The sequence below is a fragment of the Plectropomus leopardus genome, chromosome 10, assembly GCF_008729295.1.
Source record: "Plectropomus leopardus isolate mb chromosome 10, YSFRI_Pleo_2.0, whole genome shotgun sequence".
NCBI lineage: Eukaryota > Metazoa > Chordata > Actinopteri > Perciformes > Serranidae > Plectropomus > Plectropomus leopardus.
In genome coordinates this window covers 8552714-8678434 of record NC_056472.1, presented here as the reverse complement: position 1 = coordinate 8678434, position 125721 = coordinate 8552714, and the positions used below count along the sequence as shown (strand labels likewise).

General features: G+C 38.8%; 3 protein-coding genes and 1 long non-coding RNA gene across 4 annotated transcripts; 1 reads left to right on the top strand and 3 right to left on the bottom strand.

Moving 5' to 3' along the window:
- Window positions 1-19152: 19152 nt before the first annotated feature.
- On the bottom strand, window positions 19153-62038 carry LOC121949092 (polycystic kidney disease protein 1-like 2). Its single transcript, XM_042494692.1, has 40 exons — window positions 61720-62038; window positions 61131-61133; window positions 59712-59870; window positions 59420-59608; window positions 57361-57471; window positions 56344-56491; window positions 55439-55668; window positions 55103-55293; window positions 52721-52937; window positions 48148-49410; window positions 47888-48030; window positions 47595-47780; window positions 46398-46535; window positions 45962-46108; window positions 45737-45861; window positions 44132-44252; window positions 43689-43820; window positions 42081-42194; window positions 40680-40794; window positions 40393-40583; window positions 40084-40314; window positions 39346-39447; window positions 37433-37611; window positions 35952-36098; window positions 34980-35179; window positions 33472-33698; window positions 32450-32639; window positions 30705-30951; window positions 29624-29858; window positions 29398-29485; window positions 28780-28914; window positions 28156-28341; window positions 26582-26912; window positions 25420-25553; window positions 25042-25169; window positions 23725-23885; window positions 22517-22727; window positions 22063-22164; window positions 21803-21934; window positions 19153-19353 (listed from the first exon to the last, which is right to left on the bottom strand). Exons 1-40 carry the CDS (start codon window positions 62036-62038, stop codon window positions 19153-19155), a joined length of 7809 nt encoding a protein of 2602 aa, XP_042350626.1.
- LOC121949535 lies at window positions 50824-52478 on the bottom strand. The gene is made up of 3 exons (XR_006106245.1): window positions 52392-52478; window positions 52101-52251; window positions 50824-50909 (listed from the first exon to the last, which is right to left on the bottom strand). It is a non-coding gene; the product is annotated as an uncharacterized LOC121949535 (long non-coding RNA).
- Window positions 62039-67127: 5089 nt separating the features above from the next.
- LOC121949308 (alpha-1,6-mannosylglycoprotein 6-beta-N-acetylglucosaminyltransferase A-like) lies at window positions 67128-82625 on the top strand. Its single transcript, XM_042494965.1, has 19 exons — window positions 67128-67220; window positions 67382-67463; window positions 68397-68462; window positions 68683-68889; window positions 69515-69730; window positions 71341-71417; window positions 71584-71673; window positions 71839-71892; window positions 72878-73054; window positions 73782-73951; window positions 74229-74357; window positions 76514-76647; window positions 77184-77317; window positions 77724-77867; window positions 79862-80008; window positions 80146-80259; window positions 80393-80467; window positions 80570-80727; window positions 82363-82625. The coding sequence occupies exons 1-19, from the start codon at window positions 67128-67130 to the stop codon at window positions 82562-82564; spliced, it is 2469 nt and encodes an 822-aa protein (XP_042350899.1). The 3' UTR covers window positions 82565-82625.
- Window positions 82626-88415: 5790 nt separating this feature from the next.
- LOC121949241 (transmembrane protein 163-like) lies at window positions 88416-102098 on the bottom strand. Its single transcript, XM_042494875.1, has 4 exons — window positions 102020-102098; window positions 93066-93177; window positions 89977-90118; window positions 88416-89767 (listed from the first exon to the last, which is right to left on the bottom strand). The coding sequence occupies exons 1-4, from the start codon at window positions 102032-102034 to the stop codon at window positions 89707-89709; spliced, it is 330 nt and encodes a 109-aa protein (XP_042350809.1). The 5' UTR covers window positions 102035-102098; the 3' UTR covers window positions 88416-89706.
- Between the last annotated feature and the right edge of the window lie 23623 nt (window positions 102099-125721).

The window sequence follows — 125721 nt, the reverse complement described above, 5'->3', positions numbered from 1 at the left end:
CACAAAAATTAATTGTCCTGCTTAACAGTCATAAGGTCTTTAATCCCATTGGTGCCAAACCTTCAAACCATGGGATAGCCCATTCTGTTTGCTTAAAGGTGTTCTGTTCATTTTGTGTTTTTTTGGAGTTCGATTACTTCATGATCTAGTAGAAATATGTTGTGTATTTGTTTAATAGGAACATTTTTGTAATTGCAAAACAGAATGAACTGGCTTGTTAATATATTTTTTGCAAACTACACTGGTAAATCAAAGGGCATTTGTAAAAAGTTTGTTAAGTTTTGGCAACATATTAGGCTCATAGCTCTATCTGTAACTTTCAGTAAATCCTTGTCGTTAATGATATCAGTGGCCGCTGTGAAATGCAATCCACATCCTTAACCTTAGCTCAGGTTATGGTTAGCAAGTTGCCTAACCTTAAGCTAAAGTTAGCTAACTAAAATTCACAGACCACCTCCGGAAGTTTTAATAAACACAGTGACATTGTGGTTATTGATGCCAAATGAAGAGGTAGTCCTGCTTCGAGCCCTGGACCCGATCTGGGTCCTTCACACAGCCCTACAACCTCCTAATTTGAGCCCTCCTCTGAGCCCCTCTACCACACATTGCACACATGCACACCAAAGGCAGAAGAAATGAGCCCAGGAGATTAATGATGCTGACTGTCTGCAAACATTTTAGTTATCCATTTTTTTTATTGTGTGTGTGTGTATGTGTGTTTTTGCCCCTTTTTTTAATCAGTCTGTGTCCACTCTCTATATCAAGACATGTCTGAGGGTCCATGAACACAGAGCTGGTGGAACTCCTCATGAGTTCTCTATTTCCTCAGCAGTAAAGAGTCAGAGAGTGAATAATTGGTCTGTCAATTTGGTCAGAGCTCATCGGATCAGATCGATGGATAAAAAGGGGGCTGCAAAAGCAAACTATTAGATCCAGTGCAATGCACAGTTAAGTTTCACTTTCACTGTGCCTGGCTTTCTGTTGCTCCATCTGTGCCCAGAGAGTGTGGTGCAATTAATTACCGAAAGGTATACACCAGTAGCTCTCCTAATATACAGTCCAACTTCAAAACATAAAACCCACTAATGGCATTCTGAAGGTGCCAAAACCCCCCACTTTGTAAGTGCTTTCAGGGTACAATCCTGATGCCAAAAGCAACCTTTCAAGTCTGCATCATATGCCCTGGGGACGGATAGAACCGGTTGTAGTGTTATTATGTTGTAAAGAGTCATTTCAGCTGGACCACAGTGCACACAGAGACAAGGAAACAACAAGTAAGGGGGAATGAGAAGTGGAGACCTCAGATGAGGGCTTTTTTGCAGGGTTTCCTTGTGAGGCGACAGACTGCGTTCAGGTGAGTAGGAATGGAACTAAGAGTTCTTTGCAGGAGGAGAAAGCAACACAACAGGAGCATAAGAACAAAAGGAAAGCCTGACAGCGTACCACGGGTGGGTAACAGATGATCTGGCAGAGAGTGGACGAATGAGTCCATCCTTTTATCCTTCAGCAGTGTAGGTGGCTTGATTGCATGATCAGCAGCAGGTGAGTGATGGATTGCAGGTGTGTGGATAATCAGTGTGCCAAACTCCATGACTCCACCCAGCTCCAGACAAACAACAAACACACCCACACCTACACACAGACATACGCACACACACACACACACACACACACACACACACACACACTGGGGAACAGACAATGGACAGACACACTTACATGAGGGGGTAAAAAAACAAAAAAAGGGAAAAAAAAAACGCAAAGGGAAAAACACTGAGCCCTAACAGCCACAGAACAGCATCAGGTTGAAATGCTGCTGGTTATGACGTAAATATATGGAGTGTGAGGGCGGGCGGACAGGAGGCGGATGGGTCACACAAACCCTGGACTGCCTGGACTGGCAGTAAACTTCGTCTCTTCACACCGTCTTATCATCAAAGACTGTGTTTGGGTGCTATGCTCGAAGAACGAACTTTATTCAGTACTGTTTCACTTTGCTTCGTTCCTTGCCTGTGTTGGTTTTAATAAAAGTTATTACCAACTGTTCCTGTTTGCCGGTGTACTGCATCTGGGTCCACACCACACCCGTTACAACAGGGACTTACATAACCTATCTAATTGTGAAGTGCTCTTACAAGCAAGAAAAACACATTACGTTAAAGAGATGTCCAAATCCCCAAGGACATTTTCTTTTCACTCAGTGTCTCGCTGAAGAACATTATCGTAATAAGCTGAATAAAGCTGGTTAATGCTTAAGCAGCAGCATCTGCCTGCAGAACACTCACTGAACATCCTAATTTCTATAAACTGATATCTGCATGAAGACTCTTTAGTCAACAGTTAAAGATTTTGGTATAGCGAGTATTCTGGTGTCTGTACATAGTCTGAGAATTGACCGATCAAGTTAGCTGGAAGAGAACATCTTCATTGGTAGGGCCAAACCAAAATCAAAAGCCATAACTGAATTTCAGAAATTGTATTATGCTGTTGTAGTATAGGCTAGTTGAAAACTATGCCAATATGAAGAGTTAAAGAATCACATACTGATATACTTTAGTTTCTTATGCAAACTGATACAGCCCTAGTAGGAGTTGTTGTATTATTATGTATTATTATGGCTGTGGCTCAGAGATAGAGTGGGTCATCCACTAGTCGGAAGGTTGGGGGTTTGATTCCAGGCTCCTCCAGTCAACATGTCAAAGTAGCCTTAGGCAAGATACTTAACCCCAAATTGCTCCTGAAGGCTTTCTCATTGGTGTGGGGTTGGGTGTGACTGATAAATGAGTTGTGGGTGGCATTATGGTATGGTAGCCCTGGCCACCAGTGTGTGTGTGAATGGGACATGTAGTGTAAAAGGGATTTTAGAGGTTGTAAAACTAAAAAAAGTGCTATACAAGTGCAGTACCAGTCCATTTAACTGCAACCCTAAAGTCTTTTAACAATACTTTCTGACTACATTTGCAGTGCATGGCACTGTGAGTATTGTCACAAAAAAAAATCCAGAAAGCACAGCAGCAGCAGACACAATGCTGCTTTGATCAGTGGTTTAGCTATGTGACCTGTGTATACAAGGAGTTACTGTGCATGACAGTGTGTAGAAACACCTAAACAGTATTGTTTTTCTATTCACAAAAAAGGAAACAACTGCAACTTGTAGAGCACATTTCTACAGCATAATTGCATCCTGTGTGCCTGCACTCTGGATCCTGTGGCTGAAATAATCCTCCACACAACAAAATAACACAAACAAAAAATGAAAGTAAACCAGAGTGGCATATGGGTGAGCGAGTCAACACAACAAACTTTGAAAAAGGAGTCTAAACAGGTGTGACAAAACAAAATCGAAATTTAAAAGCAAGATGGCTGGTTGCCAGCAAACACCAAGCCCTGCTACAGGCTTTAATACCATCATTGTGGGCACACCTCTTCTTTGTGCTGCAAAACAAACTTACATTCTTTAGTTATTTACCCATCATTGTAGTTTCACTGTGTACACCAATAACTGAAGGTACTTTTGTTGCTTACAGTCCTATTTTAAGACGTTAAGAGCAGAAATCATTGAATTACCTCAGTTAGTATGGCAATTTGTTATTCTGACAATCCTTTAAAAAACATCATCTGTGAGAGATTATTTTTTCCCTCAGCAGTCAATTATTTGAACGTAATCAGCAACTCCGACCTCAAGCCAATGCCTCCTTTTTTCTAAGCGAACTGTTCAAAGAGCCACAAAGCTTCATTCATCATCTACTTACTGCTTTACTCATTACTCGTTGTGACAATGGCGTGATCTTATCAATATAATTGAGTATCCCTCTATACTACCATGATATACAGGCCTTCATAAAGGGGGCTGGGCGTGGTTCTCAACCAGGGTCTAGGAAAGCCATTCAGCTTTGCAGCCAGTTTTTCCCAGTGGTCACTCACAAAAGACCTGTTGCAGTAGAAATAAATCCCTGTGGCCCAGAAATTGACGACAGCTCTCCTCATTCAGTTTTTGAGCCATGGTGGCTTTTTCTTCCTAAAACTAAAACTTTTTCTTCCTAAAACTTTTTCTTCCTAAAACTGACTAATTTAAGTATCTGTGGCATCATTACAATGTTAAGTCTATGAGCCAAGTGGGAACCTGTTGGTGGGGCCAGCGGGAGAAACACTACTGCATATATTCAGCTGGGTGTATTGTAGTGATAAAAATCAGACAATTGGGTGAAACGTTCAGTAGCCTACACAGGAACGAAAGCAGCAGCTGCCAAGATAAGGACTGGGCATAATGAGGAGATTCAAGGCTAGAGTAATTTTTGGCATGAGGCTTTGAAAAGCTACATCTTGCTGTATGAGGCTAATGGGAGAAGGGTTAATTAATAATAATAACGGAAATAATAAAATGGCCAATAAAAGTTATTATTCACGATAGCCAAAGTTGGGCTCCTTTACTCTCCTTCATCTTTTATACCAAGTTGTGTCTCTGATGCATAATTTTGAGTTATTTTTGTCTCATATGTTGGTATTAATTACCTATTGATTATTACATCTAATGCTGATGGGGCTGTTAATGTGGGGATGAAATGTGGGAACAAAGGAATTCATGTTTTTACACTGTGGGTGCTTTTGAGTGGCTTTTGCTTTTTGCAGAACCAAGGGGATACTTTACATGAACAGATTGGACCATTTTCATTCAAACATTTCCTATTCATGAAAGGAAAAAATAAAGATTCCATCAGAAAAATACTACTAAATACTACTACTACTATCATTTCTTTTACTCACAGCACAAATTGTGGCTTTTGAGACAGCTTTCAAACATCTTCAGGATAATGGCATGAAAGTTTACACATGCCTCCAAGCAAGATTTGACTATTAGGCAGGTAGGATGATAAATAGGGTAATACATTTTGAAACATGTCCAGACATGTGAAAATAAGAAACAACAGGGGAGCTGCAGATAACATTATTCTCATCATGATAGAGGGATGGCAGAAAACAAGAGAGCTCCACAGATAGAGGGACACACTAGCTGCTGTTAGATAGTCAGGGGCATGGCTATTTGAAAGATAAGAGATACTTATAGCTTAGATGGACAAACGTACTGCGGATATCAGGGGAAACAGGATGATGTTAAGAACTCAACAGTGACTCGGCAGGAAATGAGGACCCTAAAGATGGCTTTACAGAACAATTTAGCTATAGGTGGGTTCTATATGGAAAACCTAACGTGGGGAGAACATAGATCACATAATAAAGATGGACGACATGACTGGTGCTCAAAAGTGAAGGGGACTGGACATGGCCCAAACAAAGTGTTTAAACCTTGGAAGCTTGTGTAAGTTGGTGCAATTTCTTTTGAAAACATAGAAAAAAAGGCAATGAGCAACTTGGTAGAAAATGTTCCACAAATGTAAGAAATTTGTAGATTTAGAACATTATTTTTAAAAAGCTAAGGGAAAATGTCTGGGGAAAAAAGGAAAAAGGCTGGGGAAAAACTACATTTCCAATGATTATACTCACATATTTAAAATTAGGTTTTACACAATATTATAATTTTTTAACTTTAATTAAAACTTACACTATATATTCTTATTTTAAATTTTCAGTTAATTTTCTTTTACTTTTTATTTCCTAATAATTTTTGGCTCAATTCTTCTTTTGATGCTTATTGTCTTTTGCCCATGTTTTTTAAAGAAAACAAGCCAATTTTCTTAGGTTTCGGGTTTGAGTACACATTAAATACATTTTAAAAAATGAAATAAAATAAATAAATTAATTAAATGAAAACATTTTCCCCCAGAAAAGTTTTTGTTATTTCAGGTAGTTTTTATCACACTGCTGTATATTCAAGTTTTCATTTATCTGATAGGGGGATTTGGCCTCAGAATTGCCAGCTGTGGGTTGGTCATATTTGGCTTCATTTTTACGCAGTCAGAAGAAGTGGACAGGCATTATACTTACAGTATACTATACGGTCATTGGGGCAGACCAACAGCCAACATCATGATGTCACGTCTGGGTGAGCTTCTGTTCCACTAACTTCTGTTACTCAATCATGCAGGCACTCATTCAGTATTTCTTTCATCAGTCTTTCTAAGGGAAAACATGTTTGTGGGGTTTATGTTCATACATGTAAGACAAATCAGCATGTTCTCTTCATCCTCCTGTTATTACAGACATGTCTGAGTTAGCTGTAACTCCCTAGCTTGCTCATGAACTTTTCCTCTGCTGCTGACCTGTGACATTTAGATTGTGAAGGTCTAGGGGCTTATGGGATAAAGTGCTTGTAAAAACAGCTTCAAACACAAATATTGCATAAAAATGACAAAAGTTTTTCAAAAAACTACCATTCACATAAAATCTTATGAGGCAAGCCATACGGCATACAGCTGAGAAGGGTTCTGTTTCAAGGCTGGGGTTTTAGTTATCACATTGTTACAAATGTTAATGACATTTTGCATGAGCTTTTCTTATGCCTAGGATAGGCAAACCCATAAATTATACATAAAACAACATAACACTTGAAAGAAAACAGCAGTAAAGAGATGGCTTCACAATTAAACATTTAAATACATACTGTATGTGATATTAATAACTATTGGCACTGCAAGTAGTTAAAATGGTTGAAGAGCTTTGTTTCCCTTGGCCCCATCCTAATGAATTTTAAATGAAATGACCATTTCATATAGCCAATATAATAATTATTAGTAAGAGCCTCTCTTCAGAGCAGTAATGATGACATTAAGCAGATAAATTACCTTTTTCTGATTGCCGTACCTCCAGCTAATGTGTATCTATAAAACATTACCATCTGAGAAAGGAGGAGGATGAATTAAGATCCAGTTAGTTCATAGCTTAAGTGACGGTCTACTACATCAATACATCCTTTCCACAAAGTAAATAACATCCACAGATTGGCTTCCTCTTGTTCATACATTACAGCTATCGCCACACCAAACCACTAAACAGTTCTCAATTTTGTACGATGTCTACTTTTCTCCAGATTTCAGTGAAGAGGTGCATGTTTCTATATTTAAAAATTTAACACAATCCACACTTTTTGTGATAATAAACACACTGTAAGCTTTAAGAATTTGCTAATTTAGTATTTTGTTTGTACCTATTAAGGAAGTTTTAAAATTATGTATCAGGCTTCTCATACTTGCATGTTCTGTATGTAGCATGGACTATACCCTTTTTGATCTAGAAGTTAAAGCAGAATAAGTGCATTCAGCTTTTTTCTTGTGTGTGGCCCTCATGCTGGCTTGCTGTCTGCGTGACTGTGCTCATGTGGGTCTTTCTGTTCTTTTTATAGATTTCCAATAATGTGTTTGATGGTGTGATCTGGAATAAGGGCATATTGGATTTATACGTTTGATCTCTCATACCAACTTTTGTCTCTGATGCATAATTTTTAGTTATTTTTTGACTTCCTCTTGTCCATACATCATGGCTATCGCCACAACAAACCACAAAAGAGTCTTCAGTTTTGTACAGTATCTACTTTTCTCCATATTTCAAATTTCTAATTTAAATTTAACACAATTCTATTTTTTTGTGATAATAAACCAGTTGGATGGATCTGTATGTTTGAGACAATGCTTTTAGTATGAGAGTTTTTTTGGACTACGTTTACCCTTTAGGAACTGGCTGGGATAGAAAACAAGGTCACTTTTGGCTAAAATTCAAACAATGACTTCCATTGCCATTCTACAAAATGACGTGCTTACATACAAACCATTGGCTGTTAAGTAAACAGAAGAAATACCATGATTCTGACACTGGTGCATCATAACTAATCAGTTCCAGCACATTCTCATCACAAGTCGTCAAGAGTTGCCACTTTGAAGTGGACTTCTACGTCTACATATTACATTTTAGACATACTACCGCATCTGCTCTGTATGTTCCGGGATGGCACTACTGTAATGTCAACATATGCAAATAGTGCGATGATGTAATTTTGTTTATACAAAACAACCACATGGCAGCCAATGCCAGAACGTCAACAAACGCACATTCTGGCACGGATGGTTTGGATTAGGTGACGAAAACATATGGTAAGTTGTGGACAAAAAACATTACATTCATACAGTAGGTAAACACTGTACACCCACATGATAGTTCCGGGTTCACTAGAACCAACCGACCCTATAGGAACCCTTGCGCTCCGGAGTTCGGAGGACTGGTTCTGCCTGGCTGCCTTCTTCAGGCAGGCACGAAATGTGCCTCTTAGCACTGAGATTGTACGCCAAAAGCACTATCAAAGTGGTGATGTTTGATGACATCGGAATGAGATTGGGATGTCAATTCCACTGACTTAATGGCTGATTTGAACCCAAATAGGAAGTCTAAATTTCTTTAACTCTTTTTGCACAAAGCTGATGTGTTCACTAGTGTGCAGAAAGCATTAAAACAGAGCAGACCAGCACATGGATTTTCTTTAAGATGTCATCACAGAGCTTTTTAAGAAGCAGACATAAGAACACATTTCTGTGCATGCAAAAAATACTGGTTGCGCACAGTGTTTAAACAGGAACAAAACTTTGTCTCTCATTAATGCCCACCATGTGAGCTAAGGTGATTTACAGTTGTAATACGTCTTCACTAACTGAAAGGACTGAAAGACAGGAAAAGACAACCCTTGACTCCATGATAACAGCTGCCTAGGAAGGCTTTTTCATTTAATAAGTGTGAACAAGTTCCTGTGGGAGTTGTGGTGCTGCTTGTGCGCATGCAGGCACACACACACACACACACACACACACACAGGCAGTTCAGAGTCGCTGGAGCGTGGCTTAATGTCCCTCTGTGTGTCACTCTCTGAGCTCAGTGTTTAGTCAATCAAGCTTTGAGACAGTAGTCCCTTTTAATACTCTTAATCTGTTTCATCCCACTGTTTGTATTCACCTCTGAGGCTCTTTACCCAGTGCTCTTTCTTACACTATTCCAATTAATTTTTAACCTGTCTTTTGATATAAGGTCAAGTGAGCCTTGTGGTTATTTTTTCTTTATGACACCAGTGTCAAGGTGTACTATAAATAGACGGTTTAGTTATGCCAACTTCCCTTTAGATTCATTGTACCATGCACTTCAGAAATTTCAGAGAATAAGCCTGTGCTGTGTTAAAATTCATATACAGTACATTGTGGGAAAGACATGATCCTCTTCCGTCGTTGAAAATCCAATAAGCAATGTTTCGGTCTGTTCTTTAATCCTCTTTATCTGTCTCTGTGCATTAAAGAACATGAAAATTGTCCATAACAGACAGTACACTGTGTTCAGAACACACTGAGCAACATATGATAGCAGGAAGTGAAGACTGGATTGTCATCTCTTCACACAGCCACTTCAAACCTCTCTAGCTAATTTCTACAATTCCCGTGCCTACTGCAGATCAAAACCTCATCCTCAGGCTGTACTGTGAGCAATCACAGCATTAAAATTACCCGAATGCAAGTGATGTGTGACCATAGTAACTGCTGCAGGTTATAATTCCATCTGTGGTCTGCTGTCTTTGTTCCCAATCATGGCTGGAAATGAAACTAGGCAACATGGATTGCATGATCCTTCAAGTGCGAAATAAAGTAACAACACATTTGATCACAATGTAGTGACCTAAGTATAACTTTTTGACATCTGTACCCATTTTCACACTCATATGCTGGCTTGTCTTTGTTTGGTTTGACTTGTCAGACCAATGCAGCAGGGCTGCCTGTTTTGAGGTGTGTCTTTAACTATCACATATTGCAGCTTTAATGTGGAATTCTGCGTCTAAATATTACGTTTTAAGTATGTTTAAGTATGCTTCTGCTCGTTCAGTACAAGATGCTGCTACCACGATGTCAACAAAATGTTGGGTTTTTAACTGTAGCAACTTAACACGAGTTAACGTAATGCAGACAGCCAAAGTAGAAACAGGATGCAGGAGAGAAACTAAACTCCAAACCAAAGAAATTCAGTGGAAAACTACAGAAGTATCCAGAGCTGAACACACAGAGACACTTCCCACAAGGAAGCTCCAAGTCACTGGTGTTATCCATGTAAAATAGAAGAGAGTGTATATATCCCATGTAACTGGGACAAGCACAGGGGACTTTTCCCCAGGAGACTGGTGTGTGAAACCAAGTCAACTCTTAGTCATTTTCAGGTATGTGGTCACCATGTTTGTTTTAAACTTAACCTCCTAAACTCATTCAAACCCTACTGAAAAATGATGGTCACTATAGCTGGTTTATCCATATAACTTCTTGTAATAAAGTCCATCAACTTCATATCTGTTGCTGGATACCCTGACTGATTGTGATGACTCAAGTCTGTGGAGGTGCCGCTGCATCCTCCAGCTCCATCCTCCAAATTGTCCCATAGTGCTAAACGTACAGCAATAGTCACTGTAATTTACTCTAAAAGAATGAAAGTAAAATAATGGATGTTATGGTAATGAAACAAAGACTCTCTCAAAGGACGTATCTTATGTTTGACTATGTGTCAACAGAGAGGATATGAGGAGGGCATATTTCCAGTCATGCTGGCTTTTTGCTCCAGACCCACGGTGAAGAAAACTATTTTCTACACCGCTTCACATAACTCAATGTCTTCCATCTTGCCTTGAGTCTGGAAATTTAATGTGAAATAGGTAAATTATCAAACATGGTTACAGAGTAGTATTTTTCCTCTTTAACAAGTCTTTAGCCACAGGAGACTCCATATCCAACACATTCTCATCCCAACTCGCCACATGGTGCTGCTCTGTCAGAGACCTTCCATGTCTGCTTATGACGTTTTAGGTATCCCCTTCATCAGCTGTTTACGCTCAGGAATGCCGTTACAGTGATGTCAACAAGCACACATGGTGGGATGGTGCAGCATGGTCCTTATGTTTACACAACAGCACATGGCAACCGACGCAGACCGTCATGATGGTTGGGATTAGGCAACAAGGTAAGGTGTACAAAAAAAACACACACATCCACACCAGAAGCGAACTCCAGACTCCCACATGACAGTCAGTTGTTTGTAGGACCCACCCATCACACCTCCCACATATCATGTGGTTACCAGCAGCATTATTACCTGACACTGTCCTTCAGTGTTTCATGCTCACGTGACTCGTTAGGTCTGGCCACGTTCCAAAGTGACGCCACCCGTGGCTGTCCGCCGGTACATAATACCAATGCCACCTGTTCTTTCAGAGTGCATTCCTAACTGACTCTGTCCAGCTGCATTCCGGTTGGATGTGGAAGGTGGCATTTGGTGTCATGCTCGTACGTTAAAAGCACCGATAGAGCAGATGTATTTGATAAGTTCAGAGTGAGAACAGGCTCCCATATCCAACCTTGCATTTAGCTACCACTTAGAAGACTGCCTTCAATGCAGTCAAGGATACCTGTGAAATCATCACTCTAAAGTTGATCAGGAGCAACATGCCATGGCAAACCAAGAATGAAATAGGGATTCTTTGAAGGGTGGAACTTTCGTAATTGCATCTGTGCAATTGATGGTGAGCACATTTGTATACATGAACCATATCCCCTCTAGAGCTCTGATTCTCCAACCTGACCCAACCCACCAGGTTTGGAGATGTTTTGTTAGACAGCCAGCAGGCTAGTCTCACTCACAGGCTTTGCTGTGAGCTTGTTGGATATCTAGACTGGTCTTGCAGACAAAACCCTTACATTTTCAAGTTGAGGGATGGCTTGTTTACGTATCACAACACAAATGACCGATACAAAAATAATGTGAACCTGTGGTCATCCCATAATGCCTTTTTCATCTGTGTGAGGTGTTTTGATGTTTATTTCTGTTATTAGTTTTAAAATGTTGCTGGTAGATACATCTCTTGCAAAGACATTTTAAAAAAAGAACCACAAAACAGCTCTTTTTAAAATAGTGTTTTAGTGTGGGAGAAAATTGCCATCTGGATGTAACCTAATGGGTGTAATCAGAAATAAATAATAACAATTAATGCTGTCTGCCTCTCCCTCTGCCATCTCTTGATGTCCTGACCTGCAGTGGTGGCACACAGGGCACAGCTCTGTTACAAGCAAGGGAGATGTTTGAGTAACATCAGCTAAATAATCGCAATCATCGAGTAATGCCAGCATGTCCAGCCAAAAATATGTAACATTTGTACTTTCGTGTACTTATATTGTGAACTGAATCTTTTCATCCTGTGAAAAATATCTGCACATTCCTGTGCAATGTATACCTTAAAAACAGATACTTCAAAAACATTTTTATGTATTTTATATTGGTTTACATATTTGCTTTAAAGACATGCATTTTTTAAACTTATGTCTTTACATCTTGTCTTTTTACCTTTGCACTGTTACTGTAATGCACCAATTGACCAAGTCAAATTCCCTCAGGGATTGGCTAACAAATTAAGGTGTGGCACGAACACAAGGGTGGAGCAAACAAGACCTAAACAGAAGAGGTGTGCAGGGAAGTCCAAGGAGGACAAACATAACTGATAAGACAAGTGAAACTAATCAGGGAAACACACAGAGACTGGAAGTAAAAACAGACATGCCATATGAGGAGTGATTAAATAAAATAAAACAGGAAACAGAACATGAGTAACTAGAAACAAGCAAAACACAAACAGAGAAGAGTTTATAATATAACCCAAAACCTAAGATAATGACAAATTGAAAAGAAAAGGGAGAAGCAAGTAGTTATCACCAGAGTAATTAAATGAAATAGAAGATAAAATACAAGATCAACACAATGAGGTAATACACTAAGAGACCTTCTTGTCCAAAAACGAATGGATTCCAATCAAGCAGCAATGTCTGTGGCTGAAAAATGAAGCCAATATAAGTACCAAAAACTGCAGTTCTTTGAATGGAAACTTGAGGCTGGCTCCAAAACTGAGTGAATTCAAGTCAATCATTCAAGTCAACTATATGCTGAGATGTGATAGGACTAGCAATGGGACAAGGAACTTTATTTCACACTTTTTTGACACTGCTTCCTGAACGACTCTTTTTCAGTATCTCTTTGTTATTTAGACGTAGATGTTATCTAGATGTTAGAGTATCATTCTGTTAAAATTTTAACTTTTAGCTAAGTGTCACAAACTAATGCTGTGATACTGTACGTTGGGACAGAAGGCCTACTGCTTGTTGTGGCGGAGCAGTTGGACCTGTTCCATGTGGTATTCTGCTTCAGGACAAGGTCAACAGATTGACTCCATCACTACTGAGACACTCAGCAGGGGCCCTAGAAGGCAGCGCGTTTTTGAAAAAAGGCTCTTATAGGAAATGCCTGAAGACATTTCAGCTTGATATAGGATCCTCTAGGTACTTCCTCACTTCCTTATGAATTATGCTGTCAGATGATCTCATATGGCATTATCAAAGACAACGAAAATCCAGTATGACTCATCAGTCTTCACAAAAAAGTGTCATCTTTCTTTGAGTTGGACTGCTTTGTTTCAGTGCTACATAGTCTTAAATGAAGATTTTCCTCATGTCATCTCTTCTCTAAGGGCTAGGCCAGCATACGTGGAACACTGGCATGACTGTGGTTTCCATTTTTGCTTAATGGCTCACTAACGCTGATCCACAGTGTTTTCCTATGGCCTCAATAATTGTAGTGCATTGTCAGTTGAATAAGGTAGCTTCTCAGAGAGCTTTGTCTCGAGGCTCAGAAAGGTAGGGCTTACAAGTCCTGGGTAACACTTGTTCCCACCTCAAAGAAGGTTGATGGCAATAGCTAGAGGCTGCAAAATGACAGCATGCTCTTGCAGGAAAGCAAATTCTTGTGGGTGAAGCCTTTGAACTTCAAAATTGTCATAGTTCTCCCTCAGCTTGTCTTCCAGTAGATCTCGTACTTTGTGATAGAATTGGAATCAGAGATCAATCTTGTGATGTATGAATTACTCCTGAATCACTTCTGTGGCTAATGAAAATGTGTGCATAATTCCAGATAGATGAGCGTATAGCCATGAAAATCAGTAACACATTATCATCAAAGAAACTGGAGTCTTGTCCAGAATAAATGGCAGCTTTTGTTCAGATACATGATTGATGATTATAGATTCCTTAATTACAGAAAACTCTATCAGTGCGCTACATCAGAGATTTGATGGCAGATTTGATTTTTGATGGCAGCTCTGCCGATGAAAAGCATTGCACACCATGAACCACAAAGTTGCAAAACAGTTTGTTTGCACTCTGCTGTGATATGCTGAGGCGTGGAGATGAGACAAAAGCATTTACTTTGAGTAAATGTGGTAATGTAACAGTGGCAGTGTCAGGTTGTGGCGATGCAAAATACAGAGCAGAGATGTTGTTTGTTTTCTTGGTGATTTTGTGTTTCTCACTCTGCATGTGGGATTCCACTGCCAGTTGCCTCAGTTGCCTTAACCTAGCTTTTGTAACTTTATGTTAAGGACATTTGTGAGCTGTTAGTGTGTAGGACATCATACAAACCGTTATATGAAGATAGCATGCATGGACATACCTTGGAGGAAGAGTAGGGGGGATGGATGTTGGAGGAGGGAGAGGGCAAATTCTTTACCAGTTGCCTATTCTCTCAGTGCCTGCATTTCTTTAATTTGAGATTTTTGAACAGAAGGCATCTATTGAGTATGATAAATGCCTCATGCAGACAGTAATTTCTGTTATCAGTGTATTTTTGGGGGCTGTCACGATGCTCCTGCCTCTCTGCTGTGCCACCAAAACAAATATCAAAGAGTTACTAGCTACTACCACCTCCAGTCTTGTTGAATGACAAATGTGACCTTTTATTTCTGTTTATGCTTATGCTCACTGACCCCAAGAAGAATTTTTTTTAATTACAGAGACTGCTGACTCAATTAACTATTGCCATTGACAGGCTTAGCATCCCCCCCCCCCCCCAAAAAGACTGGGAAATACAGAATAATGGTCTATCTCTATGTGGAAACCTCTTTAATTAGTGGGCTTGGCACTAATTGCATGAAATCAAGCATGCCTATAATACTCCTTTGAAATACATTTACAGTAAAATTAGATCTCAGTGACTCTCCAAACAACATTGGAAATATCACATTTCTGCTAAATTTGCATGGAAACTTTTAGGAGCAAAAACAGCTTAGTCTGAGTTTATTTTCAACCTTAACAGCCTTGTTATGAATCAAAAACATTTTTAAATTATAATCAAAATTTGAGCAACGTCATTGGTTGCCCACACCTTGCAGGTTAACAAGAGGGCCTGTCTGTGACAACAAATCACGTGTTAAAAGATTGTCATGCAACAGGGTCAACCACACCTCCTCATTAACATATACGTTTCTGTCCCTTCCTTGTTCAGAGCTGCTTTGAAAATTTCCCAAAATATCTCCTAAGTTAGGAGTCCTTCCTAGAAATTTTAGGCAAAGAGCTCTCTGAGAGTATTCTCTCAAAGTATGTGAAAATGGTTCCTGAATACCTCTTCCATCACTGCTTTTTAGATTTATAGTGAAGATTATATGCAAAATCAGTGACAAAACATGTTTTTTTTTCAAGTTAGCATGCCTTGTTAAGTTGCCAAAGGGACACCATGTGTTTGTGCTGGATTAAACATAGTACCCATTAAGAATATACATCTGTTGCTCAGAGATACTATGTCACTTAAGCAGCACCCACAAGATTTTCCCTACAACAGTGATGTAAGATTCAAGCTCTTAACCTTGGTGCTTTTCCGATTCCAACTCAGTGTAAGCGAGTTGTCATACACACATCTCCAGCTGACTGCGAGAGGTTGATCCGACATTTCCCAGCTGGAGAAAAGATGATGCAATATGCTTTTATAAGACACTGTGGGGAAAAAAAATCTAAATTGTTTTGACTAACATTGAAGTATTGTCATCTGCTGAGTTAGCTGGATGCTGAATCACAGTGTTTATGAAGCATTGATGAGGTTGTGGCCTGAATATGAATGTTATATGTTAAACATACTGTATGTTGTGTACTAACAAATTAGTCTGCAGGGTAAGTATAATTCCACATGCAGTCCATTTTTCTAATTATTAATATGAGTTTGTATGACTGCACTGTAAACAGACTGATTTCCCTCTGCTGTGTTTCTGACAGTGTTTGCTATAATATTATGGCCCAGACACCTCCACATCAAAGAACTAGTGGCCAATATAGAGACAAAATTGTCTTTTGATTTGAGCTGAACTCATATAATCTTGTGTGAGGATATCTGACCAAATGTCATTGTAAGTTTCATTTGTGTGTGAGAAAACTCACTGCTGCTGGGAAGTGGAGTCAAATGTTCCTTGTTCTACTACATCTTATCTCAACAGAGGTAACCTTCATTATTTTCCTCACACTGTGTTTGCAATTATAAATTTTTCACTGCATGTGATCTTCTTTGTCTGACTAACTCAGTACACACTTGGTGTCATAGTTCTGTCCTTTCCACTAAAATAGATTGACTCTAAAACTATTTAAAATTTATTTGATCACTTCATTAAAATATACAGCTTCTTTTGTATCATCATTTATTTGTTCACTGTCTTGAATGGAAATACAGTCATTTCCACCAGATCCAATAAGGCTGACTGTTGTGTTGCCTCATATTGCCTGTGTCTTGGTCAAAAAGTTGCACTTAAACACATCACAATGACCACAGCCAGTGGCCAGCAAGCATGTATGTTCTGTATATGAAGAAATAACTCTCCATACCAGCAGGCGGCTCTAGTCTGTATTCACTCAAAAATGGAATCTGAAAGACTGACAGGACTGATTCAAGTTAGCAAGTTAGCACATTACCAACACCACCCAATGTTGCAGAACAAATGATTTTTACTGTGTGCTAAAAAAAAAAAAGACATGATTCCAAACTGTTTCTTACAAACTAGAGAGCCCAATGGCCAAAAAACAAGTTATTTGATGTATTTGATTTGTTTCAACCTTACTCCTATAGTACTTGTTTACTTCTGTAACAGTCCACATCCTCATTCTTCTTCTGCACTGAGCTAAACTGCCAATCAGAGGGATTTCTCTCACCAACGGGCTCTGCCATCTCTGACATCTCTGACGCTGACTCAACATGCTGAAAAGGCTTGAACATAACTGACAAGGACTGAATAGTGCCAGTGGTGCTGGATTGCAAAAACTAGGGTGAGTACTTGATAAGTCAGGGTCCTAAAACCACACTTGCCATACAGGTGGTTCAAACAAAAAGTGAACAACTAATGCTGACGAAAAACTCATCAAAACTAAACTGAAACCAACCAGGGAAACACAAGGAATAATCAGTGACTTCATAAAATAGGAGAAAAACACAGCGGGGAACACAATGGAGAACACAAGTGACGTGACACAGGAAAAGACACATATATATATACATTGGTAAGTAATGAGAGGAACGAGACACAGGTGGGGTAGGTAGACATGGGTAAAAGGAGGGAAACACAGGGACTGGCTGACAATGGCATGACTGGGAACACGAGAGAACAGAACAGGTGTGCAGGGAGGACTCTGGGATCAGGGGAGGACTAACGAGACTGATAGAAGACAGGTGACAGAAAACCGTCAGGTAAAGACAGGACGTAAAAGCAGATATGACACATGATGAGTGAATCTACAAAATAAAACAGTAAACAGAAACACAAATGAATACATGATGCAAGAAAAAGACAAACAGAAAAGCCCAAAACAAAGTCCTCTATGTAACAGAATATAAACAAAAACCCAGGATCATGAACCATAATGCCATGGTGCGATTTAAGTGACCAAACAATGACATTATACAATGCTCACAAACATGTATAATTTAATATATACATAAAAAGACAAACGTTAATTACAAATTATAGCATGCATCTAAACAAACCTAAAGGTACACTACAGTTGAAATGTTTTGAATCGCCTGTTATATTGATGTTTTTCACAATTTAATTCAGACACTCAATCTATCATTTACATTTAAAATTGATACCCCCAAATACAATTTGATTTTGAATTTGTTTTCAGGGCCAGAAAAGTGTACGTTGTGATCAATAATTATCATATCACAGCAGTGCAATATTTTGGCATGCAGTATTTCTTTGGACCCTCTCCAGTCTATCAGTGGTTAGATTAATTTCTAACTCAATTTGTCAAAGCACTGTCACATACTGTCACATAGTATTGTTTGGCTATTATTCTCAACACAAATTTCAATAATGCAAACCCTAGACTAATCTATTATTATTTTGCCACAGCAGCACACGTTAATTCCAACTTGTTATTGACATTATTGTGCACTTGACACTGAAACAGGAACTGCTATTTGTACAAAACACAGTGTACATGTACATGTGTTTTCTGAGTAATTGAGAAATGTATGTCCATACAGAACCTTTAAGGTCTTATTTTTCTGTTCTTTGAGCCATGTTTTCTGCATTTTGTATTTGCACGATCATTTCTGGTGTGAACTAATAGAACATGAGCTGTATCCCACATCACTAGGCAGGTTTCCATTAACCCTCGAACTGCGTAAATTGAAATTGCAAATATAAAACCAGTTTTCATGCTCAAACAAGGAGGTATTTCAGGCAATGTGAAAAAGCCATATTTCGCAAAACTACAATGGGGCCACTTTTTTTCGCTTTTATAAGTCACATGATGCTATGACTATGTGCTTGTTGGTAGGAACTGACACTCTCGGGCATGGAGCAGCAGGCACTACAAGAGGTGTTATTGCATCTCATAACTCGTCAAAAGTTGAGTGGATCATCCAGAAGTTTTTAATCCACAATTCCACTGTGAAATTGTGGACTATCACCTCACCAGAAATCCCTCATACCGCTCCCACATATTAGGGACGTGCCTTTCCATTATCACTCACATAACACGTCTGTGTCACCTTCAACTGGAAACAATGATGGGTAATGCAGTGGCTGCAATAGGAAAAAACCTGCTAATGTTTTGAACTAACTATGTCCTGGGAGAGGAGAAGTAACGTCACATAACGTCACAAGATAAGTTGTAATGATGGTTTATCAACATTTTCAAAACAGTTTTGCCCAAATCTATCATGGAAATCTGCCTACTGTGTCACACCAGTTATCCCGCCTCTTGTATTGTGTAATTGTGGAAGTCATGCAATATTTGCAAAGTAGCACACTGTGCTAGAAGGGAACATGCAAAGAAGTATGAAAAAATAACATACAAAATATATGAAACCCAACTAATTAAAGCAATACTGCTATACTGAGTTGCCAGATGTCTTAGAAATGTTTACATCTATGGAAGAATTGTTCAGGACATTTTTGCTGTTATTAAGGGTCAAGCCACTGTCCATGTTCACATCAGGCACCAGGGTATCTTTGGTATCTTTATATCTGATCCCAAAAAGACTGCAGATTTTCTTGAGCATCAGATCAACAATCTCCTCCTCGTCTGAGGGCTAGAGAAGAGAGGAGAGACAACAAAATCATTCTCTGAATGATAAGAAACATTAGAGTGATGTTCTTCACACGAATTGCTGCTAAGGACATATCATGTGCTTCTGACCAGTTATCTCAATTTTCATCCTTTCCTATGTGAAAAAAAAACATCTCAAAATGGGAGGGCAATTCAGTTCTTTCTCAGTTACAAAACCCCAACAGTTTACCATGGCTCCACTAAAAAAAAGAATGTGCTGAAAATAAAGAGAAGCTGCCAAAATCCTGTTCTTGTTACTATGCAACTGCACCAGGAAGGAGTGTTATTTACTCTTGCAGTGACTCTTAATTGTCAAAATTGATAGATTGTTGAAAACTGGTGTCTTGAGTTAATCTGTCTGATTAAAGAACACGTGACATCAACAGACTCACTGCACTTATGACTAACGTCCCGTCACTCCTAAGCAAATCACAGGCCCACAGCTTCTCAGCAGGTTCAACAAGCTTCTGTGGGTGTTCAGCAATATTAAAGGCAAGCTTGTTGTGTCTTTTCAGTGTATGTTTGCAACAGGCCGGCTAATCCAGAATGACTTTTTGTATTGTTGTTGCATCACTTGCAAAACTTCAAAACTGACTCTTTAACCCTTTGATACCTGAAAATGACCTAAAATTTGCACAAAAACAGAAAGTAAAACATAAATACAAAGAAAGAAACGACCTGGAAAAAAGTGCTAGTATTAAAAAATCTATATGTTCTGTGACATATCTTAAATATACAATTCTGATAATCACGGCTGCATGTATACCAGAGTGTTAGTGGAAATATCTTTTGTTCACAGTGTAAACAGCTTAGTGAGACCATTGTCTTTTTTGTAAGAAGGGCAAAAAACAAACTATTGTGCATGTTAGCATACTTTCTGTGATCACTGTAATTGGATGCCACTGTATTTCACTCTATTTATTTATATAATGATAAATGTTCAGAAGTTTGGAATCACCTGAAATACTGATGTTTTTCTTCTTTCCCTCAATAATGGATATTTCCACAAAAAAAAACATAATTCAGACATCAAATGTATCATTTACTGTGCTAAAGCAACATGTTGCCTTTTTATTCCAGCTTGTTATAGGTCTTAATGTGTACTTGAGGCTGAAACAGGAGCCCGTTTCTATTTAAATCTGCACACATTTCAATGGTAGGCGTCTACTTTCTTTTAGAAATTACTGGTAAACTACAGTTACACAAATTGTGGCTCACAGGGGGTCTGATTCAATAATTGTAAAGCCTTTGGTTGTGCATGAACAACGGGGACGGGGGGCGCACTGTAAAGTACACTACAGCTGCCACAGAATAGAGAAAAAGGATTAATATTCTAATAAAAAGATTTGCTGAGGACAGGTGGGCAATGTCAACCTTCAGCTGCTTTTATGTTGGCCATTTCTTCTTCAGTGATTAGACCAACCTTGCACATGGTATTTAAAAGCAGTCAGGTCTCTGTGAGACTTGGAAGGATTGACAGGGGTCTTGGCAGCAGCTGTACAAAGTGTGAAGGAGCATAAAGAGTAGGTAAAAATAAAATTTTCCTTGGACTTTGAGGGCATTCAGCCTTGTACTGTACCCTGGTCAGCAATAGAAACAAGCATTTAGACGGCATAATGAGGCAGCAGGCAGTCAGTACAATTTAATACATTTTCACTACACTGATATGGATTTCTTTGTACCTGGACGACTGTGTGATCTGCAGGTGCTAGACTTGCCCTTTCAAAGTTGCTTTAGCAAAGGTTTTAGCAGATACACATCCAGCAGACACAGAGCAAAGGTAGTGTTTACTTGACCCCCTAAGTCCAGTATTTACTCTCTATTTTGCTCTGATTTGAATACCTCCTACCTCCTTATAAACGCTTGAGGATACAGACGAAATGGAATACCTTAACTGGATATTGTGGAGGTAGTGAAGCATAGTTCTGTAAGCAAGTGTTATATGACCATAAGAGATGAATAAGACATTAAGAAAAATGGTGGAATGCAATGAAAAAGTAATATAGTGAAAATAATTCTCCATCCAAATGTTGCAGTGTATTTAATAGCCGTGCAGACCACAGCTGGCTTTTGGCACCACAATATTCAAGTGAGAGATGAAACAACAACAATCTATCTCTATCTCTATGCTATCATAAAGGATGCATGGAAGTCTGGGTGCAGTGATGTTTACAGCATTTTAAACAGAAACTATTTTTGTGTGTAAAAGAGAAAACACAAGCCCTACGAGGTTGCTTCATAGAAAATTTGTAAATGAATTGATCAACTGATGACATTAGTCTTGCAGACAAGTGTCCTTGGAAAAAAACCTTGACTGGGATATTTTTCAAAAAGATACAGTTTCTATAGTATACTGTATGCCTAAAACAGTATACTCTGATTTGTAACCAAAAAAAACCTTGATTAGAATAATGACTTGTAATAAATGTTACCTTGTGATATATTTGCTCTTGGTTGAATGCCACGAGTATGACTGAGAGGAGGAGATTTAGCACCACAAATGTAATGAACACAACACAAGAACCGAAGAGTAATCCACCAAGCACGGGGCTGCTGTCCAGGACCTGGCAAACAGTGCACCAGTGAGACATCAATATCAGTTTGAGCCGATGAGGGAAAATCCTACATCGTGAATATGAATTTTGGCTTGTTTTGCACAGCAAATTTGTGAGTAGGGAAAGAGCTCACGTACCTCGTCATAATTAAAGATGCCTACTTGCAAACTGATGATTCTCAGAAGAGCATCCATGAAAGTTCTATATGAGGAAATCCTCCAGCCATAGATCACATTGGACTAGAAAGAAAGGTCAACCATTTTATCAGCAGAGGAACCACTGAAATAATTTCTGTCGATCTAGCTTTAAGTTTAATTAAATAGATCATGTTGGAGATAAGGCTAGATCATGAGGATTTCATACACTTTATATATTACCACTTTAACCATGGAGAATGCTGTCAGTTTGATTAAAATTCATGAATATATTAAAGACAACCTCACAAAACACCGCTATTATCACAAAAATCCCCCAAATTGTATTATTTAAGACCTGATGACTCAAAACTTAGCATTAACTTAATATTCTTACCTATGTATTGAACAAGAACTGGAAAGACTCTGATCTTTGTGAAAATAGGCAAATACTCACTGCAACAGAATATGCCACGAACATGATCACAATGATCATAAGAAAACCGGATATATCACTCCAGGCCCGCTGCAGTGCAGCAGTGATCATGTTCATCTTGGGGTTCAGTCTGAGCAGGTGCCACAGTTTGAAGGTGGCGAACAGAACCAGGAAAGCGATCAGATACTGGAGCACAAAGTCTGCTGTGGCTGTCTCATGGAAATTGGCAAATCTAGAGACACAGTAAACATGTGAGTTGTCACAGAGGAAAAAACACATCTTCGGAACTTTGTTGTGGTAGGGATTTTGAGTAATGTGACTGTAGTGTAACTTTTCCTCTGGCAATTGCATTTAGGATTTAAACATCATAAAAGTGGTGTTCATGTGCGACTAAATATTACATTTTAGGTATCTGCATATCCTTGTTACATTCCTAGATGCTGCTACCATGATGTTTAAGCAACAAAAACACATGGCAACCAATGCCAGGATATCAACAAATGACACAAATGGTTAGGATTATGGGAAACAGGCACATGGTTAGGTGTGAGAAAAAAACAACATTACATTCAGAGGGAAAGCAAACACCAGATTTCCTCATGAAAATCCAGGCTTTGTTGGACCCGTCAACCTCCCATCCACCCTAAAGATGCTCTGACACTCATATAATACATTTTTACCAGCAATGTTTCAGTCTTATGCAGCAGTGTTTAAAGCATGCAAAAGGGACCTTTTGGCATCATGCACTTATGCCAAGAGCCCTGACAAAGCCGTGTTATTTTATGAGTTCGGCATGACAACATCTGGTTGTGTGCACCCTCAACCTTCCATTTCCCCCTATTCTTTGCAGAGTCATCAGCCTCATCAGCCATCAATCTCAGAGTCATCAGCCACCATCGCTGTCTTAACTTAATGGGGAATTTTTCTGCTGCTACTCAGATGCCCCTTGATTACAAATCTCCCCCCCTGGAGTCCAAGCGCCAAAGGTTTTCTGTCAAATCTTAATCATCACATCATCTGTTAATCTGTACACCTGTTAGCTGTATTAAACAATTATCTTTACCTCTTTCTGAGATATTTTAGTATGGACTAAAGTGGTTGCCCGTGTATAGATGTGCTGCTATAATGGCTTAATAGCATCAGAAGCTAGCCACATTTAAAATCCACTGTGCAACTTCTACAAACTAAGGATCAAACCTTAAGTTTAGCACATGTTATGAGAGTCTCACTGGTCTTTGTGGTTTTGATAGTAGGTCACATCGCGGTTCCCAAGAAGAGTCCTCATTATGAAGACAACCACGGCGCTCCAGCTCAGTAAGATGATAGTCAGCTCAAGGAGGTTCCACTTGCTCCTGAAGTAAGCCCATCGCTGCTGCTTCATTAATTTGCCCTGCCAGGGAAAGAAAAGAGACAGAGCTGTCATATGTAGTTCAACATCAGTGAGTTAGTGTGCATAACCATAATTAAACTTCCACTAAAAACTCAAATTTATAAGCACATGCATTTTATATATACTTTAAAATTATATGTTTCTAATCTAATGAAGGGGCTGGGTGTAGACGATTTAAATTTTGCTGGTGTCTTACCACATTTAGTATTATGTAACCAAAATACTTCTAAGGGTTTTGAAAGCTTTTTTCTCACTTACTCAGTTTACAGTCAGATGCGTCACATTTTCTGCAATTTGCATTCTAAGTTAATATGCATTACTTCTTTACTCCTTGTGAGACTTTGATCTCAGTGCTGACTTTGATCTCCTGTATTACATTTTATCAAGTGCCGTATTGAAAATTCAGTTACTGACACCAAAATACTCTTGAGACAAGTTTATTTGCAAAGGAAGTATGACCATAATGTCTCAGAACCATGTCACGTCATGATGAACAACACCCATTATTTACGCCAAAATGGCTCTGAAAAAAGTGGAAAATTATACTTGAGAAATTACATTGTGCTTTGATAAAAAAAAACTGTGCTTTAGAAGAACAAGGAGCAGTGATTGTGACCTGACTAAGAGGTGTTATATGAAAGAAAATCACAAATCACAGTGAAGATTAATGCTATTACAGCCTCACAATAACAGCAACATCATCATCAAATGTCTTCCTATATTTCTTTCCTTATGTGAAGGTTAAAAAGGGCAATTTAATGTCCTGTTTCTTTCACCAGGGTTGAAAGAAAAAAGCAGAGTGTTTCTATAGGATTTACAAGCAAATCAGTAGTTAAAGTTTAATGAGTTTACCACATGCACAGTTTAAACATAGAGGCTTCATGATTTTTGCCGGTCTGTGTAGCAAACATCAGTGGCATGACCAGGGGAAATTGGTTTGAAACCAAAAAGCTTCTGCAGTCTTAAAAGGGTTACAGGGTTGATGTCAACAGACTAATGAGCCTTCTGTGCATATTATGAGGTCAGTCTGAGTTTGTGGAGCTCTCAGCCCCTGGGAGTCTCAGTAAATATTTAAAATCAGATGCACACGATAACAAAATACCAAGCAATTACAGGGACTGGATGCACATTTTGTAGAAGTCATGTTAGTTTGTACCTGCAGGAACATGTAATAGAGGATGAAAAGCAGGTATATGATCTCAGCAGCCATAACAAAGATGTGAAGGCCACCGGTTGATTGGTAAAGACGAACACTCTGCAGCTCACTGCGGAACTGAAATGCTCCTGTAAAATCAACACGAACAGTTTAGCACATACAGGCTAGCATGATCTTATTGCGTGCTGAGATGATGATGGGAAAAATCACAGAAATTACAGTTAAATTATAGGGCAGAATAGTCTAAGATGAACAGATTGATTAACAGTGTTATACATTCTCCTGAAAATCCACGTCAACAAAGCTGCATTCATGTCCACTTCTTTGTCAAAGCTGCGAATGCCTAATTTTTGGTCTATTCAGAGGAAACAACCTTACCTACAGCTGTGGTCTCCAGCAACAGTGTGACGATGCAGAAGAGGTTCACATTAGCGTTATAAATGGTGAACTCCACAATGATGGCTCTTGTGTACACATCGAGCCACGTGTTTCTGAAGAGACACTCGAGGGTGCTGCAGATGAAGTATACAAGATTGCTTTTACTGATGGAACCTCTCTGTTTTCTCCTCTTAAGTGTTACACTTGTCTTTAAATGGTACTTTACAACAGCTTTGCTTGAGAAACCATGTCTATACATTGCCATATTTTTAACCGTAATGTAGTGATTGATAAATCTGAGTGTCACTAAATCTTTATAACTCACTAAGGATAATTTAAAGTCCCCTTCCAAACATGTTTTTATGCTATGACCTTTGTTTTTGCTCCCATTTCTCACAGATTTAAGATAAAGATCTAAGACTTTTTATGCACTCAAAAGATACTTTTATCTCAAATTTTGGTCAAAAATGTGTAAAAATCCGAGCACTTTTAAAGGGGAGTCCATCCACCTGACAGGTGTGGCATATCAAGATTATGCCTTTGGATTATCACAATAAAAGGTGACTTTAAAGTGTGCAGTTTTACTATACAACGTGATACAAAAGTAGTTTCCTTGAATTTGGCAACGCATCCAACAAGCTTCACAATAGAAGACCACATGTAGCTACAACAGCTCAGGACCTCCACATTTCACACCATTTCAGTTTATATCCAAAAACTGCACATTTTACTCTTATTGCTGTAAAGACTTTCACTATGATGCAAACTCTCTCTGAAATGAGAAGTTCCCTTTGTGCTGGAGGCTTTGGGTTTCTTTGCCAATGTTGTTCCTCTGTCGGTAGGTGTGTCTATAAGACAGCTATTCGCATTTGTATTTGTGAGGAACCTAATCTAGCTTGCCCGGGAAACGTTTGATTCTCTGATTTTTAGGGAAGTGCACTGATGTTACCCCCTTCAGTAGAGGAATGTGAGAACACCTCTCTAGTGGCAAACTTGCACAGTTAAATGTTAGTATATTTAAGCTCAGAGATTTAAGGGGACATAAACAGAAAAAAAGCAGTTTTTGAGAGGAGGGGGACTTTAAACTTACAGTCAAATAATGTAATGAATAGATTTTCTTCAGTTCTCTTATTGATGCATTCCAGTTTTCTAATGTACGTACCTGCTGGCATTTTGCAAATCAGGGCCAAGCTCTGCTACAAAGCCACCTCCCCTGTAGAGCACCATTTTGCCCCAGACAGGATGAGACCTAAGCTGCTCCTGTGTCTGGTACATCCAAGGGCTGGAAGTGCTCGTGGAGATATTATCCCTCACAGTTTGGTTCCAGCCAGGGTCATAGGAGCCCCTGTCCTCTGCCTCCCATGAATAATGAGCGTGACAGTCTGGTACAAACTGGAGCATGCTGCCTGCAGTCTCACAGGAGTTCTTCTGCACCCTTAATTGACGAAGACGGGCATTACCCACAAGCTTGGAGTTTCCATCTGTGATAAAGCCTGAAACACAGCACGTTACAGTTTCTTTGATTACTTTTTTTCTCAGACAATAATGAATCAAGGTAACTTTTGGTGTGTAGTTGCTGTATGTCACACATTCAACACTTTGGTCAGTTAATGCGGTCTGAGCCAGGGATATTCAGGGATATTTCACAGAGAGAATTGTTCTAGGTTCAGTTTGCAATAGTGCACAATACAGTTCTTGTACAATACTGAGTTAACTTTATCCAGCTTCAGTAGGTTGACAAATGTACCAACTCACTGTGAGCAATTTTTTTAAAAATTATAACTATTGTGCATTTTTATTGATTCTATATGTTAACTTTGTTACCTCTTGCAATGCATTCTATTCAGCCTTTGTGCATGGCCAGAGTCCTGCAGTAAAACTCCCGTCAGTTTACCAATATAGTTAATTCATACAAGACAATACACCTACAGGTGTAAAGGCAGCGCTACTTTCTGCCATTGAATATGAAAGGAATGTGTAAGACACTATATTAGATTTCCATGTGAACCTGCACTTGTTACATCGTGTCTGCAAAAACATAGATGCTTAACACACGTTCAACCCGGTAGCAGGTAAGATTTATACAATCAAGCGCAGTTTCAAGGTGGGTACCCAAGATTAGTGTGATGCACAGTGTAATGAATAAGGTAAACAATATTCTTCCTCAGATTTTCTGCATCACGGATAAACTGTAGGCTCCTGTGTTCAAAAACAAAAAATGCTTTGCGATGCATACAGCGTTACTGTAAATGCACAGCTTCGTTAGCTAGCATTTATGTCACAATACAGCTCAACATGTTTACATGTTTTTAATTTGTATCGCTCATATACTGACACTGATTATAAAAGAAGCTGTGAAAGATGCTTCTCAGCTGATAACAAGCTGAAAGTCAAAGCATAACTTGCTCCCGACCAGGTTAAGTTTTCCTGTTCCCATGGTGATCTAACCACATTAAAAGAGAGCCACCTTTGTAGTATTGAAAACCTTAGCTGTAGACTCTACATACCTCGCTAAGGCACTGATCTGGCTTCGTTGAACACCCCTCTGCTTCTCTGGATAGCAACCAAGGTTTTAAACAGCTTTCACACTTTTGGCACAAGACTATGTTGGCCATAGAAAACATAGAAAAGCTGCTTTGCCACAAGGCAATGTAACAAAAAATCATTTGATTATTAATATTACAACCACAGGGCCTGATCACCTCTTCCCCCTCTGCATGAGGGACACATATTTACCTGGATAAACTCCAAAAAGGTTACTAAGCAGTGATGTGTTGGCCCAAGTGAACACTTCTCCAAGACTCATGCTGCCTGAGATCCCTCTACTGAAGCTGCTCCGGATGTGTTGGTTCAAGAAAAAAGCATTGGGATCTCTTTGGCCGTATGCCACCAGCAGCAACATCCACATAAACGCCATGTAGGCTGCAACAAATGGGCACATTAGAGTTCTCCAAATTAGTTGTGCAATAATAGAACTGGGGATCAGAGCCAGTTAAAATTAATTTAAAGCAGATGCTGCAATTTCCAAGGAAACATTTATTTATTTCCCAGCTGTGGTTTTTACTGTCACAACACCATGGCATTCAGCCAGCATTTATTCTATCATTTACATCTGGGCTTTCCTTACTATGACGTGCCAAAGTGTCTGCAGGGAAAAAGGCCTGCTGCTGGATGAAAATCAGTTAATGGCAGAGTAAGTAATTATGGTTGACAATTGGAGTTATAATGGGGAAATTTCCATAGTGTGCAAAGTGTGAGTTTGCCCTAAATTGTACACGGTACCCTGTGAATAATAAGTTGATTGCATTGCATTAACAATAAAACTTTGCCTTATGGCCATAGAATAGCGTTTCTACTCACTCAAAATCTCCTTGAGGAGGGCGAAGGCTTTCTGTTCCATAATTATTCTCCTTCTCATCTTCTCAATGTCTGCAGGAGGAGGAGGCTCATAGAGGCTGCTATCCCTTCTGACCACCTGTTGGCCCTTGCACTCCTCTGTGGGTTAAGAGGTATTTGTTTATTGACACAACTGAACATTTCTGATGAACAAGTCAAAATCTAAAACTAGTAAAGCGTACCTGGGGAGTTTCAAACAAGTTGTCATCTAGCTGTCAAATGCTGCTGCTTTGCAGTGGACTTTTATGTCTACATATTGCGTTTTTGGTATCCTTCTGTGTCTGGTGTTAATATTCGGTGATGCCTACCGCAATGGCGACAAATGCACAAGGTGCCATTTGGCTGCATTCTCAAATGACGCTGCCCGTGCGAGTGTTATGCGAACGCGGCAGGTGGCATCCGGCTGTCCACCTAAGTAAAGTAACACCCCAACAGCTGCTATCTGGCAGTGTTCTCATCGGATGCTGTCCTCTAGCTCACGGCATTTCATGCGTGAGCTAGAGGTGCCTTTAGGCATCACAAAGGGCCACTATTTTTTTTACAAGCTCAGAATGAGAAGGGCTGGAGCTTTTAATCTTTTACCTTGATTTCCTTCAAACTCCACATTTTGAAATTCTTCCTCATCAACTTTCTTTATTACAAGGGCGAAAAAGATTGCAAGACACAGCACCTGTGGTAAAAGGCATGAACATAAGTCAATATAGATGTCCTTATGAATGTTAATATTTAGCATATCTAAAACAAAAATAATAAACTGTGTTCATATCAGAGGCATCAGAGGTTTGGGTCTCTTGGAGCTTTTTCTCACCTTCAATGGCTGGATAATGAGGATACTCTGAAAAAATGAGACAATCATGGACACCAACCAGCTCACAGAACGTTCCTTCCCAAATTTCAACCCATAAAGCATTGTGAAGTATCCTGCTATCACACTGCTTGTGATCACAAGCAGCCAGCCGACAAAAATAAACCACCAGGGAAGCCCGCCATGACAGCACGCCCTTTTCCTCTGACTAGTGTCAACCCCAGTGCTCTCTGCAGGACTCAACCTGCAAGTGAGACCAGTGGAAGAATTCAACTCAACTGAATATCATAATTTCAAAATTGCATTTAAATTAAATGTCAGTGTAAACAAAGGTTACATGTGTGATATTAATTATACATTATCAATGATATCTAAAAAAAGGTTCTTCATAAGGTTCTACCATACTAGATTATGGCTTTGTAAATTTTAGTTCTCAAGATTTGATCCAATCCAATAGCAAAAATCAGTTCATTTTACCTCTGAACAATTGGGCCCATGAGGATGCCAGTCATTCTTACATTATATAAGCCTCATAAACCACAAGTCATTGCTGTTACATTTCTGTTTGTGTAAACAATATGATTTACTTGTCGGACCCCAGGAAAGCTAGCTGACATGTTTGCTTGTTCTCATCATGAAATGCCTGTTTTGCAAAATGTTGAACCATTTGTTTAAATTTGCCGCCAGTTGTTTTCAAAATCATTTTTTGGTGACCTAAAAAATGTGAGATGTGAACCAAGACATTGAGTTCTTCTAATGTCATGGAAATACACTTGTGTGCAGGGACCAAAACCTGTAAACACAATGATTATCAGCAGCTACTTTGTCATTTTGGAAGTTAGCGTGTCCTTGAAAGCACATAGAAAAACAGTATTCCAAGTAGTCACCATTGGCAACGGTGCCTGTTTGATGAAGAACTTAGAATAAAGAAAGCAAATAAACATGAAATAAATTGAAGTCTATCAAGTGATTTTTTAAGGCTCTGGATCATCTTGGATAGGAAGAATAAATACACCATTTATAGATAACAAGCTAACAAATGCAAATCTAGCATTGTGATCTTTTTTAGTGAGTGATTTTGTACCTCTTCTGTGTGAGTTCATCTGGGTTGACATCACTGACTTTAAAGAGCTTATCTTCAAGAAAGCCCTTCATGCCCTGGACCTGCTGCAGAGCCTGGCTGTAGCTGTGTGGGGTGGGGAAGCCGGAGGGTCCCAGCATGCTCAGCTCTTTGTCAATGTGACACAGCTGCTGGTATAGATACTGGGTTTTGTTGCTCTTCTTTTGAATCCCCTCCACTGTTGACCCAGGATGCATGCTAGTACTGCCTTCTAAAAATGAACATAATTTTTGTCTTGGTAAACTGTGTCTTCCTCCTTATTTGTGGCACATGTTGCATGATTTTCAGACAGAAAGTTAAGAAAATTCTTTGGCTGAGCATTCCTGCAAATTTTACCTCACGATCATTCAAGCAGTCTGTGTTTATCCATCCCAAAGACTTGGTGTAGCAACTGTGTGTTAGCTGTATGCTAGCTAGCAATAGATGCAGCCTGTGTGCTTGTGTTTAGCTCTACTTCTGACTGTTACTTTGTTTATTTTTCTTATTTCCCCAAAAGTCTCACTTCTTTTTTTCTCTAAACATTGTACTTTTATGAAGCAGATTAATTAAGCCCTGGGGAATGTTTGTAAAATTTCATGCAAGTGGTAGCCCCGGGGTATAAAGTCAATTCCCTGGTAACAAGACAAATCTTTGTGCAAGTGTTTTAGCAAGTGTTTTGCTTACACTGACAGCACCAACTGGTCCCCTTCTCCTTTGGAAATGGTAGGCTATTTATAACCATTTATCTAATATGGGGCATGTTTGAGACAATGACTGTGAGGAGCAATGCTGCGGTATTTCCAAAGATCAACAAGTCGATCTAAAACAGTTTAGGCCTTTCCTGTGAGTTCAAGTAAGTCAAAACACTTTTTGTGTTCAAATTTCGATGCAGAAAACATGAAATATTATTACACCATTGCAACTCATCTCTGCATGCTGGAATTAATTAACATTTGCTCATTACTCAGCACTACATTGTGTTTTGTCACTCATTCATTATAGGTCTATCTAACTGTGTTCAAAGGCATTTTGAAAGATGGATATTGAGAATGACCCTTGGAAATCAAAAACGAAAGGAAAACTTCCACAACACCTCACAACTGTGATTTGATTTGGCAATGTCATGATAAAATTAGTACACCTTTTCATTTGATACTTATGACATCATAAGTTTTTGGTTTTGTTGTTCTTCAATTTTACATAAAATAAGTAAATAATTAATAATTCAGATTTTCATAAAAGTCATAGTAGGCCAATTTTTCACATATCTGTCACATATCTCTATGTACATTTGAGAACAAATCATCAGTCTTAAGGTTCATGGCCAAGTGCAAAGTTTCGTAGAAGACATAGATGTAGGTTAAGCACATCTCTTTGCATTTATGTCGTTATTTTTTTTTACAACAAAGAAAAATAGATTTACTTTACTTTATTTACTATTTAGATTTAATAAAAAATTAATAGTAAATTAACTTATAGAGATAATATGACATCAAATTAAAACAACTGCATTTAATTGCAAGTGGATTAATACTGTATAAGAATTTCGGCACAAACCCACTCAAAGGACAACTGAAAATAATCTGTGAAAGCTATCTAGAAAGTCAAGCAGAGCAAAGGTTAAAAAGAGACAGGGCTTCAGCATTCTATTACAACCATACAATAAGCACACTCTGCGGAATAAAGACAGTCAAATGTCACAGTATCCACCATCCACAGCACTTACACACCTAGTATTTGAGGCTGAATGAGGTTGGGGTGGGCGGTATCGCTGGTCTTATTGTTCTGCTTGATAAAGTCCTCCACCACAAAAAGGACAGCATTTATATCAACTTGTTGTCCAGGTCCAAACTCAGCCTCTTTGCATGGCATGTTGCTTTTCACGGTCTTAGACAGTGAAGAGGTTATTCTTGTGATATCCTGAAGAGAAAAAAAACAATATTCCAAGTTAGGTTTAATTTATTAATTTATCAAAAGCACAGGGTGCAATGACACTGATCTGTTACAAGAAATCAAAACATGGTTGCACGAAATTTAGGGAAGCACAATTTCCATCTGTAATCCCCAAAATTAACAGACTGATGCAGCATGCACAGTTACAGCACAGAGAACATGAAAAGCAGATGCCCCATGCAACAAAGGACAGTAGGCACACATTTGACAGCAAAACATACTGCATGATATGAAGAATAATAACTCTAGTCACTTTAAAGTGACCAAATTATCCGTGTAAACAATATGCACTGTGAAAGTTGGCAAGAAACACCACAATACAATATATATATATATATATATATATATATATATACACACACACACACACACACACACACACACATAAATACATACAATATATATATAATACCAATAAATGCATTTTATACTGATGAAGTGCAGATGCCCATAAAAAATAAGAATACATATCTACGCACAATTTAAGTGCAATACATGATTCACATTTAACTACTCATAAGATGTTGAGGTTAGTATACTTATACCCACAATGGTCACTTCTAACATCTGTACCCAAATACAATGATATTTTTCTAAATAAAATTCCATATAATATATGCAATTGTATATACACATATATACATATAATTAAGTTAACATATCCATCATTTTTTAGTGTTTATTGTATCTTACTTGAAGTTCATTATATCATTTGAATGCTACTAATGCAACAGTCCTAAATATTAAGGGCAAACACTTTGAATTGCTCCCTACTACATGAAAAACTTGAAGCGCCTACCTTGATGACTGTGTCTAAAGTGATGTTGTCATTCATGTTGGCGGTGTTAGTCTGTGAGAAAGAGGTTTGGTCAGTGGCATTTGATTTTTCTGTTTTGCGCTTGCAACAAGACATCTCCCAAGGACGAGTCATTCTGAAGATACTGACAATCAGGATATTCACAGGAAACATGATGAGGGAACTCTGAACTCCAATCATGAACTGCTGCCAACTAAACTCAAAGTGACCTGAAAAAATGGAGCGCAAGAGAGATAAGAGGCATCCTAATGGATGTGCACATTTATGTTTAAATGTTTTAGTCCACAAATATATGAATACATGTTCTGACTTAAAGCAGTTACAAGGACATTATAGTGTTGATTTTGGCAATCCCTGTGGACATAAGTGTTTCGGTAAGCACCACCATCTTCAGGCTGTTCTCATGCACAGCACGTATGTTTTCCTTTAAGTAATGCAACAAAATGTGTATATATCTGATGTAAACATAAGCTGGCAATTTTTGTAAAATCTACATATTAAGTAAAGCTGCGATCACACAACCAATGTGTTGACAGGAATAAACAAGGAAGCATCTCCCTTAAGGAGGCAGGTTGTGGATCAGCCACAAAATACAGGACTATCCCAACGACACTGATGTTCAGAACCATGTTAAGTCTGAGTAATTTTAAGGCAAACCGTCAACATGTTTTTTTCACTTCATCTTACCACACAGTAACTTTCCTTGCCTAAGACCAACCTCCATGACTTTTTACGTTAAGTAAAGGTTCCTTCCAAAAGTTCCTTTTGAATCTTTCAAAGTTGCACAATTCCCTTTTAATTCTGCTAAATGACCGAAAAAGGCTGACTGATGTTTTTCACCCATGCTCTATCACTATTGTGCAACATGCAGTTTATCACAACATGAAATTATCCATTGACAGTTGGTTTAAGTATTTTGTTGAGTTTTGTATCTTGTTTGTACTATTTTTATTGTTCTTATTGCTTTATCTATCTTTTTTCATATATGTTGCTTTGATATCCCTTTGCTGCTGCAATAATGCAAATTCCCCCCATTGAGAAACTAATAAAGGATTATCTTATCTTATCCTTTTTTTTTTTTTTTTTAATTTACGGTCAGTTCTTTGCTCTTCCTGTCAGAGAATGTAACATCACAAATAAAAAATTCTCGAAAGACAACCCAGCTTTTGCTTCCTCTTAGTTGGCCCCCATAAAACTCACTGCAAAACTGCAAAGAAAAATTAACAGTTAGAATCATTGGCTCTGAGTGCCATAAAATCGTTTTGTATGACTTTGCAAGACAATCGGATCCAGTGATAGGAATTAGGAATAACTATCTAGAAAAAAAACATATCTTTTCACTTTTGAAGGTCATACAAAAGCATCACTATTTAATTTAGACGGTTGCATAACTGGTGTAAACCTCCTTGAAGCTGCTTTGGAATTTTGTTTCAAGTATTCTAAAGCAAACTTGAGCTGGTGGTTTTTTTAGAGTAAAAAATGTGTTGTACCCAGGTCCATGGTCTGCTCAGAGGGATCTGTTGGGATGCCATAAAACATTATGCTGGTCAGCATGGTACAGAGCAGCAGGCTGAAGCAGCAGGACACCCTCTGAACGCAGGTGAAGGTGCTGCTCGCTGGTCGACTGATCACAGAGTACCAGAGGTGTCCATCACTGAAATCCTTTGTAGTCTTCATAAAGAACAAGTTACTGGGAAAAACAAAACAAAAATGGTACACTGTGAAATAAAAAACACTTCAACCTCAGCAATCTACCAGTTACTGATATATTTTTAAAAATCTCTTTTCAGTCATTTCATTGCTGCAAATCCTTGGCATAGCTCTTTCATTTTTATTTGAATTCCATCAAACTCACATTTAATTCTAATTAATCCTAACTGTCTGTAGCCAGATATGAAAACAGGACATACTGATCTGTAAGTAGTTGAATTCAGCTGTTCAGTGATTTGATCAGGTACACTCAGGGCTGTTAATTTTTCATTTTCCTGTAACATATTTAAATTGCCTTGTGAAAATACACCAAGGTATAAATATCTAGGTTATATGTGGCTCATTTACAGTTTTTAGTTTATCAATGGACTTTTTTCTTTGCAACAGTTGTACTGAAAACAAATAAATCTTGGGCCAGCCTGGGTTTTGGCAGCTTTTTGCTTGCATTGCTGTGAAGAACACTTAAGTTGTACCTTGCCTTGTCTGATTTCTGTCTCATCAAACAAATTGCACAAGTGCTGGAACACTGAAGTGGGAGCTCAAGCTACACCCTGCCTGATGGTCTCAAAAACTGAGCGATAAACACTACATTATTGAAACTACAAACATGTGCATTTGCATTTTATCTGAGCTCCCATAATTCAGATTCAGATGAAAACACCCTAACTGAGTCTCACATTCAGCTTCAGACTGTCAGCAGTGTGCTTGTGTGTATGATTTTATTGCCCAGTACTTGAATGATTTTACCTCACCTGAACCTCATTAAATCCATCTCTGTCGAAACAGGAAAAACTTTATCAAGGGAACAATCGCATGAGTCTACCGACAGCCAGGAGTTGCATAGAAAATGCCATTTCTGCTCCGTCTGTAGATCCTGCACCATGACATTGCCTACATACCTGAGGGAACAGAAAAGCAGTGCAAATGTAAAGGCTTTAACAACTTTTAAACTATAAAAAGTCAGCCGTGAGAAACTTTGTTTTATGTGCTAAACAGCAGAGGCATTTCTGGGATTTGACAACACTGGGGGCTTAGCCCAGACCTCTGTACGGGGGCCGCGTGGATCCTTCCCTGAGAATTTTTTTTAAAGAATAGGCTCTGTTTTGATCCCTTTTTAATGCACTCTAGCACTTGACAGTACCTTAAAAACATTTTTGCTTAATCTTTTTATATTCATTTTCAAATGTAATGTTAAAAATATTAATAGTTTTTAGTAATTAGTACTGAGTAGTAAAAGAATGTTTTCCAACTACTATCATTAAAAATGTATTGACTTGAGTTGGAAAAAAACTTGTGGTGAACCTGTTTGAAGCCATCTGGAAACCTTATGTTCAATATTTGGAAAAAATAAGTGTGATTTTTGCTGGGTTGGGTGCTTTGCCTCTTTTTTTTTAATATTGTGGGGGGTTTTTTATCTTAAAAGAGAATGGTGACTGTATCGGTTTTGTGAATCCAATAATGATCTTCATTCTGCATTTGTATATTTACCAATAATTTCTATACTTGTGTACATTGGTTCATTATTTGTGCGTATTTGACCCCACTCATAGTAAAACTTTAATGAATGATTGAAAAACTAGTAGCAGGTGGTTTTTAACAGTAGCCTTGGCCACCAGTTTATCAGAATATCTGTGTTAATGGGTGAATGTGGCTTGTAGTGTGAAAGTGCTTTGACTGGTGAAACAACTAGAAGTGCAAGTCCATTTACTGTTTAACAGTGGTGGAGTGTAACTAAGTACATTTATTCAAGTACAAGTATGAATGGAATTTGAGATTATTGAATCCAGTGTTTTTTATTATTATTTGGCCTATTCTTGTTTATGAAACAGATACATAGCCTATGTTTTCCAGGGCTATGTAGAAAACCTTTGGATGAGTCTGCGGACACCCAGAACAAACAGCACCACTGCTGAACAGACCACAGTGAGAATACATTGTGTAGTTATGGTAAAGGAGCACTAGTGTGACAGCTGAATTGTATTTGATGACTGTGTTCTCTTGATAAAGAGCAAGTAATTATGAACAATTGTGTGCCCAGACATATTGTACTTGCAGAATGTTCAATGTTCGCAGTGTTCTATGTCACATCGACTTCTACAAAATGAATGGCATGGCTTATGTTATACTACAGCAGCTTCTAATGCGGTAGAAAATAGAATATTCCTTTATTGATCCCCCATTGTCATTTTTACAATGTTTTTTTCAAGGTTCTGACATTTCAGTATTTGCCTACCAGGCTGGATGACTCCCTGAGTTATTGTGCCACAGTCTGATACCCTGCAGGTCTCCCAGGGAGAAGGGTGTAGTTATCAGGAATACATCCACCGCGCCTCTCTCAAACACACATTTCTTTCGATCCGTCAGGTGATGTGGTTCACTATTTCCCTCGGCACCCAGCAGAATAATTGTAACCTGAAAAAGTTCACCACACTGTATTTTAAACTGAAAAGTCTGAAACTCAGACAAAACGTAATGGAGGGGTCAGGTGAGGGTTGGGCTGTTATCGGCAAGACCTCCACTTTGATAATTAAGCAACGGGAAGCCTTAGGAAATAGTAAAACCTTTGGCTCCTTTGGCTAAAAAGTCCAATTCAATTAAAAATGATGGAATTGATAAATAAGAATAATGATTTCAATAAGTCACGTTAAATGTCATCAGCAAAGTTCAAGACACTCTGCAATTTACATAGGAATGAATGTTAAATCCGCCCTTTCACAGGCCGATCAGTGTAATTGTAAAAAATATCAAAATTATACAGATTGTTACACAACATTTTCTCCAGACTGATTCAGTGACATTCAACATATTCTCTCAGGAAAAGCCAAATACAAACACTCAGCAAAGTAAGCCATATGAATTTAGCTTTGGACTTTAAAAAAAATATATGAATAATCAGAAAACTGAAAAGGGAGCGGGATAGCTTGAATGATCTGCTGATAAAAACATTTCTAAAAGGTTGACAAATAAAAGCACTCCCCCTCTTAAAACCAACAACTTAATTAAAAACAAAATATAAATGTTTCTATAATGAATTTAAGGGGGGGGCAGGCACATAGCATTAGAACAAGCTGAAAACACAATACTGATACATCATCAATTACATTATTATGGCTAATGTGTTAGCGTCAGTGCTAAATGCGCTGTTATGGTGTCATCTGGATTTTTCTTGACCATTTTTACATCTTCCCCTGTGGTCACTGTGTTTATTGCCTCTACAGACATAATATAAAGGGTAGCTAAACTGGAATAACCGCCTGGTGGTTGTATTCCTCCACAGACTGGTCAAATTGCAGTTACAGTTCACATCCATGTCTGTGAAAAATTGGTTGCTTCATAAACATCTTCCCCCTGGCAGCACAAAAGATCTATACAATCAGCTCAGTTTCAAAGTTGGAACAAAGATTTGTGTCACCAATTCAGTGTCTGACCAAATGTTTCCCTAGAAAAGTGTTTTTGCCGAACATTATGATGACCTTTGACTTTTTGTATATAAAATGCCATTACTTCATCATTAAATTATATTAGCAATTTGTGTGATTTTTTTACATAATCAACATTTTAATTCTTGAGTTATGGTCATAACCATGTTTTGTGAGGTCACAGACATTTGATGATTGGCATGCTTTAATGAGATCACAGTAGGTCACAGTAACCTTGACATTTGACCTATGAGCATAAAGATCTAATACATTAGATTACACCAGTGATGTTGCCATAGCTATCACCAGAGCGAAGGCAAAAAAACCCACAAATGGGTGGCCTTTAATTTGTACAACAAAAGTTATACAGATCAGAAGCAGTAGGCTACTGATTTAAGGTGGAACTTAGGGCAGAGAAACAAACTGATGAGTAGCCATTTGTCTTCCAGTTAATGACTATTCAGAGAGAACTCTTATCAAACTTGAATTGGCATTAGCTGTATTGTATATGCTTCACAATCATTGGCTCATTTACAGCTGTGTAGCTAATAATACCAAGTTACTTCCACCACCCAAACCTCCTCCTTATGAGGTATTCCTGGTTTATATTCATGCATGCTTATTAGAGGGGACTTTGTTAGCAGAATCTTTGTTCCCACACAGATTCTTTGCAGAAGCCCCCAGAATCCAACTTCGACTCTTTGCTATGAAATGATAACATATTTACCTGAGAAGAAGTGGAGGCTCCTCTCCGATGTCCAGTGCTTACACTCAACAAGTAGCGGTACTCGTCCATGGGATCATTGTCCTCCAGCACAGTCACCTTCACCTGCCAACCAGCAAAACAACATGCATGTTCCTTTACTGATGCTTATTTTGAGTGGGATTACATTTTATATTATTTTACTTCATTTATGAATTATACTTTATCACTGGAGATGCACCAGCCCCTTCTCATTCCTAACTTGTAAAATACTACTACTTTGACAGTGCTTTTGGCATAAAATCGTGATGTCCAAAGTCATCTTTTGTTTGCGCATGACTCACGGCAGGACGGCGTAATATAAGCAACAGTGGGTGGGAGGAGTGGTGGTTGGGTCCAACAAACCCCAGACTTTCATGCAGGGGTCCAGTGTTTGATTCCCATCTGAATGTGATGGGGTTTTTACACCTTACTATGTGCCTCCTTCCCCTACACCTAACCATCGGTGACTTTGGGTAATCACCCCGTGCCAGCATGTGCGCTTGTTGTTGTCAGAGTGTTGATTGCCATGTGCTATTGTTGCCTGAACATAACCAAGTGCAATGTCATCCCACCATGTGCATTTGTTGACATCAGGGTAGCAACATCCCGAAATGTAAACAACAGATGCAAAAGGATACCTAAAACATAATATGTAGATGCAGGAGTCCACTGCAAAGCTGCAACGTGACAACTGATGATAATGTGTTAGATATACTGTACCTTGGCTATGTCTTGAATGTCTTTTCGCCGTGCCCACACAACCACCAAGAGATAGGCCACAAAAAGTGACCCCACAAAGCAGACAACCACAGGATTCTCGGCAAAAGTCCCAAACAGCTCAGCAGTGCGTGATGGGTCGACGAGGTTGGGAGTGACAAAGAAAGAGCTCCCAAAAAAGGTAAGGTGGTTGCAAAGGCACTGGGTGACTAAATGTGTGGTGTTCACACCAACCTTGGAGGACAACAACAACATTTATTAACTTCAAAGGTTGGGAAACACATGATTGGCAGATTGAATTACTGTGCTTACCCTGCATCCATATTTGCTCCAGTCCAATTTTGATTCATCCCAAAATTTACATGCGGCCGTGATGGAGGTAATTGATAAAGTGGCATTGATGGATTTTATACCTGGACCGACAATGGGCCTCACTACGAGATAGTGTAATCCAGTGTTTCCCTTTAAATCTTTAGGGTCTAGTAGCCAAGAGTATCTCTCCTCTGTATAAGACACACAAAAGTACTGAAATATCAAATCAAATTAAAAGGCATCAAAGATAAAAACATACAAAAACAAGCAATGTTAGACAGATGTACCTTGTGTTGTTCCATGGTGAGGCATCTCTGTCATTGCTACATTATTTGTTTCAGTTGGATAGTCCATATAACCAAGGAGCAATTTGATCGGTAAAGGATCCTTTGAAGGCACCATCTTTAAAAGTGTGTCGACACAGATGCAGCAAAATTCTCAGTGCAAAGGCTGATGCATCCATAAAAGCAAAGACAACATTTGTGATTTAAACAGTACAATACTGATTTTATTCCAGATTTATTAACAGTTTTCAATGTTTATTGTTTTAGCCCCCTGATATCAAGGATAAAGAAAAACAGTACAATAAGAAATATATCATTAGTAACAGTTGAAGAATTTATGATGTTAGGGACTGTAGCAAAATCTATACAACCTGTTCTCATTCCCAGGTCATCAAACACTGATGCTTTGTCATGCCTCTAGGAGTCTTAAAGCAATGCACAAGGCACCTTTTACTGTTCTATGTGACACAAAGTTGAAACGCATTGTAACACTTGATTAATGTTGGGAAACGGTCGGTGATTACGTTGTTGTTACAAAACGTCTTGGTTACGTTAATTAAAAAAAGGGATCATGTTTTGACTTAAAACAAGTAAGTTTTGTTACATAATTTTCATGACGTCAATCTGTCATTTTCATCAGTGCATGGCAACCATACGTAAATCGTGTAATGTCATGTTAAAACAACACTGACACAAACTAGTCTCCTGGCAAAAAGTTCAGTTTTGTTTGACTAATCCACCTCCCCTTCCTCCTACCCCATGCAGATTTTCTCCTTTTCATGACAGTAATTGCTCTTAGTGTCAGATTTTGTCATGGATGGATATCTTATACATGAAACCCAGTTGGAACGGGGTGCGGTCCGTGGGTGGGGGCCCTTCTGTGCGGAGTTTGCATGTTCTCCCCGTGTCTGCGTGGGTTCTCTCCGGGGTCTCCGGCTTTCTCCCACAGTCCAAAGACATGCGGCTCAGGTTGATTGGTGACTCTAAATTGCTCTTAGGTGTGACTGTGAGCGTGTACGGTTGTCTGTCTGTATGTGTCGGCCCTGCGATAGTCTGGCGACCTGTCCAGGGTGTACCCTGCCTTCCGCCTGATGACAGCTGGGATAGGCTCCAGCCCCCCCGCGACCCTTATGAGGACAAGCGGTTACAGAAAATGAATAAATGAATGAATGGATATCTTATAGTTACTTGAAAGCCGGGTTTGTTTCATAAACACACTAGGGAGGGCGCCTTCAGCATCCATATCACATGCCAAGGGCATGAAAAGCATTGGGATTTGAGGAATAAGAATTGACTGGGTTACTGTGAGAGTCTTGCTAGTAATACAACTAATTTCATAAAACTGTCCATATTGTAAAAAGTGCTTATTACACTTTCAGAAATGTAGATAACATCTTACTAGACCTTTATCACCAATGTATTGTCAGCTGAACGAATGTCTATGGCGGTTGTGCTGTAGTTCCCCAGGTCCAAAACAGAGGTGTTCACCTGCTCTCCAACATGCCTTGGCAAGAGAATCTGTGGACGAGGCAAAAGGCCAGAAAATGGACCCAAAAACACAAGCTGAATACAAATGAGAAATTTTCTATTTACATATGTATAAAAGGTTTAAGTACTAATAAACAACATATACACTGTTAACATTAACAGACTGTAGACTCTATGCGTCCTCTATTGTTTACACCTTGCAGTGCTTTCATGCCTCTGCGATAGCCGTGACTGGATACATTATGTTGTCAGATTGCTGTCTGTTCGTACGTCCGTATGTACTTCTGTATGTATGTACATTTCATTCACACGCGCACCTGTCTCAATAGCCACTTGAGGGAACTTCTTCAAATTTGATAAGAACATCCACTTGGAAATGATGAACTAATTAGATTTTAGAGGGCTAAGTACAAAGGTCAAGGTCAGTGCAACCTCGCATCTTTGTCATTTTCATAAACATGATGGCAAGAAGGCACTGGGGGAATTTCCTCAAATTTGTCATAAATATCCACTTGGACTCTATCTTGAACTGATTAGAATTACGTGGTCAAAGGTCAAGGTCACTATGACCTAACAAAACATGCTTTTGGCCATAACTCAAAAATGAGTGAAAAGATGAAGTAATGACATTTTATATCCAAAAGGTCATAGGCCAACTTCAGGTCAGGTCATGTAGTGCAAAAACACTTTTGTGGCCATTAGTCAATGTCATAACTTGAACAGAATTGGAGACATTTGGTCAGATACCGAATTGCTGACAACAATATTTGGTGTCCACCTTGAAAATGTGATTGTATAGATCCTCTGTGCTACGAGGTTGAAGATGTGTGGGAAGCATCCTCATTTTAGAATATTTAGCTTCCTGCAGCAACATGTGAAGCATTGCAACTGTCATGAGACAAACGTTGATTTAAACTGTATCTGCAACTTGATGGGTTCATGGAAGGAAAGAAACATAAGGTGGTAATTCTAGGTAACTTCTGTGAATTTAGTCACTCATGGCTTCTTAAAAGTAAACACCTGGCATGCCATTCTTATGAATAAAGGTAAATGACTCACAACACACCTAAGCATTTTAACATTGAGAGCATGCAGCACCTGGGATGCTATGGGATGTTATGGACTGGGGACAAGTATAGCTTACTCCTTCAATCCTTTGTTACCTTAGTGCACTCCTCTTGGTAGGGGAGCAATGAATGTATTAGCAATGAAGTTGAAAGTCCAACTAATATATTGACAATGCTGTTGTGATACTGCCTCAACTTATCCCGTTGGTCATTGCAGCCACAAGTATCTCTTGAAAAAACAGGTGAAGTGCTTTTAATTAATTTTTCTGTAAGTATTCACTTACATACTGCACATTGTCAGACCTTTTCATTTCAAAGAGTACTCAACACAAGCCCCCTGAGTTCATGGTTGAAATACAATTTCTTGGAAGAAGTTATAGATTTGTCCTTACAGTCAACATGCTCTCGACAGGAGAGCACAATAGACCAAAGAACAATTCTCAGCTGCTGTACTGACCTTGATATCCTCACTCAAGTTCTCCACATTGATACTGGAGCCACTGGTTGTTGTGAGGGATAGAGCACCTATTTGGCCACTGATGTTCCCTCGCTCATTCCAGGAAAATGGGTTTTTGTCAACACTCAGCATCTGTTAACATATTTAAAGCACAAAGTAGGTTCTAACCCCTTTAGCAGGTCAGACACTGAGAAAAATATGGGATGTAACATGCACACCATCATCTGTATTTGTAGGTAAGGTGAAATGAGGACAGAGACATCAGTAATAATGTGTTTATATATATAGCGAAGTAAAAGCCTGAACCAATTCACCACAAGCACATGACAAATTAAATCTCATATACTGAACATGATAGTACCCCCCTCCCTAAATTTGATACACCATTTGGAAGTACTGACTCACACAACGCACACATGCACACATCAGCACTCTGGACTTACTCGTATATCCACTGGTTCATCTTTAGGTAACATATCAGAGGTCAGTTTTGGGAGAGAAAATGATGGGCTGGAACTGTCAGAAATATTTATAGACTCCGTATGCAAACTTTCTGGTGTCACTCTGAGGGAAAAGAAAAAAAACAGACTCTTAAAAGATAGTTGGTATAGTCAGTTGTACTCTTTCTTTTCAATGTTATTTTACTTGTGTTCTTCACTGGGAATAAATATTCAATTTTAATCCATCTTTGGGGATCTCGCCCCTAAATGTTTGGAGGAGGACAGACAAATTGCTCTACAGTTTGAGTGTCATGTGGGCCGATGTTTTATTATCAGGAGTGTTAGAACTTTTAGTTTTTAAATGTAATAGGTTACAGATTACTAGTTACCCTGTTAAAAATTTAATACATAATGTAACTATTATAGTTACATTTGTAACTTTGTAACTGATTATTTTACGATAACTTTCCTAAAAATGTTTTAAACTGGACAATAAAGCAGAAAAATGTTCCGAAATATGCTATGCCAAAAGACAGCATTCCTGAAAAGCAACAGAATGAATTTAATATTCTGCATATAAAGGATACATTTGGATGAAACCCATTTGAAACATTTTGATTATTTACTGTACCTTCATTACATTTTTTTCTGTAACTGCAATCTGTTACAATTATATTTATTTTGTAATATAATTCCATGTAACTAGTTACCCCCCAACACTGCTTAGTTACTTCTAACAAGATCAATGAGATTAAATAGCACAGTATTTTATTGTTTGTGATTAACTGTTATAAGTTATAATATGCAAAGAAGCAAATTACACACACACACACACACACACACACACACACACACACACTAACACACACAAAATGTCAGCAAAATAACAACAGCCATAGGCATTTGTGGCACTGTATTAAAAAACAAAAACAGTTGCCAACTAGTAACTTGCATTTTAAGCGAAGCACCCAATTTTTTGATCTACCAGTACATCGAAATACATGTAAAATGTAAGTCTTTACCACCTTCATATCTGTCCAGTAAAGCTTCAGCTTTTTACAAACTGTTATTGTAACATAAATACTTTCAACAGGGAGAAACCATTAGCCTGGTTGTCTTCAAAGGTAAAAAGCACCAGCAAAGCTCACTAATTAAAAGGTTATTTCTGAAAAAAAACAAAAAAACAAACCAAAACAAAACCACAAGTTGCAGTGTGCTATACAGTTTTATGTCTGGGAAGTGTTGTCAGCATCATGAGGTTGCCAAGCAACCAGCAGATATTCTAAAAAGTTACTGCTCCAGGCCAGTCCAGTTCAGCACATAAACCCACATTTTTAGATATGAAGTGTTAATTAGTGCTTTAGAGGAGCTGGTAGGCAGATTTTGTAATCTTCAGTGGAGCCAGGCTATAGCCCCTGTTTCCAGTCTTTGTGCTAAGCTACACTAACTTGCTGCTGGCTGTAGTCTTTTATTTACTATACAGATGTTAGAGTGGTCTTCCTATCTAACTCTCTACCAGAAAGAAATCAGTATATTCCCCCAAACTTTGAACCACTGCTTTAAGTCTATCCACTATAAATCACAGCTTGCAGCCAAAGAGCATCTTACCTTTTTACAAACAAACCAATATGACCCTGTTGGATGATAGTTGGCCTCTCATTAACATCTTTAAACGCTAACAGTGCACTCTGTGTATTGCTCATAGCAAGAAGAAGGGCATCAGAGATGTTTTTCTGTAAAATATAACACAAAGCATTTATGACAAGAGAAGGGTACAATCATGCAGAGATAAGTAAATCTCATCAGCATGGAATTTAGGGTTAAACAACTCACACTGGAAGAATAGTCCAGCATATTGCTTGCTCCTTCCACAATGGTGCTGGCTGCAGTGTGTACTTCATTCATGTTTTCTTTATTTTTGTTTATGTCCATGTGAATGAGAGATGAGCTAAGTTCTGCAAAAAATAATGACGCCTCTTCCTGGAGCCAGGAATCAAAGTTCACAATCACAGACATTTTTTTATTATGCAATAAGTAAAAAGTAGTAAGTAAAAAAAAAAATTCTATCAAGGAAATAATAATACTCCCCTGACTTCTCACCTCAAATATCCTGCCTCAAATACAAATACAACTTGCAAAGCTGAGCTGGCCTTGTCCTTCCAACAGCAATTCATTAACAAAAAGCCCTGAGCCGTATTACAACAGCAGTTGACACATAATTTCCATCCATAATCTGCTTTTTTACTCAATGTGATTCACTGGACCGTACCTGAGCAGAGAAGCTGAGTTCAGTGCCTCTCTGGACGACAGCAGTAAGTCCTCGGGCTGTCACTTGAACTTCATCTGGAGTGTTGATTGGAGTTTCATTAACTATGTCAATCATTGTGTACAGCATCTTCTCACGAAGCTTTAACAAATATAATAATAAAAACACTTTCTTAAAAATTTTTAGAGTAGTATTTAGTTTCGCAATATCTTTTAACCAAATGAAGATACAAAGTTTCCCATATTGAGACAGTCTGTCTATCTGTAGATTGCATTTATCTGAGTCTTGAAGAGGGCTGTCAGCCACATATTTGATGGTGGCAGATGAAGTAATATACCATACATACACATTGATTGTAAATGCAATCCATGAGTCACTGAAGAGTAATGACTTTTTAAAACTCAACAGCAAAAGTATTCACATTACTTGTTACTTGTTATGGTATTTGCATAGCTCAGCTTAGTTGTGTCCAAATTTCCTTCCACCAACTCAAAACCTGACATACTGACAAGTCGTGTCCCCATTTAGAGGGGAGACAATTTGAACATATGCATTTGTTGAAATGCATATTGTTGTTGTTGTTTAGATACCAACATAGTCTCACCCCGAATTGTTGATGGTCAGTCAGTGACCTTCCATGGCAACCTATGACATTTTAGTTATCCTGGCAGCGTCAACCTATGCCATTCCGGGATGCCTCTACGGTGATATCAACAAAAGCATGTGGTGGGATGATGCACCCGATATTGTGAAGTCAACAAATGCACCTGTGGATGACGCGGCATGGTCCCTATGTTCCCACAACAGAGCGGACAGTCACGATGGTTGGGATTGGGCACCAAAGTCACGGGGATTTAGGCAAAAGAGGCTCATGGTGAGGTGTGGAAAAAACACCCACACACACACACATACGGGACGCGAACTCCAGGCTACCGCACTAAAGTCAGTTGTTTGTGGGAACCATCCACCTCCTCATATTACATGGTTATCCAACCCGTTCTCACTCTGAACTCAGAACATCATATGTTGACACCGCAAGGGTACCTAAAATGTTAGAGGTTGACGTGGAAGGTCACTAACTGACTGTCACTGACTGACCTTTACCATGTGATGACGAGTGAGAATGACTAAGGGGTCCCCACATTTTCAGGGAGGCACGTCCAAATAGGTCGACAACTTTCAGCCTGAAAGTGAACTTACCTTTTGCCTTTCAGTTTTTTTCGATTCATCAGATTGGGCATTCAGTTTGTTGGCAACAGAACTAAAGATTTGTCCCACGGTTTCTCCGGACAGTTGACCTTGTTCCTCAAGCTGAGCCAAAGCATTCTCCACTGAAGCCTTAAGACCGTCTAATGAAGAGCTGGAGTCTGATGTAGAATCCAGCACCTGAGTAGAAAAAGACATTGTATTACTGAAAGAAAAGGAAGACTGCAACATTTCCATTGGTCTTGTTCTGTTAGTAACTAATTTTTTAAATCATGTTTTTGACAAACCTTCGCAGTCACGGTGGTGCTAGTTACAAAGCTGCTATTTTTTGCAGTTGCTTTTATAATCAGGTTGTAGTTAGAACTGCTGTTTCCAAGAGGAAGGAAGACAGACTCCACTTCACTGTCATTACTGCAACGCAGATGCTTACCTGACAATTTTCAAAAAAGCAAATTAATTAGATGGTTTTTATGTGATAGCTGATTTTGGGGGGGAAAGGTTAGATAAATCAGTATATTATAATGGTTTTCTGACCAGAATTACTTACCATCAATAGTCTTAAAACAATACTGACAGTCGGAACAAGGAATTTCAGTATTGCAAGTTATAACAAAAGCCTCAAGGATTGTTCCTGTCTGTGGTGATATGCTGCACCTAAGGCTGTCAAAATTGTCCGTGGTTGTGTGTTGAAATGCATCAGCAGTGTTTGCGGTGGTAGATGTTGTAGTGGTGTCTGTAGAGGCAGGAGATGTAGAGGCAGGAACAGCAGGGATATCTTCCTTATTGTCTTTTTCTTTACTGTCTTGATCCTTACTGTCCTTTTCTTTACTGTCTTCTTCCTTACTGCCCTTTTCCTTACTGTTTTTCTCTTTACTGTCCTCTTCCTTACTGTCCTTTTGCTTACTGCTCTTTTCTTTACTGTCTTTTTCCTTACTGTCCTTTTCTTTACCGTGTTCGTCCTTACTGTCCCTTTCTTTACTGTCTTCTTCCTTACTGTCCCTTTCTTTACTGTCTTCTTCCTTACTGTCCTTTTCCTTACTGTTCTTCTCTTTACTGTCTTCTTCCTTACTGTCCTTTTCCTTACTTTCTTTTTCTTTACTGTCATGTCCCTTACTGTCCTTTTCCTTACTGTTTTTCTCTTTACTGTCTTCTTCCTTACTGTCCTTTTCTGTACTGTCTTTTTCCTTACTGTCTTTTAACTTGCTGTCCTTTTCTTTGCTGTCTTCTTCCTTACTGGACTTTTCCATACTGTCTTTTTCTTTACTGTCATCTCCCTTACTGTCTTTTTCCTTGCTATCCTTTTCCTTACTGTCTTTTGCCTTACTATCCTTTTCCTTACTGTCTTTTGCCTTACTATCCTTTTCCTTACTGTCTTTTGCCTTACTATCCTTTTCCTTACTGTCTTTTTCCTTACTATCCTTTTCCTTACTGTCTTTTTCCTTACTATCCTTTTCCGTACTGTCTTTTTCCTTACTGTCTTTTGCCTTACTATCCTTTTCCTTACTGTCTTTTTCCTTACTATACTTTTCCTTACTGTCTTTTTCCTTACTATCCTTTTCCTTACTGTCTTTTTCCTTACTATCCTTTTCCTTACTGTCTTTTTCCTTACTATCTTTTTCCTTACTATCCTTTTCCTTACTGTCTTTTTCCTTACTATCCTTTTCCTTACTGTCTTTTTCCTTACTATCCTCTTCCTTACTGTCTTTTTCCTTTTTGTCTTCTTTACTTTCCTTGACGTTGCTACTAGTTGATTTCTCTGTAGATGATGATGTCTTTATGATGAATGTGTGGTAAAGAGGTACCACATCCGCTTTAGTGGAAAAGGAAAAGGACAATGTGTACTATTACCAAGAATCAAAAGTGCTATTTATGCTTGTTGATCTTGATTTAATGGTCAAAAACAGCAAAAGACCAACACTAAAACATTACTTTAAATTGGTGTAGTACTGGTTTTTCAGTAATGGTGTTAATTTCCTTGCATTAATTCATCTTCCTCAATTAACCAAATATAAATGTGAGAAAACGATTTTCATCATTGACTATGCATTACCTCAGAGATAAATTAATACTGGTTGCAACCAAAAACTGATCACAGACTAAAGCAATATAATTCCCAAAACAGCTTAAACATTATTTCTCTGAATTATGTATACATACCAGACGTTATCACCACAGTGATGTTCAGACCTTTAGATTTGGCAAATTCAAGAATCTGAGCTTTCACAGTGTATTCAGTGCCACCATGCTTTTTAACTATAAGTGGCCTTTTGTTTGCCTTTTTGTAGCAGTCTTTTTCTATATCATTCTGTAAAATTAACATGAAGGTTTGATAAGTCAGTGACATTACATTACATTATTAAACACTATTTGATCTTTGAGTCCCAGACAATCTCAAATTGATATATCAGACTTACTGGCCAGTTTTTGTCATCACTTAAGTCCTCGATGTTCCACACAATTTGTGGGCACTGCTGTCCTTTACAATCCATTTTGATTTTTGCATCCTTGTTCTTCTGTATTGGATTACAGCCCTCAGTACAAGTGAGACTATGGTATAACAAATACATAGAAAAGTTGGTTAACTAACAACAAAAATGTATACAAAAAACAGCTTGGTAAAAACATATTGCATAGGTGTATGAACTCCATGACTAATAAACAATTTACTTTTAGTTTTCTGCTTGAGCTAATGACAAAAATCAAAAACGACTGCATTCCATTTATGTGAGCTCATTCCAAGGTACTGGTATTGTGCAAACTGGTGCACTGACATGGCTTACTGGGTGACTTGATAGGACTGGCCCATTGCTAACAAAATTAGTTTCGCCTGTATCTTTCTGATTGGTCAGATTGTCTGCTGTGAAAAGTTCTATCTTTACTAAGCAGTTTTTGGTCTAAAACAAATGAGATACGTGAACTCTTAGAAAGTTTCATTTATTCCATCATTTTCTGAAACCATTGGTGTTATTCTGTATGTTTGTTCAAGTTCACTGGCCGATTTCTACTGCATGAAAATTACATTTACACATGAAATATTCTGTCAGATTAGGTATTGGGAACACAGATGATGATGTCAGGTTCAGTGCTTGTAGTGATCAGTGCGGATAAATTATAAGTACCTTAGCCAAGTTGGCAGATTCTTCTTGGGGTTAAGGGTGATGCATATGGATTCAGTTTTTTCCACTTTCGTATCAGCTCTATTTATAACATTAAAATTATATTTAATGAACTGAAATGGATCTGGTTGGCAGCGTTCTGTAATGTGATAGGTCAGTCCCTCGAAATTTCCCTGGCATCGACAGGGATTCTCTGCGAACAGCAAGGAAAGTCATTATTCGGCTACAATAACAACTGACATAATAATACAAAAACACTGAAGACTAATTCTGAAAGTTATGTGTGTTTGGGTATATCTATATCTACTGTGTTTATTTGTATAAGGATAGATACACATAGTCCTTATATGACAAACTATATGTGGTAATATCTGACACACCAATGGCGTTAATGTTTTCATATATTGTGTTACATCTCTAATGATGTTGTAAAAAGGCATTCTGAGCATCTCATTTCTACCTGTATACATTGGTCTTGGCCTTAATGATGTTCTTATTAATTTATGATCTGAAACACCTTGTGTGATTCAGGCAAAAGAATCTCAGAAGATTAGCCATATCCATGAACATCTCCAAAACATGAACCAAAATGCTAGAGATTAATTAAAGCATGTTTATCTACTCAAATGCAGGATCCAGTCTGTAGTATGATGGACTAGCTTGCCTAATTACCTACAGTAGTAGCAGAGTGTTTCTTTCATGGCTAGGGACCACATCATAGTTCATTGGGTTACAGGTTGCATTAAAAAAACTCCTAATTCACAACTAACACTTCAGCTATGAAGCCTACTATTTCCCCACTGCAGAAGCTGGTCCTGAATACCATCAAAGTTTGGCTCACATTAGCACCTCTGTCCTGCCAACACATATTCATCTATAGTCATCACATATTGCCACTCTGCAAGGGACTTCCATGTCTACTTATAATACTCTAGGTATCCTTCTGCGTGCTACAAGCACATGGTGAGATTACGCTGCACATGGTTATGTTTAGGCAACGAACGAACACTGGGATGTCAACTAACACACATGCTGGCACAGATAGTTAGGATTAGGGAAAGGAGGCACATGGTAAGGTGTGGAAAAAAACCCATCACATTCACACGGGAAGCAAACACCAGACTCCCAGATGAAGGTCCGGGGTTTGTTAGATCAATGCTCCACCCCTCTCACAGGCATAGGAACACTAACAAAGATAGTGTGGTTTGATAAGCTAACTCCTTTATACACAATGTCCTGGTCTCATCTGTAGCTCAGTCAATCAACACATTAACACCACATCAAAATATGTTACTTTATTAACTTTATCCAATAAATATTGAACCCACAAAACATTTAATACTTGAAATGAGCTGAAAAAGAGTAGAAAAAGCACAATACTCACTGCATGCCCACTCGTATTTTTTCCGCGGGTCATTTAGTTTGGCTGCATCACTTATCGAAAGTGTGATAGTTACATTTTTGCTTGGTACTGAATACGAGGGTGTTGCAATGGCCTCCATTGGGGATCTGACAACTCTAATATGTTCATTTCTCTGAAAAGAAAATTAATAAAAGGATTTAGAAATGCAGTAGTTAGTATGAAACACATCAAAAATCACATGGAGGAGAGCTACAGGGGGTACATATTCCTCCCTCTAAATCAAAAATATTATTGTTGAAGGTAAATTATTACCTGTTTAAACAAATAGTCATTATGACCATTCAGTGTTATGGTGGCATCCTTGCCACAGAAAACAGACATATCCACTTCTAAAGAGGAGAAGACGTTCCATGCTCTGAGTTTCATTTGAAAAGATCCTGCAGCAAAACATTCCCTGAATTAATACAATAAGTTTTCCACATAAAATCTGCACATATACACAGCTTAAACATGTGTATTAAATGCCTATGTTTTTTGGTATTTTTTAGATTGCTCTTGGTTAAGTGTTTCACAAATTATAAATCACAGTGGGTGGTAATTTTCCTTATATTTGGCCTGTGTTTTTGATACATCTTCCATACCTTGAATTGGGTGTCTGAAATGGAAAACGGCCTTGCTTTTAATCATTTCTCTGGTCTCAGAGTATGAGCTGCTGTCTTCACTCAGAGAGAAAAGCAGCAGCACAGGTGCTCCCTGTTCAAGGGACACTCCAACTGTAATATCTGGAGAGTCTGGACAATCATCCCTCTCTGTCAACACAGAGGCCTGAAGCCCGGCTACTTTCTCCAACTCACATATCTGCAGTATATGAAGAATTACAAAACAAAGAAACACATCAACATTCCCTTTATATTACTTGTCTGGGAAAGTTATTACAACAGATACAAGCTAATACACTGTGTAATTAAGTCATGAGGTATGTCTACACAACATGTCAATATGTTAAACATGTTTACACAGTTTTAAGCGTGTAACTCCTAAAAGTCTTTTTTTTTTTTTTTTTTTAAAGCAGAACTTGCGGGAGCAAAAGAGACTTGACGGGCATGCTATTTAGTACAACCGTGTCTGTAACATATATCCTATGTCTAAGCATATCTTTTTAAACAATAACAATGGCATGACATTACTAATATGACATCATTAATAATTGTCAAGTGTCATCTCTGTTATATGGTGGCCAATCTCATCCTCTCCTTGTAGAATAAGAAGGTCTCTAATTTCGTTGTTTTCCAAATGGACAGTTGCTGTGCCCTTTCTTTGACTTTTTTCAATCTCTCACGGTAGGTCGCACACAAAACACACCTTCAAAATGTCACAAATGTTCCGCCTATTGTCCCGTCCTGCCGGCTGTCCCTTTTATACAGACCTCAACTTGGCGTTTTCATTAACTTTATTGCCATCATAAATGCTAAACCCTGTCCCCCAATTCCGCAATCATACCTTTAATACAGAATGGTGAGGTGGCATAACGGTGTGATATTCCTGCCTTGAACAGGCAGCGTAAAAAAAAAAGGTTATAGGGATTATACATTAGCCTCTATGCGCTGCCAAAATGTAGTGGACCTACAACTCCAGACTGCACCTGTATGCATCATAAGTGGACTGGACATACAGCATTGAAGCTGTTGCTCCACTAATGTGTTTCTCAGACTAACGCCTGCAAGTAGATTTTTTAGTTGTTATTGATATGTCTCAAGGTCTTCACTTACAAAATAAATAAGTCATTATTAAGTTGTCAGTAATCTGGATGATCTAGAGTTTTAATTTTTCACTGCAATGCAGTGAAGGATGAGGACTCACAACATGGCAACCCCAAATATTTTTTATTTGTTTATTTGTTTTATTTTTTTTATATACAACCCCATGCATTATAACCTATCATTAACTTTATGCTAATAATCAGTAATCCATTAATGATTCACAACAATAAAGACTTATTCATTTGTTAAATACCCTGTGGAGTTTTTCACCAGTAGTTGTGCTATAGAGCAAAGTTTTAATGAATGGGTCCCTGTATTTTTTGCTCTTGGCATGTGATCACATGCACAAACGCAAGGATGACACGATTAATATTCCACACTATTCTCACACTATTCTTTGATTGTCAGGGGTTGGTAATGTGCCAAGAAAAGCAGAAGTTTCCCCAAGAAAGACAGAGAGGAAGGACACTGCTTGCTAGTAAAAATGGAAATAAACAGAGGTTTGTAAAGTTCCAAAAATTGACTTTGCAAATGTTCTTTGAGAAACAAAATGCATTAAAAACATTATTAAGGCCCTGAGGATATGCAAGCAGTGGTGTGAAACAAGAAAACTTCATCTTGTATCTTCAGTATTTACTCTGTAGAGATTTGTGAAGAGATTTCTCTAGTTTATTAAAGGTAGTTTATTTTTTTCAGAGGTACTAAATTTCTGACACGGCCTGTTTGTGGTCAAAAAAAAAAAAAAGAACAATTGCTATTATCTTGCTAAATAATGGCTGTAAAACTTTAGATGTTGTCCATAGCAATGTTGCCATGAGAAAAAAACCCTGGCTTAGTCAAGAAAATCAGACATGAACATGCCTCCTGAATTCGAACTTTAATTGATTTTGCATTATTATTACAATGTTCCAGTTTTAAAAATGACACTAATAGGCAAAATAAAAATTTTAAAGTCAGTGGTGATCTCACAGGATACTGATTTGGATGAAGTTCAGAGGGGTAATGCATTCTCCATGCTCTGCTGTTAACAGCCGATTAGGTGACACAGTGCTATAATTAAAGGTTAAATTTAATTTCTTATTTAGAGAGGCCTTATTTCTTTAATCAGCACTTTAATCAAATGATGAAAATGTCAACTTCAAATATTATTTTTCATATGCCACTATCACACTCAGAACAAAAACATGACGGGATCATGCATCATGTTACTTTTTACTGCTTTATCTATAGAAGATGATGTAGACTTGATTAATGTTGATTTACCTGCAAGTGTGTGGACACTTCGGGGAATGTAACCAAGTTCGATGCATAAAGGGTCAGCTGGTGGCAGCCAGGCCCAGGCTGCTTCATCATTTGTGGTGTCACTGTAATATTCTGGGGAGCATTTCCTCTCAACACAGATAAACCCGACAACAACATGTCATCCCTCTGGATTCTGTAGGCCACATTTGTACCTGCCGTGAGAAAATAAATGCATTTAAACACACAAAAAGGAAATGAATAAAACACAAAAACCAAAAGCAGATGCTTTTATGCTGAGATATCAAATTGGACAGAAATAATCATGGTATATTATGGTATTACTGGGTTGTCACCTACCGGCTTTTACTTCCATTTGAATTTGAAATTGCTCCCCGTAAAGGGCTTTGCAGTCAGTTGCATGAAAAGACAGATTTCCAGCATAGCACCTGATGACACCAAACTCTGTGATGGGCTCTTGAATGGTAATTATTTTCTGAGCTGTGATGTGCATTTCTCTGTTGGTGCACTCAACTGCCACAACAAATGTGTTTGGATGAGTATATTTGTGCACCACGCTGCTCTCCAACCTGAGAAAAAGCACACATAGAAACTGTTAGCAGTGACCACAGAATATTAAAGTAATTCAGGCAACAAAGGTCAGACACAGCAAAGTCAAATCAGACATTTTTCTGCAAATAAAACTGGAGCTGTATTCTGTGGCTCAGGGGTAGAGCGGGTCGTCCTCTAATTGGAAGGTCAGTGGTTTGATCCCTAGGTCCTCCAGGCAACATGTCGAAGTATCCTTGGGCAAGATACTGAACCCCAAATTGCTCCCAATGCCACGTCATCAGAGTGTGAGTGCATGTGAATGATTACTGAGTAGCAGGTGGCACCTTGTATGGTAGCCTTGGCCACCAGTGTGTGAATGTGTGTGTGAATGGGTGAATGTGACAATGTGGTGTGGAAGCGCTTCAATAAGAGTAGAAAAGCGCTATGCAAATACAGTCCATTTACCATTTACATGAAAGCTTTCATCTAATTTAATGGCAGTATGGGTGACATTTTTGATTAATTACAGATAATGCATTGTGCAAGCTTCTCAATAATAGATGCTTATTTGTAAAAATTAAGTCTTTTTTTTTTCTCAAACTTGAAAAAGCCAGAGCCAAAGAAGACACTCTAGAAGACACACTACGCAGCTGTTATAACACAATGAGTATTATTTACTCTACTTCAAACCCACATAGTTCATCTCTACTCACCCCTCTGGATTCTGCAGATGAGTAACATGGCCATCTCCAGTACTTAGCTTGCAGCTAAGGCTATCCAGTAGTAAATGTAAAAGCCACTTCACACTGATGGTGACGTCATCAAAAACAGCAGCCACAGTGACCACTGTCAGCGAGAGGCCTGGGGAGGAGATAATGAGTAGAAATGTAGCAAAGTACCTGTACACAACTGGGTTTGTGGGGCAAAAAAAAAGACAAGCACACATCCTAATCATCTCAGCAGACAGCATAGCAGCACAGATACTACAGGGACATTTAATGCAACTGCAACTAGGCCTCACTGTGATCTGTTTTTCTGTCCATCTCATTGTTTTGTTGTATAATGAATTTGCATGAGATCCCCGTTTCCCTTTTCATTTGCTCTGTATAGGTGACTGCTTTTCTTATTTAAAAATACACAAAATGTAATAAACAGATTTCAGAAATCATTTATAAGTGCCATCCTTTTCAGAGCTTAATATATTTTAGAATAATTTGGTATGCATGAGCAATAACTTTGAGTCACAGATTAGTTGTTTGCTGAAACTAAAATAGAACCAAGAAGACAGTAAAAAAATACAAGAGTCTGTAAAAACATGGTATGTGAGTGCCTGAAAGGATGTTTGAAAGTCTGGATTTAGGTTTTACTGCTCAGCACTAATAAGCGGGGCCTGAAAAAAACACATTTGGGAAGAACAGGTCTTTTCACGTCAGCCATTTTGACATTTCATAGTAGGAGGGTCCACTGGGACCATAATGTGTTGTGGTAAAAAGAAAGGGGTTGTCGCTTATAATGTGAATCTCTGTGAAGCCACAGGTGCTTTCTTTGGAACCCTCTTGTTATAGTGGACCTCTTTGTTGATGCTTGTATTGGTTTCATCTTTTGACCATATAAACGTCCACTAAGTGAATTCAGCAAAGTGTTGGATGGAAAACAATCAGACCTGCAACATCTTGATGTAGAACTTCCCTGTAGAACATTTATGATTGCTCAGAATTACTGTGACCCACCATCTTTGCAGTGGTAGTCCACAGACAGGTAGCTCCCCAAATGAGGACAAGGTTCACCAAAGGAGTCCACAACTTGAGCAATCTGGCAAACCTGCTGGCCGTGGCAGTGAGCTGGGAATCACACAGAGGACATAATCAGCTACTGATAATGCACAGCAATGACAATAATGACATTACTGAAAGTTAAATTGCTTGATATTTAATAGTTTGGTGGTGTTACTCAACTAATGGTCTTACAACTCATACCTCATCAACATTGTCATCATAAATAGCTCACACTTATGTGGGGCCTTTCCTTAAAAATCGGTTTTAAAGAGCTATCGCAGGAGAGTAAAGAGTAAAGAATCAGATCAAGATACAGATACCCCCACCCCCTCAATTTTTAGGCAATGGAAGCACACGGTTGGGTTTAGAAAAACCATCATGGTTTGCATGGTTTGTTACTAAGGTTATGTACGTGACATGCGTCCTATGAGTCCTAAAACCCCAAATTCTGCAAGCATTTCAGTGCCTCCAGTTCCCTTGTCTCAAAGTCAGTGGGTATTTTGAATGGTATTTTCGTTTGATGCCTGAAACAAGGTGGTTAAGACAAGCTTAAGAGACTTTCAGGTTTTGTTCTACGACATAAAATATGTCAGTAAATACCCCGCTCACAAACTTTTAAGCTTTTATGTGTCTTAAGACAGTTGCTAACAAGTGGCTAAACGAGACTACAGATGACTATCAAACCAAACACAGCCATACAGCCTTGCAGGGGAAGCCACGTGACCATGGTGTAACTGCCTTAAGGCTTTAAAACTCTTTAAAGTGGTGTTCATTTGTTAAGATCATCTTGCTGAACAAAACGTGTAAGTATCATTAACGCTTTTTTTCTGCAATGATCCAAAATTCAATGGAAAAATCCCATAGGCTTTATGATGAGGGATCAGGGCTAGGTTTGCTGCAGGGTTGGACTATAGAAACCATCATCCCTGGGGAACTCTATTACAATAAATGATTGACCTCTGATTTCACACGGGACACATTTTAAAGTTTGTTTGTACTGTCCATCTCCTGACCTTATGCAGACTCTCTTGTTCTGTATACTACAGTAGTTACACAGGGCATAAAAAGATGCCGCTGCCCAATGTCATACCGCCTCTTATGGGTGCGTCGGTGCATCAGTATCTGATGCCAAGGTCTACAGTATTTGACAAGTTGGAAGTTAAACCAGGTTGTCTTCACAGTCGCCTCTATTTTTTGTACATGGAAGACTAAGATGTCTGTCCATTCAAGCTGAAAATGTCTGCTAAGTCAAATTAAAAAAAAAAAAAGTCAAAATCAGGCAAGGCGAGTGCAAGTTCGAATCTGAAGAGTGTAAGTTCTTATTTGGAGCCCACAAAAAAAAAAATCTGTTCTTATTATGTAATTGAAAGAGTCAAGCACTCTGTTGTGCAAGAGCCACTGGACAAGAACTGGCTGTGGTTGCTATTGTGATTTTGATGTTCACTCCCTCGTACCCAAAGCATACTGGGAATGATTGCACTGCCTGTCAACCTGGACAGAATAAGCAACATTGGGAATGTATGAATGGGTAGTCTGCTCTTACCATCAGCTAAATGCACGAGTCAATATTTACTCTAAAAGAGATGAGTATTACTGATGTATTTTCAAGGCTATTAAGCGTTTATGCTATTATTGGTTTTTTGTCTTCCATAAACATCCTGACGGCCAGTCATTCTCGGCAAATAATGGTTGATAGTGAGACAACAATGTGCTTTGTGATATCTGGCAATCACTTCCTTCAACGGTGGATTGATTTTCATTACAGTTTTCATCCATGCAGAACCTTCTCATTTAGCATCAGTACTGTTTTCCTTTTTTTCCCTATTGTGTCCAGCAAATAAACTAAAAGGAGCTATTATGAAGCAGAGAGTGGTTATTAGTGGATATCAGTTCCTTTAACAGCTCCAGATTAGATAATTGTATACATTCAAAAATCAATTATAACAAGTTTAACAACTAAATGATGTGAAAATAATTTAGGTTTTCATTAAATGCAAAAAAAAAAGTGTTTTACCTGTTATTGACTCTACAACATCCACCCAGCCGCACTGACGTTCTGTGGTTGTTGTTGGTGGAGACAGCACAGACCGACAGTAATGAATGTTCTTACGCCCGTAGAAGCCACCATCTATCATTAAGACATGACCGGGACCGCACTGCAGAGTGGTGTCATGACCAGCACACACAATGGATCTGCCAGAGTCTAAGAAAAATATAGAAGCATTACAGTGACGTGGTGATTTATCATAAAGTGATTCTGTATGGTGTGTTTAAAAACAAAAACTAAAAAAAATCTGAATATATACCAAACTGGCAGATAAATTGCAGTTTTTTATTGCAGTCTTTTGTGGCTTTCCATTGGAAGCCTGAGTCTCTCAATATGTGTCCGTAACCTTCTCCTGGCTGTGGGCTGCTCACCCAGTTTGAATAGGTGATATAAGAACCATTCAGCCAAAAGAGCGCACCTGAGGATGGAACAAAACACTGATTAACATATATATGCCCAGTTTGAGCTCAAGTGCCTCTAAGTACAATGACCTTATCCGTGGTAATAAAGATCGCATATTTTCTCCAACATCTTATTAATGGTGTTTTTGTTTAGTTCGTAGAATCTACAAACAGAATCACACTTTTGTGGGCAGTTCAAACACACCCCTGACCTTTTTGCCCTTATGTGAGCAGCATGTGTGCGTCACAGAACCTCTTGTTTTTTTTTGTTTTATTCCAGTGTCTGTGTTAACATGTTAGAGCAGCCCAACATGTTCTCATCTCATCTCATTACCACGTGTTGCCACTCTGCAGTGGACTTGCACATCTACATATCACATTTTAGGTATTCTTCTGCGTCTACTGTTGACGTTCCAGGTTGCTGCTACAGCGATGTCAAAAAATGCACATGCTGGATTAGGATTAGGCAACAAAGTCACAGATGGGAAAACCAGGGATTGTTTTGTTCCTTTACCCTAAATTTACGAAGCGGAGCATGTTTGTTTATTAAAAACAGGAATTCATCATAAAAGTATTTCCATGCAAGTTCCACATCATCAGAGAGAGAGTCTGCTCCACTCAAAAAAGGCCAAGTTGTGAAGAAAAGCTTGATCATTAAAGTTTTAAACCTATGATAGTGATAGAATGCCCCTGAATGAATTCAAGCTTTAAGGCAAGAAGTTTGTATTGCTGACTGATGGACATGGAGGATAGGGGGGTAACATGGAATTAATTTTTTATATAAATAGCCATGCCTCCTCCTTTCCTAGGGCGATCACAGCGGAAGTCATTATGACCTTTGATAGAGATATCCTTGTGAGAGACTTTGTTAAGCCATGTTTCAGACAAAATAAGAATGTCAATGTCGGTTGACTGGATCCATATTTAACAAAATCCAGTTTTGGGATGAGGCTCCAAACATTTACACCAATTATACCTAGGGTCTGGATTGGGCTGGACATTGCCTGATACCAAAAGTAAAAGCAGGATAAAACATTTTCGCTTTATATTAAAAGATGACACAGTGTTATCGTTATTGGGCTTGACAAGTTCAATAAGTGTGGTTTCTGTGGGAGTAAGAAAGTTTTTTAAAACATAAGTGTACAAGAAACGAAGGAAATTAAAATCATTTAAAACTGGCCCATGGGAGGACCAGTATTAAGAGGCAGTACAGTATATCCTTACTCTAAACCGTGTAATAGTTATTCAACAATAATTTGTACATCATTTTAAAAGACTTTCTTAGAAGGTTGAGATTGGGATAATATTTCCTATATAGGATAAATGGTCATTTTGTTTTTGAGACAGCATGTGCACAGAGCACCTCTATTCTAAATGGAGACAGAAAGAAAAACCTGGTTAAACCATTTAAATCCTGTAATTTTTGTTTTTCATTTGTTGCAAAATATCTGTAGCGTGTGAAGGCTTTCTCATTTCGCAGTTGGAAAAGAAAAGGCTTTATGCCAGATAGAAGGCTGTAATTATTGAACAGAGGAGCATGAAAAGGATATCTCAATAGGCACTTCATTTTTTTTCAGGCAAAAACCCAACTGAGAATAAATCGGAAGGAACTGCACCATAATCACAACTGTTCGAGTATTCTATTTCACTGACTTAATCAAATGTGTGAGGGGCAAAAACACAAACAAAAACAAAAATGTAGTAGTCATAGACTCTGTGTGAGATTTGCTCATAAGCATTTTGTTGCAAATGTTTGTAGACTCAACTCAACTGTCTGAGGATAAAGATGTATGGACATCTGCAAGACAGCAATTTTTCAAAGTTTACAATAAAACTTGCCTTTATTCCACATTTCAGACTTCTTACCTTTAGCAGTTGGAGAATATTGCAGGTTTGGAGAGGCAAAGGGTGCTACTCCAAACCATACGTCCTTGTTAGGGTCCAAGAGTCTTTCAAGAAAATACTGAGTTTCTTCATCCTGGATAAATGCAAGGTGTCCACCACCCTGCTCACACCAAGCCTGCGCACTGAAAAAAGTTTGCTGGAGATTCACAAACTCATAGCATGAGCCTCCAAAGGCCGTCTGGTGGCCTGGACAGGACACTGGGGCCTTTATCTTATCTTCAGCCCGAGACAGAAAGCCGAGTGTTATCAGGAACAGCAGGGACACAATTGTCCAGCACATCTTTTCTTTTTTCACTTCAAAAGCCAAAGGTCAGTCTCTTATCTCTCTTTTCAACTTCCTGGAGCTATATGTGCAGTAACACTGCTTCATCCTTTTTGTCTGCTTTGCAGCACTGGTCACATCCTGCCTTTAAATAGACGTAAGCCTCTCGCTCTCAGTGTTTACCCAGCAGTCATCTGTTTTAGAAATCAATGAATACATCACCTTTGTACACAGACAAAGATGTAACAAAGGGAACCTAGGAGAGTAGCTATATCGATATGGTAAGTTAGCTTGGGCCAAAGGTTTTTTAATAAGTAGTGCCATTTAATGACAAGGATTTATAGATCTATATTATAAAAATCATTGAATGAGTCATTTAACATTTCTTTGTTATCTAGGTGCTGTTTACACACTGAGTCACAACGACACTTAACCAAGGCCACCATTCTGTGCTCTATGAGATGAAATATTTAAATCCATCCATCCTTCCTTACTCCCTTTTCTTCCTTTCTTCCTTCCTTTCTTCTTTCTTTCTTTTTTAATAAAGTTGCATGCATGCTATTCAGATAAAAGTGACAGGTTAAAGAGAAAGAGATGCAGTTTTACGTTTTAAATCGTAGACCATATAGATAATGTACTTGCCATGATGTCACCCATTGATTTGTGGACTGAAACCTCTAATTCTGCATTTTTGCTGTCGCCATTTTGGTGTTTGGGAGACAGAAATGGCCATATGTGGAGCTGTGGAGGAGCAATGGGTGGGTGTGACGCAGACTGGAGTGATGTGTAACTTTTAACTTCATTAAAATTTAATTTAGAAAACAGGTGAGTTAAATGTGTAAAATACCTGAGCACCTGAGTAAAATACATGAATAGGCAATGTTTTTCCTCTTTTATTTCTTTCAATTTGTTTTCAGTTAGTATAAATCTGTTAGACTGTAGGTTTTGGGCTGTTTTACTCACTATGAAAGATATATAAAGCAGAAACGATAACAATGTTAGGGCTTAGTGTTCTTCAGGATCCAAAAGCAGACTCAAACATGGAAGGGTGGATGATGATGGTGGGTTTTTTAGAAAAGATAGCTGGGGGAATGTGGGAAGCTGGAGACAGGAGGGGCAGGAAGGTCTGAGAGGAAGGTGAGGAGCTGGGTCTGCTGGATGAAGAAGGGCTTGGCAGGGTGTAGTGGTCGCATGGAAGTGGCGAGTTGGTTTAAGGGCAAACTCTGGTGATCACTGAGTCGGGCAGAATAATCTGGCAATGACTCAGTGATGGTGCTGGGTTCTTATTCTGCATGGTGATGAGATGATTTAAGGCAGGAGTGGAGATTGAATCAGAAGCCAGGTGAGGAAAAGCCACACCCACAGCACAGACACACAGGGGAGGTGGAAACATGCGGAAGAAAGGGATAAGAGCACAAGGAAAACCTGGAGTCACAGCTGGAGCCGTGACAAATGATTTCTGAAGTGTTATTTGCCCTCCTATCCTCAGTACTCCACAAAGTACTTATGACAAACAAAAGCATGTGTTGTCTTTGATGAGGGTTCTCCTGGCGTGTTCTGTGAAAGATAAATAGGAACATGTCCTTAAAAACAGCTCAGTGTAAAAGTGGATCAACTGTGAACTTAAAACAGCAATGCACCAGCATGATTGTACTGCACAGCAGCAGCTCTGAATTCAACCAAATAGCAAAAAATGATGTGCTTTTTCCTCAATCTTTGGCCAATTCACTATGCTGTTGCTGCTCTTTGTGTGGTGCCTGGTACTTTGTGGGGGCTGGTGGTCTGGTGTTTTGTGTGCTGGGTGTTTTTTTTTCTGTTTCTCTCCCTGTGTTGCAGGGGCTGGGCATGGCTTCCTGGGACTGGAGCTCTCAGCACACTTCCTCCACTTCCTCACTTCCTGCGGTTCATAACCAATCACCTCTCCCTGCAGTATAAAGACGCCTGCTTCACTCTTCTCCGGCACCAGATTGTTTCCCACCTTACCAGTGTGCTTCTCCTCACCGAGCTCCAGTGCCTCGCCGCTCAGCCCCTCACCTTCGGACTCAGCCACACTCAGCACTCTTCCCCACGGACAATCCTCGCTCTCTGCCACCACCAGCCACACGCTCTCCCTCGCCACCCTACAGCCGCAATTCCCTACAGCCTCACCTGCTTCCCCCACCTTCACGCTCCCCGGCTTCCCATTTACCCAGTCCCTCTACCCTTTGCATCATTACAATCATTAAAAGATTTTTTGTTAATTGTTCACCCCACATCTGCGTGTTTGCTACACTCTCACTCTGGAGCGTCACACGCTGATCCAAAACGTACAACAAGAACAAAAGAGGCTCATAGTAAGGGTGCAATTCAAGCACATCACCCTGCATTTATTTGTCCACTTTGTGGTGTCAGATATTTATTTCTTTGTTGTTTCAAGCTATCCCTGCAGCTTTTTCACATGGTACAATAACTCTTCTCAGCCCATCTCTCAGTCTGAATCCCTCTGTCTGTTTACCCCAGTGAAACGGAAGTCATTGAATTTGAATTGAATTTGTCTTTATCTGTGTGTTTAAGCTTTATATCAACAGTCTTGTTTATGGTGATCCAGTATGCCGTGACATAAAATAATATATTCCCATTAGGCTGGCTGTGAGTGAACAGCAGTGAACAGCTGCAACCACTGTGTTTTGTAAAAGGCTTTTTACCCACTTTGTACAACAAAAGAGGATGGCTTTTGTAACCAGAGCATGAAAACAGGCTGTTCTGTCACAGTGATTGGCTCTATAGAAATATAAATGCGTCCAAGGCTCGTTGATATGTGCACATTGTGGATTCTCTATTTTTATGTTGTTTTTATTGCATTGTGATATGTTTTTATATTCAATGGCCTGTTCCAAGAAGCATGATCGCTGAATTTTCTGAATAAAATTGTAAGTAAAAAAAAAACAGATGGAAAGCTGGTGCAGCTGGTGGGTGGTGCTTCATTCGACTGTGTTCAACATGTGTCCAACTGACTCACAGACAAATTTTGATTCATATGTGATCAGCGCTGCCTAGTTTGAGGGTTTTACAGCAGTTCATGAGCTGTGATTGACACCGTATAGACTCTTTGACTTGATGAGCAATGCTAGATCTTAGTGAAAAGCAGCCCGTCCTCACTCCCAACTTGACAAATGGTGCCTCTTTGTCAGTGGATCTCAGCATTAGACACACCCTTTGCAGCGGCTTGATATGCACCGCAGGTTGTGACACAGCTGTCAACTACCATTGTAGAAAGAGGGAAAGTCTGTATATCAAAGGGTTGTAAATGAGTTAGACTTTCACTCAGGAGCCTGATGTTTGTTTACCATGTAACACCAAAAGTCAAAGGTGTGGACACTTCCCACTTTAAATGAACAAAAAAAAATTTACCAGACCATTTTAGAACACAAATTATTACGCTGAGTAACTGTTTGAGCCTTTTAACTTTACAAACTATGAAAAGGTTACAACTGCTGTCAAGCTGCACATTGGGTTCACCCTCACGCTGTCGGGACACATGCTGGTCTTTCTCATCTTTCTCTGATCTGATGCTAGAACTACTGCTATGTCTGCATCATCTGTAATGGAGCCTATTCTCCTTGTTATCACTGTGGTTACTATCAGGTGAACCTCATCATCCTGGTGAACCTCACTGTTGCCTTCCCCCTGGCTGGCTGTCTAACAAAGAAAACTTTTTGACCAGCACTATTTTTTTCCTGATATTTGTTTTAATTAATACACATATTGGCTCTGAAAATGCATTATTTCATGATTGGCACCCATATGATTAAAAAATCAACAACAGACAAACAGACAAACAAACAAAAAAAAACACACATGCACCACAACTTTTTAGAAAAGATGCCAAAAATAAGGCATTTCAGGCTGCAGCAATCATAAAGTCAGCATGTGAAATCCAAAAGGGACTTATGTACAGCTGGGCTTGTCATTTTGATAAATTCCCGCTTGTAAATCAGATGAACTCGTTCATCTTTAAGAGTCTAATCTAACATCCCTATAGTGGACCCTGAGTAAAGTGCAGGAATACCTTCATTCTCAGAAACAAACAACAAGGGGAATAAAGGGCTGTTTGCCCTCATGTGCATCTTAGTTTCAGTACATGGAATGTAGCTCCACATAAGTTTCCCTTCTGCTTTCTAATGACTTATTCATAGAAAAAATTCTAAATGCCAGTGAAAGTGCTTGCTTTGGTATTCAGTAAATATAGTACAGTAGAAGTTGCACCATTGACCCCCAAAAACAGTAGTGTAACGCACTGAAGACGTGTAAAACAGGTTGGCTTATCTCAGGGGCTGCAAAGACATGCATATAACCATAACTTAACCTGCAGTTATGCAGGGAAACAGGTTGGCAAACTGGTTTTATTGGGTTCTGCTTCAGAGGCTTTCCTGTGTGCAGATTATTTGCATCTGTGAGATTCTGCGGGAGCACAGTCTATGGTCACTCTGTCTTTATTTGGTCATACTGGAAGGACTTTTGAACGGGCTGAAGGTAAGGGTTAAAGTTTTTTGTCATTACGGTGCAGAAGAGAGCTGATACTTGATACTTTAAACACAATGTCAGGGTGATACAATGAACTGGAATAGTTTTCTGGACATTTTTTCCTATTTTTTTTTTTTTTTTATTTCTCCCTTTAAAGAAAATAATAATAATTCAGGTCCTCTTCTCATCCCCTTTTACTCATTTTTTAGAATTTGTGGGACATTTCTTGCCACATTGCTCACTACTTTTCCCCCCTTGACTTTGGAAGAACTCAAACCAGGTTTCAAAGGGTTAAACAGCTTGTAAAAAGCATTTGAATGCAGGATATAACTGGTGTTGATCCTGGTTTCAAAGGGTTAAACAAAAAAGCATTACATCAGTCATCATCTATGGTATGACATGCCTGAGAGAAGAAATTATTGAAGTCCCTCTCTCTCTCTCAGACACATCACACACAGTCCTTTACTGGTGATCATCACTGAACATGTAGAATTATATATATTAAGGAAATGCTGAATTTAATGTGAAATAATCTTGTGTTTATAACAAGGCCCACACCACCCATCATCCAACTCTACTGCAACAGGCTGAGCCCATTTGAATCATGAGAAAGCCGAAAGGTCCTCTGTCGAGGACCGTGTGTTTGCTGATGGTCATTGGTTTCATCTGGTGTCTGAGTTTACCATATTTCATCCTGGTCTGTATTGATTTGTTCACCTTTAACATAAACATCACTTTGATAAATTCAGGTCACTATTATTTGCCCTATACACACAAATAATGTCCATTCTCTTACATTCAGAATGGACAAAAATTCTTTATTTTTTAACAGCTTTTTGTTTTGTTGTTTGGTTTTAGAGCAGCGCTGATCAGCGGGGCATCAGTGCTACCAAACTGAGGCAACATGGCAAAGTGTGGATGGAAACAGGCAGGGCTGAAGGTGAGAGGAGAGGAGAAAGTTAAATGTAAATTTTGGGTGTTGGAAAATAATCGCAGCAAGCAACACAATCTATCTTCCTCACATAGCCATTTAACAGTGAAGCAAATGAGATGTATGTGGGCAAGGTAGATCTATGCACCTACGATGTGGTAGGCTACATTTATTAAGATGAATTTGCATCTGTCACCACTGTGACTCATTTGAATAGAGAATGATTAACCCGTCTTTATTTTTAACTGCACACTGTAGAACTGAGGGCAACATTAAAGTTGTATAGGCTTTATTAGCAGGAATGGATTATAATAAGTACATTTTCTTTGGTGTTTAATCAATTTAAATTGGGAATTGTTGTTTTTGTTACCATAAATGAGCCATTTATATCTACATAGGGTTCTTCAACCATGGACATTGTCATGTTGCACCATATTTCTACAGTAACCCAGAAAGGACAAATAATACATGTGATCCACATAGGGCCATTCCCCCCATGACAAGCAGTTTCAGAAAAACACCAATTTTTTTCATGTGAAATTGCTTTAATTAGTGTTTTTATAAGTTTAAATCACTTGGTCCATTTATTTTGGTGAGGTGGAGACCCTTGAGGATAATTTCGCTTCCGGTAAAAACCTCCTGGACATCTGGATCTTAAGTAATCAGAGAAAAAACATGAGCAAACAAAAGCAGGTGCTAGGCTAGCGGCTCATTCCCGTCATGCCAAACAGCACTGGAAAAACGCTGATTTGTGATGTGAAATTGCTTTATTCGGTTTTTTATTTGTTTAATTCACCTGGTCCACTTGTTTCGAAGAGGAAGAGACCTCTTCAGATAATTCAGATAATTATTATGGGAAGAGCTTTATATGGGAAATTCCTGACTTTTCTTCTCGACTTTTTCTTCTCTCTGCTTTTTTCACTTGCCCCTTTTCTTTCCCAGAAATAATGACGAGGATTGTTAAATTTGTGGATGATCTCCTGAACATTGTGGGATACTCTAACAACTGTAAGCAAACACTCCAGATAGGATTTTTCTTTTCTTCAGCTACACAAATCTACACTTACGACTTAATATAATATTATTATGGTATTGAAAATGCATTTTCATCTAATTAAACTAGAAATTTTATATTTGCTAATTGATATGAGAAATTACTCTAATATAAATTCTTGAAAATATGTTCCAAGCACCATGACTCAGCAACAACAACCTCTCTGTCTCTCAGTCTCTCGCCCACCTCCACTGAGAGACTATCAAGAGGAACTGCAATTACTCCAGATTAAAATGGAGGCAGAAAAAGAGAAAGGACAACTGAGGGATGAGATGATAAAGGAGCTGCGTTCTGAAAAAATCCAGCTGCAGCAACAAGTGGCTCACGGCGAGGAACTCCTAAAGCTACAGGCTGAGAAGGAAGAGAAAAAACTCAAATCTGGTAAAATGTATCCGTCAAATTACGAGCAGAATGATGAGTGTATTCCCACAGTCGCTGGTTTTAAAATGCAGAAACTCTACCATGACAATAATGAAGATCATACAATTAAAGCATGTTGTGATATGCCTACCTCTCCCCACTGAAGACATACACAATATCTTTACAAATGGGAGAAAATGTATATTTGAGTTTTCAAAATAGGCTAAGTAGTTTCCCAAAACAGCTGGGCACTGTTAGTTTTTTGGAAATGTTTTTTGAAATAAATAAAAAGCGCTATTGTTAGGGACTACTTTTAGCTGTGGATTCATACAAATTTGGTGCTGTAGTAAATTTACAGCAGCAACTCAGTGTAAATAGGATAGAAAAGAATAAACCATACTGCCAATGTTCATCACAATAAAGGAACATGATATCCAGTGGAGCAGCTCACTAGTTATTGTGCTTAAAATGCATTTTCAGTTAAGAAGCACTACATCTAATTAAAATAGAAATATGCTGAATATTCTATGAGTAATTATTGCATAGTATGGCTGATTGCTTCAACAGCTCTTTTGAGATGTAAGTGCCTTAAAAATATGTTCAAAGCAGAGGGATACATTAACACAACAACCTCTCTGTCTCTCAGCCTCTCCCCCGCCTCCCTTGAGGGACTACAAAGAGGAATTACAGTCACTCCGGATTAAAATGGAGGCAGAAAAAGAGAAAGGAGAAATGAGGGATGAGATGATCAAGGAGCTGCGTTCTGACAAACTCCATCTGCAGCAACAAGTGGCTCACTTGGAGGAACTTCTGAAGCTACAGGCAGAGAAGAAAGAGATGACACTCCAACAAGTCAAAACTGGTAATGTGACTCTTAATCATCTAAGGGGGAATTCAAACTGCATTGCCAAAGTGCACACTTTTAACAGGGAGATAAAACAGTAGATATTGTTTAAAGCAATTACAATCTTATCAGCACATAAGTGGTGAATTGCGATTTGTCAACATGCCGTGTGTTGATATGAAAAAAAAAAAAAATCATAGAACAAAGACCTTGGCTAGAAGTACCTTATTGACTGTCCAGTCGACTGATTTGATGTTCTTTTTCCTCATTGTCAACAAATGTATGTAGTTAAAAATTATTGTTAGTTAGTCTGTCAATGTGTTGCAGTTTCCCTACTGTATACTGAAGATGCATATCTGTACAAATGGGTCAAAAATGTAGAAGCAGATAAAAAAAGAAGGCTATGTAGTTCTTTTTTGAGATTTTATCAATTGTTCACAACAATTAATAAATGGTGCTGTTGTTAGGGAGTTTTTACAGCTGTGTTTATACACATTTGGAACTAGAGAAAGGTTAAGTTTACAACAGCAAGACAGCGATTGTGGGATTAAATTAGAACAAAACAAAAAACAACAGCATTGCCAATTCTAATCATAAAGTCATCTGTGCATCGGTGCAGGAAGTTTTCATGCACTGTTCGTACAAAAAGTAAAGCCCAATAATTTGAACAAAGCCCACATGATCATTATATAACCAAAGTAATTTTTCTTTCGTTAGCCTCCAGAACATCATCAACTTCAGTACGTAACTTTACATTAAGTACAGTATATAATGTCATTAATGTGGTGCTAATTTGTAAGCCATATGAACCATTGTATGTGCATTTTTGTAAGATATCATACGAACCCTTGTACAAGGATACGTTGATTGGTGTGGCCCACTGTTGTGTTTTTAATCAGTTTTGGACAACAATGGAATTCTATGCCGAGGAATCCTTTGTAGTGAAAAAAGTATGAGAAGTCAGTTACCTCAAAAACATAGACCTGTTGTTATGTGTTAGATAAAGTCCCACTTCACGGCAATAGCAGGTCAATTTATTTAATAAAAAATGTGAACAGACTCTTTCATTACTAATACTCTAGAGCAATCATTGTGCTTGTTTAGAGAAACAGGTTGCGATGTGCAATGGGATTCTAAGCCTGCTTTTACAAAAGTCTTTACATTTTCTTTTATATGCAGGAATGGCTGTAATGCCTGCAACTACTCCTGAAATGTGAAAAAAAAACAACTTGGCCTCGCCTCAGACTAATTTGAATACATTGTTCAACCAATGTCCCTTCGTGAGATTTTACAGGGTGGTTAAGAGTGCAGCCTTAGGTGGCTGAAACTTTTTCAATTATCCAATGAGAATTATGTACAAACCATTCCTGTAAACAGTTGGTGAAGCATGAAGGTTGTCTTCCTCAACATGCCTTGAATTAAAATTAATACCTTGGCTGAAAGAAAATGTTTTTTTATTAACATTAGTGGCAATATCTCCCACTTCATCCCACACAAATTCCAATAATACCTCTAACTGGACTCAGAATTAAAATATAAATGAATACTGATCAAAATAAAGAAAATACACTTTAATGAACAGAGCATCTCTGAATGAGCAAACATGCTGCTGTTTGTGTGTTTTGTAGATGATAAAATCGAAGAGGATAAAAACTGCCCACTCCCACCATTGGATGGATACCCAGATTGTATGGGGAAATTGAAGGTAACACATTTCTTTATCCTATCATGGATCGCATGGATGGCTTCATCAGTCATGTTGTCAGTATGCTTTGAAACAAATGCATTTATTTCTGGATATAATGCAAAGAGGTAAAAATATGGAAGATACAGCAGCAATCTTGACTCACTGTGGCTTGTTGATTCTCCAGTGGATGAAGGGAAGTTGGAAGTCTGACCCTTGCTACAGTCTTCATGGGGTGAATGGATCTCTGTGCTCCAACCTCATCTACCTCAGTGAGGTATGAAAGTGGATTCAAGCTTAAATATCACACAGTAACACTGCCCAGTGAACACCTCATTGCATTCAGTAAAATCAATCAAATCAAAGCTCAATTTTGTTATGGTAAAAGGATACAGTTGTTGCTGGTGTAACTACCACCTATTTCCTTCTGTGTTTTGTTCAGATAGAGTCATGGTGTCCTGTGCTTCCAGGCCGAGTTATTCCAGTAGAGGAAAAGGTAAATGCAAAAGCCCAAGAATGTTAAGATTGCATGTTACTTGAGTGCATGTAAAATGCTTGTATGTGTGTGTGTGTGTGTAATCTTTGTAGACCTGCTTAACCACAGTGTTTCTCTAAAAGGGTAAGAGGGCATTGTGCTGTGAGGGAATTCATAAATTCAACACAAACCAACAAAATGGTATGGAACTACAGAGGCACTTAAGGCCCAGACACACAAAACTGACATCGAAGAGCAAGCAGTGACAAAAGCAGACTGTTGCATCGCCTCATGTCACCTGCGTCTCAGCCAAATGTTGCACCTGAATCTGCACATAAATCCTGCACCTGCGCGAGAGTAAAAAACTCTCCATAGCAGCAGGCGGTGATCATCTATATTCCTCATTCAAAAAAGGAAACTGGAAGAACACAAGCCGATGTTCAAAGAACATGCAAGCAATAACATGAATCATTGCAAAAATGTTTCTGCTTAAGAGCTTAAAAGGCTAAAAAAAATTATATTAACTAGTTTGTTTTATTCTCACTCCCCTTTGACTTTAGCCCTTTATTTACTTTCTTCAGTTTCATTCCTTTTCGCATGTTCTGAGCTGAACTACCAATCAGAGTAATTTCACAGATGTGCTCCGCAGTCTTGATTCAAAGTAAAAAAAAAACAAGGAATGCCAACTGGGCGAGACAAACCACAAAAGCTGGGGCAACAGACACCCACAGAGGGCCCAACGTTGATTGATGGTTGACCGTTGACTTGGTGTGTCAGGGCTTTTTAAAGGCATAGACTTCCATCTAAGCCAAATGCCCTATCTTGCAATGTTTAAGTAAAAAATAAGTTGTAGTGTGTCTGCCCCCTTGATTCAGATCTGTTTCAAAATGTATTGAGTTCTTCCTTGGTTCATGTTACACTCTCAAAACAGACAAACAAACCTAAACTGGAAACATAACCTCTTTGGTGGAGGTAATAAGCATTATGATTTTTTTTATGAATCCAGGCAGGGTCTGACCATGCAGTGGTACAGGAAAGTCTAAAAGATCTGTACCCCCTTCTGGACAAGAGAGTCCAGTTTCGTTGGATTCGCCAAAGAATTGGCAGTATGGAGAAGATCTGGGTCGAGGCTGGACGTTCTCTTTCAGCCAAATACAACCTCACAGAGAGGAAAGCCAAACAGGTAATGTATACTTCCCAACTGTTGTGATTGAAATGCTAATTGACACCGCCTCTGTAATTTATTTATACCCTGCCTACAGAGCTCTCTTTTCTCACATGGCAGAATGATGATGGGGGATGAAATTCCACTCAAAATTCACAGTCATTTTTGAAACAAAAGCCATCCTAATGGTCATTAATGCTGTAGCTTACTCTGTAGCTTATTAGTTTTGATTCTGCTATTTTTCTTTCCAATGTGGCATAAACAGCTTCATAATGATGCTCATGGAATGGAGACATTTTAATTTCTTCTAAGAGGATGCTTTTAGCTGGCGGCCTCCCAGCTTCCTTAGATTAGGCTTTCATTTCAGTCATATCAACACCGGGATAAGAGCTTTATATATATGAATCATATACTCAACTAAACTGGCCTTCCATTGCATTACAGGAGCACTTAATGTTGTCCGAGCAGTAAATCAGCCATCAGAGCAGCCACTCTATCCCTAAATGCCCAGAAGGCTTGTGACAGGATACAATGGCCAAATTTCTCTGCAATCTTTAAAAGATTTGCTTTTGAATCTGAGATCCCTTTCTTTGGTCTCAATGCACTTGATTAAATAATGGTATTGGAACTGTGTTAGCATTAAAACAGTTATTTTAGTTGAATTATAACAAATTGAAAAGCATCATACATGGGAGAGAGAACATTTGTCATTGAATTTTGTTCATGAACTTCTACCCTTCCCCAGATTCTGGTGCATCCTGGAGCAGTTACAGATGAATCTCATGTTAGAATAGCAGAGGCTGCCTTCAGTGGGGGTCCCCTTGGGGAGCTAGTCCAGTGGAGTGACCTCATCTCCACACTTTACATCCTGGGCCACCATGTTCACCTTACTGCTTCCATACCCGACCTCAAATAGTGAGTATGCACACACTTTCTACCAGGGCGACTGATGTTATTGCCTAGAGGTAGATGAATTGGAATAGGAAATATGACATTTTAAAGCAATGATTATGTCTGAAAATAGCACCATATGAATCATAGATTATGCTCTTGATTAAAAACTATGCAGTTATAACTAGTTTATGTGTACACTCACATACATTTACAGTCATTCCATAATTTTACCTCAATTGCTACTGTTGTATATTCACTCTATTTCTGTATATCCATTCTCTTGTTAACCTCTCTCTAGTTTTCTAGGGGTTAAGACAGGTGGCTGCCCACCTCGTCAGTCAAAAGTGGAAGTAGACTTGATCTATACTGACATTATTGGCCTCAGACAGATTCAGGCAATACTAAACGCATCTTGGATCAAATACAGGTGAGCATCTGGGCCCTGGTCCTGACATTATTTAAAAGTGCTTGTGAGTGACATAAGAGTGAGAGAATGGACACGTGTCTTTGTAAAGTGTGTTTGGCTCATCATTTTAACACTGAAATGCTTACACATACAGCATTAGTGATAGAGTTGGTAGAATTCATAAAGTGATGCCTAATAAAAATTATACTTCAAAGGATTAAATGCCATTCGCTTTTGTTTTAGCAACTGTAGAAGGTCCCTTGATAAAAATAATGACACTATTTCAATCAGAAGAGACGTCATTCAAAAAGTGAAATACATTTATTGATATGGTACACATATTGTTTAGAAATACGAGTAGAGACAAGGTAATAATGCCATTAAAAGTGCCGGACTCACATTTGACAACCAAAAAACATAAATAAATAAACAGTAAACAATAAATGTGATTTGAGCAAATTTACAAGTTTTATCTCCTACTATATTTAATGTATTTGTTTCTGCAAACCAAATGGTTTTTGCCTTTAAATTTCCTGTTACTCTTAAGGCCAAAGTCCATTTGGCTTAAGAGTGCAAAGGCAAAAGGCACCTTTTGCATGAGCATAATGCTGCTGGACGAGCTGAGAACATGGCTGGACAGAACCAGTTGCGGTGTTATTATACGCCGGCGGATGGCTGGATGGAACCTGTCACATGCACATGAGGCATGGCAGGACGGCTTCAGTTAGAAATGCAGCCTGTAACAACATAACATAAAAAGCCTGAGAGTGCTTTTACGGGTGGATGGGAAGTGAGGTAAATAGGTCAAACACACCTTAACTATGATGTGGAAGTCAGGTGTTCACTTCCCATTTGAATGTGATGTTTTTTTCTATGCCTTATACCATGTGCCTCCTTCCCCTAATCCTAACCATGACTTTATCACCTAAAATTAACCATCCTTGCCAGCATGTGCATTTGTTGATGTTCCGGCCTTTGTTGCTATGTGCGGTTGTTGCCTAAACATAACCACGTGCAGCATCATGCCACTATGTGCTTGTGCTGACATCATGGTAGTGGCATCCCAGAACATAAAGAGCAGATGCAGGATGCTTAAAAGTAAGATTTAGATTTAGATGTAGAAGTCCATTGATAAAGTAGCAACATGTGGCAAGATGGGATGATGTTTAAACAACTCATACATATAATAGGACACAATGCTGAGATATGTCAAAAAAAGAAGAAATCGACAAACAGTCTTTTGGTCCTTTTGTGTGCTCTTGTAGGTGATCCGAGTATATTTAAAAAATAATCAAAGACCAAGATTCATCACAGTTGCTTTGCTACAGACAAGCAAAGATGAGTTCAGGAGAGCAATAGAAAGTTAAAAAGATGAAATGAAGATCTCATTCAATGAGGAAGATGTCAAGCGAGAAGGTCAGCAGAGCGAAGAGTCGAGTATGAGTCAATTGGCGATTATACTGGCACAGAGGATACAGAAAGTAAAGTGGTTGCGGCAAGATTTTCAGAAATAGAAGGGACTGGATGGATCTGAGTTCAAACCTGTTGGGGGCAATTACTGTTTTCTACGAAAGTGTCTGTTCTTATAACAAACGATCTAATTTTACCACATAGAGAGGAATAAGACCAAGTCACAGTCCGAGACCTTAAAAGATGGAGTGGGTTGGAAAAAGTCATGAAATAAAAGACAGTGTCAGAGAAGGTACTGAGTAACAGGAAACAAAACAGAGAAGGACTAAAAGAAGGAAAAGATTACAGAGCAGGCTTTTGTCATGTTTAAGGAAAGGAAGGGGACAGATGACATGAAGGAAGATAGATGTAAAATAATATGACATTTTTAGATTTTCAGTAGTGGGAAATAGAACCATTTAGATCTCTGCACCTCACATGTCCTCCTTGCAAACTGTGACAAAAAGAAAGTACATTATAGATACAAATGGTTCTTACTGGTCATTATTGTATTGGGACATTCAGTTTCTGGCACTCAACTCTCAATCAAGTGTCTCTGAAAATGTGCTGTGAAGGCTTTTATAGCAACTCTGATTTGGAATTCCATGTTCAATAATATTCCCATATATATATGTGTGTGTGTGTGTGTGTGTGTGTGTGTGTGTGTGTGTTTGTGTGTTTGTGAGTAGTGACATGTTTATGAGTATGTACTTGTGTCTGTTGATCAGGTGCAAGATTCGTGTGTTGGACACTTTCGGCACTGAGCCAGACTTTAATCACATAGGTTGGGCCAAAAAGCACAACCTTAGTAGTCCATTTGGCAGCCTGCACCTGATCCCAATGCAATTCTACACCATGTTCCGTATGTTTCTGCTTCTTTTCCTTTTCCAACAGCTAATCATGTCATTTACATACACCAATCATCCAGAACATGAAAACCACTGGCTGGTGAAGTGAACAACATTGATCATTTCGTTATAATGTGATGTTCTGCTGGGAAACCCTGGGTCTGGGTATGTATGTGGATTACACTTGATATGCTCCACTCACCCAGTTACAGTCCAAGTACCCCCCTCATGGCAATGGCACTCCCTGATGGCAGTGCACCCCCCCCCCCCAGCAGGACAATGAAACATGCCACATTATAAAATCTCTTCAGGGATGGCTTGAGGAATGTTACACGGAGCTCAAGAGCAAGTGTTAAAGTGGAGCGTGTCAAGCAGAACATTGCATTGTAATATTTGATCAGTGGTATTAATTTATCAACTGGTGGTTCTAATGTTTTGGTTAATCATTGCATTTTGCATGGAGAACAGACATGGCTACTTTTTTTAATACCTCTTTTAATTGATGTATCCTGATTTAATTGATGTGATGTGTGTCTCTTACTGTGAGCAGCTCATACACCAGACAACACATTCCTGGGCTTTGTGGTGCAGCACCAGCTGAGTTCTGAACAAGCTGAGCTGTTAAAGTCTACCTCAAGACAAAACCAGGCACTTGTGTATGGCAAGAGAGGCACATTTTGGAAGGTATGGAATGAAATTGTGATAGATAAAATTACATTATTTTCTGGAAAGTATTCTGTAAGAGTTATCTCTTGAGGCACCCATACTGATTTTGTAAAAGAGTGTTTAGAGAAAAAAGTTTTAAAATTTTCAATTGGTGAATAAGTTTTGAAATGAAAGGGAAATATTGAAGGGCCCTTTAATCTTGTTTTTTTCACATTGTGTTTTTTTTTTTTTTACATTGTTATATGTCATGAGAATACTTCATATATGTCACCTCATTCTATCTTATGGTTGTTTAGAAGTTTATTGTTTCCCTCAGTTTCATTCAGTAATCTCCTTCCAATACACACTTGTCAGGTGTAATTGGTGCCACATCCATTGATTTCCAAGCAAGTCACCCTTTGCTTCCTCTGCTGTTTCACAACAGGGTAAAGAGGCTTATGTGGACATTATCCACAAGTACTTGGAGGTCCATGGGACAGTTGATAGCAGTGCTACGATTCCAAAATATGTGAAAAACCACGGCATTGTCAAAGGCACTGAAGTTCAGACCCTGCTGAGACAGAGCAAGGTCAGTATGTGTCTCCTTACTGCCCACTGCTGGATAATAATAGTATTTTTTTCACCCATAATTAAATAATCTATCTACACCCACAAGAAAAACAGACACATAATGTCCATCCCACAGAAATGCAAAGAATGAAAATGGGCATAGCTTCCCTTTAAAGTGGTAAACTTTCTCTAATTTGATGAAGGAGACAAAGAAAAGGACAAAACACTTGTGGATAACCTTTGTCCACAAATGTCTTTATCATGTCATGTAGACAAAATCATACCAAACATGGGAAGAGCTATCAAAATGTTTAACCCATTTCTATCTTCAAGACCATCAAAAGCAGACTGCACAATGCAGGTCGAGGGAATGCATGCCGTTCTGTCCTCACCGTAGGTGGAAGAAAGACTGGTCAACTGTCTTTTAAAAACTTACTCTCAGAGACCAACCTTTACCTGGGATAACACTAAAGTAGACAAGGAACCATTGAAGGGTACCTCTTCTACAATACAGAACACTTTTTTCGAAAACTGTGTACTGCAGGGCAGCATTCAATAAAATCCTCCATAGTTCTTCGTGTCAAAATCCTTGAATCAAATTATTCCCAAAGAGAGTTTCAATTCAAGGCTTTTCTGACTGTCACAGGGCTATAGCTTATTATGACAAAAACAGTTGTTGAAGCATATCGGTCTATGTTGTGTTCATAGTTGTTGGATATTTGATAACATTGTTTATGCTGCAGTACTGTTGCTTATATAATGACGTAAAGTAGAACTGTACCTTGTTGTTTTGAATGTAATTATGTACAGTATGTGAGGGCATATATGTTTACTGTTCACTTTCCCTGAGAACCACAGGAAGAATCGACCCATGGCCAGAATAAATGTTGGCATTGAAAGTTCCTGCAAACCATTACATTTGTAAGTTTCATATGTAGCAAGTTAAAACGTAAGGCAACACCGTGGTTTACATGTGATTAGGTTTAGGTACAGAAAAATACTTAGTTAGTATGAGGAAAACATGTTTTCCTCACAGTTTAGTTGCTGTAAACAGAACTAGATGTGTCATGAGCTATCTTTAAAAAACACTGTTGTTCTCAAACAGTAGTCTACTGCTGCCTGCTGGTTGTTTATGGTGTTACACCATCCACCCTCCTCCGAATGAGAAACTCAACTCTTACACCATAACCTCTGACTTGTATAAGGGTTTGACCTTCTGGGTAGAAGGGTAGAAACTTGACTGTATGAAAATAAATGGATGGATGGATGGATGACTGGATGTACCTGTGATGTCGCTCATTGGTTTTGGAACTATGACTTTCAAGTAAGACAATAAAAATCCCAAGCAAAAGGCAACAAGTCCAGCAGTCCCAACAGCAGAAGCGTCTTCCCCTATGCTGCTGGAAGTTCTTAAGCTGCTCCTCACCAGAGCAGGTGCACCTCGTCACCTTGTCCAGAGAAAAGTAATAACATCACAGAACACTCACAGCCGTAACAACATGCTGTTCAACAGTAGTACATATTCTGTATATAAAGGTATACTATGCAAGATTGCTGCTTACTGTGTGCAAAAAGGCCCAACGGCAGTTTGATGTATTTCAAAGACATAGGGTAAAAAAGGTAACAAGCAATTTGGTAAAAAACATTCCACAAATTGCAAGACATTACTACATTTAGAAAAAGAATTTTTAAAAGTTGGGAGAAACTGTAATTCTAATCATCATAATTCTGTATTTAAAATTATGTTACAGAATTTTGCATTTTAAGCACTTTTTCCAAGTCACTTTCTGTTTTTCCCAAATCATTTGATTTTTTACTTCAGTGTGGCTCTAAAACATTCATTTATAATGACATCCCTCCCTGCACAGACTGTTAGAACACTGACTGTGGGACCTGAGTTCGTCATTCATTTTCCTGGTGTTGCTGGCCCCATGTGGTGACAGCAAAGCAGTACATGAGGTTACCTCTTTATATGTTGCTTTTAACATAAACATACATTGTTTTCTGTTGCAGGTTTTTGTTGGATTGTCTTTCCCATATGAAGGCCCCGCCCCATTGGAGGCAATAGCCAATGGTTGTGCTTTCCTGAACCCCAGGTTATACCCGCCACAGAGTAGCCTTAACACTGACTTCTTCAAGGGAAAACCCAACATCCGAGAGGTCAGGGATCAAAGCTTAGACACTTACCATGGGCTGATAAACACTTCTATGATAATGATAAATGATGCATGTTTTTATAGAGATTTAAACAAATAGCTGGTGTACTCTATCACTCAATTTACTTGTTTGTGTTACAGGTGACATCCCAGCATCCTTATGCCGAAGCCATAGGAGAGCCCTATGTTTGGATGGTAGATATGCATAACTCCACAGATGTGGAGAGAGCTCTCACTTCTATCCTCAATCAGACTGTAAGAACCCTCCAAATATGGTGACATATCCAAAGAGCAAAGTGGAAATATAGAAAAACTTAGCTTAATGAATAAAGAACTGCAATTATTCTATAATATATCTTTTAATGTAGTATTTGGATATCCTTTTCAGCTTGAGCCATACCTTCCCTATGAGTTTTCCTGTGAAGGGATGCTCCAAAGGGTCAACAGCCTGATTGAGAAACAGGTTGGAAGAATTTCAGATGCTGTTTTTTATTTTTGTAATTCTTATTTTTTTTATTCTACTTTTTTATTTTTTTCTCTCATCTTGTTGTCATATTTACCTCAGGACCTCTGCAGTAGTACAGCGAGCTGGCCCCCACTGAGCGCACTCCAAGTTGTTGAGGCAAAGGTGAACATGTCCTGTAAACAGGAATGCCAGAGGGCGGGGCTGATATGTGAACCTGCATTCTTCCCGCATGTTAACAATGCTGAAAATCTTGCCAAGTAAGTATACACATGTTGATTTGTGTGGAGATCAATCCAGTAACACAAGTCCTAATTTCTTTTCATACCTTTGTGTATGAAACTTGGTTTGAAATGTGTTGTAACAGCCCATTCTTATTCCAAAGTTGTCAGATACTGCCACTTTGCTGTGATTTCAGGAAGGTATGATGGTATGATGTCATGGACAGAACCTTTTGCTGTGTCATGATAATCTGGCAGATGGCCAGATGGCACCTGGTGCTAAATGCTGAAGTGGGATAGCTGGTATCAGTTGATAATGCAGCCCCACAGAACCTATTTTGACCATATGATATGCAGCTGAACTACACCAGTTTGAAACACTGCCTGTAACTCTGTAATATAAAGAATTGAAAGGGAGGGTAAGAGCAGGGGTGGATCGGTCCAACAGACCTCAAACTTTCACCCAGGAGCCTGGTGTTTGCTTCCTGCGTATAGAGTCAAACCATGATGTTTTTTTCCTAAACCTAACCACATTCTTTTGTTGCTTAATCCTAACTATGTGCTATTGTTGACATGCTGATATTGGTTGCAGCATCCAGCAGCAAATCAACTGGCAAAGCGGGAAAATGCGACGACTTGGGATGTATATTACCGTGGCATAGTCGGCAATCAAAATTGGGCTAGTTTATTTGGCTGGATTCTGGGTTATCATTCATCCCAAGTCTCAGCTGAGTCAAGCAATTAGACAGGGCCTAACTTATTTTCTACAGCATGCCACGTTTGTGTCGATGCCAGGCAAAATTATTTTTGATAATGGATCAGTGTTATCAGTGTCAGGCCAGATTATTTGGCCTGTTTTGGGGACATCATTCATTTTCTATTAAGTAAGTCAATTGGACGCAGCCCAGCTTATTTCTTCCAACATGCCGAGTTTGTGCCAATGCTGGGTCAGGTCATTTTTGACAATGTGATGGCAGTGTCAGGAGGTGGAATCAGGCCAGTTTATTTGGCGTCATTCTGGGGTGTCACTAATCCAGAGTCTAACCACAGTTAGGGGTATTGTTGAATAGTTTTTCGCCATACAAGTCAAAATAACCCAAAAACAGGGGGTGATATAGCAATGGTGTGCAGAGGATAGTTTTTAAAAAAGATTCTAGCTGACAACTACAGAGAAGAAACAGTCATATTCACTTTTTGATCTCAGCCAACTCAAAAAATGGACTGCTTTACAAATTATTCTATGCACTTTGGTGGGAAACACAAATACTGTACAAAAGTTCAAAGTTACTGTGAAATATATCTTAGCCAACGCAGGAAGCCTTTTCATCACTGCTTAATAGCACAGACATTTTTTTTTCCAATTTTAGCTGGTGTCAGAGTTAGCGCTCAAGTTAAAAGGAAACAGAAAAGCAAACAATTAGCCTGTATTTGACTTGAGCCTTTCAGACAAATTCTACACTAAAGCTTTGTATAGGTAAAGCATTGCTGGTGCTGACAGAACAGCAGAGGCCATAATCCAAACCACCCGTACCTAATATGTAATTATACTAAACTGAAAGGTGGAGCTTGCTGAAGAAGACACCATCCTCCAAAACCTTTTGATTTACATGCTTTATGACATTATGGCTGATACAAAGTTGCTGATGATTTCTTCTTCTGTCTGTTTTTCTCCAGATACAGTGTAGACTGTCAAACATCTGAGCTTTCTGACAGTCATTTGGTGTTTCCAGCCTACAACAGCAGCAGTAAACACTGTCTGTTCCAGTCCGACTCCCTGCTCTTCAGCTGTGTGAGGTCAGACCCGGCCTTGATTCGTGTCTGCCCCTGCAGAGACTACATTAAGGACCAAATAGCCTTATGCAAAGCATGTGTCTAACTGCTGGATGGAAAACAAAACCCTACATGTACAGACAGGTCAATGGTTCCCATTATTACAATAGCACAAACACAACAGTTATTTCAGAGGAGTTAACCCTTTGAAACCTGGATCAAGAGCACTTTTCTTGTGCTGCTTTCATATACCTTTCACAAGTATTTAAACATTTGAACCCTGAGCCAATTGGTTTAATTTCTTAAAAAAATAAAAACATGCAAAAACAAACAAACAAACAAAAAAAAAAAGAAACAACAAACAAACATGGGAAACAAGCCTGTCATGTATGAGTTCAGATGTGGACCCAAATGCAGAATAAAAAAGGCAAAAACAGGGTTCAAACAAAAAGTGAACTTTAATGCTGGTGAAAATGTCAAAAAAAAAACCCCAAAAAAAACAGGTAACCAAAACAGAAATGAAATCCAAATTTAAAAAAAAAAGAAATCCAGGATGACAAGGAAGAACTTAAGAGTGAAGAAAGCAGCAAACACAACATAATCAACAGGGAGGATAACAGATGAACTGACAGGGAACAAGGGGAGACACACAGGTATATATACACAGGGACCCAATCACAAGAATGAGACACAGCTGAGGCAGGTGGACACAGGGAAAAGGAGGGAAACACAGGGATTGGCTAACAATCAAAGGTGTGGCAGGGACCACAGTGGTGGAGCAAACAAGACTAAAGCAAAACAGGTGTGCAGAGAAGACTGAAAATAAATGGTTTAGTGACACCATGTTCACTATGTTTGCTAAAGGGGAACACCACCTAAAATAAAGATTTATATCCATGGCCTTGGAAGTATAATCAATGTTTGTGAATGTAACCTACTCAATACCAGAGATGTAAGTCTCAAAACTTGTGATGTCATCAGGTATTAAGTCTGGAGTTGCCCCACAATGAATGGGAGCCTGATCTTTGTGGATACACAATATGTTTGTTTTCTTTATATATATGGATATATAAACCAAAATAAACTTTATTATTTTTCAGTATTCCAAGTTACAAAACAGAAAATGTACCAATATACTCAGAACATTCCCTTGGCTGCTCTCAGTGTTATCTATCTTTTACCATTAATTGTTTATTGAGCAGCCAGACTTTATACCCTATGACAAATTTGAGTTACATCACTCTGGTTTTCGATTTGGGATAGAGTTTTATTTTTTTTTAAATGATATTTTTTGGACTGTTTTAGATCATAGGAATAAAATGTATGAATTTTAAAAACGGTTTAAGTTCCCCTTTAAGTTCACCCTGAAAATGTTCAGCAGACTCATTCTATAAGAAACAACAACCATTTTTGGATATATTTTATTCCTTTTAAAATCATTTTCAGAACTTGTCTGTTACCCTACCAGATTAGGATTCATAAGACTTTTATTGCCTGATGCCAGAATATTGGCATGTATTGCAGATGAATTGAAATTTAATTTATTAGCCAGTTTACAATGGCTTTATCAACAATTGGGTTAGTATTATTTTTTTTTAATTAATTTATATTATTTGTTTATTTTTCATTATTTTTTTATCTTATTATGAATATATTTATTTTTTGTTCTTCTCAAGGAAGGAGGTTGCCAGGCACATGTGGGGTGTTGTTCTATTGGGCTATTGTGTTTCCCTTTTTGTCAGTGTTTTCTTTTGGTGCTTTGGATCTTTCCCCTATTGATCATGATAACCTACTTGCATTGTACATGCATCAAGAAAGTGTTAAAACTACAATAACACTAACACAAAGGTGTCATGACATCACACGTTGCCTGGATAAGGCGACATAACAGTTACATATAAAAGGGCTAGTTACAACAGCCAGTGCAGTTTGTTGTTTAGTTGGTATATAATAAATCCTTTTACAGTCAACATATCTGCAACCATTTGACAGCTGCCTGGAAACCAGCTTTGCATTATCCTCTGTCATTAATTAATTTTCCTTATGTTTCTATTCATTTGATGACTATTTATGTGATGCAGCATTAATTAAACAATATATTTTAGTCTTCATTTAGTCTGCATAGCCTTTGGGACTCAATCATGCACACCAATTGCCAACTAACAGGGGTGAGCATTACCGTGAAGCCCTGATCCAAACGAAAGCATTCAGCCACTACCTTTCTGGTAATGATGATAACAGCCCAAGGTGTTTCACAGTCTCCTGTCACATGAAAAGCAGTGTACAGTGAAAAGTAAAAAAAAAATAAAAATTAAAAAAAAGAAAGAAATTCTCATTTTCTAGTCATTTCCTTGAGTTGCTCCTAATGTACATTGTCTTGCCAGAGCAGCAAGAGTGCAGGCCAAAGATGATGATGCAAACATGTGAAACAGAATCAGGGCAGGTGAGAGAACATACTGAAGTGAGAAATATTTTATTATTGTAAAATGCATTAGGCTTTACTAGTCTCTGCAGAATACTTTTATGCCAAAATCATCCAATGTCTGCTTTACTGAATATGCACTGTCTAACACACTTATCCACACAGAATTCTTTATGTGTAGCTCTTCCCAGATTTACAGTATGAAGACCAGATGAGTAACATCTGGTGCTTGTTCACCTATCCATAGATATCTAGTTCCCCAGTATATAAGTGAATTAGTTGTATGAAAACCTTTCATGATTTTTGTTTGGCTGGCAAAAAAAACCCAAAAGACAAAACATGCCTCAGCATTAAGCAGGATAAAACTTTATTAATCAATTAAAACTTTGCTCTTTGACAAAGAGATACCTCATAGTTCTTTTACATAAAGAAATGGTGTAATACCACTGATGTCATTACTGTACAAACAGACAAATACAGTTCTATCTTTCAATGTGTGTGTGTGTGCGCACGTGTGTGTGTCTTTGTGTGTGTGTTCCTGCAATGCACTTGTAACCACTGAAGCTGTAAGGGTTCTTATACACCCATGCAAAGCCAATAGCAACAGAGAAGTGGTAAGTATTGCCTTCATAATTTTATGAATCTAAGTTAAATGAATGGTTTGATTCCTCTTCTGTGGTGATAATAATACGTTTGCTTATCCATACAAGTAAAATTGAATTATACACACATCAGAGGACAGAATGGATGTTTTCAATGCTTTGGCACATTTTGTCAAGCTTCAGGTTTAGATAATCCTGAGCTTTTTGGACTGAACAATGAAATGGTGTCAGATATTACATCACCTGTCAAATGAACAGAGGCTTCGTGTTTGTGCAAAAAGTCAGAGATATTTTTTTTTTCACAAACCCCAAAAAATGAAGTGTGAGGGTTACAATATTTTAATGGGCAGTGGCGAAATCACATCAGAGATTAATGAAATGCAACTCTGGTGATCATAGAATTACAGTTATATGTAACATATTTTTTGTTTTGATGCTCAGTTGTTGCACTGACGCAGTGATTCACAGTGAGTGCAACAGCTTCAAAGATCACCCGCACCAAAATTTAATGTAGCATAAATGTGCACTAGACAAGTGGCTTGGAAATAAAACAGTGAGCAAAAAAAAAGAGAGGTAGAAAGGATGAGGTTGCCAAGATCAAAATAGTTTCCAGTTCATCCAAAAATGATTATGCTAACCATATGAGCAATAGAGCTACTAAAGCATACCATTATTATGAATTTGTGCCTTATGTGGTGGATATTAGCATGTTAACACTGTGCTTCGCAAGTAAAAGTCATGTTAAGATTGTCTTCTATGCAAGGGGACACATTACAAATCAGTGTGCTGTTGGTGAGTTGAAGTTGTGTGAGCTGATCCACACCCTCAGTTACTAGCTAATCCTTATTCTTCACACAAGGAAACTAATGATAATACCAAGAATTTTGCACCTTGTCCAGTATGTCAACTGGGAGTTGATAATTACACTGTAGAGTGGATGTAGGTGCCCTAAGAATCACTGTCCAAGGCTTTGTTACTGTCTTCAGCCTGGGATATATTTAGACTCTCTCCCACAGATCCAGTGCACTGAATACTAATTACCGAGCTTGTCATTTGGCCTTCCACCACAAGGTAGCGCACAAGCACTCTGGATCTGCATTTAGAGGCAGAAACCAGGCCACAGTTCTATACAGTGTAATAAAGCAGTGATATTGATTCACATTGGGATTTTTTCTTTCTTTTGTTGTTGTTGCTGTACCTAAAATGTAAATAAGATGCAAGAATATGCTGAAATCCCAGAATCGCCCTATGTTGGCACCAGCAGCTGACCTGTGTGGGGCTGCTTTAACTGAATTTGCCTCTTGGCAAGAATGAATGAAGACAGCAAATGTCAAAAGGTTGAAAATAGACTATATATTCTTTAAATGCCAGGGTTATCCACAAAGTAATTTATTTGTGGCAGCCTGTCACGATTAAAACATCTGCTGCCACAAATAGAGTTTCTATTTTTTTTAAATCTGGACTATTCATTGGTTGTGCTGTTGAAATATGTATATTGCTTGGTTATTCATTGCACCACACCTTCTCACACAGAGTGTACCCTGGGCACAGATGGAGCAACAGAACGTAAGGAGCACTGAGAGTGAAACTTAACGCTTATTGTGCTGGGTCTAAAAATTTGCATTCACACATTCATTCAACAGCTTCTCTCATCCATTGATGTGATCTGATCAGCTCTAAACAGATCGATTGATCAGTTATCCACCCAGTGAGTCACAAACTGCTGCTGAGGAAAAAAATAATGGAGAGTTCTGCCTGCACAGAGTTTACAAACCTACAAAAATCTCTGTTTTAAGAGGGGACAGAGAATTATATATATATATAAAAAAAGGCACACATGCATTTCAAAGAAAAAAAAAAGAAAGTTTGCTGTCGTTGCTCCACCACCCCCTTCAGATGTCATCACATAAACATGCTAACTCTATGGGAAACACTGTGTACTATTCATGTTTGTTTGTTAGCTGGACCAAGATGATTCTCTAAATTTCATTTACCTGATTCATTACTGTTTAAATATTTAGTTTTGGGTTATTCTATATCAGAGCTTACAACACCCTCGTAACTTATGTAAAAAAATAATACTGGTTTGTGCCACAAGATAAGTTGTCACTGTCCTGTTTCAACAATTAAAATAATGACTTGCTTCATGAAACTGCCAGTTGACACTGAGTCTTGACATTGACCTGCAATCAGTTGTTGTTTTGACAGTTTCTAGTAAGTGTATAAGGAGCCCCGGACAGCGCTCTCAGATCCTACCTACATCCAGTCTCAGATTTTCACTTACAGTGCAAAAATGTACAGTAAGACTTATCATTTCATTTCACCAATAATCTACAGTAATATGTAAAACAACATTTACAGAATAAGCACTATAGAGTAAACATTTTTAACTATATGCAACATTCTGTACTTTAACTATATGCTCTATACTCCAAAAAGACTATTATGTCGGCCATAAAGTACTACGACTATATTTGTGACTTTTTCTTACTGATGCACCCAAACAGTGTAATAAACATATGTACAGACTGTGTGGTTTGTATTTACATTCTGTTCATTGCACGTTATCATGGATGATAACAATGGCAACATGCAGAACAAATGAGTGAGAAGCAGGTAAGCAGACACAGGGGAGAAAACTCTTCTCCAAATGACGTGTAATAACAAGGATCTTCCCACAGGCTGCATTGTCTTCGTCACTGTGCTTTTGTTCAACTTAGGTTTGAGACTTTGTGTAATCCAACTTTAATTTTGCTGTCAGAGCAAACGAAAAAAGGGACAAATAAAACAATAAAACTAATAAATATCCCAACTAGATTCAGTACAACATTCCATAGAGAAAATGATAAATAATAGAATCATAGCAAATGGTACCAGAGACTTTCTGAAAAAGGTGTAACAACAAAAACATAAATATTAAGATATTCCTCCATAGAAAAAAAAAACAAACAAAGATACTGAATGGATTTCAGTTAATAACTGACTCAAGTGTTTGTTTTTGTAAACAAGTAAAACGATATGTACAATATATGGCAATGAAACGTGTAAAATCAGATACTAAAGACATAAAAGGCCCTCCAATTACTTCTTTAATGACCCATTGTGCTAAACTGTCACCAACAAACACCAGAGAAGTTAGTTAATTTGTGCTTGGGTACAGTACATACAGTACTGGTGGCTATGCAATGTAAATAAATGACTTGTGCACTTTAGGTTTATAGCCACCCTATGGCAAATGTTTGTCCTTAGTATCTTCTGTGCTCTTAACTGCTGTTTGCTTTTAGATGTAGAGTTTCTAGATCAAGGCTGACCTCACCCAACTGTCCGCTGATGCTTTTCACCTTTTGGATGAAGCAGTGTTTGCTGACTCAGTATGTACATCTCATATGCTCTCTGTCTAAGTCCTCTTTTCCCTGCTTTCTACATCCTCCTCTTTTGACAGGGACTCTTTGTCTGATTTAGGAAAGGAACACTTGTATCTAACAATAACTAGAAATAATAATAATAAAATGAGCTGCCCTCAGCTCTACCCAGAGTATGTATTCCTAATTAATAGGGTGACAAATGAAAATCCTACAATGTTCATCATATGTTTTCTCAAGTAAATTGCATTGGGAAACATACTTTATTTCTCATTTGACTAAAATCTGCATCATTTGAAAAATTTTGATTTTGATCCCCAATATGCCCACCACAACAATGGCTGAACGTACAAGGAAAAATCAACAAACTGTAGTCTCCTACAGTGTGAAAACTGTGTTGATGTGAATGATGCCATCTAAGCAGCAACTATCTTCAGGTCGAACAAATCCAAAGCCCGGAAGCTCAACTCTTTGGCCTTTTCCCTACTCTAGTTGTAATATTTAAACTAGTGGTCTCATGGAGAAAAAGTGAAGAAGAGCGGGAAAAAAATGTAATTGAAGTGTTTTCTCTCCAGAATGTGCTCTTCAATCACATCCCTGTCCCTCAAAGTCTCTCAGACGTCTGTGTATGTGTGTGCATGCATGTGTATTTGTCAGAATGTATGAATGTACTTTGTACAGTTTATACAGCACATGTATATTTGTGTTTATGAGAACATGGAGTCTGTATGTGCTGCATATGCAGGCGAAATGTGTGTTAAGGTGTGTATGAAAGACAGAGAGAAGAGGGCGGAGGGCAGGAGGCAGCCAGCTGTGTGGATGGTGTGTGTTTGAACCTGCTCGTCTGGTCAAAAACACACTCTCACTCAAAACGTTCGTAGTTCCTCGTCTGCCTCACACGGGGCACCATATCCTTCAGGAGCCTGCGGACACGGAGACAAGGTCTTATTGGAAAGTAAATGTGAAGAAATTACATCTGCAAGGTGTCTCAGCTTGTTTTAGCACTTAACACCCCAGCTAGCACAGAGCTGTCGAGTTGACACCTGATTGGGGTATTAATACAATATGGATCAACCTAATTAACATTATGAAATATCTCAAATCAATAAAGACCGGGGGTTTTATATCTTACTTGACGCCATATGCCAAAATGATGAGTCCAATGAGAACTCCAATGGTGCCATCCAGAAACCAGACGTCAGCATGGTGCTTGAAGACCTCTGCGCTAATCAAAATGGAAAATCCCATAATAGAACCGACCATAGAGTTAAACCCTGTAAAACACAAACATAAGGAAGATGTCATGTATGTTCATGGATTCTATGTCTATGAGTAACAGAGTAGTTTCAGTTGCACAACTAAATATGCTTTACTAATCCCCTAGTACATGACCTTATAGAATAACACTGGAAACCTGGAAACTGGTTGCCTGGTTCTGTCTGAAACAAAATTGTCAAACTATGTTGCTCCAAGTACCCCTTTAGCATTAGTTTTGGGATGGGGGGTCAGTTACCACCTGTTTCTTTTCAAATAAACTTCCATGTTAGCAGGAACTATACAGTTCCTGTTTGTTACATGCATATAGTCTCTTTTGGAAATAAACTTCCAATGCAGATTTATCTGGTTTTTAGGTTTACTTTGATAAGTTAAAGGAACAAAAATAAGATTTAGTGGGAAAAAATGGTTTGGGTAACAAAAATTTGTTTGTATTAACATTCAGTATCATCAAGTAGTAATGTAATGTTACATACCATGTTACATAGTTAAAATAAGTTGACTTTTGTTTTATTGAGGACACAAACAGTGGTCCTCTGGGAGAAAGTCCAGTGTTTGACTCACCCATCCACCCTGACCTCCTCCCTAAGTAGACTCTCTTGCTCTTTACATTATGTCAGTAACTCTGAGCATCCAATAATGACAAGACACGATGCATCCCATACAAACTCTAAAGGGTGGCTACGTGCATTGGTATAAGACACTGCAGGCCACTGACCAAGTGTCAGTATGTCCAACTTTGCACCAGAAACAAACATGTTTATAGTGTGGTGCAAAAAAAATGGGGGATGATTTTTTTCATAACTCACCTGTTTAGATTTGATTAAGGCTTAAAGGTACATATGGTTAAGGGTGTGTCCCTAACCATTTCTTAGCTAAGCAACTCCTGGAAGTTCTGTCATCACTGTGCAGTTGCCAGGCATCCAGCTTTAGAGGACCAGGATGGATTTTTTTTCTAGCTTTGGACAGAGACAAGCTAGCTTTTTTCCTAGTGTTAATGCCAGCTATCCATCTTCTAGGTCTATATGTACCTTACAGACATGAGAGTGGTATCAATACTGCCATGGGACTGTTGGCAAGAAAACTGTGTACTTCCGGTGGCCACAGCGGTGGCAAGGAAGAAACATTCGAGAGGTTTTTTTTTTTTTGAAATTCTCTGATCTAAATGTCTACAAATGCTAGATAATTGTTCACTACATCTACTGTATTTGAGTTACCCTGTTATGTTTTGTTTTGCTTTTCATAATTACATTTCTCCTTGTGTGAAAGCTAGCTCAGTGGGTTATTGTTTCGCCTGCAGTAAGTGTATAGTCTTGTGGGAAATAAATCCAGTCTCTGAGAACAGCAACCTCAGGTTTATTGGATTGATGCCCTGTGCGCTCCGAGACCTGGGGATTGCAGTGTACGTGTGTATGTGTGTATATGTGTGTGTGTGTGTGTGTGTGTGTGTGTGTGTGTGTGTGTGTGTGCTCTGTGCTTGTGTTCTTGTGTGCTTGTGTGCTTGTGTCTATGAGCAGCCAATGGGTCATAACCTATTAGTTCTTTCAATACAGTTGAGAGAGCACCTTTCTCTCACACAATAACGTACTCTGGAGGTTTTCATGCATTGGATTCTGTTCGGTTGTCACGCTTGTTTTGTGTTTGGGGTTCAAGTAATTTCAATCTTGGCCTTTTACGCTTGGTTCAGGATTAGTAAAGGACATTTTTCTTCAGTTTCACTTTTAATTCCATCACAATTCTTGTGCATTTATAGATTCTAGTTACTTCACTTACTAAGACTTTGAGGGCTTATAATGAGCATATAAATATGATGTATTGTTATACAGTGGATTAAACTACTCAGCAGAATATTAAACAATAAAATGAGCTCCATTTAGACCACCTAAAACACTGAAATGCCTCTGTCAGGAAAATACACAGTAATAATAACACAAAATAATAATATACTGTATAATAATGTAATTCTAAAAGAAGGAATTTTGCTGCGTAAGTATTTTCACATCCTACTGTATATATACAGTACTACAGATGTACTTTTACACTGATATTGCTAGTTTTAGAGATCAAATTGCACCTATTTCCCATTTACTTTCCTCTCTCTATATTTATAGTATCATCCAAGTCTACCTCCTTTCAAACTTACCCGCTTCAGCATAACAAAAGTCTTTTTTAAGGACACATTTTTCTATGTGCCACCAACAAGACTATTGCACAATGGTCATTTTTGTAACTGTTCACACTGAACTATATGAGAGAAACAAAGACATTGATAATCGATACTGAAAGGCTAATAAAATGGCTAATGGAAAAAAAGGAAGCTCATTTTCTCAGGCCATAAGTGAGTCAAATACTGTTTCCTATTGCCTTTCTGTTGCCATTTGTAGGCTTTGTTAAGACCTCTAATATTGGTGCGCTATTCATTTATTTATATTTGACTCTGTGTGTGGGGGAGTGTGTGTGTGTTGGTATGACCTACATATGAGGACAGCTCACTAGTATATACACCACCTCATGAGGACCTCATTGATTGTGAGGACAGAGGTCATGTCCTCACAAGTCAAGCAGTCCAGACGCACTTGTTAAGATGCAACTAACTCCTTTATACCTGAATTCTAGTGTGTGTATGTGTGCATGCATATGGCGCTAGAAAATGCATAGTAATTATACGCAGTGTTGCTGTACATCATACAGTATTTAGGCCACACCAGGTAAATTTCATGTAAATGTGAGATCCTTTCTCACATAAGGCTGTCTTCCTGTTGTCAGGGGGTGGTGCTATGACTCTGAGCCAATGTGGGCATGTAGGTGTCTACAGGTCTGGACTCTTATCCAGCATGTGAAATTTGGGGCAGATTGGCCTTCAAAAAGTCAAGTTACAACAGCTTCCTGTGTTGTGATGAAACGTGTGTGTGTGTGTGTGTGTGTGAGTGTGTTTGTGTACCTTACCGTCAGTGATGAGTGCCCGGCTAGTCAGCACTCTTCCCAGCATGAACTTGGCCACAGCCAGCACAGCACATGTGAGCCCACTCACTATAGACACACTGAAGAGGAAGTCATCCTATGAAAAGATATGGAATAGAAGAAAATAGAAGAGCAGATTATTTGTTTGATTCTGTAGGTTGTAAACTGTGTGTATTTCATGATAAAGCATACACATTGAGAGAAAGCTACACACAGTATATGTAAGGCAAATATTGAAAGGCACCAACATCTCAGTCAGACAGAATGACCTACAAAGCTTTTGTCAGCTCTGCCATTAATATTATATATACAGGCTCGACTTGGTGCATCAACCCAAGGTCATTCAGATGCTGCCTCTAAGTGATGTAAGGGTCTGGTGTTTTCAACTCAAGTCTCAAACAGACTCAGCAAAAACCAGCACTTGACCCCAGAGCGTCTCTGTTTTAGATTTAATTGGGCCAACAGGGTGGAGAGAAACAAAGACAAGGAGGAGAGAAAAATAAATGAGCAACTGGGACAATAAGAGATGCATGAAAGAAAAAACTGACTTTACCTTTCTTCACCAGGCTTTTGTTCAGGGCTATTTATAACATATTTGGATAAATTTAGACTGTGAGACCAACCCACAATCCAGCAGGGACAGGAATAATAAGTTTTGGGGCTCCACTCACACAAACAGATGTAATAGGCATTTTTCACGACCAACATGATGATGGACTCATCGTAAGAAAAGTACAGGCGTCACTAATAACATTAATGATGGCTTTGTTCTGTACCAACAAGTTTGCCAACCAATACAACCACATAGGTCACGCCTGCTCTCACTCCTTATTCGTCAAATACTGATGCTTAAACAGTGCTATTGGTGTCAAATATTGACGCAAAGAGATACCTTTCACAGTAGCATGATATGCACTGGGTGGCGGCAGTTTCTAATGCTGCCAGCAACCACCGTTATATAAAAAGCTAAAAAAGTCCCTATAGGGCAGACCAGAGGGGAGGTGGACTGGTCAAACAAACCCCAGGCTTTCACCCCAGAGCCTGCTGTTTGCTTCTAGTGGGAATGTTAAGCCAAATAATGACGTCGTTTTTTAATCTAAATAAAAAATGTTAAAACAAAGTCAAAATGAGCACTTTACTCAAGTTGTTAGTGCATTTTGAAAAAGACTGTATGCATGTAACAAGCAGAAACTGTTTCTGTGAAAACAGAAGTGTATAAAGGACACAACGCAGTTAACAATTTGAGACACCTTCCCTGAATGTTAACACCTTCCCAAACTCAGCGGGTGCCTAAAGTATCATGTTTATATGTGAGTCAGCTGACAAAACAGCAGTATTTTGACGATCAAACTTTGTAGTAACCTATGTCACATACACCATGTAACTAATGGCAGCATGATATTAAGCCATCATGCACAATACCAGGACCGCATGAAGGAATTCAGCCATCATTCATTGCAAGAAGAGCAACTTTACATCTGAATTGTGGCCCTGATTTGTCACTATTCCTCCAGGCCCTTTCATACGGTCAAGTTGTAGACCTGAATAACTAACAGCAGACCTAATAATGGTATATATATTTTCAAGGCACCACACATTCACAGTCCACAACACACAGGTGCTTTCACTTAATTAGCCTGATTAGACTCTTTGTAAAGACTGTGTGGGGATGTGATGACTGTGCTTAACTTATAATGTCGGTAACGCCTTATTATTCTAATTGGTTCATTACGTATGGTGGAATCCCAGCATAGATAGAGTGTACTTACATAGAGTGTGGGTGCACAGGGACTTTCAGAAAGAAATATGCCATTTTTTATGGACAACATTTTGACACGTCTGAGTAGGAAAAGCACAGGCGTAAACAACAAATACTGTTAACAATGGCTGAATTGCATTCAGCTGCTTCAGTTTATGCTTCGGTTATTGCTCATGCTGGCTCACTGTCATACTGTCATGGCCCACTGGATGTAATGTTATTCATGACACCTGTGCTTTTCCTACTATGAGTGAGTCAAAATGTCCGTTCATGATAGATAATCAATAGTTTACTATGGTGCAACATAAACTGAGATTTCTGACCCTTATCATTTTGCCACATGATAACATCAACACAGACAGCTGTAGAGTTGCTCAATGGTAACTTTCACTAATAAATGACACAATGCATTGTGGGACCTTAAGTAAATAAGTAAGTACATGACATGGATATAATTTTTTTTCACCATTTTGTTGTGGAATTTTTGAAGGGCTCTATAGTATCACACTCAGCATTTAGACACCAATGCGCTGGTCAGAGCATAAACAGTAGAGTGACCTACATAGTAAGCAGGAAGTGATTTTAGACAGCCTCACTTTTTGTATTTCTCTCTATGACATACACACACACGTACACACAAACACACACACACACATGCTTCCTTGTAGTTTGAGCTCTGTTGAGCTCTCTTTGCTGATCAGCCAATAACTTGTCAATCCCTTTCACCCGTTTTACTTCCATTTACTTGAACTAGATGGAGGAATGGATAGCCAATAGGTTCTGAGATTGCATTTTAGCAAATGTGTTCCTCCTCTCCAAACGGACGTGGTTAGTCAATAATACTTATACTACTTATAATTCTAGTTGTAGACTACAGACTACAAATAGATACCTGAAAACTTTCAATACCAAAATCTTGGCCTTCATTCATACAGATGCGTTTATCTATTTATACAGATTAACACTTTATTGGCCGACTATCGCTTAGTTCAATATCTGTCAGCTGTCAATTTTTACAGTAGTATAAAACATTCTATTGATGCTGTATATGTACTGTACCATCTTAAATAGACCAAAACAGGCAGTTGTGAAGACCTTCTGAGACCAAGATCACAGAAGAAAAAGAAAAGAAAGAAGAAAAGCCAGTTAACTGTAAGTGTGTCACTGGATGCATGTACCGTTCTTATTTGTTGCATCAACGTGTGTTGCCCTCTCCGTCCAGCACACAGGCAGGGAGAGCCAATCTCATCTCTCTGTGTTTAATCAGGCACTCGACACAGACAGCCAGCTACAAGAGCAGCGACCCAGGACGTGATACGAATCAGGATTCCTGATTTTCTCCACCCTCTGTCCGCTCAATGTGATTTTACAGCCAAATACGTCAAGGTAGCGACATTTTACAGTATTGGCACTGTATAGCTGCTGTTATCTCTGGCTTTTGCATTTTAATGTGAACAGGAAAATCACTCCAGGGTAGAAATGAGAGAAATCGAGACACATCAAATTCAGCTTACAGATTCTACTTCCCCTCTTAAATGTCCATTTTTCTTTCTGTAATCTCTATCTGGCTCCTTCAGTCATGCACGCTGTCCTGCAAACACGTACAAGCAGAGTGCAAACAGACCACTGCTAGTGTGATAAATCAACTCTGACTTCTCTTTGATGAAGACTTCAATGAACAAAGTGGACACAGAGAAAAAAAAGATATGAATGGTAAGATGAAGAGTCTGACAACAATGAAGCAGAGAAGACGGACATGCTAATGGAGGGAGAGGTGAGCTCGCGGGGTGAGGTTACAGAAAGAGTCTGGGTATAGTGATGGAAAAGGTATGAGGGGAACAATAAAGGAGATGGAGATGGGCTATGGAGGGAGGAGACAGAGACAGAAAAATATAATGAATGAGGATAGAGAGAAAAGAAAGTAGACCGACAGGCTGGATAAATGAGACAGAGAATGAGATGGACCTATCCTTTAGACTCCTGCAATTACAAATTTCAGCCAAGCCAAGCAGCCATTCAAAGCATTTTACACAAAAAGACAGATTCCTCTTAAACAAGCTAATCGATCAGTTACAGGTTAAGACAGAAAGTGTTGGAGTCTGGCTTGAAAGATAAGATACAGTACAAGGAAGGAAGTCGGAGAGAGAGAATGTCAAAGAGACAGACGGTGGTAATAGGCTCTTGGTGGTGTCAGGAAGCTCCTCTGAGACCTAACACCCCCAGTTTCTATTAACATAATGGCACTGGAGCATCAAACGCAGTCTGCAGAATAGCTGCTGCCCCTCAACCTGCTTCTCTCCCAGATTTAGTCTCGGCTTTTGATTTGTGGTCAAAGGGGCCTCAGTGACTCATTTTTTACACCATTAAACATGCACTTAAAAATGATCAAGAAGACACATACTTGGTTTGTCTAGTGCAGATATTTTTACAGCAGAACCCTTTATATTTATCCTTCCTTTAAATCTCATTAGAACCACATGAGTGCAAAAATTCAGTCTTTATGTCTTCTTTTATCCACTCTCAGTTATTTATGTCTTACTTTGTTTGATATATTGTTGAACGTTTGGATATCCATTATCCTTCAGCTATCAGTTTGTGTGAGATTGTCGAAACAAAGGTCTGTTGCTACGTGGCTTCTAATTTTTTGTTAATTTACTATAATCGGGGTAAATCAGGATACTGTCGAGACCAAAAGCGTGTTTTAACTATAAATTGTTGTCACTACAAACTTGTCAAATAGTGCTTCTCTGACAGTGCTTTTGGCGTACAAGCATGACGCAAATCCAACCAAACTCAGCTGGACGGCGTCAGATGAGAATGCTCCCAGGCAGATCTGGTGGGGTTGTCATGATATGCTGGCAGATGACTGGAATGCGCTGGGCACATCTACATGCAACATGCACGGGCAGCGTCATTTGAGAATGAACAAAGAAGGACAGTGGCAGGTAATAACGCTGCTGGTAAACCACATGATATAAGGAGCGCAAGTGCACTTATAAGGCCGGTGGGTGAGGAGGTAGATGGTTCCCACAAACTATTCCTGAGTCCCGAGTTTGCTTCCCGTGTGGGAGTTTTTTTCTCTCTACACTTTACCATGTGCCTGTTTTGTCTAACCCTAACCATCTGTGACTTTTTTTGGCTAATCCTAATCATCGTGACAGTCCACGCTGTTGTGTAAACATAAGAATCATGTTGCTTCATCTCACCACATATGCTGACATCACGGCAACAACAGAGTGGCTCCATGCGACGAGTTGGGATGAAAACGTGTTGGTATATGAAGACTGACGACATAGTGCCTTACGAAGCCTTCAAATTTAAGCAAAACCATCTCAATCGCCCCCTGGTGGCTGGCAGTAGTATAGGTCACAAACCCCACCCCCTCTATGTCAGTAGGCGGGGCAAATATATATATATATATATATATATATATATATATATATATATATATATACATATTTTAAAATCGGTTTCGCAAAGGATAAAACTAAATTATATATATAATTTAGTTTTATTTTTTTCCTAAAAATGGTTTTTATGTAGTTGTTATGTAGTTGTTGTGATGTTTGTTGATTTTGTCATGACCGGCCCTAGTTGACTCCGTGTGTCTGTGTGAGTGTGATTTTTTTTCCCCAGTCATTCGTGCCTGCTGGGTTTAGTTTTGTCTCTCCTTTGTGCTCCCCCACCTCTTTTCTGCACTACTTCACTCTCCACATCTGGTGGCACTCATCAATCAATGCAACTGCCTGCAATCCAGCCAGATACCAATAAGGAAGCAATGGTTATTCCCTGCAGGTTTGTTGCCGTACAAGGTTTGTTGCATGACATGACAGTTCTATTTAGATTTTGTCCATTTTTTCCTGCTTGCCAGGTTGTTCTTTGCTAAGATCTGTTTTTGCGATTTCTGCCAGGATTCCATGCCAGCCTCCCTGTCCTCACCTTGAGAAAACCTCAGGAACACGGATGCCCCCTCACCTCAGCTGGTCATCCTGTTAATCATTCATCTGCACAGTGCACTTATTGTAATATTTTTTTTCAAACATCGGTTTTGTCTTATTTTCTGATAAGTTTAGTTATAATTAGTTATTTGATTCTATAAAAAGGGGGGATTTGACCTCATGATTGAAAGCTGTGTGTGCCAGTTAGTGTGCTCGCGTTCAATGGCAATCTTGATTGGTTGGTGTATTAGTGGGAACTCCACCACCTCGGAGATAGCTACGGCACAGACACTGGCTCCAAATGGCATCACACGTGCAAGATGTATCTGGGAGATTTTGGCTTAATTTTTGTGTACAGTTGGAGTAAGTGTAATTGTGTTGAAAGTGGCATATGGCTGCAAATAGAGACTAAACTGCCTGGGGTGATGCAATCTGAGACTAAGACTTGTCCATGAAATGTGACACTGATTCAGCTTAGTCTAAAAACTTTAAAATTGTGTCCCAGAACTTGCAGAATCTGCTTAATAAACACACAGCAACAAGAAGAAAAAAACGGATAGGCTGTGCATACAATAGTCGGTGCATTCGTTGGTAGCTAGCTTAGAGCTAGCATCTGTTGATGCAGTCGGTGCATTGGTTGTTTGGGGTAGATAATGATATTGTGGTCAAATTTGCACAAATAATGCAAGGTGAAAATTTGTGCTTTCAACACATTTGTTGGGCCTCACATATCGAAACTGCTTCCTTATGTGTTTACAAGAAAACTCTACATGGTTAGGGTACATGCCCTGATTTTGTTAAAGGGCCCAGTTGTCCTTCAAGTCTCAAATTTCCTGTCAGCTCAAGGCTGTTTTAAAAATTGAATGCAAACTGTGTTAAACATCAACAATGAATTATGAAGATATTTTGGGATTCTGAGCGCTGATAGGCTCTATAACAAAAACTTTATAACAAAAAAGTGTATGTAAAAGCTTTGAAACTACATAATAGAAAATTTAAGAAGGACTTGTGTGTTTCCAGAGTCAAATCTCTTTTTTTTCTCTGTCTTCGCTTTACTGGTTACTGAACTGGACAGATGGTGAGGGTTAAATCATTTAAAAACCAAATAGGAGAGTTCAAAGCACAGAACTGGAAAGGATGCGCTGGGCACTCCCCAAACAGTGTGATGACGGAAGAGTTGGGCCGTGCCCCAGCAACAGAAAGATGAGACTATTTTGGGACCTTATTCATAGTCTTAACACCTCCAGAGAGAGATTTAGGGGTGGAGGGGGGGTGGAGTGTTGACATTATAAGAAAGCGTGTGTGCATGGGTGTGTGTCTGTGTCCAACAGAGAAAAGGAACAATAGTCAGGTGGAGGGAGACAAAAACTCTGACGTCAGAGCAGCTACAGCAGAGGGCTATAAAAAGATACTTCGCTCACAACAATAAATGATGTCGGTGTGTGTGTAGCTGTGTGTACAATGTGTATTGACTCAAACTGAGCGCATATGGAACTCAAGGCTGTTGTAATATTTCATTCATTAATGTGTGTGTGGTATGCATGTGAACATGTGTGCACAGTATACAAGGTGATTTATGCCATAAAACCACACACACACACACACACACACACACACGCCTCTGTGTTCACCACTTGTCTCATAAACATGTTGGTGATATTGTTGGGGGAATAATAAGAAGCAGCTAATGAGTTGTGTCCTCTTAATGAAATATTTACGAAAATCATAAAGCCAAAGGTAAGGTTTTAAACTGCCTCACAGAAAGGGCATTTGCATTCCTTGAAAAAAAAAGTTATAACCTTGAATTAAACAGCAGTTTATGAATAAATAAGCACTGTCCTGATCAGAACTGCCAAATGCAAAATGTTGCCCCTGCAGTTTAATGCCATAAAGAATAATAATTATGAACAGAAATCATAGAATTTCCTTTTTTAACACAACACAATGGACAGAACGAGGGTCCCTGAAAGCTGTTATTAAAAGGTTTACCACATAAATGTGTACTGTATCAATACAGTTTTGTGTGACAGTGCTTCAGATTTTTCATCCCTCTTTATACACTGACATCATTGGAGTGACTTTTCTGTCTCCATACTTTTGCTCATTGCTATTTATCCAGAAGTGGATGCCAAATTAAAAGAATATATTTAAGCAAAAAAAAAAACCAAATGGCTAATGAAGATTTTGGACGATGTGTTGTGTGTGCGACCCACCAAGGGAGAATTTAAAAGCTGCAGTTAGCAGCTAACTCAAAGAAGAGGAACAGCAGCTGAAAATGTCCACTTTGAAAAAAACAGTGAAATCTGGGAGCCCTCCAAGCAGAGGACAACTCAGCCACCATTTAACAGGAGTGGTAAATGATTGTTACTGCCATGTAATACCATTGTTATTGTTTAGAAAGTGCTACTGTTGCATATGGTAGATATCACACCAGAGGCTGATGCTGTTGTGTTAAAGTCATGTCGGCCATGTCTCTTTTGCTTCCAGGATGCTGGCATGCTGTCTAAACTCACACATTGGGGCGGCATGATTCTGCTGTTGTGTGGTTCTCTGTAAAAATGCAAAGGTGGCTTAATGAAGCAACTTCATAGTCACCTTGTAGTGCAATCTCTTTGTAAGAAATGGCTTACGAGGTCAAGTCTCTGGAAAAGCTTTACAAAGTTTGAAAAAATAATCCTGATGATGTCATTTAGGGGTGCACAGTGGGTCCAATAAAATACAATACTGATTGGCATTAGTGGAAGAATAAGATTCAGACTTTTTGAAGTTTGATGCATACTAAGTCCTAAGTAGTATAGTAATTTATGGCTTTGTTGCACAGATGTAGACCAGTATTTTTTAGGGTTGTTTTATCTGTCTCTTGTGAGTCCCAAGAATGCAACACTAAATCACTGGAAAGCCTGCTGAAATGATTATGCACCAAGAAGAGTCTGAAAATTGATATTAGGATATTTACAAGTACGAGCATAGTTAACCTGGTGCTAGAAATGATCTCTCTAACTCTATAGCAGACCAATGACTGCATAAATGTCACATAGTCCTTGAGTTGGCACTTCTTATCAATGGAAATCAATACTGTTCCTAAAATATTGTTCAATGTGCACAACATATACACAAATTCTTATGAGTGTGTTGTATGTATGCAAGTCATGGTTGAGGTCAGGGAAAGTCTATGGAATTCTCTAAAAATGACATAAGTGTGTGTGTGTGTGTGTGTGTGTGTGTGTGTGTGTGTGTCTCACCACTTCTGGGGGCATCCTGGTAGCCAGATCATGGATGGCCTTTCCAAGGATGCACAAGGAAGAGAGAACGAACACAATCCCAAGGATTACACACGCTCTGCAGACACACAGACGGAGAGCAGAGTGTCAGGAGTTAGCTTCAGTGAGTGTAATCTCTTGGCTAAATCTGCCACGAGAAAGTTGAAACATAGCAACAACCAAAAGAAGCTGACTAGAGAGCAATCAACCTATGTCACAGTTTTTTGTTTCTTTCTTGCATTTAAATAAGGACAATCTGTCATTTTCCTGCTGCAGGAGAGACACAAACAAATGTTCAAAGTATTCGGACATAAAGAGTTGTAAATGATACTGCTGGTGGCCTTTGGCAGTCTTGCAAACTAGGAAAAGTTTTCACCAACTGCTCTTAAAAAAAAATAAAAGAACAATAAACTGAATTTGAAAAAAAAGAAAAGAAAAATCCACCATTAATTCTTTAAAACCTGGATCAACATTGCTTTTCTTGTGCTGCATTCAGACACCTCCACAAGTATTTAAACCTTTGAAATCTGTGCAAATTGGTTTGTTTTCTTTTGAAAGCACGGATGATACTTTATAAGCAGCTTGGCAAGAACTGTTCCACAAATTGCGTTAAAATTTATATTAAATTTGGAAAATTATTTTTAAGAAGCTGGGAAAAAAAAATTACATAATCATAAGTATATATACAAAAATATTTCCCTGAATTATTATTATATTTAAGTTGTTTTTATTCAAGTCATCTTCTTGCTTTTTTGTTTGTTTTTCTTTTACTTTCTTTTTCTTTGTTTTCTTAGTTTTCAGGTACTTTTCTCATACTTTTAACCATTTTTGATAATTTTTGGGTCATTTCCTCTTATGTTACTTGTTGCCTTTTACTTACGTTTTTGCAAGACATCAAGGCAATCTGCTCAGGTCTCAAACGGTTAACTGCTTCTGGTCACAGGCTTAAATTACAGCAAATGCAACCATAGGCCTTTGAAAATTACATATGTCAGTAATAAGTGAAATAGCAGTTTAGTAGTAAGCTTACTGATGCATCCATTTCCTTCAGTTACATTAAATATTGAAGTTAATTTCACAGGCTAATAATAGAATTAGCCATATGACACAGTGCATGACGTATAATACTGCAGCAGAAACTGTTGTAGGCCTAAGAGACCCCTGTATGTCTGATTTGAGTGATAATGCATACATGTTATCCCTCAACCATATTTCTCAACACGATCGCAGTGTTTTGGAGATGAGCCAGAGGACTGTTTACAGTGTATTTGGGGCACTGTGTGCTTTCAGAATAAACATGTTGCCGACTTCCGTCAGAGTGCTCGAAGGCGGCACTTTGTGATGTTTATTTATTAAAAAGAAATCAGGGATAATGAGGTTAATGTTTTGTGGGGTGGGGCTACAGGATTATTGCATATGCACACTCCCTTGCTCCTGCAGCAATGGAATAAGATATGGTTATTCAACAGCTCGCCGTTGCTTGATCATTTACAGTCTCGCTTGGTTTGACACATCTACTGCGCCTGAATTACAATACCTGTGTCCCATCTATCAAAATAGAGAACAGAGACACAGGATCTGACAGGTGCAGTGAGGTGGTGTTTATGCTTTACTGATTTAAATGGTGGTTGGTCACAATAAAACTGCCACAACTCACTTAGAAAAGGCAACTTTTGAACTTGGCATGTGTTTGATAAATGCTTCTCTCCAAGACACCTTTGAAAATGTCTCAATTTAAGAGTCACTTGAGTTCCAGTTATTAAATGTGGAAAAATATACACAGATGAGCAAGAAACTGTTACATCACGTTGGACTGCCATGTAAATACAAATGTAGCCTAAATAAAAAGACCGTCATTATCCATATTGCACCAACCTAATTCCAAATGGTGTTAATATGCCCCTGTGTCTCTTTTGCCTTTGTGTCTATTATATCAGTCACATTTATAACCTTAAAGTCTCGAGCTGTCTCAGTCCTACATTCTTATTTTGTTTTCATGCCTCCGCGCTGATGATCACTGTGGATGGAGGCATTATGTGTTCGGGGTGTCCGTCTGTCTGTACATCCATACTTCCAACTGAACATCAGTACATCTGTCACAATCTTGTGAACAAGATATCTCAAAAACTCCTTGAGGGTTTCTTTTACAAATTTGGCACAGACATTCATTTGGACTCAAAAGTGAACTGATCTCATGGTCATAGGTGAGAGGTCAAGGTCACTGTGACATTGCATCTATTTCATTCTCATAAACATGATATCTCAAGAATGCCTTGAGGGAATTCCTTCAAATTTGGCACCAATGTCCACTTTGACTCAGTGAGGAACAGATCAGAATTTGGTGGTTAAAAGCCAAGGTCAATGTGATCTTGTTACCATCTTATTTCCGTGAACACAATATCTTAGAAGTCCTTGAAGGAGTTTCCTCAAATTTGAAACAAGCATCCACTTTGACTCAAGAATGAATTGAGTCAAGTTTGGCAGTCCCAGGTCAAGGTGTAATTGAACTCACAAAGCAATGCTTTAGGCTGTAACTCAAGAACTCATGGACTAGCTATGATAAATTTTCACACAAATGTCTAACAGGATATAATGATGAAGTACTAACATTTTATACCCAAATGGTCAAGGGTCAACCTCACTGTGATATTGTATTGTCCTGTAAAAACACTTACAATGGTCCAGTTTCTTTCATAGCAAACATGCGCATGCTTTCATAGCATGCGTGAAATGCATGGTCTCACTTTTGGAGCTTGTGTATTTGTATGTGTTGCATGGTTTTGTATGTTTGACAACAAATTAAGTACATAATAAGAAGTAATGTGTCGAAAAAATCTTTTGTGTGTGCTGATGAATTCATAGGGTTGTGTTTGTGTGTGTGCGTGTGTGTGTGTGTGTGTGTGTGTGTGTGTGTGTGTGTGTGTGTGTGTTTGAATGGATGGCAGAGTGGCAGCTCAGTCTTTCATCCTCTGCAACACCTCAAGGTGCTGTGATAAGATGAAAAAGGCTCTGTGCAATCTGACAACCACTTGATGGACTCGGCAGACCTGAAACTGCTTGATTAACAGGCTTGTGTTTAGCAATGATATACAGTCAGCGACCTTGCTCAATTAAGAATATATTGCTCCACTCCCTCTCACCCTCGAATGAAGAAATAGAGTTTCAAGTATTTAATCTGTCCAACCGGATACGCCAAGCATGAATGAAAGCCTAATAAGACAATGCTTCACCTCCTCCAAGGTACGAGAAATATAACTACACCCCATTGGCTGAAATCTCTCCTCATTTATCCGACATGCCCCTAAAATGCTCTTTTACTGGAGTAAAAACAAAAACAAAACACCACCTAGGATCACCGCCTCGCATTGAATGCATATGCAAACAAGTCAGTCACAGAATATCTATACAATCAGCAGAGTTTCAAGATTAGTGTCACCAATTCAATATCTGACCAAATGTCTCCCCTTCTCCTTCTGAGTAATGGTGGTTAGTCATGGCCAGAAAAGTGGTTTTGCAGATCATTATGATGTAACAGTGAAGCAAACCCTTTTCTATAGATAATATCTTATTATTACTATGAGACATTTGGGTGAAATTTTGTCATTAATAGGATTAATTTGGGAAGAAATAAAGGAAAAGGCAACAATGGAGAGGTCAAATTAGAAATTATCAGACAAGGGCTCATTAATAGTTGATCCATGTTTGTCTTTTGGGTTAAAACAAATATCTGTATGTTTCGGCTGTATGTTTTCTGTGATGTTGTTCTTTTTCTCTCCTGCAGCTCTGCACAGGTGTGCTGCATCACCTAACAAGGGGCACTGCTTGATGAGGTGCATCTGGTCTGGGAAGATGCCGCTTAAGAGCTCCTGTTTCAGCAGCAGAGGGGAGACGCCTCTGCTGTTGGGACTCCTGGTCTCTCTGCCTGGGATTTTTATTGTCTTGTTTTCTTATCTCATGTTAAGTAATCCCATGGATTTGATTGTTTTGAAGGTGTCTTATGTTGTTATTTTGGGTCAGTCATGGATGTTATTTACCTCACAGGGCTGCCCGGGGGTGGAGTGTGTCACAGTAATAACAGAGCAAAAGTTTGCAGGTTATCAATGTAATTAGAAATTTTGCTCCTACTGTTTACTTCCGTTGTGCACTGTGCAATGCCTTCATTGAAGAAACATCCTTGATAGCAATAATTCCACTCAAAACTGGAGGAAATACAGGCTAGTTTGCTAAAAGCAGCAAGGTTCAAAGAATCTTGAATATTTAGTTTAAGAACCTGGGCTAAATTGGTGATAAAGTGGTACGAGTGTCCTTTTTCCTGGATTCAACGTAATCTGACTAAAAAGGCCAGCTCAGGTACATTAACTCTTCCCCTCTCACATCCATTCATTCTGCCTCTGATCTTTTCTTCATCAGTGACTCAGTGTTACATTCAATTTAAATCACCATTTGTTGTTTGTCTTTACCAGTGAAATAAGTAACATAATTTCTGATGCAAACTCATGTAAAGCATTAGAAAACATTGAAAATTTAGATTTAAATGTTAAGTTTGCGCTTTTGTAAAAAAAAAAAAAAGAAAGATAAATGGAAAGAGGGAGAGATTGTTGAGTCATGTGGATTAATATGCTAAATGCAGAGGCTCTCTTCCTTTACTGCAGGTGGAGAAGTGTAACCCAAATTGCATCAGACCACATGGATTCATTATTAATCAAACATTAATTAAACTCAGCACAATGCTCGGTACTCACATGTACTCTCGGTGTGCAGAGTGCACAGCTGCTGCATTGCTGTAGCGCCAGAGGACAATGACTGATGACAGGACGTCCAGCGTGGCATCAAACTACAGCAGAAACAGAAAAGCAGTGACAAAGAAAATGATAAGGATCTTTTGTATTGAATACAAGATGTATTGCACAGCTGCAACACATCTTGTGTTCAATACACCACACAAAATATAGCGTTTTTCAAAATATTATTGGCATATGATATGCTGTGTTACATGACACCTTATCAGCATTGCTACCCAGCCAGCATTTGTATGTGGGGCCCAGGAGGGTAGTAAGTGGTCTGGAAAATAGGCCCTATATGAGACTGTCTATGGTTTCTGTATTGCCCTCAAGCCAGTTGTCCACATGAGCGGATTTACCCAAGTGGACCCTAGCTAACGTGTGTTTTGGGCCCATGCCTACTTGGTACTCACGTAGCAAACACACAGTGGCGGCGCTTGCCACAGGTGATCCTTAGGGAGGTGCCAAAATTGCGCCCAGAAAAATGAATGTTTAAAAGAGTCCTCACAGTCTAAACAATGCGCTATGCGTGAATCAGAGGACTTTTTCACACCCATCAGTTACCCAGAAAGCCACTAGAATATACAGAAGAGAACATTTACTTTCTCCTCAGTAACCCACACATGTACCTTGTAGTGCACCAACCTCATCAACACTAATGAGAGGAGTGTACATGGAAAAAAAAAAAGGAAATGAAAAAAAAAATCTGCGTTACAATCGGCAGGAAGAGAGCCAAATAACGTTACCTCTGAGCAACCGCAACAAACAGCTCACAGGAGGCTGCATTGAGTTACACTGTGATGCGTTCAAGCTCTATTTAGTAAAATGAGTACTGGGCCAAGGTGAACTATTACGATCTCATAATGTGTTCAATATAATCTTGTAAAATGTAATTCCTAGGGCACCAAAATGTCTTTGAACTGACTGATAGCACATATGAAGCTCAACTGGGTAAACCCACCCATATGGACAGTTGATTGGCATATGCCCAATATGAAACTCATGGACAATCCCATATAGGGCCCATTTTTCATACCATTTACTTCCCACTTGGGCAATGCTTCACAGCTGTGCACCATGACACAAAAATGTGTCAAACACAATGTGGCATCGGTGTAAGTTTAATTAAATACTGTGTTGGAAAAATAACGTGATTTAACAAGCACAGTGGATATTAGCTTGTTTAAAACTGAAATCCTGTGTGGTGAAAAAAAGTAACATAAAAAGTATATTTAACAACATACTGACTGACTGAACAAAATAGTATGAAAAAGGCACTTAATCTTTAGGGAAGTTCAGTTGTCTCAGTGGTTTTTAAAGATCCAGGGAATGCTTGCTATGCTGTGGAATATACAGGAACTATAAAATGTATTGCGTATTGCCACAGGGGAATCAAGGTGATAAAACATTATAATCAACATGACACTTTGCATGACTTTGTGCTGTATTAGTAAGCTATCCTCCCTCAAACACACCAAAGAAAGACTTATCTGTCCTTAAGCTGGATCATAAAATATGGCACGATCATTATCATTTAATTTCCAAGTCACATAATGTACCTGGAAAAGCTCAAAGAAAATTGTCAACTTTAGCAGCTGAAGCTACAGATGATCAGCTGCTACGATCTAACCCTTTTTGCATCGGGTTATAGCAACATATATTGTCTTCTTCCTACTTTATTAAAAAAAAGTCATAGATAGCCAAGAACGTGCTAATTAAAACTCAATCTTTAATAAAAAAAAAAAGAAAAAAAGATAGCTTGCGCTGCAGATTATGCTTCATAATATTCTAATCACATTATGCTAATCACATTTGCCCTCACCGGCTCAGAGTGTGGAGGATTTATTATTCACTTCACACTCATTAAGTCTTATTTTTTAAACTAATTACACCCAATCACTTCCTGTGAATAATAAAAGCTAACAAGAAGCTTTATTTTGGTGAAAGCCGGCAGACATGTTTTGCAAACACAAAAGGCATTTTGACATTCAACCCAGTCCCTCCTCTCTGCCCTGTTACCGTGGAGACAAAGGAACCAATAACACTTTGGTAACAGGACTCATAAATAAATCACAAAGACCAAAGTTATGACTAATTGATCGATGCAAAGGGAGGTGGGAACTCACGGCAAATCCAAAGGATGACGCGCTGTGCCTCATGAAGGATACAGCTGTGGAGAGAGAGAGAGAGAGTTAGCACTGATTGATTATCTTATTGTTTGTTTTATAGTTTCATGACATAACTGATATTAAAAGAATTTAGCTGAACACCTCATCAATGACACACATTCCCAGTATGCATTAATTATGCATATTCATATGTGTGCATAAAATGCGTCGTGTATAATAAACATGATGCATCTTGTGCGTGAAACAATACAAGTCAATGATGCAAAAATGAAGACAACTACATGATGGAACACTATGAGATAATTGCAACTTTATTTTCAGTTCAAGTATTGCTCATAATGACAATATGACAATAACATACACAAAATACATTTTAAGAATAGAAAGAAAACATCACCAGTGGATATTCTGAACAAGGCACTTATATGTAGAATGTCAAACTGTCAAACATGTTTGTTAACCCTTTGAAACCTGAGCAATATGTTTTGATTTCTTTCAAAAACATGTAGGAAGATTAACCACAAAACATTGCAAAAAAAAAAGGGTAAAAAAGTCACAAGATTACTTGAAAATAAGCACAAAGACAACCAAAAAATAAGTAAAAAACAAAAAGAAAACGACCCAAAAAGAAAAAAACCCAACAACAAAATTTTAAATGTATAATAATAATGATTGTGAATATAGTTTTTGGGACATTTTCCCCAGTTTTTGATATTTTTCTAATAATTACCCCCGTTTTTAGAAGTAATTTTCAGGTTACTTTCTTTCTCACCTTTTACCATTTTCTTTTGATTTGTGAGACATTTGTTACCAAGTTTACCAACTTTACATTTTGCATAAGTTTGTGTTTTTATTTAACACTTTAAATAAAAACACAAACAAAAGGTACTGTTGTTCTGTGTGGAATCTGGTAACATTACATCAGGTTTGTGTGAAGGTTTCCTGAGCAGGATGGAGGTTATATTGTACACGTGTTGCAGTCCTTGTGTCTCACACCTGGGCCTTTTTTGCCCTTCTCCTTGTCCTTGTCTTATTCTCTTTCTTCTTCTCTTCCCCTTGTGTTTTCAGGACAGAGTCTCCGGGGGAAGGCATATCGACGGTTAAATCACCATGGTAACAGGAGATTTTAGGCCAGGCTGGGAGTTGGTTTGAACTACAGAGCTTTCATCTTCTTCCTCTCTTTCTCCCCTCTTCGTTCTTTGTGTTCGCCGGCTTTGTTGCCCACTCTTTTCTCTCAGATTCTCAGATTCTAGTTTCCTCTGACACATTTTTTTCTTTCTCTTCCATCCCAAACTATCTCAGTGTCTCTTGTCACATCTTTGAGTGGTGGACTTTGTCTTTTATTCATTCTGGTACAAGCTCGCTGCTCCACGGACATGGAGTGACGTTGCATTTAGTCAGAAACGAATGAATATTTAAACAAAAGTTACACAGGACATTTCATTTCTTTTGATGCTTAAAACATCAATAATATGTAAACGAGTGGCTGGAACCACAGTTAAACTAAAAGGAAGCACAATAGAAAGAAGGAATGGGAAAATAATACCTGAAAAAAAGAAATGATGGAGAGATATTGAAGAGGAGGAAGAGGAGAGGGCAGCCCCAGACAGACCTCTGATACAAAGCAGATGGCACTAGTCAGGCTGGGTGTGTAACACATGACTGCCCACACACACTCACACACATATGCTGTCCCTCTGTCTCGCTCTGTCTCGGAGACTGTCACCCACGAGTCTCCCTCTCTTTCATGACCTCTTTCATGATTGTCTTCTCTCTCACGTACAATCACTCTCTTTCACACACGCAGGGTGAGCCGAATCTGCAGAGCTCCACCAGGCCTCCAACCCATCTGGAGAGTCCACAAAGTGAGCCAGTCTGACAGTGTGCCTGCTTCTCCAGTGAATTCATGAAACAAGAACAGGGTAATTTGACAATTGGAGACTTTACTGCACCTCTGTCATCATGCTTGAACCAGCCCAGTTCTCAGAGGAAAATGTAAGTTTCTGCAAAGCACAAATATGTTACATGTGCACATGTCAATGACTTATTATATGGGCTAACTTGGTCTTTGGAAGGTGGAGGGGATGGTTGGTTGTGTGTCACCTAGGCCATATGCCTGCAAAGATGTAAACCACTTCAGAACACTTTCTGAGACCAACAAACAATGAAATGTTTTTGTTTTTTAGCAAGTCCTGGCTGCATTTTCAGTGGCTTTTTAGCTACCAAATAAGGGTGTTTTTGGTGACCCATTATTGTGTTTCCACTGAGGATAATGCCATAAAAAGCAGTTCTGTTTTAACAGGACTTCGTTGCATTTCCTGTAAAGATAAGGCCATTAAGAGCAGTTTCCCCCCCCTAAACATTGCTACATTTTCAGCAGCTTTGTAGCCACCCACAACAGTGTTTCTAGCCACCTGTCACTGTGTTTTTACCAGGGTGGTGCTGCAAAAAGCAGTTGTTTTTACTGACACATTGCTGCATTTCCTGCCAAGACAGGGCCACAAAACGTGTTATTTCTACACCAACCAGTCAAAAAAAAGGAAGATCATCTAGATTTTTGTTATTCTGATTTGGGCTAACTGAGCTAACATTAGGTTAATCTACAGGGTTTTTATAATATGTGACATGTTGAGCAAGTTACCTTGTTAACACATTTTGAACAGTCTTATTGGTGTGCACATATGATGCTGGAAACTAGGTCTGCCCCTTGAAAGTCAGAGATTTGTATCATTAGTCGGAGACCCCTCAGTCAACTGAGATTGCTTCAAGTCGAGCAGAATTTTTTATTTTTTTTTTGTTCCCCGCTAGTCAGACTTTTACAACTGTCTTTGGTAAAGGGAGCTGCAGACATGCAGGCAGTGACACAGAGAAGAACTCTGCACTATACCTTTCTATTCCTTCCTACTTCTTTTTCTCTCTGAAACAAGAGTGCCTGAAACCGCTATAAAAGACCATTCCACCACTTTTAGGTAAGCCGATTTCTTTGGTCTCCTTTTTTTTCCCTGCACTGTAAGGCTCTCAGATGTGGTGAATTTACAGCAACTTTATGTGACACAGTCACTGGATTTTGTTTCATATCTAGTGTTGACAAAAATGTTGGCTTGTCAGTAGCTCCATAGGCTTGTTTACCATACTACATGAATGCAGCTCTCAGTATTCATGTATTAAGAGGCTGGGCTGTCATGCAAACTTTCAAACTTTATACGTAAAAAAAAAAAAAAAAAAATCAAATTTTCGAATGGAACGGCAGGATCTGATTCGACTGGCATGATGCTGAGTTGGTTACAGACCTACTGGAAACTGTTAAAATCTGTTGACATATGGGACACTTGCATCATGTGGGTCATAAGGTCTGACATGAAAGACCACACTGGCTCCTCCACTTTAGTAGATTTGGCCACCACTGCTTGAGAGATCCGCTTTTGAAAAGCATAATCCTATAGCTTTTAATGCTTAGTGCTTTACTCAGGGGCATTTGAGCACCTCTCTTGTTCTGAACTTCTGAACAATCTTATTAGTTGTCAGAGGAGTCAGTATTTTCTTAAATTCAGAGGCATAATGTGTGATACATAAGAAAACTAAAAAGATCTCTCTTTTCCTTTTTCCTTCAAGCCTATTCGCACTTTATCTTTACTGAGATTAAATTCTATACATCCAGTGATGTGGTGGATTGTGACCTCTTGGCTCTAAAAGCCTCTATGTGTGACCGTCTACATTCCAAGAAAGCCTCAGATACGAGTTCAGCGCTGCTGGCTGTGAGGCACTGACCTGTAAAATGTCATGAGTTTAATCTAGTTTTGTGGGTTTATATCTGCACGAACCTCAAAAACTCATACAAGTTATGCCCAATTAACTGACTGATTATAAGCAGATATCGTTTTGCTCCTAATATTGATATAATTAGTATTTTTCTCTTACAAAGACAAATTCCAATCCTGACATGCCCCACTAATGTCAATGTGCTCTCAACATGTGACTACAGCGTGCCAGGAAAAAAGGCATGTCATCCTTTTGCAACTTCAAGGCCATGTGTAACATTTTCTCTTAATTCCATACAATCTATAGTGGATTGTATAATCATACAGACTCAACATAATTAGGAAATTAGTTATAGTGATTAGATGTTTTGATTTGTGCAAAAATCCAATGGCTCATACTGAAAAAAGTACATATTCAGAAAGAATAGTGATACTAAACTGTTTAACCCTTTGACACCTGAGCAAATTAGCTTGATTAAAAAAGAGTAACTGATTAAGAAATTGGCAAGAAATTAGTGAAAAATAGAAGTAATACATGGAGAAAACTAAAAAGAAATACACTGATGAATTGAAAATAATTAAATAAGAAAAAATGAAAGTAAACAAAAACAAAATAGGAAATTACTTTAAAAAGTGCTTTAAAATCACTATAATAGTGTAACATATGTATGTATATATACTATATACTATATATATAATCTAAGTAATATTATAATAAATAATTACACTCGCTTTTTTAAAAAATCCTATTTAATTTCATGTAGTTTCTCGGCAAGTTGCTCATTGCCTTTTTTTCCTGTGTTTTTGAAAGAATACTTGTGAAACTTGTTAAAATACTTGTGAAAGGCACACGAACACAGCACAAGAAAAATGATGTTGATCCAGATTTCAAATGGTTAGCTGCATGTAGGTATTTATTGGAGGAGGGCAAAGAAAAAAGAAATTACCCTAAAACAGAAAATATCCATCTATCATCTATCTATCTATCTATTGTTTGTTTGTTTTTTAATAGAAAAATATTTTTACTGCTGCTCTGGGGAAAATCACTCCACATGAGTCGAAGCCTGTTTTCTTCGAATTTCTCATAGTGTTATAAATTGTTTGTCTGACCCTCTGTCTTCAAAAGTGATGCCGTGAGTCAGCTGGAATGCTAATCAACACTTTCACTGAAGAAGCACATTGTACACACGCACAGATACACGCACACGCACACACTGCTGTGTTTAAAATGTATTCAGTTCCCAACAGAACAGATGTCCTCTCGCTGTGTCTGTGTCATCCGTCTAGAAACTCATTAGGGAAACATTTAAGACCCCTCAGCTTCATCATCAGCTTCTTCACCTTCAGCCTATTTCTAGTGTCTGCTCTCACTTAAACATGTACAGTATATACGTTAATATTCAAAAACTGCAGCAGAGTTTTTGTGTATGTGGTCATAGGGCCAGAACTACAGAATCCTTTATGGAGTATTAATTTGAAAATAGTGGGTTTTCTCCTGCCGGCAGTCCTTCAGTTTTTCCAGTTTCTGCTCTCAAGCTCATTTCGATGTGCCAACCGTCTGTGTGGTTATCGCCTGCCAGCAAATCGATGCCTCTCTCGGGGAGAGCAGACACTGCTCGGTGTAACATCCTTTGGGTTGTTAGTTAATCAGGGAGGCAAGCATGCGTGACCAGTGCTAACAAGACTGGGGAAACAGGAGAGAAAAGGAAAAGGGTAGAAGGTGTGAATGGAGTGGAAAACAAAGGGGGGAAAAGAGGGCAATAGGAGACAAAGTAGATCGAAGGGGAGATGGAAAAGGAGAGAATTCAAAAGAAGGACGAAAGAAGTAGATGGAGCAAGAAATGAAAAAGAAACACTCAAAGTGTCCTATGTGTGTTTCTCCAAATTTGTTGCCCTTATTATGTTGCTTTATTTATTTCACAAAACACTAATCCTAACCCTTACAAGCTGATTACAGCAGTTTATGGTCATCACACATGAGGCCAGTTTGCCTTTTAGGTCTATTTCTATTCTTTTCTATTCTATTTTATGTTCCCCATAGTCCACTCAGATGCTCTGCCAATACCTGCAGCACTGGTTATGACTTGGCAAAAGTAAAACCCTAATTATCAGTGAGTTATGCAAGAACCGGGGCGAGTGCCAACACTTAACACCCATACTCTGCCTCTCTCTCCTCCATGTTCACTTGGCACTGATTAGAAGCAGAAGATAGATGAAGCAGCATCTGATTGGACATTAATTCCAGACCAGACTTTGAACTGTTGGGGGTGTTGAGGACCTGCGAGCAAGACAACATACAAGCATTAATAATGTGTGTAAGTATTAGTTATCCTGTCGTCTGTTTGAGGCGATGCGCATAAATGAGCATATCTATATGTGTTTGAGATCAGAACGTATACCTCGTAAATTTGACCTTAACGGCATCTCACGTCATCCAAAAATTAAAGAAATCTGCATGTAAGTGACCATAATCATCTAATTAATCGTGTGCTGCTACTGCTTATTCCATGAATACCATATAAGGAAACATTTTTCATTTGTTGCCCTTAGTTTCTGCTTGATGCACTGCACAAAACATTGAACCCTTTTTTCAAACTGCAGAGGCTGATAGGACTATCTTTACTTTTGCAGGTATTTGCTCATAAATAGTTGTTGAGATATTTCACAACTAGAATCATCACCTTGGGGTTGTATACCTCTAAGCACCAGTCAAGTTGGAGTTACAGTTAACATCCATGTCAGTGAAAACATGGATGCTTAGCACACCAGAAAGAATAATCATACCAACCATCATCATAAACTACAAAGTACAGAATAACAGCTCCAAAATTAAATTGCTAGGTTTAGGAAAAGATTAAGTTATGGAAATAAGTTGCCTTAGGTTGCATATGTGACTTAAGTATGTAACATAATGAAAAATTAAGTATGTTACATAGATTAACACAAGTTAAAACACTTCAGTATTGACTTTTGGTTTCACACAGGAAAAGAACAATGGTTTCTTGGGTCAAAGTCTTGTGTTTGTTTGACAATCCATCCACCCCAAACTTCTCCTGACTTTCTCCGGTACTCCATCATAATTACTATGGACACTAGAAGTCCCCACCTAACAATAAATGTAAATATATGTCTTATTAAGTTGCCTTTCACAGATGAAAATTATATGGGGAAGGTGGTCTGCAACCACTAAACTAATGTTAACTCCATCACTTGCCTAAACTTAGGCATCTGCAACTACGACAACTACTATTTTCCCTATTTTACTGACTACAACTAAATCTAATGCAGTAGTAACTAAAAAATGAATGACACTTTAAATGTGCTTTATCTCACTAAAGATAGCAGCCAGAATCCACTCTGCTAAACTAGACTTATGCCTGAGTCTGCTGACAGGTACAGTACATCCGGACAGACAATTCATTCCGTTCAGTCACCAGTCAAAACACCCTTGCTGTTGACTGTATGAAAAAAAAGAATATCCATATCGAACTAACAGAATCATTTGCAGCCAGCTAGAAATGTAATTACGTCCTCTTCTCCGTTCCTCAGGGGCAAGAGCTCAATTCCGAGATGTGAAATTCAATTTCATCACAAGGAGCAAAGGAGTAATCTGGGAGACAGGGGATGAGGAGGATAGAGATGAAGAAGGAGGCAGACAGAGCAGCAGATGGACAGAGGAACGGAGAGCAAGACGAGGAGGCAGTGTGGGTGAGAGGGCAACAGAGACAGACAGAGTGAGAGATGAAGAAAGTGAGAGAAATACAAGACAGAAAGAGAGAGAGACGAGGGTACAGGAGTCGCCCTCGTGCTGTCAATCAGTGACTCTGAGCGCCCAATCTAATCGAGGTGATTCATCTGCATTAGTGCTCAAAAAAAAATCCCCTAATATATGCATTTATTGAATTCAAGGAAAAACACTTAACATTCTCATGAAGAAGGAAGAGATTCAAAGTGTTTGAAGTGTAGTGGCGTGGTTCAAAAACAGTTCATTATATTTCTGCACCGTGTGGTGAGCTGTTATTTGCACATTGTAATAATGAGAAGGCTATAATGGTAAGCAGAGGCGGGCGAGGAGAAGGCCAGAGAGAGGAGAGAGAGAGCCGGACAGAGAAAGGGATGAAGGGAGGGGAGAGGTTTAGAGAGCGGAGGAAGGGGCATGGAAGGAGGAGAGCAGACAGTGAGATGAAATTATGCATCATTAAAACCTGGAATAAACAAGATTTTTGCACCTGTTGGGGTTGAACTTGTGCAACAGGGTTGGAATGGAAAATAACTTCCCATCGACACAAATCTATAGGCACTGAAAGACTCGCATCCCAAAATGAAGAAATAATTGATTTCCACTGACTTCTAAAACAAAATACATTTTTGTCCTAAAGTTCATGGTTTTTAAGCATGTCCTTACCCCTTTGAGACCTGGGATGACATCATTTTTCCTGTGCTGCTTTCAGATGCCTTTAAAAAGTATTTAAACTTTTGAACCCTAAGTAAATTGATGCGATGGGAAAAAGGCAATGAGCAACTTGGTAAAAAATGTTTCACAAATTAGTAGATTTAGAATGTTTTGTTTTTTTTTGTCAGGCACCTTCTCCAGGTCATTCCAGATAGAGGCAGAGAGGGTCATCGTTAAACACACCTAGGCCCAGTGTTTTTTGATGATTTAAAAGTGCATCAAATTTCAACAGACTCTCTCTAACCTCACTGCCACAGCCTCTGTTTCTGGTTTACTACAGACATTTCTGCACACCCATGCATGCATGCACAGCTGAAAACTAACTTACATATTTATTCTGTTCTTTATTAGTACTTTTTGTAAATATACTTTTTATCTTTTGTAGACTTGTCTAGTATTCCGTTTTTGTTGCAGCCTTTGAGCCCGGTTGGAATGAGGAAATGTTACTAATAATTGTATCTCGCAAGTTGCAAAAATGTTGCTACTGAACAATCATTTCAAGATTAGAGAGATTGTGGTCTGGTTTGATACAGAAAAGGTTCAGTCACTTGAACCACCAGACAGGACATATTAATCATCATTCAGCTGAAGCAACAATCTTTCCCTAACCTTAACTAAAGTGCTTTTGTCGCCCGAAGCTAACCACAGATGAGAGAAGGGATGCAAACTCTGGAGTCTGGTGTCAGTGTGTTACCATGTTTGGCCACAGTCAAGCCCTCCCTGTGTCTGTGTCATGTTTCATAAATGTTGTGATTCATTCATAAAAAGGGAAAAAAAGAGCTGCCTCTGAACATAATCCAGGCAGTGTTTTGCACCACAACGTAATAATGAAAAAAAAAATCATAATATTGAACGTAAATTCTAGGATACAGGTTTAAATGACAAGTGTAAATGGGAAGTATTTGTCTTCAATGGAAGTATTTGTCTTTACAAACCCATTATCAAGTGAGTGTGTGTGTGTGTGTGTGTGTGTGTGTGTGTGTGTGTGCGTGTGTGTGTCTTCCTGTATATGTGTGCCTTAAATTGCTGGTTGCTCTCCACTGGGGCCAGGAGTTAAAAAAAAGGCCCCTAGGACATTGCTTCCTCATTAATTAGTGGCTCTAAATGGGCATATACGCCATCTGATGACCACACACACACACACACACACACACACACACAGAGAGAGAGAGAGAGAGAAAAAATAACCATTCAGCCAACAGCACAAACTGTATTGCATTCAAAGAACGCACATCTGAGCACATGTAAATACTCCTAAAAACTGAGGCATTACCCCCACTCCCACTTCCACACACACACACACAGACACACACAATCCTTGCCCCCTCAGCAGACACATCCGACATGGCTGCGGCCGTTTGCTGCAAAATATTGTGTTTAATAATTCAGGACCTACTGCTCAGCTCAGCTCAGCTCTGCAGCGCCTCACACTCTGGCTGAGTTCACCCTGCGGAAACCCCTACTGAGAAGCTTCCTCTCTCCATTCCTCCCCCTCCTCCTTCCTCCTTTTTAACCTCCCTCTTTATTTTCTGTCCTCCTCTCCTTCGCTGTCCCCCGTGGACAGCCCTCTTGGGATCCATTCTGCCCTGTGTGTCTTCTAAAAGACAAATCATGCCTTTTCTTTCTGTCCCTCGCTCTGTGTTTCTGTCCTCTTTGCTGCAGTTGTCTTCATCTCTCCCTCCTTCATCCCACTTCTGTTTTACCGTTAATCATCCTCCGTCTCTTTGCTCCTTCCTACCCCTCCCGTTCTATTTCCATCCCTTTCATTTAGCTGCTCAATCTGTCTCCTCTGTTTCCTTCCCTCTGTCCTCTTCTCTCCTACATTAACACCCCTATATTCCTAACCCTCCCTCCTGGGCTCCCTCACTCCTCTGCTCCATCAGTCCGCAGCCCAGCACCAGCACTATTGATTTGTAGCAGGGCAGAAGTGCAGTTGATGGGCACGGCGAGGGAGGTACCATCTGCCAGCGGCTCGACACTGGGGACTCACCGGGCTTCGTGCGGAGATTAGGCTAGGACAAGCACACGGCTGATTGAACTAATGCTTCCTAGACACCTGCAGGTTTTAAAGAGCTTCACTCTGGAAACGTTTTAGCAGCTTAAGAAGCTTCAAGGATTTTCCAAAAACAGGAGTCCTCCATTCTGCTCTAAAATCAAGAGAGCAATGACATTGTGTTTGGCGAGGTGATAATAAGATACGAGACCTTCATCACAATACTTCACAATTGGGCAGGAATCATAGCAAAACCCAGCAAAGTCGTAATGGGTTATGTTGGTATAAAAGATGTTTCCAATGACTATTCATTTTCCGTTAATGTCCTAACAGCGGGGAGAATTAGTGTGATGCAGTTAGCTAAAGGACATCTTGTGACAGTATTATGAGGGAATCCATTAGCAGCACACAAAATATCATCTCAAGGTCTCTGTCGCTGTTGTTGTGCTCAGCTCCATCACTGCGACAACCAGAGCTGTAGTTCAGCTGAGGGCAGGTATTACTGTCTTTCCGAATTTGATGAATGGATTGTGTGACCGGACGATTTGTCTGAGGGATAATACAACAAAAATGACTGTGGTGATTTTAAACTGGTTTCTTATCGCAAACGAGGATCCAGTCTTGAAATGAAATGACAGGACTAAAAAAGCTAGGGGTTTCATGCAATAAAATGTAATTGTATAATTTTCTTAAATATATGTATTTGCCTTGTTTAAAAGCAACTTACTATCTAAAGAGTATAATATTCTATCTTAATTATCCCTACACATAAAACTATAATAATCCTCAACATGCCTGTGCATTGTCTTAGCTGCACTGCTTACTAAGAGAAGAAGTATACCTTCACACTACATTTTAAAACAACTAATAGAATCCCTGGGGATTTTAATACACTAGCAAATGTGTTGTGCTGTGGCTTCATTAAACACAGGATCACAGACTAACTAGAATTACTGCCTCACAGTTGTTTTCCTCCGCAAGCTTGTCAAGTTGCACTTACTGTTTAAATCCATGTGTGAAAACATGGATGCTTCACACACATCTTTCTATAGCAGCACAGAAGAGCTATACAATCAGTGCAGCTTCAGGATGGACACCCAAGATCAGTGTCACCAATCCATTATCTGATCAAATGTTTCATATTAGACATCTGTGTGAAATTTCACCATAACTGGTAAATGGATTCCTGAGTTATGGCATGTTTTGTGAGGTTACAGCGACCTTGACCTTTGACCTATGACCACCAAATTTGAATCACTTCGTTCTTGAGTCCTAATGGATATTTGTACTAAACTTGAAGAATTTCCCTCCAGGCGTTCTTCAGATATCATATTCATGGATATGGCTATTGCTGGCATGGAGGTATAAAAAGCTTGTATTTTTTATTTATTTATTTTTTATTAATAGAAGCCATAAAACTAGAAAACTTGACATCAAGTTATAATTCAAGGGAAGGCAAAGACTAATGTGAATCTTATTCAAAGATGTCTTTGCTCTCAAACATCTGCAGCATAAAGGTTTCATCAATCCATCAACTTCTTTGATTTTGGATTTTATGCATAACTCCCTTCTCACTTGAAACAGTTTCTTTTCTTATTTAATTTCTCTTCCTTTCAAGGCAAAAATATTTTTTTCCTAAATGAGCAAGGTTACACATTAACTAAAAAATGTGGCTGCTTTCAAATACCTCCAAAATGTTTTCTCTACACATTCAAAATCAGGGTGTCACTTTGTTCCAAAGATAAAATCTCACACTAAAAGGCACTTGTTAGAGCCCAAACCTCTGCCAACTCTGAGCAAGTTTCCAACTGGCAAAACTGTACCTTTCACAGCGCTGCTTTCCTCTTATTGTTTGTGGTTTTGTTGCCAACTTGGAAATTCTGCTAAAGCTAGCTTCAGCCCAGAATATAAAAAGACTACAAAACAAAATATGACAAATTGTGGAAATTACAAATATAGACATCCACTTAAATCTAACCAACTGGTGCTTGGAGAAAGAGTTATAGTATGTGACAGATAGATGGACAAGACTGCTCAAAATCATTGAAAGTTTGAGCATCCAAACTTAAAAAGCAAGCAACCAAATTCTCTTGATGCACTGTATCCTGCATAATAGTGCCCCGTGAATGACATTATGTACTTAACAACAATCCCTGCAGTTGCACACCTAACAGGCTTGAAAACAAAGCTTTACAAGGGTTGCACTTTGATGCATAAACTTTGAGTGAAGCAAAGCCATTATATGGCTGGTTTCATCAATGGTATTGATTGAAACTGAGGCTCATTTTTTCACTCACACACATGAGATGCAGCTGAAACATATCTAGTGTAGACTTTCCTTTTTTAAAACACAGAAATAGTTGTTTGCCGCTATATTAACACTGAATTTCGTTTAAAGCTACTTAACTAAAAAACACCTTTGATGAAAATACTTCTTGACTGACAACAGCTCATTTTTGTTTACCTTTTTTGTTCTTTATTATTTTCTTACGAAAAGCATAGACTTAAAAAACCTATAAACTCCCACTTTTTTCAACATTCAAAAGTTCCTTAACTCTATTGTCAGCCCCAACATTTCCCCATTTAATTACAACAAACAAATACAGTAAGTGTTGAGAATACCTCCTCTGGGTCCAATGGGGCTGTGGCTGGCGGGATCGTAAAATAATCTCCCCACTGTTTACTGTTTACCTAACTAATTTATGTGCTTTGATACGTTTCAAGACTTCCAGCGCTTCCTGGCAGGAATACATTGAGCATAATTAGCTGAAATCATGCAGCTTCATTATCCCAAACTAGACAGCTGCTGCGGTTAGCTCTGACCAGTGAGGAGTGTTTGAACAGTTTCTCTGAGGCGTGGGTGTTAACAACTGCTGCTTAACTGCTCTGACCTGCCAGAACCAGATTGGCTGCAGAGGTACAGATCGACAGTTTGCACCACATGAGGTCCGCACAGGTCTGAGGAGACTGAATGAAAAGGCACATGACCACACACAGGCATGCAGGCACACCTGAGATCATGTAGTGAGGAGTTCTGTGAGACACCTGAGCGACTACATTACTTCAATTATTCTGTCTCTTTCTTCAATGATCCAATATGCACTTGAGAGCTGCGGTAATTCAGCAGCCTCTTGATGTACCGCTATCTATCATTTTCCCATGACACTCAGCACTGAGAGCATTTTTCTTCGATGCTGCAGAAACTGCATAAATATTTCCTTGTTCAAAAGGAAAGGCTGAACAGTTAGGCTGATCCCAACTCAGGGAAAAGTCCAGATCACTTTTGGTTTTACAAACAAACAGCAAAATGTTTTGTTTTTTTTTTGGGGGGGGGTTACACAGCCAGAATCCATATCCAGCGGCTTTTTAATAACTGCGAGTTTTCATTTCAGAGCTTGTTACATGATCCTTGTTGCCTCAGGTGTCTTAGTCAAGCTTGCTTCATTTCAAGAGTTTTATTCTCACTTTCAATTCAGAAATACACTTATATAGGCTGCTGTGGAACACACTGACACTTTGTGTTTTTGTTGGAGAGCTCACCATTGCATTTCAGATTTTACATTTTATGTGTCAGAGTATATTTCCTTCTCTTTTTTTGCTGGTATTTTGAGAAGCTAGCATGTGAAATAATGGGGAGAATTTACATGTTGACTTATAAACAAGTTTCGGAGCATCACAGTGCGTGTTACTCCCACTCTGACATAAATACACAGAAAGGCCCAAATCAACTGAAAGTGATAATTATGCTCCTATGACGCACAGCAGGCCTCAGATTTTAAATTATAATATCAAAGAACCACCAGAAATGGCAGGCACATGTTTGCTTGCTTTACAGACGCTATTCCTCATTAAATTTAGATTTTTCTATTTGAGTAGCTTATAAGGTTACATAAGGCAGGAGGGTTACCGTTTGGATGCGTGCTGCTGCTTGCATCAGCTGGTTGAGCCACTGGGGACCAGCAATCTTATTTCATCTTTTATTTTTTCATCAAGGTGGGTTAAAGTCACATGAAGCGCAGCTAATCATAACTCCAGTCTGTCTCAGGTGGCCGCCAACATTGTTAGATGTTAATATTTGGTTGAATTAAGGCTGTGATGTCAGGTGACCAAATTTCAACGTTAGGACAATATCTAATGCGGACGTCAAATTGACATCAACTGCTGATGACAGGTGATGATGATATTTTGTTGGTTTTAACCTGTGTTGGTAAATAACCAAAATCCAACATCTTCCAAACATCTTGTCATTTTGATGTAAATTAACAACATTTAGTGGTCAGATATCAAACACAAAATCCAACATCTGCAAACCATCATTACATTAACGTACACAGAACTTGAAATTGTAATGTCTTCAGACATTTAAAATATCACCAATCCGATTTTCATTGGTTTTATGGTCCCGGGGCCTCTGCCAGTGCTGGTGTTCCTTGTCTAGCTGCTGTGTCTTGTGTTTGTGCCTGCAGTGTTCCTGGTTCCTGGCTGGTTGAAGTTGCAGGTTAATCAGGGAATTGGAGACAGCTGGCGACTGCCTCACCTCATTCTGGTCTTCTGGTGGCAAACTTCTCTGCTAGATCCCTGTCATGCTGCTTTTGTAGTTCTTTGCTTTGCTGTGTAGTTACTGTTGGCATTATTCTAGCATTCTGACATTATGAATTTTCAGTCAGCTACTTTTGTTAGTTTTAATATTGCTACATTTGTTAAATTCTAACTTTTTGTTACATAAAATGTATTTCTTTTGTGCATGCACGTGATGTTGCAGCAACTTTTTTACCTGTGTTAGACTATTTTGTACATGCACGCCTCTGCTCAGTGTCTCCATATGGTTGATACAGCTTACCATTGGTAAGTAAATTGTAAAGCTCTGCCCCTCCATTGTGAGTACTCTCATGTAGGATGGCCTGCTCTGGCGACCCGTAGGCTCTTACATTGGTACACCTTTATATATAAGGCAGTTCTTGGTCTGCTCCCACACTACCTATGTGTTTTTATACCACACTGTATTCAATGCATTCTCCGGACCTTTTTATGCTCTCTGTCCTAAACGCTCAGACAGAAATTGGGAAAAGGGCTTTTCAGTGTTCTGAACCCTCAGTCTGGAATTTGTTGCAGATTAACTTGAAACTCAAGGAGCTGGTGTCTTTAAATGTTTTAAAATCTAAAATGAGAGAAGTAGAAGCAGATTCAATAGGATGAAATAAGATAAAATAAATAAATGTGCCTCCTTTATTTGTTATGGTCATAGAGCAAGGCCATAACACACTCCAACCAAAATTTAACTTCTGTCCAATATCTTTCTGATGTCATATTGATGGGGTACTGTGCTAACATCTTATTGTTGTTGTTAGATTTATAAAGCAAATTAAGTTTTATGATCAGTAGATGTCAGTAATAGTACTTTGTAGTATTTCTCTTATTTAAAGTATCTAACAACACAATGGTGATGATCTATAGTAACATATTAGTTGTTGTCTTTGTTTAGTGTGGCATAATCACAATCATGTAATTGTCACCAACATTTTGAGCTAAACTAACAGAGCTTACGTTAACTGTCAGCTGGTAACTCTCTTCGTCTCTCCTGTCTGCCTCACTGACTGTTTGCCGGGTCTCATTTGACACTCCAAAATTGAAACAAGGTTTTAGCAGGAGGCGTCACAGCAGTTTGACACACCACAAAATGCTTTTGGTGCTCCTCCCAAAGGAATTTTGGTTTGCAGGCAACCAATAAATACACGAGCCACAGGAACACACTTAACCACACAGATAAAGTACACCAAAGTTAAGGTATCCAGGTACTTTGTGTCAAGTGAGTGACACAAAGTTCAATTCAACTTTAATTTCTACAGTGTAAATATTCTTTGGGCTCCTCTGTGTGTCAGTGTATTCAGTATGTAGGTCTCTCTCTCCCTGACCTTGAGGAAGTGCTGATTCAGACATATCTCAAGTGAGGATTCGTTTTCAGCATACAGAGGTATAATAAGGGAAAGTTACAGATCGACCTGAGAAGGTGTGTTGTTTCAAATATGTGCTTTTTAAATCATTGTACCTGTAAATCCTTTTGTAGGTGACTGCTACTTTAGATGAATCTGTGTGTGACGTATATAAAGACAGTGCAGTCACAGTGTTTTCAGCCCTAACGCCATGTGATGACCACATCACATTGCCCTCCCACAGTTTAATAATGAGCTCTGTGGAGACTGTTCTGCATAATCAAACTGAGACACACAGACATAACAATAGTACACACACAAACACACGCACGCAATTAGTGGGAGGTATAAAGATGATTTCAGCTGTCAAACACCAATTACTGTGATGTTTGGTGTCAAAACTGCACAAGTTGAAACAAATATCAGGCGTCTGAATATTTTCTGTTGACAGATGGGAAAACTGTCATGTGAGTGCGTGCTTCTGTGGAGTCTTCCCTCTGTGATGTAGCCATGCAATCATGAGCAACACAAACAGAGAAAAAAAAAGACTAAAACAGATATAATTCAGTCAAAAACAATGTAAGTCTTCACTAAAACGGTAGTGAGCAGGATTATCGTGTATTTTGAGGGTGCACTGACA

Excerpts from the sequence above, each read along its gene's own strand:
- LOC121949092 (XM_042494692.1), bottom strand. The coding sequence starts at position 62,038 with ATGTGCTGGACAATTGTGTCCCTGCTGTTCCTGATAACACTCGGCTTT. Across the intron at positions 57,472-59,419 it reads TGTTGTAGAGTCAATAACAG|CTCACTGCCACGGCCAGCAG; the intron begins GTAAAACACTTT and ends TGTGATTCCCAG. Across the intron at positions 46,536-47,594 it reads AAAAAACTGAAAGGCAAAAG|CTTCGTGAGAAGATGCTGTA; the intron begins GTAAGTTCACTT and ends TATTTGTTAAAG.
- LOC121949308 (XM_042494965.1), top strand. The coding sequence starts at position 67,128 with ATGAGAAAGCCGAAAGGTCCTCTGTCGAGGACCGTGTGTTTGCTGATG. Across the intron at positions 67,221-67,381 it reads GTTTACCATATTTCATCCTG|AGCAGCGCTGATCAGCGGGG; the intron begins GTCTGTATTGAT and ends GTTTGGTTTTAG. Across the intron at positions 74,358-76,513 it reads GCATCTTGGATCAAATACAG|GTGCAAGATTCGTGTGTTGG; the intron begins GTGAGCATCTGG and ends TCTGTTGATCAG.
- LOC121949241 (XM_042494875.1), bottom strand. Across the intron at positions 90,119-93,065 it reads CCGGGCACTCATCACTGACG|GGTTTAACTCTATGGTCGGT; the intron begins GTAAGGTACACA and ends TGTGTTTTACAG. Across the intron at positions 89,768-89,976 it reads ATTTTGGCATATGGCGTCAA|GCTCCTGAAGGATATGGTGC; the intron begins GTAAGATATAAA and ends CCGTGTCCGCAG.